The sequence below is a fragment of the Hyaena hyaena genome, unplaced genomic scaffold (genome assembly GCF_003009895.1).
Source record: "Hyaena hyaena isolate Hyena2069 unplaced genomic scaffold, ASM300989v1 scaffold_1744, whole genome shotgun sequence".
Classification (NCBI taxonomy): domain Eukaryota; kingdom Metazoa; phylum Chordata; class Mammalia; order Carnivora; family Hyaenidae; genus Hyaena; species Hyaena hyaena.
Genome location: NW_024082376.1, coordinates 27,750 through 171,928, shown reverse-complemented (window position 1 = coordinate 171,928; position 144,179 = coordinate 27,750). Strand labels below are relative to the sequence as shown.

The following is a 144,179-nucleotide window of genomic DNA, read 5'->3' as shown; positions in this document are numbered from 1 at the left end:
GGGCAAGGGCTTCCTTTCTCAAAAAGGTCACAGTTTTAGTTTTCCTTTTCCAGAGCTGTAAGACAGGGCATATAGGAGGTGACAGTACTCTATGAGGTCATAAGGAAAGAGATGTATTGAAGCAGAAAACTATGTGTGGGGCCTGGAGATTGAGACTAATTTTCTGAGATTCAGTATGTCAAAGAAAGGTTGTACACGCATGTATGTATGTGTGTATGTGGATATGCTTGTGAGTGGGAGTGTGTGTGCATACACAAGGCTTATATGCACATGTGTGCATGCATATGTGTGCATATATATGTGTGCATGTATATGTGTGCATGTGAGGGCCCTGTATATATGTGTTCTGATTGTCTGTCCCCAGTCCTCTGCCCCTTTCTTTTTGCTGGGTTATCTATCTATCTATCTATCTATCTACCTATCATAAGTTGGCTATCAATCATTTATATATTTTTATTGAATAGCAAGGCTTTATTGAAAGCACTATGGCAGGCATCCAGTTAAGTGTATCTATGTAGCAATCCTTGGGAGTTGCTTTAATAACCCTGGTTACCTTGAGGAACCAAAACTTGGAAAGTCAAGTAATTTGCCAAAGGTCAGCCCCCTTATGAGTGGCCCAGCAGGGGTTCAAGTTCAAGCTACACTGCTGTATCTATAAGGTCTACTTTGAAGATTCTGCCTTCTGACCAATGTGTCTTCTCTCAATATTCTCATGTTTTTCAAATTCCTTTTTTAAATTCATGTTTCATATCCACAACCCCAGCCATGATCCTCCTGGGGTTGTCTGTCAAATTAGTGTCCATTCCTATAGCCAAGCCACCTTTCTTCCCCTAATGTAGTGCAGGGCAGCATTTTTAGTATCTGCTTCAGGTTAGTGGGATCCTACTTCCCTGACCTTGTACAAAGGCTATTGCTTTTCAGACCTGGGCTCCAGAGTCCATGGGGATTTCCAAGATGAATTTACAAAGTATGAAGATCAGTCACAGGTCACGTAAGGTGGCCAGAGGGTAGCACTGACCAGATGTTAAAAGAAAGGAATGAAGTGAACAGGTTTATGTGACACTTGGCCTTCTGAGTACTTCAGGGTCATCTTGGAACCAACAGCAGATCCAGCAATTCTATGAGGGTCCTTTGAGAACAGAGAGCCATGCAGACCAACTACCACCAACCCATGCAAGACCACACATGGGAAGGAACCTGTTGCAAGTACTGGAGGGAATGGAAGGCTGCCAGAGTGTAATAGGAACATCATATGCAGGCTTCCACCCACTCAGTCTGGTTTGAATGCCAGACACAATTTCCCTGCCCACATGGTCTCTCTCAGTAAACTGCCCTGGAATGTGAAAATTCCCAATCTAAGATAAAATCTTATCTAGGAGGGATGATAGAGCAAACAATGGCTATATTAGTACAATCTTAGCATGAATGTATTTACTGGACTAGCCTTTGAAGAAAGCAGTGACCTGAAGACTGTCAAGTCTCTATGGCTGAGCTGTTCAATATGATAGCCATTAGCCATGTGGCGCTGTTGAGCACTTAAAATGTGGCTAATCCAAGCTGGTATGTAAGTGTAAAAGATGCACTGGATTTTGAAAACATATTATGAAAAGATGAGCACAGCATATCTCATGAATAACTGCTTTATATTGAGTGCATGTTGATATAATAATTTTTTGATACACAGGGTTAAATAAAATATATTTAAATTAATTTAACTTCTTATTGCTTTTTAAAATGTTACTACTAGAAAATTTAAAATAACATAGGTGGCTTGCATTTGTAGTTTTGTTTATATTTCCATTGGCTTGTGCTATTCTAGATGTATAGCCCAGTGAAGGTCTTTGGGAAATGTAGGATTACTGTGTATAGCATGGATGGTGGGTGCTAATAGTATACCTTACCTACATTCCAAGCTCTCTTGGGCAAAACCTGCCTATATAAGCTTATGAAAAGTGGATCTCTTCTGGTGAAGCAAATATGTGTCATACATGTGCATGACTTGGCACTTTCTTTCCCTAATAATCGAATCAGCCATTTGGCTTCTACATCTAAAAATCTTTCTAGGTGAACCATATTCTGTACCTACCACCTGTCTCTCACCCAATCTGCTTTGACAGGCTGGTCTACTCCTATGTACCCATTCCATATTCATACCAACATCTTTAAAAAAAAAAACCTCATTATCTCACTTGGTTCTAAACATTAAGTACCCTCAAGTCTCATAGAATCTTCCTTGAATACATGGATCCTCATTAAACTTCCTTTACTGACCTTCTTGGTTACTTAGTTCCCAAACTGTAGCTTTGATTGTATACTGTCTATCATTCTCACACATATAGGTCTTGCCTTCTACATCATAGTTTATCTCCCACTGGGCCAACCAGAGTAGACACATCAATAGATACTTGATTGTTGGCATCATCATTTTGCTCTGCCTTGTCATGTCCTCCCATTAAATTTGTACCCTTCATGGATAAAAGTGGTGATAGAAGCAGCTTGAGGCCAGGTCCTGTGATTTCTGCATTTAAGGGTTCACTTTAAGCTTGATATTGTTCACTCAAAATGTGTCCATTTGTTACAAGAAGAAGGACTTGATGGCTTCTGACCTACCATGACTTGTGAGCACTTGCTAGGCTAGCTGCCATAAACGTGTCCCCTGTGGGCCTGACATGATGCTTGTGATTCTTCTGGCAGAGACATGTTTCCCTTTATAACTTGGTCTTCTTTGAATATGTAAAAGCCCTTTGAGAAGGAGTACTTATTAATCCCTTCACCCAAGAAAAGAGTGAGGCTGTTGGGAGATGCTATGTGGGATTCTTATGAAAGCCCTGAGAGAGAGAAAACATTCAGGAAGTGTGGGGTGGGGGTAGCTAAAAATATAGTTGGCCTTCTTCCCAAAATTCCTGAGGGCAAGCCCTTTCATGGGTCTAGAAAGAGTTCACATCTCTGCCCTTCTTTCCTCCCCACAGAGCCAGAGCTGGAAGAATAAACCTTGCATCAGTAAATCAACAGAGCTGAGAGATCAGTCAGTCAGTCAATCTTAAGAGCATTCTTGGATTTGTGGATGCCTTGAGAAGGATGCTTAAAGAAACCGAGGATAGGGTAGTTATTAAAAGAGATTAAAGGGTATTAGCTAGTGCCTCAGCAAGTTATAATTAAAAAAAGGGAACGGAAAGGAAACAGGAGACTAATTTTTCCAGTCGCTGAAATTTCAAGGAGGAGTGAGCTGGTCTGTGAACCATTACTGCTTTATATTAATTCTCCTGTATGGTTAAATCTAACCCAAAAACACGTCTTTCTCAGTTAGAAATGTCCTAGTCAATTTCACTGTATAATACAGAGAGGGGGCAGCCTGGGAAACCAGGCAGCCATGTTAACCTCAGACTGTATTATTCTCTGAAGGATCTTAAATTCCATTCTGAAAATAAGTGAATTGTTTCTAGGTCACACCCTTGACACAAGGAGGGGGAATTATCATGATGTCCATCTGGGAAAGTTGAGTCCAGGAGAAGTAAAATAATAGATCCTTCCAGAACACCCACCAGTCATGTCTTTATCACTAAGCATTGCCATTGTGACATGGACAGCAATGATTTAGTCCCTTTGCTGGTTGTTAGGATGGCAGTAGGAAGGCAGGAGGCCACATACCAGATGAGGTGTAACAGGGCCTCTAGTTCTTCACTCTCAAAAACCTCATCTATTTCAGAAGTCTAGATATCCCATTAGAACTTTTGTTCGATAACGTTAGACATCTCCGTTAACATGCAAACTGAGTAGTGCCATATTTAATTGATGCCATTCATCTACCTTTAAGTAAGGATTCAAGGTCTGAGAACTGTTTTTGGAGAAAGGCTAGATCATTATATTAGTGGGTAACTGGTGAAATAGTAGAATAGACCCAATATTTCACCCTCTTATTTCTGCAGAAGCTTAGCTTTGATTGTTAATATGTGTAATTTTATTATTTAAAAAAGATCAGACAACAATGGATCTAAAGCTCTTGGTATTACTCAAGAGAAAACATTTTTTAAAACTAGTCACACATCAAGACTTAAATGCTTGGTTGTTTGGAGACTTCTGTATTTCTGGTGGATTTTTTTTCATTTTTAATCCCTATATTCAGGGTTACATGAATTTAGTATAGTCTCATAAAGCTTTCCTAGTCCATAGCTATTAGAAAGAACACAGGCAAAAATGACAGAATCATAAAGTGACAGCTGACAGTCTGAGAAAAGGAGAAAGAAAAGAAAATTTTTAAAAATCATAAGATTTTCAAAAAGCACAGCAGTCTGAGATCAACTGTCATAGCAACTAACATGCTTTATATGTCAAGACCCCCTCAGATATCACTTTGTGCCATTGCAGTAACCACTGATTTTCACTAAGGGTGGCCGCAAGACATAAGAAAATTGGAATTAGATTCAGTTTCTATCCAAGGTCTAACTTAAGACTCATCTCCTTGAAGAGGTCTTCTTGTCCCGCACCACATAGCTTTCAAAGACAAAGGTCTGATTTCCACAGCACTTGTGGCAACTCTGCTGACTGATCAGTGATTATTGCCTATCAATTTATGGCTTTTATTATGCCATACTCTGTACAGCTTTGTTGTAGGCTTTGCTTCCCCATCCAAGGGCTTGCTTCTTTAGGTCAGGGACCTCATCTTTTCTTTCTTCTTTCTGTTTCCTAATTCCACATGAAGCATGCATTTACTTCTGGAAAATTATTGATGTGTAGAATGTCTAAACGTGAATCTAAGTAGTCTCTTGTGTACCTGTGTGTTTTTGATTAGCTGATGTCCATTTGTCTCCTTGTCTGTAAAATACAAATCTCCAAAAGTCTGCTTCAGGAATTTCTGAGATACTTTTAAAAATTCTTTCTTTACTTCTCATTTTCTAGGCCCATGGCATGCTGGGTAACCTTGTTGCCTAACTACACCCAAGCAGAAAGACATCTATCTACAAGACTTGAAGTCCCTACAGTAAATATGTTGAGCACTGCATTGATTGTTGCAGTCCTAAAAATGAGACAGAGCTAATCCAAATTTCTCTCCTGTATTCTAGTTTCCACTGTTTCTCATCTATTCTACCATATCTTTGGCCAGAGCAATTTCTCCACAATTTCTTCTGTTCACTTGCCTCCCTCCATCACTCCCTCTTAGGCCATAGTGAGTGCTCCTGCCTGGATCTCCCTCCATTCCCCAGGAGTCACTGTCCTTTGCTAGCAGGCCCTTTACTTCCTTGCATTCTTTGCTGGTAAGGTCACTTCATCAAACTAAAGCTCATTAAAGGAAAAGGCAGAAAGGCGATTCAGCATCCTGACCCCAGATATTGTAGCTGAAAAAGCCCTTTGCCTTTTATATTTCAACCTGAATAGGTGTATGACTCAGTAGTGGAAGGATTTGTAGCTGACACTCAATAGAAGCTGCTCTCGAATTTTGACAAATCCCATCTTGAGCCAAGAAGAGAAACAGATATTGATCCTAAGTGTACCTAATTCATCTCTGCACTTGTAATCCCAAAAGAAAATGCCTTCTATGACCAGAGGGCAGTCAATATTTTTTCCATCTTGTAAAATAAATAGCAGTTATTTTGGTGTGTCTTCATGTGTCTGGGGCACCAGAAGTAAACAAAGAGTTGATTTTTTCCTCTTTCTATAGTTGAGTTATAATAACTACTGCGTCTCTTGTTTGGGTTAATTAAAACCACATCAAATAATTCGGATTGATGAGTGACTAGAGGCAATTGTACCATACTCTAGCCATATTAGCAAGGAAGCCTCATTCTCCATGCTGGGGAGTGGCATATCTGCAGAGACTTAGCTAGAGACATACAATAAATTGCAAGAGAATTCACTTCAGGGGACTGTCTTTGGCTCCAGCAGCATAACAGTTTTAGCCACACAGGGGAGGTGTTCATATCAGCCAAGAGTCTACTTACAAACATGGTTTTATTTATTGTCTTCCCTCTTCTTTACCTGTGAGAGTAGAGTTAGTTATGGGGGAACTTCCAGAAGGTCAGCATGTCAGGCCAGATACAGAGGTGTCCTGTTTCCACAATCATTCTGTATATTCCCAATCCAGATAGAGGGTCACAAGTTGTTGGAAATTTTGAACAACTGATTTGTGTCTATATTGATCGAAGCCTCACATCATTTCCCGACCACCTCAGGTCAATTCCAACCAAGAAGCAAAGAATCTCCTTCAAATGATGCATGTCAAACACTGTACCTCCATGTGAGCAAACCATCTGCTCAATTGTAGTAGTTTCTACACACTAATAATTGTTTTGATCATTACACCTTACTACTTTCACTCAGATAAACAAAACATCTAGCTTCTTGATGTTAATAATATCAGAAATCAAATTTGAGTTATTCAAGGTTTTGAAGAGATAATAGTTTCAAATTACAAATCCTTTGATTTTAGCAATCTAAGAGAACCATGTGGATTTCCCTCAAATTTTTCTCTCAGTGTTCTGTCAGAATTCCTACTCGAATGGAATATGGTCCCTATCCAGAAAAGCAATTCTGATTGTATCATAGTTTTCCAAATCTACTGGGTGCTGCACAAACAAGTCCTCATGTCACAACAGTCAGATGTTTGGGAATTGTGTGTACATGTTTCACTCTTTAGCCAAAATAGCCTACCCCTTCCTCCCATCAGGGACCACAGACTCTCCCGCGGAGGTTGCTGTTTGCTCCTGGGATGTCCTCTGCCATCAGTTCATATTAAATTAATTTCCTGGCTGGTTTGCCCAAGTATCTCGTGAATAGGCCTGCAGCTTCTATTCTATACCCCAGCTTTGAGATTTTTTTTTTTTTTTGAAGGCGCAGAAGGTTCAGGTTCCAGGCTCTTTCTGTCCCCCAGTGTAGAGATGAATAGAAAAATATGCTGAGCAAAAGTAAGCAAGATTGGTTCTGAAATTATAACAGTTCTACTTAACATGTGAATTAATAAATAAATGTCAACAAATTTAGTAGAAATATAGAAGCCATAAACTCATTAATGTGAATGGGCAAGTGACATATTTAAATGAAAGAACATAATCTGATGAAAAGTTAGACACCCTGAAAACTATATTTAGCTTTGGCCCAAAGTAACTCTGTGTTCTTAGTTAAGTTACTTAATATTTCTGAGTTTCAATGTCCTCATTGTCAAATGAAGGGGTTAGGATTAGGTGGCCTCTAAGCCCTCTGCCACTTTAATATTCTATGATTTTGTATCACAGAGGCATGTAAATAAGCCATTTGGGAAGATTTACATTGTTTTCTTTACAACCATAATGCAGAAATTGAGATATTGGGCTTAACTCAGCATGGTTAAAACTCAAGCAATATCAAGCTTAAGTTGTGAATCTCCTTAGTGGATCAAGGCATTTACCAAGGTTCTTCAACACTTTCATTTTCTCGAGTCCCGGGGATGAAAAAAAGTGGTGCACATGGGCAAAACCAATAGAATGAAATTTTCTGTGACATGTCATTTTATGACATAGCTAGTGCATTGACATATGTGTATACTATATGTACATAGTTATGAACACGGGTTCTTATGCTGAAAAACAAAAAACAAAGAACCTCAGAAATTACCTCACGTGGTCCCTCCTTTCATAGATGAGACAATAAAGCCCCAGAGAAGAAGAGTTGCCTAAAGCGACCTACATAATTGAGAATATGTTCCTACTTTAGGGTAACTATTGACAATGTCCACATAAATTTAAAAATATTACGCCTTAAGGGAAAATATTTTCTTTCATTCTGACGTTATTAATTATTATAATAAATAGGCATGCTTTACTTTAAAAAATTGAGATCTGAATGGCTTAGCTGATGTTTGTCTAATTCTTTTTTGCTTTGCTTCCTTCCACAATTGCACAGGATGTACACATTATCAGCATGTAAACATTTATATCATTAAGGCAATAAGAAAACCTGTCTTCACTATTTGTTTGTAAACCCATAATATATATACCACTACCAGTAAAAACTGCATTCTTAAACCAATACAGAATTATTTTTAAAAAATTAATGTTTATTCATTTTTGAGAGATGGAGAGAGACAGCATGAGTAGGGGAGAAGCAGAGAGAGAGAGAGGGAAACAGAGAGTATGAAGCAGGCTTCAGGCTCTGAGCTGTCAGCACAGAGCCTGATGTGGGGCTCAAACCCACAGATCACGAGATAATGTACTGAGCTGAAGTCAGATGCTGAACCAACTGAGCCATCCAGGCGTACCAACGAATGCAGAATTATTAAAGATCATCCACACACTTCAAATCTCCTCCTTGATCTCTCTAGAACTCTGCTATAGGCAATATGCTCTCTGGTTTGTAATTTATCCACAGTCACACAGTAAACCCAGGCTAAATCTAGATTTCTGTCCTGCCTGTGTACTTTCAGAGTTGAACTTGGAACATGGATCTCTTAGTTCTCAGTCTGTGTTCTCTCTCTCTCTGATATCATGTCTCTTCTCTCATATCAAGCTGGCATTCATCCAACTTTCATCACTTTTCCAACATCTGAGTCCATGTTTGCTTGAATACTTCCAATAAATAGTGTCCATTACTCTAATTTCACCATAAGAATGTTGTTCTTGATTTGGACCTTAAATTAGATTCCCTGTGACTCCCACTAATGTGTCCTAATTTGTCCTCTTCTCCCTTATGTAGCACCACCCACACCATGATGCCCCTTATATATTTGAAGGCAATCACAACGTGCCTGTCATGCCACCCTCCGGTCTCCATTACTGGGCTTAGCTTTTCTATTCTGTTCTTCCTTTCATTCTTCACACTATGTTTCCCCTCCTTTGGGAAGGGGAAAAAAAATAATCTGGAAAAGATTATGCCCCAAATAGGACACGATTCCCTAGGTGTTCTCTGATCAGCGTAGAGTGTAAGGAGCTGTTATTCACCATGAACAGGATACCACCTTTCCATCAAGTGTGGAGACTCATCAGTTTTCACTTATTGCTTTGTTAAGGAGTGATGAATTTGTTCAATCCTTTCCTTGGTTTCCTAGCAGAAGGCAGGCAGAGGAGCAATGGGCTTGATTTCAAGAATCTCTTTCCTGCTAGAACACTGAAGAGCTTGTCAATATCTTTTCTAGATGCATTTTGCCAAACCGATATTCCAATAGACAGCCATTAGCACCTCACCCTATGCTTCAGAATTACATTTGGGGGAATTTACTTTGACTGATCATAGCTTGCAGGGATCATTTGATTCTATGAATCCAATCTTATGTTTCAAAAGCCATTTCCTATCAGTGATGATGTGTGTACCCCTTGCTTACACAGATTTGCGATGAGCAGGATAGAAATGCATCTTTTAATTTTATTTGAGGCTTGTCTAAAGGAAAGAACAATCTCTCTCCCCACCTCTTCTTCACCCCAGTAAGAACCAGCCACTGAAGGTAAAAGATATCACACCTCCTAAAAAATCTGATGAAAGTAAATTGACCCTATTGACATATTGAGATGGCAAATCACACAGTGCATCTCCCAGGCCCCAGCAATATGGATGTTTTTCTTTCCAGAAATGTATCTGATTGGGGAAGTTTATTGTCCTATAGACTGTAATGTGGTGATCAGTCAGATAAAACCATCAAAAGTAAGAGTAGCTCTGATTTTTATAATAAGCTGTGGATATATTTTCATCAGGGCACCAAAGAAAGATTAAATACCTAAGCAGAGGGGATTCAAGGGTATTATTTTCTTCTACGGGAAAAGCAGAAATATAGGGGGAAATATAGTTTTGTAGGCCAAAGGAAAAAAATCCATTTGGTGACAAGAACGATAGATTTTACAGGAAAATATGTGATAAGAAAGAAACAATGCATTGTTTGGGACACCTGTAGTTAATTATTGCAGCTAAAGACATTAAAATCAGTTTCTTTCCTCATATATCTTCATAGACTGTTTGGCAATATTAAATGACAAAAGCTTAATAATCAAAAGTACTGAGTTAGCAAATGTTTTCTAATTTTAATAACTTCTTGTTGTAATTACCAAGTCTTAGAGTGAAATGATTTAATTAGAAAGTAATCAAGAAGTGTCTACTGTTAATTGAAGGAATTATAAAAGATCTACATTTTTAATATATTTCTGGGGTAATAAAATTAGAATTTACCATAATTATTTTTAAACCACCCTGATGAGGAATGTTTGACGTGGGAACGAAGTACTCATTCCTTCCAGGAGTGGTACCCATCACTAAGAACATGGTGGGGTTACAAGCTCTCATCCCTCTTGTCTTGGAAATAATAAAAAAAATAATAATTATCAGTTAATATTTATTGAGAACCTACCATCTGTCAGAAAAAAAAAGTAGCTCAGAATAGGAACCATACTGTTTCATTCACCAGTGTACCTTCTGGGCACTTAATAGGCTCCTGATAAAGAACTTGAAATCGTGTTAAATGAACACCGTTCAGAATCAGAAATAAAGAAGTGTGATGAGGTCTCCAAGCTCAGTTTTAATGGAGTTCGTTTGGCTACTTGCTCTATCATTAGAACTCTCCTGTTGGCACATGCTTTTTGGGGATAAATAGATTTCTTTATATTTACCTCTAATTCCAGGGTATAATGTACATTTCTGTACATATCTAATTCAGTTGAAGTGGTGAAGAACTTGCCACAGACCCTAGAGAACAAATTTTTGCTGTTTATTTGCTACTCATGATTTATCCTCATGATATACAAGAATTCAAGTACTGGGTGTTAATGGGTATTTATAGAATGGATGTAAATGGCAAAGAAGAGAATGAAGAAAAATAAAACAGTGTTGATTTTATGTCAGTAGGAGTGGTGATATTTAATATTATTACAAAGATACAATCATTCAGCTTCATACTGTTGATGTGAAGTCAAGAAGGTGAGATATGCTTTTAAATAGATAACTGTACAGAAATAGTCATTTTCATGTACACTGGAAAATTCACATCTTCACTAAACCCACCCTTCTCTGGCTGTCCCTCTCAGACCCATCGCTATGATATGCCTGCCTTGCCATTCAGTTTTTAGCCACAGTGAATTACCAGGGACTTAATAGTTATCTGGGGTTTAATGACTTTTCTCTGCATCCTGGACCATCAACTCCTCCTGGACTCTCATTAATCCCAGGGGCAATGGCTTAGACTGTGATCATTATTGCTTTAACAAATACTTCCAGGATATGATGAGAGTGACTTTTCCATTTATCATCCATGGAAATTCATTCTGCAGGAGTGACGCTGTCAGTTTAAGAGACACAAGCTATTGTCTCAAAGATTTTTTTAAAAATAGTATTACTGCTCTCTGTATATATTATATATTGAAATTGAAAGACAAAGGCTAATGAAATGTTTTATTTTCTGGCTCCTTGAAGACAGAGAAATTCTGGCCAACTTTCTTTAAGAAAGTTTTACTAATATCATGAAGATATTTAGCCCTTATACAGATAAAAGCTAATGAGAGGGTGAGAGAGATGTGGGAGGTGAAGTATGAAAAATCAATACCTAGAAGATTCAGTATTTCAAAGAATGTAAACTCCAAAATTTAACTGATTAAACCAGAGAACAAATGAATTAAATAACCAATGTCTATCCACTTAAAAACTTTAGTGTTTGGAGCACCTAGGTAGCTCAGTCTGTTAAGCATCTGGCTCTTGGTTTTTGGCTTAGGTCATGATCTCAGGTTTCTTGAGTTTGAGCCCCACCTTGGGATTCTCTCTTCCTCACTCTCTGCCCCTCCCCCACTTGCACTTGCTCCCACAAGTGTTCTCTCTTTTTCTCTCAAAAATAAATAAACATTTAAAAATAATTCCTGTATTTGTCATTGATTTTTAATTTTAGATTTATAGAGCCAACCTACAAAATTGTTGATTTAGCCACTAAAAAAACAAAAAGAAAATGAAAAGCTAAGCTCACAGTTCATGAGTGTCACCAGGTAGCAAAATTTGCCTCAGTCATACCTGCATGGATTGATTCATCAAAGATCCAGACCTTACAATAAGAAATGTTCTAATCTTGTGAATTATTATTAAAGAATACATTAAAACTGATTAACATAAATAACACCAAATGGAGAGTATATTAAAATATGCTCTTTGAAAGTATGATTTAAAGCAAGAATAAGTCCAAGGTATAATTACATACTTTTAGGGGCACCTGGGTGGCTTAGTCAGTTAAGCGTCCGACTTCGGTTCAGGTCATGATCTCACAGTCTGTGGGTTGGAGCCCTGCATCTGGCTCTGTGCTGACAGTTTGGAGCCTGGTGCCCACTTCACATTCTGTCTCCCTCTCTCTCTGCCCCTCCCCCACTCGCTCTCTGTCTCTGTCTCTCAAAAATAAAATAAAGACATTAAAAATAATTTAAATAAAAAATAATTACATACTTTTACCAACTCCTACTATTGACTTTTTAGAAAGAAAATTCTAGCTCCATCATCTAATTTGAAAAGTCCAAACTTTGGTCCTAGGGCACTGTTACTTTATTTAGAAGCAAAATATTTTTACTCCATCAGAGTAATTTGTTGTAAAGTTTACCTTCAATGTATATTTTCTCACTTAGCAGTAGCCCAGTCACTACGTGTAAGAGTCTTCACTGTTTCCCTGCTTGTGCTATTCCTACATACATGTTTTTCTTAATATTGTAGACACAGGAAGGAGAAAATTTTATGGAACGTCTCTGTGGCCAGTCTTCTGCTTCTCTGCCCTCACATATTCTAATGTGTAAATACAGGACAAACAATGTAACTTCTATGGTTGTCCCAGTCTTCAAGGAGAGGGCATTTAGAGGAGGCTATTGTAGAGGATTGCTGAGGTCGCTTCTTGTTTAAAAGGATATAATTCAAGAGAACAAAATATGTTTTCACTCTGCCTTATTTTTAGAAGACAACCATTTTTCCTATCCATTTCCTAATACATTAGAAGGATGCTACCGTGATTTCCTCTTGTCGTGGCATAATACTTTGAGAACACTCATCCATCCAGTTAGCCCTTGATATTAAATTCTCAGAAGCCCTTTTCAGAAATGGTTTGCACTATTAAAACTAGATTAACTGTTTCAGGAGAAGAGCATGTTTTTATAAGAAGTTCAGAGAACCTTGCAAAATCTGGAATATGAGTAGAGTTCGCTATGGTCCTCATCTCCAAGAACTTTGTCTTTGCAACTTTCCCCATGAATTACATTGTTTGGACAGTGTTAGTTAACAATAGTATTATATATATTATTTGTTTTCCCTATTACTTTGTGATAAGCCTACCTGATTGCCATGAGAACTTGGATCAGAATGAATTAATCAAATTTACACTTAGTGTTTTTATAATTTCAAACCAAAGGAAAAAAAATAGTCCAAACAATGTCATGATAAGTGTCTGTTTGTCATTCAGAATTTTAAAGTATTGAAGATAGCTTCTCAGTTTCATTTCTGCATGTCCTGAGGACTTTGTACCCAAGGAAGGCCCTATCATTTACGAGATCAGAAAAACAAGGTAGATGACTCATCCAAGGTAACAAAATAATCTGTGGTAGCATCACATCCTCCTGTGTTCCTTATCTTTTATCCTAGAAAAGTGGGGCATTACAAACTCTTTATGATCCTAACTGCTACTAAGACCAGTTTGATTTTCTCCTACGTATGTCACCTCTTCTCCAGAATCATGGCCATTGCATTAGCTCAGTCTCTTTTTTTTTTTTCCTTCACTGTTGTTTTCATTGGTTTTACTGAAAATTAATCTTCAATAATCTCCTCCAGTAACACGTCTGACCTCCCCATGAGAATTAGGCAACCCACCACTATGCTCCCACAGCGCATTCTTCCATGATAGTGATGTTTGCCTCCACATGAGTAGTTATTACCTATCTATGGGTCTGTTTTCTCTAATATACATCAAATCTCATTCAATCAGGGAATGTAGAGTTTTGTACCTAATTCGACCCCATTAGGTACTTGTAATCTGCAATCTACATACAATGAATAATTGTATGTAGGCTGTGTGTTCATAAAGAATTAAGTCAGAACACTCAAACATTGAGGAATTGGAAGAAACATGGATTTTCTCATCTTTGCCCAAATATGATAATAAGGAAGTGTTCTTTGTGTCTTGGTGGAGGTAAGATAAACAAACAAGCCCTGTGTTAAGTACTTGGATAAAAATTGATGGGAGTCACTTATCAAAGAGGAAGGTTGCCGAAATGACAGAGCCATCTTGAATTATTAAAGAAAAACTATGGATTTGTGAGGAGGAGTAAATCTTTAGCTTAAAGAAATAACCCAAGAATTGTAACTTCCATACATGTCCTGTAAGACCTACTTCGGGATGTAATTTATGATAGGATCCTGGATTAAAGAGACTGTGGAACTAATCTACACAGCAATGGAGATTTCTCCCTACATCTGTATTTAGCATATTGGTTGTGAGACAACCCAAAGGATTTCTCTTAGAAACCCTCTAGGTGCACCTTGGTTAATCCCCCTTTTTATTCCCTCTACACCAAATGTGTTTTTGACTTCTTGGCCCAAAATATAACAGCATGTGCTTTCTTGTCTCCTAGAGATTTTTCTGATCTTTCAACCCCACTGCCTGGAATAATTAGGTAAACTCTTTGTCAAACATCTTTAAGTTTACCACGGAAAGCGGTTGTGCAAAAACCATAATTTTGAAACTTTTCTCAATGAAATTGCTGAGATTATCCCCCTTTTGTGTAAGTCCAAAGTGATGTGACTGGTGTTTTAAAAGCAAAACATGTTCAGCTGTCACCAAAGTGATGCAGTGTAATCTTCCTGCTTTCAGAGAAATGTAGACTATGAGACTCATTTGAGACACACTATGGCCATAACAGAGAACATTTCTCTACGTCTGAATTTTCCAAGAAGAAAACATTTTGAACAAATTTGGAATAACCCAACAACTGTTTTTGAAGAAGGTGGGTTCAAGTACCGACATTTCAATAATCTGAATGAATCTTAAAATGACTACACGCAGGTATATTCGTTTACATATTTTAACTGAAAAAATATGAAGGAAATAGAGGATGAACATAATCATGTCTATCAAATCCTAAGCACAAAATTAGGAGTCCCTGTTGTTAAGAACTGAAAGTGGTTGCATTGAGTCAGTTGTGAAGATATTGACTCTAGCTCCCTGTCTGTCTGAAATGGATTAGTCAGCTATATGATAGCTGCTTCCCTGCCTGCTTCCTAGATAATAACAGTGACTAAACTAAGGGGATCATTTGGCATATGAATATGGTGACCAATGTCATGAGTAACAGAATGACCAGATTTACTGTGGCATAACCTAATTTACTAAATATGAGTAGATACTTAAAAGCTGCCTCAGCAATGGCTGCCCAGAGAACAAAGAGGCTGTGAGGATAAAATTAGAATTATTACATGTAGCATGTTTTTCCCATTCTCCCACCCCATTCTCATGCCCATCCTGCCCTTCACCACCAGTGCCCTCATTTAGCCCAAATCAGTGTACATGGATCATTTCTTCCTACCAAATTCACATGTCTGGTGCAACCTGAGTGGATGATTATTAAACTGAAGTTTTATACTGTTCTTTGTGGTTTCTTCACCTACCTCTCTGGCCTCTGTTACAAAGGCTTCCACCTGGTTCCTTCCGCCTTTATGTGTAAATGTGACATCCTCCGGGTTCAGTTCTCAGATATTTTTCTTTTGTCTATTCATACTTGGCACATGGCTTTAATTAATATCTAGATGCTGATGTGTATCCAGCCTTTTGCCCCAGATTCCTATATCCAGCTGCCTACCTGATATCTTCACTTTGAGTGTTTTATTTGATACCTTATGTACAAAAAGAGCCTCTTGGATTTTATCCACAAACCTGCATCTGCTGAGATTTTTCTGTCACAATAAATGACAACTTCATCTCTTCTAACCAACCACCTCAGACCTCCTTTTCCTCCTCCTCCTTCTCCTCCACTTTCACTTCCTCCTCCTCTTCTTCCTCTTCCCCTCTGCCTCCTCTTCCTCTGCCTCCTCCTCCTCTCCCCCTCCCCTCTCTTCTCTCTTCTTCCTCTCCCCCTTCTCCTCTTCCTTCTCTTCCTCCTCTTCTTCAACTTTCTCCACCTTCTCCTCCTCTGCCTCCCTTTTCTGCTTCTTCTAAGGTTACTTGAGAGTCGTCCATCTGGAATCCGTTGCTTCAGACACTTGTGTGAGTAACTTAATTCCTTTGGGAATTTGATCAAATGTCATGCCCTCAGAAGAGGCTTCCTTCGTGCCTCTTTATAAGTGACATCTTCCCCACACCATTCTGTATCCCTCATCTTGACTTTCTTTTCACAGCTGATATCACACTTCATGATGTAGTATCTATTTATTGTCTGTCTATCTGTCTGTCTGTCCTCACTAGAAAAGGGGCTAAAGTAAGAGGACTTTGTCTCTTCTGTGTCTTGCTGTATTCCAAATCCTGGAACAGGAGTTGAAATATAGTAAATACCCCAAAAAATTATTTGCTGAATGAATAAATTATGCTTTGGTTTTATAATCCTTTATAATTCTGTAGTTCTAGGCTTACAGCTATTTTCCTCAGAATCCTCTAATATATTATTCCATTATCTTCTGGCACCTACGGTTGCTAAAGGGAATTTTACTTGTTATCGTACTAATTGTCATTTCTTTTCATTAAGAGTAATCTGCCCATTTTTCAAAGCTTTTAAAATTGTCATTTAATTCTTAGTTTTCTACCATTTTACTTCTATATGACTTGGAGTGGACTTACAGAGTTTTTAAATATACATGTATACAATCCATATGCAGTATGTTCATAATCTCTAGTATATATTTTAAATAAATACATACATAAGTACTACAAAGTACTGTAGTCATGCTTCTAAAAGTTTCTTTTAAATTTGAGAATAATGGTTTTCTTAAATTTTGGATAATTCTCAGGTACTACCTTCTTAAGCATTGTTTCTTCATCCTTCCTTCCATTTTTCCACAGAACATTCTTTTTCTATTTTCCAGGCCCTTAGAGACTTTTTTTCAAATTAAAAAAATTCTTGTTTTTCTAAATTATCTTTAAATTCACTTATGTTCAGAGTAGAGTTTTTTTTAATTTCAAAAATCAAATTTTTATTTTCAAGTTTTCTGATATTTTTAAAATCTATTTTACTCTTGCTTCACTCTTGTCTAAGGTTGTTTCATAATTTCATAGTTCTCTAGGGGATATTATGCCTTTGTGTATCTTTTAGTGATCATAAACGCAGAGTTAAAAGCCTTTGTTACTTGTTCTATAAGACAGACTTCACCTGGATCACATCCATGTTGCAATTTCTTAAAATTACAAGCAACACATTTTATTAAGACTTTTGGAGGGGTCTTGCTACTGGTGAGAATCCTTAAGCAGAATTTCCAAGGTTTCTTAAAGGCTGTAGGCAACCTCACCCAAGTTAAGGGTCTACTGGTACTTTAAGTATTGGCATCTGTGTTGTTGATAAATGGGGAAGTCTTTAGGTCATAGCTGAGGTTTCAATATTTAAACTTGTTTTTGTTATCTTGTTTTGCATTTCTCTTTATCATGGTTTTCTTATTTATTTTTTATCTACTACTCTGATTTCTACTGAATTAGATATGATTTCTTTATATCCCCTTTCTTCTCAACTAAAATAAGAAGGTATACATTATGTTTCTATTCCAAATGGCTATGTCTAAAATGCACATTTACCCAAAAGTAGTTTAAAGTTAATCAAAAAGTACAAAGACCTTATGCCAAAAAGTGGAAAGACTTAGAATCTTCAAAATTCATGTCTCTTCCATTTTTCCGTTATCTAGGTTTTCTGGCTTCTTTTATAACCCTAATTTATATTTTTCATTATTTTCCATCAATACCTTTTTTTAATGCACCAACATGCTGACTATATTGTTTAATATTTTTCTTGCATGCCACTCCTTCCTTCTATCAAACTGTGGGGGGTGTATTATGTTCAAAATATTCATTGCCTCTTCTGTCATAGAATTATACTTCCCTCCCTCCTGGATGTGAGACTTGGTTTGGTCAATAAACTGTGAGCAAATGTTACCCGTGACTTCCACTGAGCAGAAGTTTTGAGAGACTTTGCTATGAGGGCAGCTGGATCCCAAAGTGAAGAAGGTGTGGGGCAGAGCTCTGACCACCTAAGCCAACATGGGAGCTGTGCACCACTGTGTGTGGGTGCAGCATGACCTAGACTCTTCCCAACCTCTTTCCCTTGATACAAAAAAAGTCTGTCTTTTTACGAACTCTCACCAGGATTTTGCTTATTAAATCTGTGTCTTTGTCAGAAAAAAACTTATTTTGCTCCCACTTTTTTTTTCTCTTTAAAAGTTTCAAGTTTGGTCTCTCCAAATACAAAAGTGGTTACGATTCAACTCAACACAGAGGCTTGTGTGCAAAGTTAAAAGGAACTGAGACGTTCTATAAAAGGTTAGTTGAAAGATGATTGTGTGGTTTGATTTTGGGTGCATTTTGTTTTGTTTCAAGAGTGTGGCTCTTCCTCAGTTACTTGAACTCAACAAAGAAGTGGTTATCTTGATGAATTATCAATAGTTGACCCATGGACAAATTCTAAAAATTAAAAAAAAAAATCTCATGCAGTGGTCGTAAATGTATCTAAGAACTGTTCTACTGTCTGCTTTTCAGGAATTAAAACAATAATAAAACTTTTTAAAAAGCCACAAGTTTAAAAATCAAACTGCAAAGGTAGGAAGCAGTGGTAGACTTCTGTTGTTATTCTTGTTTTTTGTGACCATGCTTCTTAAAATTTTTTAACATTTGGTAAATTTATTTTACAATTATTGAACACAGCATCTATACTGTTATTTTTTTCTTAAATATTTATTTATTTGTAGAGGGAGAGGGAGGCCACAGTAGGTGAGAGGGGCAGAGAGTGGGGGAAAGAGAGTATTCCAAGCAGGCTCTGTGCTGTCAGTGCAGTCATGGGGCTAATCCCATGAACCATGTGGTCATGATGTGACCCAAAATTAAGAACTGGACCCTTAACCAACTGAACCACCCAGGTGCACCACCACCCCCTGCGCCAATTCACTATTATTAACTAAAGTCCATAGTGCATTCATATTTCTGCAGTTTTACCTTATGTGTATTGTCTGTTCCAAGATTCCATGCAGGATGACACATTACATTAGTCATCATGTTTCTGTAGGTTCCTCTTGACTGTGGCTGCTTCTCAGACTTCTCTTGTTTTTAATGACCTTGACAGTTTTCAGGAGTACTGATCAAATATTTGGTAGGCTTCCCCACTACTGGAAATTTTCTGATGTTTTCTCATAATAGAACTGGGAATATGGGTTTGATGAGGAAAACCGTAGAGGTAAAGTGCCATTTTTATTACATCATATTAAAGTTATATACTATCAATATGATTCATGGCTATTGATGCTAACCTTGATTGCCTGGCTAAGGTAGTATTTGTCAAGTTTCTCCATTATAAAGTTCATATTTTTTTCCCCTTCTTTCAATACTTTGGAAGGAAGACACTATGTACAGCCTACATGTCAAGAGGCAAAAGTTATATCTCTATTCCCTTGAAGATAGGGTATCTACATAAATTACTTGAAATTCTTCTGCACGGGAAATTTGTCTCTTCTCCTCCATATGTTAATTTTTTCAATAATTTGTTTATATCTAAGTGGAACCATGAATATTCATTTTATACTTTGTATTATAGTTCAACACCCATTTATTGTGTTGTTTGCATTTTTCCAGTTTTGATAACCAAGACCTCTTTCCGTTGTCCCTTGTGCTCCTCTGACATATTTCCACAATTGTGTGGGTTTGAGAATCTTTCCCCTGACTTTCAGTACTACTAAGTGTTCAGTGGCCATCTTTATGTTTCTGGTTCCAATCCTAGAATCAGTTATTTCTCCAACAGTCTTATTCCTTTTATTAGAGAATGGCATTAAACACCAAGATTTGGATAGTAGGTTTATTTGTTGCTGTTAGAATGTTGTTTCCTATAGGCTCTGTCAGCTGACAGCAAAGGATTATATGTGTGTATACTAACCTGTGTATATAAACATAACAACAAATATTTCTATATGTAACCATCCTTATCTAAATTAGGCTAAGGGCGGCTTGGGTGGCTTAGTTGGTTAAGCTCCGACTTCAGCTCAGGTCATTATCTCATGGTTTATGAGTTCAAGCCCCACTTTGGTCTCTGTGCTGCTTGGAGCCTGCTTCGAGATCCTGTGTTTCCCTCTCTCTCTCTGCTCCTCCACCACTCACGCTCTGCCTCTCTCTCTTTCTCAAAAATAAATAAACACTTAAAAAGTTTTAAAAAATACATTAGGCTAAACATGAGTTGATATTGATATCTCCATTGCTATGTCTGTCATTCTAACCTCCCTTGCTTATGCATAAGTTCTTACATCAAAAGTGAGAATTTTAACAATTTTTAAAATTCTTTTTCTCTGATACTCTGTCTTTTTTCATATTAGAACTAGGTATGCATACAGTTTACTCTATTGAAAACTCATTGTGCTCTTTCAAATGAAAGACATCTTTTGTTAAATTATGTATGTGTTTCAGACATGACATCCTTCAGTACTACTGCTCCTCATTCTCTAATTTCTCCTCCTGAAACCCATAGTAGGTATAGATGAAACTTTTAATTTTCTTTCTCTTTTTCATCTCTCTTACCTTCTCTTTCATGATTCCCATCTCCTTATAGCTTTACACTGCATTCAGATGAATTCTATTTGCATCAAGTTTAACAATTCAACCTTGTTTCTTTCTTTCCCTTTTCTTTATATGTATATGTATGCCATATAAACACCACACAGAAAATATATAAAACATTTCCAGTATCACAGGAGGCTCCTTTATGTCAGTACTCCCCTAAAGGGTTCTCTATAGCCATAGATTATTCTTTTTTAGTTCCATATAAATTAATTCTTGAGTTTATGCCATTTGTGTTTGGCTTTCTTTTTAACAGTTAATTTTGTTTAATTTGAGATAATTTTAGACTTACAGAAATGTTGCAAAAATAGTAGAGAAAGTTCCCATAAACCTTTCACTCAGCTTCCTTTTCTGTCAACAGCTTATATAGCAATATGTTTTAGGTGAACATGAATACTCATTTAAATTAAGTATTTACCCATATGTTAAGTTGCTGGGTCATGAGGTATGCATGATTTTAACTTAATAGATTCTGTCAAACTGTTTTCCCAAACTGGGCATAGCAATCTGCAATTCAACTCATCCATATATAAAGAATTTTAGTTTCTTCACATCCTTGCCAACCCTTGCTATTGACAGCTTTTATAATTTTAAACATTCTGCTGGGTGTGCAATAGTATTGTATACTGTTTTTAATTTCATTTGGTTATAACTAATGATGTTAAGCATTTTTTTTCAATACTCTTTGGCCATTTTGATATCCTTTTTGGTATTGTACCTGTTCTAGTATTTTCCCTACTATTTTATTCAATTATCTTTCTCTCATTAATTTATAGGTAATTTTTTGTCTTTTTTATTTATTTATTTTGAGATGGGGGGCAGAGAGAATGAGCTGGGCAGGGGCAGAGAGAGGTGGGGAGAGAAAAATCTCAAGCAGACTCAACTGACATGGGACTCGAACCTATGAACTGTGAGATCATGACCTGAGACAAAATCAAGAGCTGGACACTTAGACTGAGCCAACCAGGTGCCCCTAGATCTTTTAAATATATTCTGGAAAGTAATTTTTTGTCACTATATGCATTGCAAAAATCTACTCTGTGAGTTACCTTTTGACTAATATGAAAATTAAAACAACGTTTCTAGCGTAAAACATAGGAAAATATATTCATGACTTTAAAATAGGCAAAAATTTGTCAACTATGACACAGAAAGAACTAACATTAAGGAAAATATTGATAAATTTGATTTATGAAGCCATTTTAATGTACTTTTTAAAAGTTTTTGAAAAGAATTTTAGGCAATTCCTCTTTTTTTGTTGTTGTCATTATGTGGGTTCATTATCTCTCATGAAGATTGTTTCTTCAAATGGCTTATAATTATTTCTTCTCCTCTTTCTTCTCTTTCTCCTTCTTCTCCACCTACTCCTTCTTCTCCTTCTTCCTCATGACCATCATTACCATCATCATCTATAGTCATCTACAGATTTTGTTAGTGGAGCCCAGTAGTTTCTGTGCTGGGGTAAGGAAAATATTATTTTTATTAAAGGAAATTATTTCTAATATACAGAAATTAGGAGAAATTTTAAATTATTAAAGAGAAATCCTTTAATAACAGAATGCTCTTTTGTCGTTTTGGGGACTTCACTATTAGGGGCCAATTAAATATTTATTATTAATTTTGGGGTTTCTATTCCACATGTATTCATTTTGAACTCACACCTACACTTAAAACAGGCTTAAATATCTAATAAATTTTGAGTGATCCTACCCATACCTCAGGAAAATACTAATTCCAAGCTGTTTCCCCAGGTTTATGGATAGAAATCTTCAGTCTCCATTTAATGGATAGGAAAATGCTTGACAACACCCAGATTTTATAGACAGCCTACTTCCAATTCTCACACAGCAGAACTCTGTAACTAAATTGATCCAACATGGGTAGGAGGCAAGGAATTCTGAATTAATTCAGTCTATAATTTTGACCAAAATTCCCAGCTACATGTTTAACCCTGTATTTCCAAAACACAAAAGTTTTAGAACTACATATGGTAATGTCTCTCAAAAATATATTTTAATAAATGCTGAAAAAGACTAGATTTCAGGGTCTCAGTCATCTCTGTTTCCCTAGCCCCTAGCATAGTACCATAGTTCATTGATTATGTGAATAAATTAAGATTAAATTTCAGCTCTAATGAAGACTGAAGTGTGAGAAGGATATAGTTGGAATATATTTTACTGAAGACTGCCTTTAGAATGAATCTGTTCTTATTTGTATAAGTTATGACCATTTGACAAGAGTCCATGAGAAAGAGAATATGATAACCCTCTTGTCAATACCAAGGATGTGTCGATAATAGAAAAACTCTCCATGCAGCCTGTCCTGGGAACAACAAAGCAGACAATACCCATTATCCATGTGTCATTTCCTGGTTGAGGACATAAAAACAGATCAGGGCAAAACCCAGTGCGTCTTTAAATTAGTGGCACAGATCGATGCCCATATTTCTCAGTGTCATGTTTCATTATGTTGAACTATTTATGTCATCGTAACCCAAGGCATCTTAATGCAACCTGACATCCAGGTTATGTTGCATTAAAAAAATAAGAAGCTATTGCATTTTGTTAATGGGCTGGAAAATATTCCAAGTCTCTTTTTTTTCTGCTCAGAATAGGGTTATCACATGGTATGTATGTGGGGGGTATAGTTCTGTATTGAAGGTTGAAGATCAGACACCTTCAACTTAAGTCTCTCAAAAATATGCCTTTACATTGGCCTGTCACTTCTATTTTATGCCAGCAATAGAGGTTTCAAGATTAGTTCTGGGATGGTAAAATTGTTGTTCATGATAGTATGTAGAGAGAACCACTTAAATGGGGGCAGTCCTCCTCCAACTTTTGAAATTGAAATGGCACTCAACTTTTAAGATTCTGCTTGAATGCTATGTCTTCTAATAAGCTTTCCTTCTTGCCATTTAGTTTTCTTTTTTCTTTTCTGAACTTTCGTAACAAGTCATCTCTCCTGATAGGGCATATTTTTATATCTTAATAATATTATAGATTTTTGAGTATATTTCTTAGCTCCTTCAAATATCCTACATTTCTTCATGATACGGACTAGTTTTATTATTGTAGTTTAGTGATTCTCTAATCTTCAATGTCCATAAAAATAATTTAAATGCTGTTTAGAAATTTAGAACCTTGTCACACTACCAGAGACTCTGATACAGTAGGTCTGAAGTAGGTATCAGTAGTCTGTATTTGTACTAAAAAGGTACATGAGAATAGATGTAAAGAATACCAAACATAGGCACGTCATCATCAAATTGCTGAAAAACCAAAGACAGTGATATGGAAAGAACATATTAAAAGTGCTAGGGAAAATCAACACATTACATGCAGTAGAACAATAATATGAAAGATGGTTGATTTTTAGTCAGAAACAATGAAGACCAGAAGACAATGGAATGGTCATTTTAACATGCTCTAAGAAGGAGAAAGAAAAAGGGAAAGGGAAGGGGAAGGAGAAGGAGAAGAGGAGGAGGAAGTGGAGGTGGAGGAAGTGGAGGTGGAGGTGGAGGAGGAGGAGGAGGAGGAGGAAGTGGAGGTGGAGGAGGAGGAGGAGCAAGTGGAGGTGGAGGTGGAGGAGGAGGAGGAGGAGGAAGTGGAGGTGGAGGAGGAGGANGTGGAGGTGGAGGAGGAGGAGGAGGAGGGGGAGAAGAAGGAGAAGAAGAAGAGGAAGAGGAAGAAGAAGAAGAAGAAGGAGAAGAGGAGGGGGAAGAAGAGGAGGAGAAAGGAGGAGGAGGGGAGAGAGGGAGGGTGAGAAGAAGGAAAGGAGGAAGAAGAAGAGGAAGAAGACGGGGAGGAGGAAGAAGAAAACCTACTACACCAAAATCTATATCTAGCAAAAATATCCTTCAAAAATGAGCATTAAATAGACATTTACAAATAAATGAAAGCAGAGAAAATTTGTTGCTGGAAGACCTGCACTATAAGAGTTATTTAGGAAATTCATTAAGTTAAAGGAAAATTGTATCAGATGGAAAACTAGTTCCACAAGAAGAAATGAAAAGCCCTAGCAACAGCAAGAATGCAATTAATAATAAAAAAAAAACTAACTCTCAAATTTTCTTTTCTTAATTTATTTAAAGGGTAAATAAACTCTTTAAAACAGGAATGACATCATTGTAAGGTGAAGTTAAAACATATGTAGGAACAAAACATGATATTAATATTGCATTTTACTACTAATACTACATTTTACATTAATACTATATTTTTTATTTACAAAAATATAAACTGATTTGATATTCTTACATTTGTGAAATTTAAAGTGTAAAGTGTTAACTGGTAAAATATTAATTCTACAGATGTTTTTATAAATTAAAGATACATATTGTCATTCCTAGAGTTGTATTAAATACAAATAAACTAAAACTCAAAAGGCAGAGATTGTCAGAGTGATTATAAAAAGTAGCATATAGGGGTGCCTGGGTGTCTCAGTTGGTTAAGCGTCCGACTTCGGTTCAGGTCATGATCTCAGGTTCATGGGTTCAAGCCCCACGTCAGGCTCTGTGCTGACAGCTAGCTCAGAGCCTGGAGGCTGCTTTGGATTTTGTGTCTCCCTCTCCCTCTGACCCTCCCCTGCTCACGCTGTCTCTCTCTCTCAGAAATAAATTTAAAAATAAAATAAAATAAAAAGTAGCATATATACTGTCTACAAGTCATAATTTAATTGTAAACATGCAATCATAGATGAAGTGTTAATACCTTCTCTTAGCAGTTAATGGAGTAAATAGGCAGAAATTCATTTAGGAAATACAGAATTTAAACAACATTAAAACCACCTTGATTTGATTGACATTAACAGATCACCACACCCAACAATTGCAGAATAATAGTATTTTCAAGTGCACATGGATCATTTACCAAACTAGATCATATATTTATCCATAAAATTCATCTCATAAACTTCAATAAATTGAAATCTTACAAAATATGTCTTTAGATCACAATGTAAATAAAAAATAACAATAAGATATATAGAAAAATATCCAAATGTTTGGAAATTAAAGAATACATATCCAAGTAAGGTCCCATAAGGTCAAAGAAGAAATTATAAGGAAATTAGGAACTGTTTTGAAAATCTTTGGACCTTGTAGACACCAAAAAGCACTAACCATAAAAAAATTAGGTGGACCTTGAATATGTAAGTTAAAAAGCTTGTTAATATCAAGTGAAGATATGGAAAAAATAAAACCTTCACACATTGATGATCGGAATATCAAATGGTACACCCACTTGAGAAAATGGATTATTTTTCTTTTAAAGTTAGACATACACCTAGCCCATGACTCCCATGCCTAATTATTTATCTAACTGGAATAAAAATATTTGCTTATGAATGACTTACATTAAGTATACATATGGCTTTATTCACAACAGTCAGAAACTGGATATCACTCAAACATCTATCAATAAGATAATGGATAAACAAATCATGGTATATTCATGTAATGGGATACTCCTCAGCAATAAAAGTGAACAAACTGCTGATGACCTACAGCACCAAAGATGGATCTCACAGACTTTGTATTGAGAGAAAAAGGGCAGTATAAAAAAAGTACACCCTAAATGACTTCATTTATATGAAATTCTGGAACAGACAAAATCTATCAGGATTGGAAGTCAAATCAGTGATCACCTGTAGAAGTCGGGGATTGGCTGCAAAGTCAAGTCAGTTTAATATTTTTTAAATTCTGTATATCCTAAGCACATGAAACTAGGGTACAAAAATGTTGTATATCTTGACTGGAATTAAGCCTACCTGGGTGTATATATTTGTTAAAAGTTATCAAAATAAATACCTAAAATTTATGCATTTTATCTTATGCTACACTTGATCTTAGGCAAAAAGCTGAGAAGCGATTGTGCATTTTATCTTATGAAAGTCATACTTCAATAAAGTATCTTAAGTGCTCGCTTCGGCAGCACATATACAATAAAGTATCTTAAATAATTTGAAAAGCATTTGATATACAAATTATTGGTCTCATTTTGCAGAGATTCTGATTCAGTGGGTCTGTGTGAGAACTAGCTGATCTGAATTTTTAGCAAGAGGTACTGGTTGATCCTAATGCATGTGGTCCATCAGTTACACTTTTGAAGGTACTAATCAAACATAATATTATCTCCAGAAGTGCTGATCACATTTTGCAAAAGCAAATGAATTAATCATATCTTACAATGAATTTCTTCACTCTGAATTATTTCAAAGAAAATAAATTAACCTATTTTTGTCTTTTTGTTTTCTTTCTGTCCTTCTTTCTTTCCTTCCTTCCTTCTTTCTTTCTTCTTTCTTTCTGCAAAATATCAAGCTTTATGAGTTCCTTCAAACTGATTAAACCAAACTCATCTTTCCATTATCTTCCTGCCACAATAATTCAGCATGTGTTTTTGCTAATGCACTTTTTCCCACCAGAAAAGCCTCTGTAGCCTATCTGCCTTGTATCCTCTCTTTGGAAAGCCCAATGACATGAAGCTCTTTCCAATTAGTTTTGTTGCTAGTATCTAACTAATAATGATTTCCCTTTTTTAAAAATCCAGTAGTTCTTATTCACTGATCTACTCATTCTGGCACTTACACACATACCAAACTATAGGGCTATCTCTTTCCCATGTAGGTCTTTTCTCTTCAATAATATTGTAAACACTTAGTGAAAATAGTTCTACTTCTCAGTTTCTTGTAGCTGGTCTTCCCCTCCTACCATGCTAAGTAAAATTAAAATATTCAACAATTGTTTTTATATTAAGAACATAGGATTTGAGGTTCAATGAAAGTTAGAATTCCAATCCTAGCACCCACAAACTATGTAATATTGGGAAACTTATTTGTCTTCATCTATAAAAATGAGAATAGTAACTCTTTCTTTGTAAAGTTATTGTAAGGATTAAATGGAGTAAAGTACATAAACCACTTACCACATTGTCAAGTGCTTTATGCGTGTTTGGCAAATGGTTGTAGACAAGATTGTTGTTGCTGATATGCCATTATTGTGTAGTTGTGACATTATTATTTATATTGTTAAAGATCATAAAATATTAAGACTGTAGGGGAATTTAGAATTATATAATTCAATCCATTTGTTCTTGTAATTAGAAAACTGAAGTCAGAGAGAAACAACCTATTGATTGATTCTTTTGTCTTAAAAGCACAGTATTCAAGTTTCAAAGTTTATATTCTGATTTACATTATGTTGCAACTTGAATACCTGTTTGCTACATACAGAAAATATTTTCCCATTAAAGGAGTAAAAAACTACTCTCCATTTACATAGAGGATAACGCTTAGATTTCCCCAGGTTTTTTTTGTTTTTGTTGTTGTTATTTTCTTATCTAGATATAAACTGATACAGGAGGGAAAAGCCTAAAAGATATAAGAGGGAAAGCCTCTTCCCATCATGCTCTGACTGCATGTATATCAGATGTATATTTTCACATATTCACAAATATTCAGGTCAGTCTCACTCAAAGAATAAATAATTATCTTGACTACTAACTGTTCACACTCAAAATACATCATCTGACCTATTTTGGTTCTGTGCTCTTAGGTAGTTGTTTAATTCTTAACCAAAAAGTTGAATGTCTTGCCCTGAAAATGCCCAGCCTCCTGATTCAGAAGTCGCTGTGGCTCCCTAGTTGAGCCTGTTTCCCCCGTCACTAAGTGTGCCCACATTGCCCTGCTGCGAGGAAGTCTATATGGAAATTTGCAGATGGTGAGAGAGAGATGAGGGATGTGGGATCTAGAACATGAAGAAGAGAAGTTTCAAATATTGAGGCTTTAAGAATGAATGACTTAGGGTCTGTGAAAGTGGGCCTCCCTTAAAGAAAACCCTTGAGACCAGTGCACATATGCTATGCACAGGTCAGTAGAGGTGTTGTCTTCACTACAGCACTCATTCTAGTTTCTTCCGATTTTTAAAGTCGATGAACTCTCGGATGCGGCCGCCTTCACTGCCCCGCCCTGTTTCTTTTCCCTGCCCTGGGGCTCCCTGGGTGTCTGTGTGGTTAAGTGCCCTAAGAGCTGCTGATTATTGTGATTTCCTTTAACCGGCTCAACACATTCTTTGCTTTTCAGTTGTTGATGTCAGTCCTAATGTGTTGGGCCAAATACGTTGGAACTTGTTAAGATTCTCCAAATAGCTTCTTTGTGCCGGGGAAATCACACCGTTGACAGGTCCTCCTCTCTGGCTCCCTGGAGCTTTTATGCATGTGCTATGCCCCCTACTGTCCCCATCACTCTGTCTCCCAGAGGAACTGACATTTAGAGCCAGAGCTCAGATACCAACAACACATTATTTTTTTAAAACTTCATTTCTCTCTATATTTCCCCCTTAGTCCATTCAAATGCTGAATGTAATAAAGTTGCCAAAACTCTCCCTCCATTGGACTGAAAACCATTCATTTGTCGTCTCAATTTAAGACTCCTGACTCCAAATAGAAGGATATTCTCTGTGGACGTAATGGGACATTTAGCAATTCATTCATTTTCTTCACATGCTACTTATTTAGGCGCTCAGCGGTTGGCGGCTTTGATGTGGAGTGGTGAAATTATAAAGACATTACATATCATAAAAATATAAATGAAAGAAAACACAGACCCTCTTTTATATCAGGCTAAATTGACTGCTGTCATATTAAGGGTATTTTGTTTTATAAATTATACCCGTTTCAAGGTATTCCCTTGAGTGAGTCACTACTTTGTCTTTTATTTCCTTTTTCTTTTTTTTTTTTTAAACAAAATAGACTTTCCCTTTCCAATACATTGCTGTAAAGAACTATAAAGGGCTCACATATAGAAATTAATGTATCTGATACCAGACTTCATCTGGAATTTGCAGTATTGGGCCAGTAAGGCAGTCAAATCATGGATGATTTGACAATTCTAACTTATATTGTTATGTTGGACATAACAAAAGAAGTTTAGAATAAAACCAAATTCATGAATTATATTCTTCAACATTTAGTTTCTTGAAAAAATTCCATGAGTATGACTACCTGTCTTAGTCAGTTTGGTCTACTATGACAAAATACCACAGACTTGGTGGCTTATAAACAATAGAAATTTCTTTCTCACAGTTCCAGGGGCTGAAAGTACAAGATCAAGATACAAGCATAGTTGAGTGAGGGCCCTCTTCTGCGTGGCAGACTTCTTGTATCCTCACGTGGCAGCTCTGTCAGCCCTCTTTTGTAAGGACAGGAACCCCATTCATGAGGGCTCTACTCTTACAACCTAGTTACCTCCCCAAGACCTCACCTCCTAATATCTTCACCTTGGGGGTTAGGTTTCCAGCAAAGGAATTTTGAAGGGATGCAAACATTTATATTACAGCACTACCTATTTAATATTTGCTCTATGAAGCTAAGATTGCTTACACTAATAACTCCTTCAATAATCTATTCTGTGCCTGTCCTTCATAATTGCACTTAATCCTGCTCCCAGGTTTGCTTTTTGCTGTGTGGGCATGCCCTGCAAGGAGGAGATTCCAAGTCCAAGGTGGAGGACAGAAATGTCACAGGGGCTATGTGTGGGGTTGGCCTGTACACTGGAGCAGGTGGGGGGCCTTGTTTGGTGACTGATGGAAAGACATGAGATGGAGTAAGTCAAACTGATGGAGGAGCTGGGAGATGACTGTTGGGTCACAAAAGTCAAAGTAAAGAAGAGAAGAATCAAGGTAAAAGATTCAGCTGAGAGACACCAGGTCAGAAGGAATGAGGGGAGTAAGAACAATTCTAAGACCAGCATAAGGTAAAAGCAAAGATGGGCTTTGTTATGAATGGTCTGAGATAAAACTAGGGGCAGTATCTTCCTCATTGCCAATTGTTTTTAAATGGTGGAAACTCCCCTTCCTTATTCTGACCATTTTTGTCTTGAGCTGAAGGTCTTCACTAGCCAAGAATAGATTTTTAGGAGTAAGTACACCCTGCGATTTTATGATTTGACCTAATACTATTTTGTTCACTCTTTAAGAATGGCTTATTCTTATTAATATTACAATATTCAAAAGAAATACGTGTTTCCCCTCTCCATTCTTTTCCCTCCCTTTTGAATGGATTGCTGCTTATGTTGCTTCCTCACCTGAGAGTCTACCCAACTCCTCAGTTTCTTGAGCCTAAAGGATTTTGGTTCCTTCAGTCTGTACCTTGGAGTGTAGAGGTGGATCATCACAGAGCAGTTTCTCCTGGTGACAGACTCCCGATGAACACTCTGGCTCCTGACTCCCAGCCTGAACTCTTGCTCTTGTGCCATACTGCCTTTGGCTTAGAGTGAAGGATCGTGATGGTTTAGACACACTCACCCCTCTCAAGTTGCTCCCTCCTGCCTTGTTAGAGCTTAACTGGTAACTTTGGCAATGATTTGCAAATTATAGCATAATAAGTTCTTAATCCAGTTTTATTTTAACATCTTCATTAATTATATGGAAGAAGGAGACAACCACTTGCTAATTAAATTTTCAGATGTTGCTAAGTTGGGAGGAGTTGCAAACCCAGCCGAGAGCCAAATGCAACATGAAAGAACCAGGAGACATTATGGGGAAGCGCAGGTGGAGAATCTGAATGAGGTTAAAATTAGAAACAAAAATACCGAGACTATCTAGAGAGGAGATATAGCAGCTCCATATGCAGAGGCGCCTGGAGTAGCCTGGGAAGCCAGGCAGATCATGGACTGTGCTGGAGTGAAGGCAGGGGAGTCAGGGTGCCAGGGTGACAGATTTCCATTTTCTCCTCCCAGAAAGGAGCCAGGCCTTCAGTCTGGTAGCCATATCTGATGGCTTCAGGACTGATACTTTTGGTCATAGTGGCCTGTGAAAACAATGGGAGGGAGCACATTAGCAACTCAGGGGGTGTGTAAAGCTTTGCCTCTTGCATTCTTCACAACGCCTTATACCTTGTTGGGCACACAGCAGATGATAAAGATTGAATTAATTAATGTATGTGAAAATGGTTTAGGAAAAAATGAAAACACTGTGGGGAGAGGAAAGATTATTGTTTTTCTTTACAGCAATGATAATTATTATCAATCTTTGTTAAACTGAATGTAATTGAAGTTGATTAGGGGGAAAAATGGCATATGTGGGCAAAGATAGAAGAAGAAAGGAAACAATAGCCAGAATGATTAGCCTGGGTTTCTCCTCCTAAATGCACTGGGTCCATTTCTAGGGAGGTTACTTGGGTTGCTAGTGTAAGGCCGCAAGTCTAAACGTCTAAACCAAACTGACTCCATGACAGGCTTTAAGTTTCCCCTCTGAACTAGAAGGCCTGAGTTTCAGCTTTCCCGAAACTATCAGGCAGTTACACATTGCCCAAGGCAGGAGAAACCACCCTTGCAACACCCAATCAGGAAAGTCCAGCGACCACCCTCCACATTATTAAAGGAGAGGCCTGGAGATAGAAACTATAGATAGGACCCTGTTACCTAATGTTAAAGTTAACCTCTTAGTCGCCGAACACGACCCTAGGCTCGCTCTGTGATTGGTTGAATTTAAAAGTACTCTGAATGTTGTAATTGGATCCCGCCAAAAGTAACGAATACTCTAGACAGTGTGTATGGTCAAACCCGCTGTCAATGATGTTGAATTATTATGATTGGATCACTGTTCCCATGTCACAAATTCTGTAACTCCCTAGTCTCAAACCCCATAAAAACCCTACTCTGCCCTTGTTCGAGGCTCTCAGCACGGACTCATATGCTGGTGAAGTCTGTGAGCCCGAGCTTAAGCCCGTAATAAAGCCCTTTGCCTTTGCATGCGTGACTCGGTCTCCCTGGTGGTCTCTGGTCGGTGAGGATACTGCGATCTGGGTTTAACACTAGGAGGCTGAAGACCTTTGGTGACAGTTGATGGACCTCTGTCCCAGAAATGAAACACTATTGGTGGTTTTATTAGCTCCTTCAGGACAGGTTATATGGAGAATTCAGTTAGGAAGAGTAGCTGCTAGGGCCAGAGCAGTACATTGGAGCACTGTAAAGATCATCACCTTCATGTGAAGGAAACATTTTTAACTCCCTCACCCAACTCATGAAGTCTTCCCAGCTTTAGTGACATTGACCTGTAGCCAACTCCCCATCATGGACACACAGTCTCACTGAAGCATAACAGTGTAGTTCAAGCCATGCACTTATTCATTCCTGACTTCAGCGCCTAAGTATTATCACAGATGCTACAGTGGACGCTGATTAGTATCCTTTCAACTAGATGCCATTGGTTACAAAGGATGCTAAATGAATGAGTCCATGAAATGAATTCTCAGTGCATACGCATCCCCACAGCTGGATAAAACCCCAAAATATAGTAGTTGCCCTGATAAAAAGAAAGTAGCAATTTCATCACATATGAAAAATAGCAGACTCATTAAGACTTTCTCTTCCTACAGTAGAGTTTTATTTTCTTCCCTATACTAGAGTCTGATTTCTAATAGGCCATGGAATATTGTTTCTCTTTTCCTTGTATCATCTGCAATGACTAACAAGGAGTGAACACAAAGGGGGAACTCAGTAACTGATGGATGGCAATTGAGAAAAACCCTGCTTCTCCCAAGTGCCTACTTACCTCCATTTATAAAAAAAAAAAAGACAAATGTGCTGCCTTTTACAACTCTCTAAAAGAAAAAGGCTGTGGGTAAATATGACACATGTTTTTAGTCCAGTAAAAGGCAGGTTGATCTTCCACCAAAAAATATCAGACGACTCCGCTGAGAAAGAATTGGCTTTTGTCACCTCCTGCCTCCTACTTGGTGAGTCAGGGAGTGGAAGAAATGAAAATAGCCAACCAATAAGTTTAGGATTATATGGAAAGAGGCTAATTGGTCTTTCACCTTATTTTCCCTGTCATTCCTTCAGGGATTAGGTTAAGCCTCTGTATATGTTTCATCGGGGAGTCATTGGGATTATACCTTGCCTTTCTGTCTATCATGCTGACAGCACCTGTAATGTTGACTCAATTTTGATAAGCCCTACCACCCGTCACGCAACTCCTTTTAGTCAAAACAGGTATATAATTTATGGTGTCCAAAGCCGTTGTTAGTCTAAAAGAATTAACTAGAAGGGAGGCATGTGCACTAGGACAGTCACTGAATCGTTAAGTGGCTATTCTAGCCTGCTTTATAGGGATTGGGTTTTTTCCTTTGAAGTTCCTAAGCAAGGGATAGAGACACTTGTCATTCATATATGGTGTCACTTCCCACTTTGGAAAGAACAACTTTAAAAAATGACTACTTTAAGTTAAAAAAAAATAGTGAAGAGGGCTAGGATTTGGCAGGGAGTCAGCATCCAGGAGATGCCTGTTGAGTGAGTGACAGGATGAGGATGAGTTGCAGAGGTGCTGGTAGATTTGGGACATCAGGTGAAGTGAGGCACAGCAGGAGTTTAGGCTGGCTAGGGCTGTCAAGATAACTACTACAATATTTTCTCTGGAAGTTGCAGGCTAAGATGGAATAAGGAGCCTGAGTCAATCTCTGGGAGACATCAGAACAGGCATCTATGGGTTTTGTCATTTCCAAGGATGTTCAAGCAGAGCACTGCTCAGGCTCTGAGGTTCTGCAGCATCTCCCAGGTATTTAAGCTTGAATTGTGTACCCCCAGAAAGATATGTTTAAGTCTTGACTCTAGGCATCTCAGAATGTGACCTTATTTGGAGATAAGGCCTTCATAGAAGTAGCCAAGTTAAAATGAGATTTTTAGGGTAAGCCCTAAGTCAATGTGACTGAGGTCCTTATAAAAAGGAGGAATTTAGACATAGAAACTTGTACACAGAAAGAACACCATGTAAAGATGAAGGCAGAGGTTAAAGTGATGTGAAAACAAGCCAAGGAATACCAAAGATTGCCAGAAAACCTCCAGAAGGTAGGGGAGTAGCATGAAACAGAGTCTCCCTCATAGCCCCTAGAAGGAACCAACTCTATGACATCTTAATCTCAGACTTCTGGCCCCCAGAATTGTGAGAAAACAAATTTCTATTCTTTAAAACACAAAGTGTGTGGCACTTTGTTACAGCAGGCTGGAAACTGATTTACTAGGAAAAGTCAGTCAGCCCCACATGAATGAACCCCTGGCTCTCAGAAAGTCACACTGACTCAGCCTTTCCAGTTCCATAAGGGAGATGTGATGTTCTTCACTCAGAGAGAAATCTGTAGAGTCTGTCTACAAGGAGAATCAGTGGGATTCAGACTTGTTCTTTAACTAGCGTTCAGGAGAGGTTAAATAATTCAGCCAAAGCCTACAGGAAATAAATGGTGGTGCTGTGGCTAAGATCCAAACCTCCTCTGTCAGATACACTATTCTAAAAGTACTGTTCAATGATAATGTCAGGACACACAGTAGGCTATTAGGGGAGTTTTTCAAGGGATCAACATCCCACCTTCCAGCCCTTACTCTTGAGATGTCTTTCACATCTGTCTGTATGCCCTACACTCATCTCAGTTTTTCGGGTTCTTTTGATCTCAAGGCAAGAAAATTCTTCTGTCTAACCACAAATAGTTTGTCTAACTTCCTCAAGAATGAAGCTTCTCACATAAGCAAAGGTTCTAGATTCCTGATCCTCATCCTTAAAGTTGCTGTATTAATCTTCAGAAATGTAACTAGTTTAAGTGGGATTACTTCTAAAATATATCATGCAAACTTAGAGAGATATTCTTATTTCCTTAAGCACCATTTAAGTCATCACAATGGCATAAGATCATTATTATTAGTATCAGTACACACTGCTGTAACACCAACAGGTTCTGTTTTTCCTGCCCCAAGCAATACCTAACCTGTTGTACCCTGTGAGGTTTTAGTTGGAAGAGTGGGAAAGTATTGTAGTTATCCACTGCTGCATAATGAATGACCCCAAACTTAGTAGCTTAAGACCACAGGTTATTATTTCTCTCAATTCTGTATATCAGGAATTCAGGAAGCACTCAACTGGGCAATTATTTTATGTCACGTAATGATGACTGGGATCGTTCATGCTCTTGCTTTTAGCTGAGAGCTTGGCTGTGGCTGGGACATCGAAGATGGCACATCATCCTCCAGGGCCCTCCCTCCCCCTGTCCCCGTCTCTCTGTTTTTTAAAAGAGACAGAGAGAGAGAGAGAGAGACAGAGAGAGAGAGAGAGACAGAGAGAGAGAGAGAGAGAGAGAACTAGCAGGGTAGGAGCAGACAGGGAAGGAGAGAGATAATCTTTTAAAAAATATTTTATTAATTTTTTTAACAGTTATTCATTTTTGAGACAGAGAGAGACAGAATGTGGGCAGGGGAGAGGCAGAAAGAGAGGGAGACACAGAATGTGAACTAGGCTCCAGGCTCTGAGCCGTCAGCACAGAGCTGACACAGGGCTTGAACCCACAAACCATAAGATCATGACCTGAGCTGAAGTCAGATGCTTAACTGACTAAGCCACATAGGTGCCCCAGAAAGAGAGAGTGAATCTTAAGCAGGCTCTAGCATGGAGCCTGATGTGATTATGACCTGAGCCAGAATCAAGAGTAGGATGTTTAACCAACTGAGCTGCCCAGGTACCTCTCTTTTTGTACTTCCTAATAGCATGGCGGGTGAACTCCAAAAGTGGAGAAACTAAAGCTTCCAGTCCTCTTAAGCCCCCTGAGATCAAGCATTCCAGAACACTTCTGCCGCATTCTGTTAGCTAAACCAATTCCCAATGCCATCACAAGTTAAATGATAAAGACGGTGGTCTCCACTTTTTAATGTGAGAAGTGATATGCTTTATAAATAATAGAGGATTTATGGAAGCCATATTTAGAGAATGCAACTGTAGAGATTTAAATGGCATTAGATAGTATAATACCAGAAATTTACACCAGCAAATTATCTCTAGGAACCCCTTCCTTTGCCAATGTGGAGATTAAAGTTATTAAGTGCACAGAAAAAGAATAGTGGCCATCAGAGTTCTGGGTTTTAACAGCTGTATGGCTAGGTCTGATAGAGATCTTTGGAGCAAGAAATTTAGGTTTGCGGCCTAAGTAAGATCTATCACTTTCCTTTTTCTGAATCTAAATCTTCACAGAGGAAGGAAATTGAATGAGAGAGACAAAATGCTTATTATCTATCTAGACATCTGGACTAAAAAATTGAAAAAAAAAATCCCAAACAAACCCTAAAAGTCTCCCTTGTTGGCAGGACCAGGAAAGGGATAGCAGCTATAGGGAGACAAAACGTCTCCTTTCTACTACTCTTATTTCTGCTTCACATCTCATTTGGAGGGAGTCATCAATTGTCACTTTTTTGTGCAGTGGTCATATCTGTTTTTAGTAAAATCTTACACATACTTTTCATTTATGGTTTTGAATTTGCTGTGGGAAGTTGGGAAGTAACCTTATATAATGTGCCAAATTAAAAGTGAAATAAACTCTAAATGAGAAAAGATCACCTTCCATGAGAAGGTACAGCATGACTAAACAGTTTGAAATTTATTTTTTGCTATTGGGGTTATTTTAGTTTCTTTCTAGATCCTCATATATGTTCAAGATTACTATTTCCTCACATTGCCTTCATCTTTAGGATCACTGGGAGAGCTTTTAAAAAGCACCTATTTCCAGGTGCTCATCAGTCCCTTATTAGATTTCAGGGTTTTGGGGGACTGGGCCCAGAATTGATCAAAGGGAAAAGATAGGAAGCAGAAAAAAAGAACAATTTTATTGTGAAGATATGTGAGGAGATTCATACTTTTTGCTGAATTTCATAAGTTGGAGAATAAAATACAGTAATTGGTCAAAGTTTTGGTGGAACATGTTTTTAAATTATGAAGTTGATCTGAGTCCCTTTGTATGTGTTTTCATACAAGGATGTCCCAAAGGATGTATCAGATGCAACTTCACAGAGGTGAGAAAAGTTCATGAAGAGGAAATACTGATATGGGGTAGGTCAAGTACAGGTGGAACTATGGTATGATTGGCCTGGGAGTAGCCAAGGGCATGCACCATAGAGGAAAAGAAGAAAAATATTTGGCTAAGAGAGCAGGGTAATAATAGGGGCCCATTGCATATCAAAATAAGGCATGTGAACTCTGTTAGAGAAGCAGGCAACTTCTTCTAAGGTAAGCCTTTTTGGACCACATGAAGACTGAAGTTGGCTCCAATGGCGCCAGTTCCTCGTTGGCAATATCAAAATCAGACTTACTCTCCTATTGGGCCTTACTGCTGAAGTTGTTGGCAAGGTGATACTTAGGAGCAAATTTATTCTTCCTCTTTTTAGCACTTCCTGATATATGGATTCTATATGGATGCCTATCAAGTGTCAGGAGTCATTTCCTTGATTAATAATATTTAGCACTTAGAGAGTAAAAGGCCATTTTTGGTGAGGCAGAGATTTAAAAAAGGGGGATGAGCACAGCAGTGGGAAGCTTGACATTGTTAGCTCTTGATGTTGGTAATGACACATGAATTCAGAATGGTAGAGACAAAGGCATCTCAGAAATTACAGATGAAGAAACTGAAGGCAGGAGGGTATTTATTTCTTTATTCTTCAGAGAGAATTCACAATGGAATTAGAAGACCTCAGTACTCCTAGCTATTAGCCCAAGGCTTTTTCCTCTGCAGTAGTCTCTTTTTTTATTATTTATTATTTATATTTAATTTAATTTATTTAATTTAATTAAATATAAAGTCTTCCTTCACAGAGGAAGACTCGAGAATCAAAGGTATAAAAGGAGTGAGGTATATGTACAGGGAGTTTTGAAATAGTGATAGTGTTTTGTCTTTTTTTTGCTAGATGGAGGATATATAGATGCTTGTTTTATTATTATTCCTTATAACTTATAGATACTTCATTCTTTTGTATCTACTCAATATTTTATCATCCTCCTTTCAAAACAAAACAAAACAAAACAAAAAGTAGAGAGAAAGAATTTTCAGTGGAAAGAACAGGGAAGCAGTTTATAGGGGTCTTTGAGCCACCTATTTGAATACAAGGTGAGAACCCTGAAGTGGGGAAAAATGCAGATGAAGAGGCAAGCAAGAGATAAGACAGAGCAGGAACTAACAGGTGAAGAATCATACTAGGTGTCAAGTACAAAGCATCTGAAAATGCCTAGTATATATTTGGGTCAGATTTGTCCCATGGACTACAGTTTTTCTACCTTATGTTAAGTGGCTATGATATGATAAAGTGAAATTGAGTGTACAGTTTGAAATATTAATTTTATCTACACTAACTTATTTTCTCCATTTTTTCTAATTTCTAGACTTTAGTATTCAGCTCAATTATTTTACTTAATTTTTAGAGCAATTTTAGGTTTACATCAAAATTGAGAAGGAGGTACAGAGACTTCCCATATAATCTCTGCCCCTACACATCCATTACCTATCCCCATTGATAATATCATTCACCAGAGTGGTACTTTTTTCTTTCTTTAATCAAAGATGAACCTACATTGACATATAATCAGCCAAAATCCATTCACCTTAGGACTCACTCTTGGTATACATTCTATGGATTTGCATAAATGTAAAATGACATAAATCCATCACTGTAATATCATACAGAAAGAGTATTTTTACTACCCTAAAAATCCTGTGTGCTTATTCATCTCTTTTCTTACCTTACCCTTCCACTCTTGGCAATCACTGAACTTGTTATCATTTCCATAGTTTTGCCTGTTCAAGAATGTCACAGTTGGAATCATATACTATTTAGCTTTTTTTTTTTTTGATAGGCTGATTTTACTTAATAATATGTATTTAAGGTTCCTCCATGTTTTCTCATGGCTTGATAACTCATTCATTTTTAGTGCCAAATAATATTCCATTGTCTGGATATCACACAGTTTATTTATTTTTTGACCTACAAAGGACATCTTGGTTACTTCAAAGTTTGGCAATTGTGAATACAGCTTCTACAACCATCTGTGTTCAGGTTTTTGTATGGACAATTAAGTTTTCAACTCCTTTGAGTAAATGACAAAAATCACCATTGCTGGATCATATGGTAAGAGCTTGTTTGGTTTTGAAAGAAACTACCAGTCCAAACTGTTTTCCATAATGTATGCACCATTTTGGATTCCCACCACCAATGGACAAGAGTTCCTTCCATATCCTCCCCAGAATTCAGTGCTGTCAGTATTCCAGGTTTTGGTCATTCTTATAGGTGTGTAGTTGTATCCTATTGTTGTTTTAATTTACATTTCCCTGATGGCATTGGATCTCGAGCAACTTTTCATATGTTTTTTGCCATCTATATATCTTCTTGGGTGAAGTGTCTTCTAGAGTCTTGCTCATTTTTTAACTGGGTTGTTTGTTTTCTTATTGTTGAGTTTTAAGAGTTCTTTGTGTATTTTGGATAACAGTCTCTTATCTGATGTGTCTTTGCAAATATTTTCTCCAAGTCTGTGGATTTTCTCTAATGATATTAATATTGTCTTTCACAGAGCAGAAGTTCTTAATTTTAATTAAGCCCTGCTTATCAATTATTTCTTTCATAGGTCATGTCTTTGGTGTTGTATCTAGAAAGGCATCACCCTACCCAAGGCCATCTAGGTTTTCTCTTGTGTTAACTTCTAGGAGTTTATAGTTTCGCGTTTTATATATAGGTTTATGGTCCATTTTGAGTTAATTTTTGTGAGGTGTGTAAAGTCTGTGTCTAGATTAAAAATTTTCTTTTGGCTTTTGCATATGGATATCCACTTATTCCAGAGCTACTTGTTGAAAAGACTGTCTTCACTCCATTGTACTGGCTTTGTTCCTTTGTCAAAATCAGTTGAGTGTATTTATGGGGGTCTATTTTCTGGGCTCTTCATTCTGTTCTACTGATCTATTTGTCTATTCTTTCACCAATACCATATTGTCTTGATTGCTGTAGCTTTATAGGAAGTCTTGATGTTGGGTTGAGTCATTCCTCCAACTTTGTTCTTCAAGATTGTGTTGGCTATTTGGAGTCTTTTGCCTCTTCATATAAACTTTAGAATTAATTTGTTAATATCTATAGAACAACTTACTGGGATTTTGAGATTGCATTGAATCTATGGATCAATGAATCAAGTTGGGAAGAAATGACATCTGGACAACCTTGAGGCTTCCTCTCAAAATATCTCTCAATCTCTTTAGTCCTTTGGATTTCATTCATCAGAGTTTTGTAGTTTTCCTCACATAAATTTTGCATATATTTTGTTAGATTTATGTCTAAACATTTCATTTTTGAGGGTGCTAATGTAAATGACATTGTGTTTTTAATTTCAAATTCCGCTTGTTTTTTATTGGTGTATAAGAAAGTAATTGACTTTTGTATATTAACCTTATATCTTGCAAGGATAATTGATATTTGTTATAATTGCTTATTAGTTCCAGGAAGGATTTTTTTGTTGATTCTTTCAGATTTTCTACATAGACCATCATGTCATCTGTGAACAAAGACAATTTTATATCTTCCTTCCCAATTTTTATACAATTTATTTTCTTTCCTTGACTTACCACATTAGCAATGACTTCCAGGACAATGTTGAAAAGAGTGTTGAGAGGGAACATCTTTGCCTTGTACTTGATCTTCGTTGGAAAGCTTCAAGTTTCTCATCATTAAATGTCATGTTAACTGTAGGGTTTTTGTAAATAGTCTTTATCAAGTTGAGAAAGTTCCCCTCTATTCCTAATTTGCTGAGAGTTTTTATCATGAATGAGATCTGATCAGTTCAATTTTTACTTTTCTTCAACACACTGTTATCTTTGCTAAGGAACAAATACCTCCAACGTGTGCACTAATTGTGTGTGTTTCTCTGTTTATTTCCAGTCCACTGGTTATAGCCCTGTGAGGTATCTTAGTATTGAGACCCAGACAAAGTGTTTTCCTTTCTATTTCCCTCACAGTGCCTAGCACAGTGCTGAATACATGGCATGTGGTCTATAACTATTTAACTTAATGCATGAAAGAATAAATAAAATTGGAGTTCATTCTACATTCATCAAATTAATTCTTCCTTAATGGTTGAGTATAATGTGTACCAAAATTATACTAAACTTATAAGTTAATCAATATAAATTACAGGAGTTCACACTTGATACAAATTAACAGCATTTAGCATGTAGGTGAGTTCATTTTATACTGACAGTAGCAAATAAAACAGATCTACAGTCAAATTACAGTCTAATTAATCATGTCCTATGTATCAGTCAATGTCCTGGTAGAAAAATAAAAGCCATTCTATGTATTCCAAACAGAGAAAAACAACATGAAAATGTAGTCTTGCAGACTTTCTACTATGACAGTAAGGAGGAGGGTATATGAAAACAAATGTGGAACTGGGGGACAAGAGATACTCGGTCCACAGTTCTCCCCCTGTGACTTATCAGCATCCGCATACATCCCCTTCTGCTGTAGTTACATTTTTATATAATGGTAATAACATCATCTTTCTTCCATCTAAGAGACTGCAACTAACCCTCATATTAATGAAGGTATGCTCACCCTCTCCTAAAAATGGAGACACAAAATCCTATCGATATTTATGTTTGGGTAAATTTAAACTAGCCACAGTTCCATCTGTACATTCTATAACTTGAAGACTAAATTCCCACAGTTAACCATCACCAATACTCCTTATATCAAACAGTAGAGGAAAGAGAGTATAAAACTGACATATACAAATATGTGCATTAGAAAAGGAAATAGGTATGTTGTTATCGATCTCAATTCTGAAAGTGAACGTGAGTCTGTAGTTGATATTTATAACTTCTTATCTTACTGTCCATTCATTCTATGATTCTTTGCCCTCAGCCAGCATCTCAGTTGGTTAAGTTTCTTCCTCTGGTGGCTAACTCATATTTTGTTTCCATAAGTCTTTATCTTTAGTCCTGATTTTATTGGGCTGCTGTAATTTTCATTTACTATTTAACTTAGATATAGCAAGAGATGACTAATGCCTAGGAATACAATGTTAGTACTAGAATCGCTGGAATTACAACCCCATCCTCACCCTATCTCCACTTGGCAGAGGGCAATAAATTCTCTGTTCCAGGGTCCCTCTGCCTTTGTTTTCCCCTGATATCCCAACATGTGATAGGTTACTTTTCTTCCCTAATTAAACATTTTGAGCTGCGAGTCATTTGTAATGATTTATGGCAGCTGTGCTTTTGCCAATCTTACACAGTATTTTTCTTATTACTTAATTGTTTTAGCAGTGCTTCAGCCATTAGTTTCTGAGTTCTGAAAACAGGAAACAGAAGTCTTCTATTATAGACGCCTGCCTAATTAGCTCAGAGGCTGTCTAATGGGGGCTATTAAAAATGCAAATGAAGTGTGATCAAACAGTGAAAAGTTTGGTCCTGACAGAATATACTAATGCATCCCCCCCCCCCCCTGCAAAATGTACCACAATCCTGAATGTAGATTTCTCCCTTCCTTCCTTCCTTACCATGTGAAATAGCTTTTTCTCTGTGGTGGTTCGGTTCTTCTTCCTCACCTGGACAGGGATACAGCTTAAGAAGAGTTCTTGGGGAAATAAAACATTCTTATTTCCCACCTCTGAATCTAAAGCAGTGGTTCTCAAACTTCAGCATGCATCAGAATAGCCTGGAGGGCTTGTTAGAACAGATTCCTGAGACCACTCCCAGATTTCCAATTCAATAGGCCTGGTGAGGGACCTAAGAACTTGCATTTCTAACCAGTTGCTAGGGAATGCCAGTGTAATATATTTGTCCTTTTGTGACTAGCTTATTTCACTTAGCATAATATCCACAGATTATCCACATCATCACATATTACAGGATTTCCTTCTTTTTAAAGCCTGCATCCAATCTTAATATTCCATTGTACATACATTATACACCACATTTTCTTTACTCATTCATCTGTTGATGGACATTTAAGGTTGTTTCTACATCTGGCAATTGTGAATAATGCTGCAATAAACATGTAAGTGCTAATATCTCTTCAAGATCCTGATTTCAATTATTTTGGGTACTCAGAAGCAGTATTGCTGGGTTATTGGTAGTTCTATAATTAATTTTTCAAGAAACCTCCATACTGTTTTCCATAGTGACTGTACCATTTTGCATTCCTGCCAAGAGTGTACAAGTGTTCCAATTTCTCCAATTCTTCACCGACACTTGTTGTCTTTTGTCTTTTTGATAATAGCCATTCTAATAGACGAGAGTGATATTTCATATATTAAGATGTCTGTAGTTTCCACAGTGATCTATAGATTCAATGCATTTCCTATCAAAATCCAAATAGCATTTCCTACAGCAATGGAAAAAATAATTCTATAAAGTTCACATGGAACCACAAAAGTCTGAAGAGCCAAAATAATCTTGAAAAAGAAGAATAAAGCTGGATTCATCACACTTCTTGATTTCAAAATATACTACAAAGGTATAGTAATTAAAACAGCATGGTACTGACATAAAGACAGACATATATACCAATAGAATAGAATAGACAGCCCAGAAATCCATACATATATGGTCAACTGATCTTCAATAATGATGCCACGAATACACAATAAGGGAAAGATGGTCTCTTCAACAAATAGTTTTGGGAAAATATGTTATCCACATGCAAAATAATGAGATTAGACCTGTTAATAAAATGAAAAGACAACCTGTGGAAGGGGAGAAAATATTTACAAACCATATAGCAGATAAGGGGTTAATTTACAAAATATATAAGGAACTCCAATGACTCAAAAAAACAAAAACCAAAACAAAACAAAACAACAACAACAAAAGCCTTCTAACCTGAGTTAGAAATGGGCTAAAGACTTCAGTAGCCATTTCTCAAAAGAAGACATACAAATGGCCAAAAGGAAATGAAAAATGATCAGTGTTGCTAAACATCAGGGAAATGTAACTCAAAACCTCAATGAGATATCACCTCACATCTGTTAGCATGGCTTTTTTGTAATTAGCAATCTGAGAATGCCTTAGTTAGATGAAGTGTTGACTTCTTGGAACACCTTCTCTGGCCCTCTCTCAATCCAAATCAGGGTTATGTGCACATTCTTTATGATTATATTACTATCATACTACCCAGCACATGTTGGGTGGATCTAGGTTTTGTGGAGTCTGAAGCTTACATAATTTGAGGGATCTTCTTTAAGGGAAAGAATTTTTTAAAAATTTAATGTAACATTGAATGAAGATCCCTGAAGTTTCCCAGTTAATTTGCCCTTGTACCATCTTATAAGGAACTGATTCTTTGCATATCTTTCTCACTAGATAGTGAATTCTTCATGGACTTGGACTGAATCTTCTTTGTCTCTATGGTCCCATATCCTATGGCCCCCTGTCACCATCTTGCTCTGGGCAAAGACCCAGGAGTTCCACTGTTTCTCTTTCTTCTTTCTTTTGCCTACTCATAGCTCAGGGCTGGATTGTATTTGTATTCTTTAGATGAAATGATCTGAACAGAGCACTCTGCCTTGACTCTCCTTCTACCACTTCCTATGGAAGGGGTTAGGGGTAAGAAGGGGATGGAAAGGCTATCCTGGTAGCATTCTGTGTGAACAAAGTATAGCCTGTGGGACTTAGCTCAAGACCCAAAGGAGGACATCAGCAAGTAAAGTCTTCCCCATTTTGGACCTCACAAAAGGGCATTCTCCAGATTCAGCAAGTTATAGTCAAGTGCTGTCTTTTCATCTCTTCATTGGTGCATTAATAAAAAAGAAACATCCTATTGATTATAACTCTTAATGCTGCTGTTCATGCCTCACCCAGCAGACTTGGATATTCTGAGGAGGGTTCCAGCTTGAAGGTGCCCTGGCTGCCAGCCACCACTCTCCAGGTCTCTTCACCTCTGTCTGATCCTTTGTGTCCAGAATACAAAATGAGGGAGAAGGAGGCAGGCCGGAGTCTGAAGGTAGTTAGGGCTCTCTCAGAGAAAGCCTGAAGATCTCAACCTGGCTCCCAAAAAGTAATCTACTTTCCCTACTTCTCCTCTCAGTCTCCATCTTCAGAGTCTGGGGTTCTGGACTCTGCCTTGTGCTGAGAATCCTGTTTCTCCAGGTAGCTGCCTGAATAGAGACCTCTCTTGTCTCCTTTTGGCAGTTATATCTCACAGGGGTCCCGAGTTATGTTTTTAAGCAGAGGATTCCAAATCTATGTGCTCACTGCTTCCTCACTTCTTGAAAAATGGTTCTTGGGCTGCCAACCCTGTCACAGAGGAAGCAGGAGCATCACAGATATTGAGGGCATTTCTGCCACCACTCAAACCATAGTGCTCATTCAAGAATAAAGGACCACAGGTGCCCTTGTTCCTGAATCACTTTTGTACTTGTCTGCCATGTGGCTTCTTGTCACTGCCTGCCTATCATGCCACCTCTTCAATTCAGATGACCCTGATACAACTTAATCCTTTAATTAGACAATTAGCACATCTCTACTGAACAGAATTTGTCCTTGTTGGGCTGGGGAAAGAAACTGCACATCATGGGAAAAAAATAAAACAACAATTCAGTGTGTGGGAAGTGCAAAGAGAAGTTATTTGGCTTCTGTAAAGGACAGTGGTGGCATGGTCAGAAGCTTTCAGAGTTAGTCTTCCCAGGCAGTGGCTGAGATCCAGTTCTTAACAGTTTACAAATACACACTAGTTCTTAGGTCCTTGAGGTAGAGAAAGGTTGGACTCCTTCTTGGTGAGCTGGTACTTCTGTCCTTCCTTTCCTTCACCTCTTCAGGCTTTATGGTATTAACCATCATTCATTCTAGATTTCCTCTGTACTTACCCATGCACTAAACCTATTCCCTTCCTGGATTGACCCTGCATTACTCTACTTCCCTCTCCCTTCTTCCTGGGCAAACACTGTCCTGAATTGACAGTCCCAGAGGTGTCAGAATACAACTCCAATGCAAGGCATAATCATAACATAGAGACCCCCTACCCACATGGCCCCATGGGCTCCAGGGATGCTGACAATTACAGACCCTTGAGGACTGAAGGAAAATTCTTCCCTAAATGCTTCTAGGGTGAAAAAGACTAGTTTGGCACCTCTGTCTGTGGCTTTAAGAGTTATTTTTGTCCTTGAAGCCTAATAGTGGGTTATTGGTAATTATAGGGAAAAAATGGAGTGGAAATAAGGGATTTTTTGAAGTTTTTTTTTGTTCCAGTATTATATTTTGAATTTCCTATTCAGTTATACATAACTCCTGAGATCATGACCTCTATGATTATAGCAGAAAAAGGCCCCCATCATCCATGAGCCTATGATTTCCACTTTGTTTCTATCACTCTAACTGGCATAATTTCTCTGGACACTGCAGAGAAGGGATGTTACCTAAATACTTGTTTTTCAGGGTGCCATTTCCATGTGTCAAGTTCACTTGCAGTAAGGGCACACAGGGGACCAGTAGATCTACCTTCATTGTTGTTTTATTCAGAGCACTCAGGATATTTGCTCTGTCAGATTATTTCAGTAGCTCCCTACTGCCAACAGACTGAGAGCTTCCTCCTCAGCTGGGCTTTCCATTTCTTCTGCAAGTGGCTTGCACACATTCTCTCACTCTGTCTCATTCATTCACTCATTTCTCCATTCATTCCATTAACATGGATTCACTACCTCTTCTATGCTGCAGAACCTGTCCTAGGTTCTGGGGATGTAAATAAGAATAAACAACAATGTCTTCTCTTCTCAAAGGTCTAATAATCCAGAAGAAGACAAAGATGTAAGTCAAAACCACTGGAAGCACTGTCTGTGACAGTGAGATAGATGTTTAGAGCTGAGCAGGGGCACAAAGAAGGAAGAGCCCTGTTTCACTCAGGAATGGGCCTGAAGGATAATCAGAAAGGTTTCATAGAGGAAGCAGCTCCACCATATCATGTCACATGTGTTGAGAAGCCATTTCAACAGGAAGCAATGACTTGAGGAAAGCCAGAGGAATAGTGACCAGAAGGTACTTAAGAACTATAAGCCAAAAAACAGGTGGTCAGAAAAAGTTTGGAAGGGAGGGTCAAGTCCAGAGTATATAGAGCAACATGTAGACTATAGGAGCCATTAATGGATATCGTGTTGTGTATGCAGATGTATGTATCTGGTGGTGACATGATTAGGTCATTGAAACCTCAGAGGGGAAGATGCTACATTTAATCTGCTGAGGATTCAAGTATGTGAGAGAGAGAGAGACAGACAGAGAGAGAGGGTGTGTTAAGGCCTATACTTGGATAACAAACAGTGCATTTAATGCTTAAAGAAGGAGCATAGCTATAAAGAATGTTTTGAACATGAAAAATATGAGTAAGTCTAGAAAACATATAGCTGATTAATTTAATCATGAACTGTGTAGTCCAAAACTTTCTGGCTCAATAGCCGCTTCTGTGTATAGGGTAGATCTCAGACATCCCTGCAAAGGCCACTAGTTATTTTTGTGAATCCCTGGGGAGTGACTCATGCACTAGCAGAACTGGCTTTCACCTCAGGGGCACCACATTATTACTACCACCTTCACCTGCCCTGCTCTGATGCTCTTGGATGTGTCCATGCTCACTGTCCTGCCCATTGTGGTGACACTGGCTTCAAGGGGGCAGTATCTGGGTGTTCCTGTGCTTCAGGCTTTGGTGAGGCCTATCTGAAAAGGGCCTCACTTGGAGGAAGGAAAGGTCTCCCTTGAGCTCTGGGATAAACAAATTCCAAAGTAGCTGAGCTTGAAGCAGAGACTCATAGATCTCTTCACAGATGAGAAGCTGCATCAACCTCTGCCCCTTCCCATGGCCAGGTATCCAGGATAGGTCCTGGGGTCAGATCATGTGCAGAAGCTATTTCTCTCCCCTCTCTCATCCCTGCCCCGCCCACCCCCATCCAATGCCTGTGTCTTTCATAGTTAAATACAAATGCTTCCAATTTGCTGCTTATTCTGACAGCAATAAATGCATCCTGTTATAGATATCAAAGACCTTGGCATCTACACATTAGAAGCAAAGGATTTGAGCTCAGGAGCTAACTGAAATAAGAAAATATTAGAAGAAGGTGTTTATACTTAACTTGTAAGAACCAGGATGTAATTCTTGAAAAAAGAAATGGAGATACTGTGGGAATGGTAGGAATCAACTCAAAATGTATTAGTTGATCTCAACTTTGATAATTAGAAGGAAATATAAATGTATATCTGACAAAGTATCAGAAGTAAAAACCATACTTTTTAAATTATAGATAACTACAGAACATATAAACAAATAGATTGTGTATGTGGAGTCAAAGACAGAAAACCAAGGCGGCATAGAGAATGCCCAAACAAAAGAAGGCTCATAAGAAGATGGAATGAATAGGGCAAGATGCATTTTACACTAATAATTATAAATGCCTTAACACCAATATTAAAATTGACAACTTACATGCTGGGATAATTATAAATCTAAAAGAAAGAATCACCTAAATAAGATGGCAAAGAAAGAAAAAATAGAAATAAAAGGATGGGTGAAAAGTAAACAGGGAAACACACATAAAAATTAGTCTCAGAAATATTAATATCAGTCTATGTATAATTATAGTACAAAGCATTAACTAATGGTCAAAAAAGATCTATTGGATGATGTGAAAAAATTACTTTTTAAAAGGCATTAACATAATGTGAGGAAGCAGAGACAACTGCCCTGCTAGAATCTTCTTTTGATTTCAACTTATCTATGAAAGGAAGGAAAGAAGTGGTACAGTAAATATTGGAGATACTTGTCAAAGGAAGTTTAAAAATATGTACTTTATAGGTTTTTTACCTTGAAAAACAGTTTTCATGTAGAACACTTGGAAATAAAGAAAAAGTAGTGTAGAAGAAATCAAAGTTTACCTACAATCTCAGAAGCCAAGGTCAGCTGCTCCTTTAATAGAGTTTTTCCCCCTGGGAGAGCTATGGTCTTAGGGAAGACTTGCCCCCTTTAAGGCCTGGTGGAATGGAGTCAGTGGAAGGGAGAGGGTGATTATCCGAAAGGGAGAGGAGCTGAGCGGTGAACTGGGTCACTGTTCATCTCCTTTTCCCTTACCTAGACTTTTATGTCTAGAAACACAAGAATTTTGCTGCCTACTTCTTTCTTTTCCCCAGAGTTCCTAATACAACTGAGCAGGGCACAGTGATTCCACAAGGTAAGGAGAAGGGGAGAAAGGAAACACTGCAGTGCATAGAATTCTTATGTTATGTTTTTATATAACAATTACATTTGATTTTTTAAAAATCAGAAAACATATACAACTATCTGAGAAAAGAAGCCTGAGAAAGTAGCAAAGGCAAGAGGGGAGAACAGGAAAAGGGGAAAAGCCCAAGACCTCATTTGTGATGTTCTCTCCCAGCCCTTCGAAATAAAGAAGGAAAAGAAGGAAGATGGGAAGGGAAGAAAGAATTTAGTTAAAGATGGGCTTCAGGGTGAAGAGGGTGGAACACAAATGAAGGAAAGAACTGCAGACAAGGAGCTTGGCTGTAAAAGGAGCCAAGGCCAGTTCTGGGAGGAAGAAACAATTTGCTAAGTTGTTCACTTTAGCCTGGTGTGCATGCAGACCCAAAGGTAGCTTAAAAGTAGGCCTGCTTGGGGCACCTAAGTGGCTCAGTTGGTTAAGTGTCTGACTCTTGGTTTCAGCTCAGGTCATGATCTCATGGTTTGTGAGTTTGAGCCCCTTGCCAGGCTCTGGGCTGACCGTGCAGAGACTGCTTGGGACTCTCTCTCTCTCTCTCTCTCTCTCTCTCCCCCGCCCCCTTTCTCTCTCTCTCTCTCTCTCTCTCTCTCTCTCTCTCACACACACACACACTCTGACACACTCCTCTGCTCATGCTCTCTCTCTCTAAAAATTTTTTTCCCAATAGGCTTACTTAATTTTAGTGGCTTCCACATTTGATTAGCATGGGTCAATTCCCAGACTAAGGGTGCTTTACTCAGAGGGCTGGGTGGTCACAAAGAGTCCAGAGAAAGGGAGTGTGTGGTGTGTGGAGGGAAGGCTTCTGTGTTCTTATAATGAATAAAGCAGATTTGAATTTTTATGCCAATGCAAGCTTTCTCAGGCTAGAGGTAGTTCAACAGATATGGGGAAAGGGGGGCTTTTCAACTTGTAGATTTTATGCCAGCAATTGTCTTAGAATAACAAAATAGCACTGCTCCTTTATGAATCTCGGATTAAGAACAGCAAGTACAGAAGTAGGAAATGTGGTAGGTGGGAAATATGGCTTAAATGTGCTTTCGGCTCTGTCTTCCAGATAATTATAATGGAGCCTGCTTCTCCCCCACCCATGCCTGTCATCCTCAGTATTAAATTATGATGATGATGATGATTACTGGTAATTATCCCTTTCATGTATTTGGCATTTTCTACTTTCTAAAGTACTTGCACATGGATCCCTTCACCGTGAGCCCAGGAGACAGGAAGGGCAGGCATTGCTCCACCCATCTTTGAGATGAGGAGTGAGGCTGCTGTTCCCTCACCCTGGGTCACACAGCTTGTTAGGGACCCCGGGCATCTAATGGTCTCTAGCTCTCTCTCAACTGCATATTTATTCACTAGAAGGCTAATTATTTCTTTCCACAACCAAGGACACAATGGATATGTATATGGGAACATATATTCCATACATCAAAAATTGAGTTAGTATACTTTAAGTATATAGCACTATCAAGTTTAGAGTGTATCTTTGTCTCCCTTCTTCCATCTCTCTCTGTCTCTCTCTGTCTCTCTCTCTCTCTCTGTCACACACACACACACACACACACACACACACACACACATTGAGATCTGTACTATGTTGTTCACTTATGGATTTCAAAGCATTTTCCAAATAACAAGACATTGTCTCCTTTCTCGGTTATAATGGCTGAAACTTTTGGCAGGCTTTTCTCAGATTTCTGCTTCTTCTATGTATTATGTAGAAAAATCTAGGGATAGACCTGGGTATCTGCATTACATTCAGGAAACTGGATATAGAAGTGTGTGCATGCAAGGTACCACCTGCATGACACCTTGGCTGACTGCTAATTATTCTCCATGATCTGGAGCTAATCCCAAGGATTAAATGAGCATCTGCTCCCTGGTGCTGACAGTTGGGTGGGGCTGAGCCATAAACAGAGGGGTTGGATCAGGCTAAGGCAAACCAGCCATTCTGGAGAGGGCTAGGCTTCTGGAGACCCTTGGCAACTTGACCCTGGCTACTTCTGACCCTGCTTTGTTGTACCTTTCTCCATTCTACCCTCACTACCTCTCAGCACAGACATTGTGCAGGGTGGCGGTTAAGAACCAGAGTGAAACTACCGGAGCTCGTACCTGCTCTGCTGGCTCTGTGTGTTCTATGTGACCTTGGGCAGACTGCTGTGGACAACAGCCTCAATTCTCTTATCCATAGGAGGGGACTATGGCAGTAATCCACGCCTGAGTCCCAGTGCAGATTAGGTGAGATGTTCCCCTTAGAGAGCCTTAGCTATAACCACCGCTGGGATGCACATCATCCTGCTGCCCCTCTCTCTCCCCTTTTGTTTCTTGTTCATCATTGCTGCTCAAGTGCCGCCTCTCAGTGTTTTAGTACTCACTGCTTCTCCTTATGTTCTGCCACATATTACCGGGACTAGTCCACTTGGCATTCACCTTGTTAGGGTCATGCATTTATTTTTCTCTATTTCATGGTTCTGAGTCTGTGAGTCCCTCCTGGGGAGAGTCTATTTCAGATCTTAACTTTCTGTAGAAATACACACACACACACACACACACACACACACACACACACACACACGAAGGAAGGGAGCAGAAGGGCAAAGGAGAAATGAATGAAATGTGACCTTTGTTTTAGTCATCTCCAATGTTAGTTCCCTGCCCACACTTCCTCCTCCTTAGACAAGGCAGGCTTTAGGAGCTATACCTAAAAGCATAAACTCAGCAGAAAGTCATTTGAGAGTAGAAAAAGAGCCCAATTTTGTGATGTGACTAAAGTAATGGTGGTAAAGCAAAAGCCCCTTAGTCCTTAGGAGGCAGGGAGATTCTCATCTGCTTTTCCAAGAATGGAGAATGTAAGACTGCGCCTTGACCTTGTTCCTAAGATGGAGTCTCTTTTTCCTCTTGGACACCATCTCTTCTTGAGATTTCTCCCAGAGATGGGAAACAGGCAGAGGACACACTGAAAGGCTGGGTTTGTCAAAGTGATGGGAGTGTCTGGAGTTATGGGAGGATCTGAGAAGGACCACCAACTGGGTCTCAGGCACCAGCAAGAGCACTGGCCTGGCACTCATGCACCGGTCCTTGCTTAGGAGGCCACACATCTACTTGGACTGCCCTGGGCAAGTGGCCTTGCCACCATGACTTCAATACTTCATCTGGAAAAGGTAATCACCTAGGGTCCCTTCCAGCTCTAACATTAGGTAACTTGTCACAGCCCTTATAGACATCACTGCTCCCTGCACAAAATAGCAGTTGGTATTTAAAATAATGGTGGTGACTCATCTCAAAGTGATGACAAAAGAAGGTTGTTCTGATTTATACCCCACAGTGCCTCCACATTCTGGAATCCTGAGAACTAAGAGATTCTGCAGAACTGCACCTTCCAGATACCTGAACTCTACTTTTTAAACATCTAAACTGAATTTTGTTCTCAACATAATAATGTTAAACTTTTTCACGTTTTTTCATTACATTTAATATTTTGTTCTAATTATATTTTGCCTTCAGTAAAGAGAAGGGGGGATAATCCCTTGCACTTCTCTGGGTGACTCTGGGCCATCATTCTGACCATGAATGCTGCTAGTGAAGGGATACTCTCTGGAGCTTTTGAGCTCTGCCATGGGTTTGAATTTCTCCTTACTGACCTCCTCACTCCCTTCAGTCTCTGATGTTGTCATTGGGCAGGAATGAGAAGGGACATAATTTTCATATGTCCAAGCCCCAGAGCAAGACAGGGATTTCTTCAAGGTTAAAGAGCTGGTCAAGGTTAAAGAGCTGGTCAGTGGCATTGCTGGAGGAGAACAAGCTCTCTTTTGCTCAAGAGCCACAGAGGATTCCAGATGCCAGCTTGCCTAATTTGCAATCCCTTATTTCCTTTTTGGGGGTCTTAAGCCATCCCATTCAAGTTTCAAGGCTGGATCCTCATGGAGTTGACTGATATTGTTGCTGATGAAGACTACCTGATCATAGAACCCACTGTATTTCGTATTTTCAAATTTTTCAGTCTATAGAGATTCATTGGTGAGGTCAAATAAACAACAACAACAACAACAACCACCTACTATAGCAACTGGAAGAACCTGGCCAAAATCATATATAAGCAGTTTCATCTTTCTTTTTTCTTTCCTGCTGTCTTTCCCTCCTTCTATTCCTCCCTTCCATCTCTCTCTATTTCTCTCTTTCTCCCTTTCTTCACTGCTTCTCTCCCTCCAACTCTTTCTCAACCTCCTCTTCCTTCTCTCTTCCTACCTGCTCCCCCCTTTTCCTGTCTTCCATGTTGCAGGGACTCTAATAGGATGAAACTTATACTTGGTATATATTCAACTGTGATGCTGCTGCTAAGCTATTCTCTGCAGTCCGGAACTCTGGAGACTATTTACTTCCTCATAGTCCTTTGCTGGCAGTATTAGTATACACCATCCATGATGGAGAATGGGAACTTGGTTGCCATCACATGTTCCAAGAACCAGCTCAGCTTAAAGTGCATCAGAGAAGTGGCCTCTCAAGATAGGAAAGAAGGCAAAGTTTACATCCTGAAATGATGGTGTCTTTCTTAGAAAGGATGGGCCTGCTATGTGGCATGTATCCCTTTCTGTCAAACTCATGTGCAAAGGAAGCATACAGTCAGAGTGTGTGTTATAGGCTGTGGAGGATTTATAATGTTTCAATTTAGCTAGGCTGAATTCCATTTCATGCATGTTTCTGCTTAGGGTGGGCCATTGAGGAGATTCTTGTAAGATATGTGATGGGCCACAGGGAAACAGCAGTCATTTAGTATTTCATACATATTGTCACTTTCTGCTGACCCACCTGTGGTTGTGAACAATAGCTGGGCCTGCAACTTCCTCACCTTCCCCTGAGTCCTGAGCCAGGTGTGTAAGTTCATCGCTCAGACAAAGTGTCCTGGGCCTCTGTAGGATACCCTCAAGGTCAAAGCCAATAAGAACTCACAACAAATTTCAGAACATCTTCCTAGGCTTATTCCAGCTTGTTCTTGCTCTCCATCCGTATATCATAATATAGCCTGCATATATCATAATATAGACCTTGCTTGCCTTTCCTTTCCACAAGACAGGAATGGACCCACATTGATCCATCACATGGATAGTATTATGCTGATTGGATCTAACATTCAGGATGTAGCAACTGATCTATAGAACCTTGGTAAGACACTTACATGCTAGGAGGTAGGAAATAAATAAAATAATAAATAAATCCTACAAAAATTCAAGGGACTCCTGCCATGTTAAAATTTCTATGTCCAGTGGTCTGTTAAGATATCCCTTCCACAGTGAAGGGCAAGTTGCTGCATTTGATTCCTTGTACCACTAAGAAAGGGGCACAATATCTGGGAGCCCTCTTTGGATTTTTGAGTCAATATATACCTCATTTGGGTGTGTTTCTCTAACCCATCCAGATTAGACATAAAAATCTGCTAATTTTGAGTGGGGCTTAGAATAAGAGGTGGCTCTACAACAGGTTCAGACTGTCATGCAAGCTGTTCTGATACTTGGGCCATAGGATCCAGCAGATCCCGTGGTGCTTGAAGTGTTAATGGCAAATAGAGATGCAGTCTCTGACAAGCCCCTGAAGCTGAATCACAGAATAAACTCAGATTTTGGAGTAAAACGACATTATCTCTTTATGCAGTTATTCTTCTGTTGAGATACAGCCTTGGCTGCTACTGGGCCTTAGTGGAGAATGAACACTTGACCATGGGCCACTGAGTACTGTGTGACCTGAGCTGCCCATTACAAATTGGTGTGTGATCCACCAACCCATGAAGTGGAACATGGACAGGTTCTCTTCATTATCAAATGAAGTGATATATATGAGACTGGCCTTAAGAAAGCCCTGAAGACACAAGTGTATTGGACCAGGAGGTAGCCCAGATGCCCGTGGCCCCTACTATTTCTACTCTGTCTTTCTCTCTTAATCTACGGCCTCATAAGTAGCACCCTATGATCACTTAACTGAAGAAAATATTGGACTTGTGTTTTACAGGTGGTTCTGCATGATGTGCACTCACCATTAAAAAGTACATGGCTGCTGCACTATAGCCTCATTCTCGATGGTGGTAAAGACAATAGCAAAGGGAAATCTTTCCAGTAGCAGAACATTGGGCAGTACCCTGTAAAGAAGGAAAGAATTGCATATCCATACCAGCTCATAGACTACAAATGGTTTTGGTGGATGGTCAAGGACTTGAAAAGAACAAGAGTGGAAAATTGGTGATGAGAGGGTCTAGGGAAGAAGCATATAGATAGGGGAATCAGAATGAGCATGTAGGGTAAAGATTTTTGTGTCCTGGGTGAATGTTCACCAAAGGGTGATCCCAAGAGAGTAGGATTGTAAAAATCATATAGATAGAATATAGAATAACCTATTCTGTGGAAACCAGTCAGCCCTCCTGTCATTCCCCAGGCACTCCTGTCATTTCCTAATATGTTTATCAGCAAAGTGGCCATGATGGCTGGGATGGAAGGTATATGTGGGCTCAGCAACGTGTACTACCACTCACCGAGGATGAACTGGTTACAGTCACTGCTGAGTGTCCAATCTGCCAGCAGCAAAAACCAACACTGACATGGCACCATTCTCCAGGATGACCAGCCAGCTACCTGGAGGCAGGTTGATTACATTGGCTTGCTTCCATCATGAAAGACATAGAATATTATTCTTAGTGAAAAAGACACTTGTTTTATATATGGTTTTTCTCCAAATGATGTACAGTTTAAAAAATAGGAACTCTAAATATCAATAAAACCATAAATCAGATGTATTTTGATGCATTTTTGTCTATAGATGAGAGCCCACTGAAAGGTTATTTATGTCATTTTTTATGCAATTAAAAAAAAAGTTGGTTATCTTATGTCCACGTCCAACCATTTTAGAATGTTCAAATTAGAAAGTAGGGAAGTAATTCTCCTGAGGTAGGCTAGATTATGCTGCACTAATATACAAACCCCAACTCCTTATGGCTTAATACATCATTCTTTGTTTCTGCTATCATCATAAGGTTGGCTTAGGTCTCTACTTCAGAACCCAGAGTGACAAAGAAGCCAACTTCTGGAATGCTACCAGTTATGATGGCAGAGAGAACATCTCATGGGGGTCTTATATTGGTGATGAAATTGACAGGCCCAGTCCACATGCCTCAACCCCAAAGGAGCCAGAAAGTTCAATGCCACCAGAGCCAACACTTTTTGGTGATCAGAACTAATGAGTACTCTAGAGGTGAGGGAAGACTGTAACTGGCAGGGTCCCTTACAACATGGAAGAATGACAGCTGTTTGTGAGGGAAGAGACAAAGGGAAGACTACAAGTCAAGATGCAAGACTGGGGCTATTTAGTTTAGAGGCAGATGGTCAGCTACACAGGCCTGAGTTATGCCTTGCTCTCCAGTACAGTATAACAAATAATTTTCATATCAGCTCCCAGTCATCAAGGAAAAGTAAAATTGTGTTATGTGCATTCTGCTTAAGAGGGCTTAAACATTGATATTACATTTTAGAATGATTTCTAATACATTATTTTTTATGTTTATTTATTTTTGAAAAAGAGAGACAGAGGGACAGTGAGAGGGGGAGAGACAGAGAGAGAGGGAGACAAAGAAACCAAAGCATGCTCCATGCTGACAGCAGAAAGCCCAATGATGCAGGGCCTGAACTCATAAACTGTGAAATCATGACCTGAGCCAAAGTCAGATGCCTAACCTACTGAGCCACCCAGGCATCCCTAGAATTATTTCTATGAAAAATCCCTAATATATCAATATTTTGTATGTAAAGGGACACTATGTTTATCTAATTCTGCAAAGATACCTAATAGGGGACATGGAATTGTCATTAATTTTGTTATCATTATAGTCATTATATCCATACTGGGCTTTATTTCTGAGTGAAGTAAGTCACAAGAAGCAAGAGAGAGGCCATAGCCTCATGAGAGCATGTCCACTCACTTAAGTCTGTCAGTTGACTGTTTTTTAGCTACATCATTTGAGAACGTGTTGGGACGACATGCAGCCCTGGGTAAGATTGTTTTGAACAATATGAGAAATCAGTGGCATTCAGGCCAAATTAAATCTAATTTACTCTACAAATTGCCAAACTATCAGTCCTATTAAATCTGTTTATTAAAAGGCAGGAGAGTCGGCCTGGGTCGCAAGCTGTGGCTGGGATAATAAGACAAAGATGAAGTCCACTAATGTAGATAAATCATGTTTGATTTCCAGGCCAGAGGTAGCCAATGGGAGGGCTTTCACCTCGCCTCCCCTGTCATCCTGAGGTGTCTGTTAGCCAGTCAGAATGTCCCCAGAGTCAGGCCATACTGATTGATTTTTATGGCACTGGGAGGCCCATGTCATTGCCCCCAATCTGGGGTCATTAATAAAGCCAACTCCATTTCTCTCTAGTTATCCTTTATACAAAATACAATTTAAACAGGTCTTTATAATTTAGAGGTGAATGAGATAAGGAAGGTGGAATGGCAGATAATGGTGGTGGTAGTGGAAGGGATAGGATGTTAGGATTGGTATTCTCTGAAACCCTAAAGTGTAGATAGGACAGGTAACAGTAGACCTTTATTCTCAAAGTACTTGAGGTGACCCACAAAACTTTATAAGGTTTTAGATTGGATCTTGCATCCTAATAATTGCAAGCATATACATAAAATGATGGGGAAAGGACAATGCTAATTAAGGCCTTTTTCTTTAAGAAAGATCAATCTTTGTTTATGCTTGCTTGGAATGCTCTATCCCAGGGTTTCTAGTTACTGCTCATTCTTGGAGGTCTAACTTAAGCTCTCTCTCATCTTAACAAGTCCTCTTTTAATATCCCAGCCCTTAGCTATCCTTCTTTTGAACTCTTATCCCAATGAATATTAATAGTACTTGATTTGACAATTATCATATTCTTCACCACATTGCACTTTGATCAATCTTTTTTATGAACTCTTTCCCTGAAACTACAAAAGAAATATGTAGAGAGATCCAGTAACTTGCCCAGGATCACACACTTAGTAACTTGTGTTATTTCTAGGCAGCAACCCCCCACCAATGCAATGTTTGATTGCATGGGGTAGTCTGATCTTGAGGGAGAAGAAACCTCATTAAGGACGTGAGTTGGAATGGGCTAGGGAATGGCCAAGGAATACAATCTGAACTGTATTCTTCTGGGGCTAGAAAAGCAAGGCCTCTAGTAGATGTCAAGCAATGGCCCTCCAGCCAGCGCTGGCAGACAGGCTGGGTAGAAGTTGAAATGACTGGGTTCACTAATTCAGAAGAATATTCCCTTACATTGAAATTTGACCTGAAAGCACCTTTCATAGATCCATATCTGTGAACTTCCACTTTGTTCCAGGCAGTCTTCAGCTCAGACAGCCTTCATAGTGGATACTTTCTGAAAACCAGGAGTAAGGAATATGACTAAGAATAAAGAACAAGCCTTGAGCAAACAACCTCAAACCCTAGATTTGCATTCTGTGGAATAAACTTGTGGGTTTCAGTCACCACTCATTCAGTACAATTCAATGATAGGTTCAAGAAACTTCTGGAGGAAAGTTGAGGTGGGAGAAGGGAGGGATGAAAATTGCTCACAGTAATCCAAAGGCTTTATTAGTCTGTAATTAGGAGTGATGGGAGGAAGCCAAGTGAGGGAAAATTTAAGCTGAATTGCAGGAAAAAACGAGTCTCTAACAATGAAGAGTATTCAACTGTGGAGGAGGATGACAGAGACAGAGCAGCAGCAGTCACTCATAATTTCTTTATTGGTAATTTGTTCTCTATATTTTGGATGAAATACATATCTGGGAACCATGCCAAGTCATGCAAGGGATGCCCTTTAACCGGCATTCAGGGTGATAGCATTAATGGCTCTGGGAGAGGAAAATGAGATAATCTTGAGAACCAGCTGAGAATGAGAAGTCCAAAGAACAAGGTGTTCTCTTAGATTTGGGTCCTGGCAATGCACATCGTTTGAGCTACTCAAGAGTGGGGACCCTGCACCACTAGAACAGAAACCAGTGCTCTCTCATCTTGCTTTCAATATCTCTAGAGAGCATCTCTTACTAGATCCAGTCTTAGAGAGATATGAATTATCAGAATATCATATTCTAGGAAATGACAAAATGCAACTATGTTCCATGTAATAGATTTAAGTTAGAAGGGAAAGAAGAGTGAAGATGGGGTTTTAAAAATGAATTAAAACATATATAAACAACTTTGCATCACCTCCTCCTGATAAGACTTACTTATGCAAACAAACCTTTGGTTTTGTCCTATCTAGAACACTCTACAAGCGTTTTAACCAGTAGCTCTATTGCCCTTTAGTCTCATCCAGGTGGGTTTTTATGTGCTGCTGTTTTCATGTCATACTCTGTTCATGGTCTTTCCAAGGACCTTTACAATCTGTTCTCAACTTACCCTTCTAGCCATTATCTGTATTACCCAGACCCTCTAGTTCACCAACATGTTTAACATTTGCCCAACACACACACAGACATATATGGGCACACACGTGCCCAAACATGGCAAACATGCTTACAGATATACACATGCATGTGCACACACATACAAACAATAAAAAGAACACTCTTTTCATTCAACACCTTTAGAATCTTGTGTTTCTGGGAATATAACTTGAGGAAATGCCTCTTTTGTTTTTAAACGCAATCTTCTCATTCTTCAAACCCATTTCCCACCTCTATTAGGGGCAGAGGTGAATGTAGCTACCATTCTTCTTCCACCTGGAATGCCAGCATCACTCAACTCAGTGTATAAGAAGTCTGCCTGTCCTGTAAGGCTCAAGCCTGGCACTATTGTTACAGAATATCCTTCCCAACTTCCTCAGAAGGAAGAGATCCCACTTTTCTCTGAAATTCTGCAGCATGGTCAATAACCCAAGGATGCTAACACATCTACCTTCTACCATGGGTCTTTGCCTTCATTCTTTAACTCCCTTACTAGGATGTACTTTCTCAAAATTTAGGACCATGTTTCACATAGCTTCACACTTCCCACAGAACCTAGCAAGGTCTTTTTAACCCAGCAGGTACTCAGAAAATACTCATTTTAGAGAATGAATAGATTAATAATCAGAAGATGAAGTCTTCATCATATCACTCCTCCATTTAGGACATACTCTTCTTGATCTTTCCACCAAGGCCTCATGAGGCTTGTGATTCCTCTAAAACCACATGTACGGTCAATCTATTAGATCCCTGCTGGTCATCAACATTATTTTTGGCTTCTCTTGAGTTCCTTTGCACTGCAGAACTACTGAAACTCAATTCTCCGTCTGGAATGGTGGCCTCTCTCACCTGGCACTTTGTGGCTGGCCAAGCCCTGCCTTCTCCAGGAAACTTTTTTTGGCCATTCCACTTTTGATGAAAAACGAGGTTCCTTGAATTTTTATGTAATTATAATTAAACTGCATACCATAGCACTTAACTATTTCCCGTTTTAAGAATGTTTTTGTTTCTCTAACTAGACCATAAATTAATTTAAGGACATACAGAATAGTGGTAAAAGGCTTGAACTACAGAGTCAGCAGCCTGGTTGGAATCTGACTCTGACACTTCTTAGCTGTGGGATCTTGAGCAAGTACTTAACCCCTCTATACCTTCTTTTCCATCATATCAGGAGTAGCCTTGATCTAGAAAACTGTGAACTAAATAGACTAAAATTTGCATATGCCTTCAGAATGCATGCAGTAGAGGCAGAAACACATGCATATAGAATAATGAAATGTAGATCTAGTTAAGAGTGAAGGTGAGTGAGTCATACAGTAAGCACACAAGGAAAAGAACAAATGGAGAAACTTGGATGTCTTGGTCTGTCCAAGTAGTCCTGAACTGATTCTTGAGGAATTTTGTCAAGGAATAGAGCACAGCATGGAGTGATTCTGAGCCCATGCATGATGTGTGGACAGAAGTGACAAGCAGAGGGGTCTGTTAGGACTGAAGATGCCTACGCCTAGATATGGGTTTATGTTAGTGGTAAAATGAAATTTATTTCTTTGAGCACAATGCAGGCAGTTTCCCTTAAGTGCATTGGCCATATTTTCTCAGCCTATATATGTTGTACCTGGTTTTATGATGGCATAGGTTACAGGACATAGAGACTACCTTGGACAACATAACATGCCTACAGACATGCTGGGGGCAAGAAAGAATCTGTCTAGACCATTTTTGAAGCTGAGAAGAGAGCAGGGGTGAGTTCTACATGTGCAAAAATTATGGCTTCATCACAGGGCAGAAAGAGACCTCTGAGGATGCTGTTAGCCTCCAGAGGAGGCTGCATTCCTTCAGTGAGTAATCAATGGTGCCAGAGAACCATTCAAAATGAGGAAGGTTGCATATGCATTGGGGTGGTCTGTTAACCTCATTCCTTCCAATTCCATGATGTTAAATAGCAATTAGAACATCATGCATTTATTTACTTTCTGCTCCGCCCCTTGGGCCCCTTAAAGTCACTCCATATTTCAGTCTTAATGGGACATGGTAATAAAGCCAAGAATTGCAAAAGGACCAGTTTGGGGAACTTTTGGGGGAAAGTTACACGAAGGGCACATTTTTACTGCAGCAACTGACAATTATCTTCAAAGAGGTTTCATGAACTGCCTCATAAATGTAACATGTAAACAATCACATTCTTATTGTTTAATGGGGAGATATGGGGAGATATGAAAATTCAATTGACAGAGCTGTCACTCCCATGAAGGTAGTTTCATCTGAAACAGGCACTGAAGACACCTTTAGGAGTAAAGACCCATGTGAACACATAGCACACTGGACTCATGAGTCTGATTTTGACTCTCACCAGCCTTGCACATGCCTGGATCATGCCTCAGCTGCTACTCTGCCTGCCTGTAACCTCTGTCCCTATGTTAGGAAGTCCTACTCATTCCTCAAAGTCCAGTAATTTGCTTTCCTCTAGGAAAGCATCCCTTCCTCTGCCAGCCTGTTCTCATCTCTTCTTATTCTAATTCCTATAGCATTTAGAGCTTAAGCTTCATAATTAAATGAGAAAATACAGACCATTCTATTGATATTAATAATATGATTTTAACATAACATGTTAGCACTATAACCTCAAGTACGCAAAACTCATATCACAACTAGAAGCACATAATAAAAAGGGCCTGTTAAGAATAAGAGGAGGGTGGACATTTCTAATGTTGTATTGGGTCTTTAGGGACAATATTTGGGCTAGGGTTCCCTTTGATGACATTTCTGTTTCAAAAGCAAGTCTCATCTGCCCATTGGTTTTTGTACTTGTCTGGATTTGTTTGCGTTAACTGTTTCTTACTGCAGGAAAGCACTTTGGATTACATATAATTCTGAAATATAAATAGAATGCATACTAAGGGTAAGAGCTAGTGCTAAGTTTGTGGATAGAGGAGAGGTATTCAGGGAATGGAGATAAAAACCTGAAAATATATCAGAAATCTAATTTGAGATTCTGATTTATCTGTGTATACTTATGAGTTCTTGACACATAACTAACCCCTAGTGGGCCCAGGGGCTATGCCTGTGGAGACCTGTTTTTGATGTGGGAATAATTCTTGGATCAAATAACAAACTCCTTTGCTTTTAGATGCCATACACTCAAAACAGGTACAGAACAATTATTTCCAGAGTGACATCCATAATTATAGGATGAATAAGATAATCCACTACTAAAGTGTAGGAAGAGACTATCAGAACCTATATTAGTAAAAGGATTACATTTCTAACATTTAATTTTTAGTTTGGTTTGGAAACCCTCTTTAGTATTTAAGCCAGAGACATATGACTCACAGTGGCCTTGAGGTGTCCAGAAAGGAGGGTAAGGATTCCATAGCACAGAAAGTTCGGTGTTGTGCCATCGCTGCTTTATTCTTTTAGTTTGTATATGCCCAGGTAAGGAGATTTGTGGATTATATTATCTTATTTTAACAAAACTGCCCTTCATAGTATAGAGAAGTGACTTATAATAATCCTGTGAGAAAACTGCAGACTGAAGATAATGCTAACCATACAAGCCCTCATGAATTGCTCTGTTAGGGTGTGGTGGTGCCACAGTGCTCTTCCTCACTCTTCCTTAGCCCCGTTGCCAGGTAAAAATAAGGGCGATCCAATTAGATTGAAAGAAAAGTCAGTCAATGAACAGAAAAGTAAATGCCATCTAAAAATGGGTGTTTAGAGACACTTCCATCTCTGTGTGATTATTGTTGCCCAAAAATGATGATTAAAGTTCTCATATATGAGAGTACACTGAAAATGTCAGGAAATTTTTTTCTAACCTGCTTGACTTTAGATAAGCTAGAAATTGACTAGCAAAATTCCAATAAGTAGTTTTGCTCTTTGGGGTACATAGGATTGAAAAGTGAATTCATGACTAGTCAGCAGAACCAATTGCACCTTGATCCATGGGCATTGTGTGTCTTCATGAGGTAACTTTAACAGTCAGAGCAGCCATGAAAACCAAGGATCAAAATAAACTGAAATCAGTGCTGGACCTTACAACTGTTCTATCACAATGTATTAAATCAAGACATTCTAAAATGCGAAGCATATTCGGGCTCAAGTCTTTTCTCTGAAAATATTACTATGAATAATGTTTTCCATTTCAGCAAAAGGTTAACATTAAACTGTGATTACATAAAAATCATAAAAATCAAATGTTCATTTCATTTATTTCTCATTTTTAATTTATATTTTAATGTAAGTTTTATAATGAATGCAACATATTTATAGTATATATATGTATATGTATATATGTATGTATATATATTTATGTATTTATTTATATGGGAGCAGCAAGCCCCCATTTTTTCCTGATAGGTGTATATGGCCATTAACTGATACTACTGGGTTTGAGGTATTTTGAAAGTATTCTCTATGACCATAATATTAGTGATAGAGAATGCTATTTGAGAAACAAATTATAAGACTACTGGTCCACAAGATGGATGACCAGTTAGGGCAATTAACTGTAAGCAGGTGCCAACAGTAGATTTGATTAAAATGGGGATGGTTCAATTTTTCTAAAAGAATATACTCCAGATTCTTCCCTCTGCTTATCAGGATCCTACTACACAACCCAACTAACTTCTTCTGCCTTGCTACTCAGTGTCTATTTGTATCAGCCCTCCTCTTCAACCTGACTCAATGGCTCTTTGCGTCCCAAACAGAACTGACCCTTGCTCCCCCCACAGACATTTCTTTCTTGGTCCCTGTCTGAAATGCCCTATCATGTCCTGCTCACCTTCTGGTTGTATCTGAATCTTGCTCATCCCTCCTGATCAAGGTCAGCTCTCTTCTCTCCTTCAATCTTCTCAGACCACTTTAGCCCACGATTTTTCTCTTTCTTTTCTAAACTAATAGCAGTTTCTATCTCTGCCACTCATTTGACAATCAACTATATAATGCATTGTGACAGCTCTGATATTACATTGTGCCATATCATTATTTCCCTCTTCTGTTTTTAGGTTTTGTTTTTTTTAATCTATTTCCACTCACATTTTTCTTTATATCTATAACTTCACCCAAATCTTCTTTTTGGTAGGGTGATATTTCCCCTTTCTGTTACAGTCTTTCTTAATCTGTGCTCAGTAAAGATGTTTAATAAATATTAGTTGTTAGAATAAAGGATGGGGAGTTCTATTTGATGTTGCATTTCTTCACTTGCTATTAGAAGAATAAAATATACTGAGGTAAGGTTTAAATGAACAATGTATATAAAGTGTAAGGCAGAGTGCCTGCTGCTAGGTAAATCTTGGTAAATTTTGTTTTCCCCAGAATTAACTCATTAATGAAAACTTTTATGTCACAAAACCACTTGGCCAGTCATTTGAAGCAGCAGTTGGACAGGAATGAATGATTTGAGGCCTACTTCATTTGTTTATTTAAATATCAAGCCCTAAAGAGGAGGTTTTAAATTTTATTTCAGTGTGCTTTCTCTCTTATTCTATGAATTATTATTCCCTAAAGTTTTCTGCTTATGATCAAGAGAAGGGATTATAATTTTCTTGACTCTTTGATAATTGATGCTGATAGTGTGATGATCTGTCTGACAATTCAATACACTGACAACCATGAAAAAAAAAAGGAAAGAAATACACATGCGCACACACACACACACACACACACACACACACACCTGCAGTGCCCTTAATCAGACCTGAAGCCTCCTGCTGACAGATATTTAACTCATTAATTTTGTTTGGCTGTCGGTCTGACACCATCACTATAATACAATATGAAGTGCTAATTATAACAAAATCCAATGATACAATTTACTAGGAGAGAAAAACCCTTTTTCTTTCTTTATTGGAAGCTGCCTGCTCCTTCTCTTAAATTTGATCAGCATTTACTGTGATAGAAGAGGAAACCACAGCACCGCATTTGCCTTGAGCCCTAACTAATGCAAAGGACAGTTCACTCTCAATCTATGTTATTTTTCAGATAATTCAGCACATCATTGGGTGCTTACGAGTTTCTGTTGGTAATCTAAGAAGACAAAACAAATCTGAGGTCCCGCATCCCCTCACACCGGTACAGAGGCTGACTCAGATGATGAGCAGCAGAGGCCACTACCTCCTTCCTTCCTAGGCATTGAATCCATTTGGGAGTACAGGCACTGAAGAGCTGGCCATCCATTTCATCCTATTTCCTAAATTAAATGGGCTGGTCAGTTTCAATATTCCTTTCAAGTCCAGATTTCTTAAAAATAAAGCCACCATTGCCAGACTTGCTTAGGAGAGTGTGTATGGATCCTGAAGTCTGGGACTGCCAGTTGCCACCCGGGCCAGGCTGCTGTTCCTAAGCCCTCACCTGAGGAGTAATTGAAAGAATCTACTCCCTCGCCCTGGAAGTCACCTCATGCCTAGAGTTCCACCAGTTACCAAGTCTTCCCATTGACCTAGCCAAGGTCTGCCCACCCCTGGAGGCATTTTCTTTTTCTTGTAGTCAGTTAACAATTGGGCAGCCATTTTTGTACCCAGAGGCATCATCCACCTTATTTATTCATTTGCCAGGCCAAATAAACCCTGAATTTTCTATCTCTTTCTTTCCTCACTTCACTCTAACATCAATGCAACCTAAACCTCTAAACCTGTGTGTGTTGACGGGGGAGTCCGAGTCATGGAGCTGGTGTAGAGAGGATGTTACCTGATGAAGGGGTGAGTTCCTTTACCTAATTCCTTAGTCCTGGAGCTCAAAGAATGAAGCTATGCAAGAGGAAAGACAAGGGAATTTTCCAGGGCACAAACCTCCCTACAAAGTTCACTTTAACAATGAGCACTGAATGAAATATTGAACACCTGGGAAATTATTTTAAAAAGGGATATTAAACAACAGTGCAGGACTGTCTGCTTATATTACAATGTCTATCTTCTCATGTGTCAGCAACAAGTAACGCTGAAGGAGGCCTAATTAACATATTCACAGTGGTACAGGTAGTAAAACAGTTATGCTTTGCATTGCTCAGGATGTTCAGAGCTGAAATAGATAAACTATGTGGGAGACTAGTAATAGGTAATTATTCTCTACTTACATATTCAGCCTCATAATTCTAAATTAAGGTAAGTGGAAAAAGCTTATAAAATATTCAAAGCTCCTTTATCTTTCCTCCTCCCTCTTATTAGAAACTGTGCATGAATTTGCATAGAATAAACTGAGCTCATAAATCAAAGAAGAAACTGCAAGAATGCTCTTTGTAAGTTATAATTTAAGGTTAACTGTAGCACATTTTGCTTACTGTATTATTAATGACTTTCGTTCACTCATGACAAGATTACATATTAAAAATTGTTGGTAGACAAAACTCAGTTCATAATCAATTTGCTTCTTAATGTGAGCAATCTGCGTGCATCCCTACGGCGGAGGCAGGTTTAGCGGGGATAATGGAAGGAGCGCCTTGGGAAGGACCGTTCTCCCACAGCGGGGCTTCCGCAGGGAAGTGATTGACAGGCAGCTCCAAAGGGGGATTTAGTGACTGGTGAAGGGCAAACCTGGAAGGGGCACAGTCAGTGCCTCTGTGGCTCCCAGAGGCCGCGGTTGGGCTCCACGTTGAACCAGACGCCTCTCCCCTTCTTCCTCCAATAGTGCCGGGGACTTTCCAACCCTGACCAGTATTTGAGGTCTTTCCACCTCCCATTCTCATTTACGAAACTTCGTCACATCTCTTTATTAAAGAATGTATTTCTTTTCCAGTATTAAGCAAACTAAATTTCCATTTGCTTTCTCAAACAGTTGCCCTTCTCATTTTCCCCTGCTGTCCTTCCTCCGTTTCACTGTGTGTTTATATTTTCAGCCAGGTCCTCTCCTTGCTCTTCACTTCTGGGGCTCAGCATTTCCACTCTTCTTTAGAATCGCTCCTTCTCCTTCACCTGAACAAAGAACCACAGACCCTGTCCCTGCAGTTAAGGCTTCCCACCTCCTGGGTCCACCTGAAGGTAAAGTCTTTCTTGCCTGTAGGTTGAGATACCTGCTGCCTTCTGATGCACTTGTAACGCACTTACCCTCACTCCCAGCTGGAGAAGCAGAGAGATGCACAGGCTGTTTATGGGTTATTTTGCTGGAAGACGGCATGAGCCGGTTGGATCTTTGATACTTAGATCTTGTGTTTTTGCCCTGGCTCTGTCTCAGGTAGAATTTTGGAGGAAGAATGATCTCTGAGATATGTACATGCCTGGATGCCTTCTGAATGTGTGGGAAAACATCTGGAAATCTTATATTGAAATGTTATATTACTCCATTTCATTAGTGTTTTTAATCTTAGTATTATAGATTCTGATGAATTGGCACCATTTACCTGCAGAATGTGTTCAAATTATGTCAGAAGTCGTAATCACACTGGAAACACTGGAGGCTGTGGCTCCTTGGGATGAGGACCTTGTGATGTAGGCATTCTACAATCCAGAAAGCATTGTCTATAGATTCCAAAATATCACTAGGGGGGATCCAAGGGGAGAATCATTTCTTATTTGATACCAATTTCTAAGCAATGGGACTGACTTCTTGTCTTGTCCTCTCCAGACTCACAGGCCCTCATCCCCCTGCCCTTAACATGAAAATACTCCAAGAGGCACAGGAAATATTCACAAGGGCTTCATGCAAAGCCAGAGGAGGCACAAAGAAAAAGAATGTGTGGTATTGGTGGAAATGAAAAGAATTAAGAGTGGGAAACACACTTAGGCATGAGGTCGGGGTGGGGTGGGGTGGGGCACTTGAAAGGGGAGGTGACTCGTCTTAGATATAAAGAAATCCAGGACATTAATTAAATTAAATAAGGGAGATGGAATGAAAAGTCAAAAGGGGTTACTTTTTTTCTGCTTGATTTTTAAAGTCGAGTGGTCTTAGGCATTATATAGTCAATCTTCTCTTACTCTTACTTGACTCACTTGTTAGATGACTTCATTACTGTTTGGGATTCAGCTCTAACTCTTAATCCATGACCTCACATCCCTAAGGGTCAGCACAGCCTACTCAACACAGCTCCAGGCTTATGCTTCCAATGTCTGGCTTTATGTCTCCTTATAGTTTCCACATAGCACCTCAAAATTACCATGTCTAAAACAGAATCCCCTTTTGTCCACATTCAGACAACTCCTTGGACATTTTGTCCCTGTGCATGACTATCATCCATCCAGTCCCCAAGCAGCCATCTTATGAGTCTTTCTACCTCCCCTTTAACCTCCAGGCTCCGACCCTCGTAAGTCTAGCCAACATCTATCTTCTGAATCGCCCCTCACATATAACCCCTAGGCCTTACCTTAGCATGGACTCTCATCTGGGGGGGAGGGGGGCACTGTAATTGTCTATTGGCTGGTTCTTTTGTTGACGTTATTAACCCCTCATCTAGCATCCACCTTGCTATAGAGTGGTTTTCTAAAAGAAATCTTTGATCATGTCATTTCCTTATTTTAAATCCTTCACTGGCTCTTTGAATGATAAATTCAGATAGCTCCGTGTGGATACATAACACCTTAGGATTTTCTTCAAGCCCACCTTTCTATTACTTCTACTTTTCTACTACAGACTTCTCCAATTCAAATCAAACACTTCTCTCTTCTCCTGTCTCTGTCTCTGTCTGTCTCCTCTCTCTCCTATAACACCTAAATTTTAGACATTAACTCTTTTTGTTTCACATTTAGCCAGAGGCAGAGCTTTTATTTCTGTAATGTTGCCAAAATGTTAATTCAACTCATTAAAAATGTATTGTGCATCTATTATGAAATTCTAGGAATTGGGGGAGGTTGGGAATGAAGAAAGTTAAGTAAAAGCAGAGAGAACAGGAAAACAGAGAAGACCCAGTGGACTTGGGAAATCTTTATCAGCCTCTCTTCCTTCCCAAGAGCATAACAATCAGAAGCCCCAGGGAACCATCCTGCTGACCAGGGGCCACTCTGCCCTGGGACCAGCTACAATTCTAAATGGTCTAACATTCCCCTAGGTGGAGACTGAGTAGTGGATTCAAAGTGATTGGCACACAGAAACTATTTTCCCTTTTTTTTTTTTTTTTTTTTAAACTCAGAGGCACAATACCCAAAGTTAACACTTGGAATGGGACTCTTGTTATTACAGCTTTTCTTTATCACATGGTTCCCTAACTTCCGGCTGAGCTGCTAGGCTAATTTGCTGAGTTCAGTTTGTCACAGTCCGGTATTTAGTTCCTCTTCTTTTGCAATGAGATCCATCAGAGAAGAAGGCTTTCATGTTAATTAAAGTGCTGCATTGCCTTGTGCCTTGGGGGGAAATGTGCCCCACAAGCCTGGAGAGAGGAAGATCCATGCTTCCCACCTAAATGAGTACTTTGCATTCTTATTTTGAGCAAAGCATTTCCAGAATATGGGGGAAAGGGAATTCAGAAAAAAGGGAACAAAGGTGGTGGTGGAGGAAATAGAATGAATGTCTGTATTTACACTACTTGCTACTGCTACGGACTCAGACAAAGAAACTGTAAACATTACAATAAGGAATGGCTTAGTAGCTCATTTGAAAGTTACTCCTCCAAAGTCACAAAATCATTCATAATTAATTGTCAATTGATTGATGCTGAAGTATGCCTAAGACGTTATGAGGAGGTGAGATCAGTATGGACTTCGGCTACAGTGTGAAGGACCCTGAAAGAATAAGATTGAAGTATGGAGCTGGAGGAACACTGTCTTAAGGGAGGGAATAGTGTCCCCTGGATGGTGTGAACTCACACTTCCCTGACGTGGCTTCAGCAGAAGACAAACCACATTTAGGCAAGCTGTCCTTGACATAGTGCATGTGGAGGGTTGTGCTGAAGTCCTCTGGGTTTAGTCCTCTATTTTGTATTCAACTCTTTGTTTTGTATGGAAGCGTATAGAGAACTTCTTCATTTCCCTTCTATCTAATTCCATTCCTTTGGGGAGTGCTCACTGCTATCAACACATTGTCATGTATTTTTCCAGCTCTCTTTTAATGCATGTACATATGTAGATACAGATACATATTCATGTATATACACACATCCATAGTAATTCCCAACATAAATGGGATCAGCTATATATATATACACTTCTAATGAGTTGTTTAACTTATTACTTACACACGTACCTTGATGATCCTTCCTTGTCAGTTGCCTTCATTCCTTTCAGGTGCATATGGACAACTCAGGGTTTATTTAAGCAATATGTTACTGATAGACCATTAGGGCATTTTCAATTTTTCCTTGTGGCTAAAAGCTTGTTGATACCTACAATTTTGGACTATGTATGTGTTTCTCTGTAGGGTGGATACATAAAAGTAGGATTGTCAATTTTGATAAAAAGCCATTGGATTGAGTTTCAAAAAGGTTCTGTTTACATTCCCACCAAAGTGTATAATATGTGTTAATGCCCATTTCTCTCACATTAGTGTTATTTTTTTCTGCTTATAAAATTGATGCATGAAAATGGTATTTCCTTATTGTTTCAAAATACATTTTCCTGGTAACTAGTGAGGTTTAATATCTTTTTTATGTGATTGGTCTTTCTACTTTCTCAGGTCTATTTTTATTGCTCTAAAGAAGCCATTTGTCTCATTTCTATTCCTCATTAATTAAAGTTAAATTGGTTTGACTTCCACCGAATTTTTCCTAACCATCAAATGCCTAAGCCAAGTAATGTGAAAGTGTTAAGTGAGTTAAATAATCAATTGATCAATATGTATTCACTAGGCAATTAATGCCTCTAGTCTGTGCTGGATATTCTTGGGGATATGGCTTTGGCTTTTAAGAAGCTTATATGATCTTTTAGGGTGATAAGACTCAAACTGTAATCAATGACAGTGCTGCTGTTTACTAGACCCCAAGGACTGTAGACAACCAGGGAAGAGAGGGATTCTGTAGTTTGGAGTGGCTGGGAGAGGCCTACTGAAGGAGAGGTAGTTGCACTTAACCTTGGAAGCAAGATGTTGGAGGAAGATAGTGCATTTTAGACTAGGGAGAATAGTGTGAGCCAGGCTTCTAAGTAGGTAAGTTGTGGCTTTCAGAGGATAGTAAGGAGTGCAGCCATCATAGAGCAGAGATTATGGTTATGCATAGGATTCCAGGAGTTCTTGAGCTCCTGTGAATAATCCCCCAGCCCCGTCATACACACAGACAGACTGTTTCAATCAGTCCCACTAGGGGGATTTGCCTCAGCTCATACTTGTGGCAGTTTGCCTTTGTGAGGCTATGTGTCAGGGAGTTCAGCTTTCAGCCTCCTGGTTCAGGGGGACAGATAAGGACAGGGAGAGGCTCCACCCTTTAAACTCCACTGAGTCCCCCAGGAAGCTGCTGGATCCGGGACCTGCCTGATTGCAGCCCCTAAAGCCTCATCATTTTGTCCAGAGGTGCCATTGCTGCAATTACAATCCAAACCCAGAGTCAATTACTCACTGTGTGAATCACCCCCAAAAGATTGCTTTTTCCTTTTCCATTAGTATCACACATAATTGCACTCTGTATGGTTCCTAAACTCTTATTCCTGACTTCAATGTCCATGAGGATCTAGGGTGATTATAAAGTCCCTTCATCTCCTATCACTGACCTCACTGACACTTTCCATAAAGTTCTTTTACTATTTTCTTCATTAACAATACACCCACCTCCTACCATTAATTTTTCAGCTCCTTGTGAGGAAAGAATCACTGTGTTTTCCCTGCTGTTTTTTCCATATGTTCATCTTTACTTCTTTTTCTTTGTCTCCTTATTAACAGGGAATGTTAACACTCACGTACCCTAGAGTTGTGGGGATGGTTTATTTTAATGATTCCGGCTTTCTCTTTTATAGCCAGTATCAGCTGCAGACCCCATGCTTCTCTTCCTCTTGGCCTTCAAGATCACCACAAGCTCCCCCAGCATCTGACCTGTCTCAGGCTTTCTCTCTGACTCATTCTCAAGCTGCAGCTAACCCCTGCTTTCAGTCCACTCTTACATTCAGTGTGGCTGTCCAGTGTATTACCTGTCCATAGGGTTTATGAAATGGGATCAACCAATTCATCATAAATAATTTAACAGCTGCTAACCACCACTACACAGGTTAACAAAGGCAAGTCATGCCGAGTCCTCCACAGCAAGAGAGATGGGGAATGAGAAGAAGCAAGGGAGATGGTAGGGTAGGGTGTCAAACTAGCTAGATGATGGAAGGAGATGGGCAGTCCTCCACTAACTATCCAAAGGGCTGTAGTGACTCCATTCCATATTTGGGCCAGAACTCACATACAAAAGGCCCAGTCTGGAAAAATATCACTCAGTGGTGATATTTTAAGACAATCATAATAGTAGTGGCTCTTAGAGACATTTCACATGGAACCCATCTACCAGCAGAGGAGTAGATAGTGGGATGAGGTAGTCAAAGGTCAGTCAGAGCAGGAGTATGACACAATACAGTGTGTGAATATTCCAGACAATTAGGCTAGCTTTCAGGTCAGGACCCAGGACAATGAAGTACTGGAAACCTAAGCCCAGGTACAGTCATTAAGACTGAGCAAGCAGAGCAGGGCCTATGGGGAGGCATGCAGGGAGTGTAAGGTATTCAGAGAGCACAACCAAGTCTACAGTACTGAGGAGTTTCATTATTTCCACCCTCCCCCCCCAACTGAAATCTTAGTCTAATTCAACAGGGTTTGTTCCATTTTTTTTCTTACAAATTGCCTTTGTTAAATCTTTTTACTTTCGTTTCCATGCAAGAAAGAAAGAATTATATTTCTTTTGCATTCATATTTTATCTATTTACATATTATTGCATTAAAATGTGACATTATGATAAAAAGCCTACAATGCCAAAGATATGTTGGTTATAAACACAACTTGACTCTTGAGAAGTATGGAATTCACAGGTGGGAAGAGAAGTATGCAGGCAAACCTGAGACCTCCTCCCTCTCACATGCTGTTAGTATGCTCTGGGTGGAAGAGTGAACACCAATTAATCCTAAGTGTGAGGTAAATGTCACCTACTATCTATCCCTCCCTCTGCTGATTCTCAGCCAAAATAAGGAGTTTGAAGTATGAGGGTGAGGGATTGAGAGCTCAAAGAGGGAAAGTGGATGAAAGATGGTAAGAATTGCTTATAAACTTATATATACCTACAGGTGTGTGTGTATGTGTGTGTGTGTGTGTGTGTGTGTGTTGCTAAGAAAATAACTTCTGGGGGCCCCTGGGTGGCTCAATAGGTTGAGCATCAGGCTTTGGCTCAGGTCATAATCTCTCAGTTCATGAGTGGAAGCCCTGCATGACATTGGGCTCTCTGCTATCAGTGCGGAGCTCCCTTTGGATCCCCTGTTTCACTCTCTGCCCCTCTCCCACTCGTGCACTCTCTCTTTCAAAAATAAATAAAATATTAAAAGAAAAGAAAGAAAATAAATTCTGATCTTTGTTAAATTCAATTGCAAGCAAAGTAGTGAAGTTAGAGGCCAGATTATAAAAAATAAAGGAGTATCTAAATGACATGGCAGTAGAGTTAGCAAGTGCAAATCATGCTTCTAAGGAATTAGACACCCAGGGAAAGAATGATTGGGAGTTCGGTGGAGGAGCAAGTGGAGATCAAGACAGATTTTTTTGACATAAAGAAGTCAAGATCATGTTTACAGCTGAAAGTAGCATGGTGATGGAGAGGGATATTGTAAGATGAAGAAGAAATATAATAGAGTGGAATAGTTAGAGAAAATGTGCTACAAAAACAAAGGCAGATAATTCAGATATCAGCATGCTAGAAAAGCAGGAGAAGCCCTAAGACAAAAGCAGGGATGTATAAAAACACCAAGACAAGATTCTGCAACCTTTCTAAGAAGAGAATGTAGGCAGACAGATGGTGGATGGATAGATGGGTAGATGGGTAGGTAGACGGGTAGAAACATTTCTAATACAGTAACATTAGTGGTTGTGATTGTGATATACATATGGTGATGATAAAAAGGAAGGAATAACAACTATTTCGGTGGATCAAGAAAGGTTTACTAGTTAGGGAAAATATTGGAATGTGGACTAAAATATGAAAAGGGATTTTCCAGGCAAACTAATGGGAAGGAAATTCTGGGCAGAGAAATAACAGGTTCAACTTCATGGAGGTGGGAAAATGCAGAGTTTTGACGAGGAGTTTGGTGTGGCTTCTGAGTAGAGTATGTGGGGAGGGGGATGAGGCTGAGGCTGGACAGGCTGCAGCTGGACAAGTTGGCAGCAATAGTATCTTAATTTATAATTTTTATCCTTATGATAAGGAGATTGTATTTTACCTTATAGTTTGGGGACCTCTGTCTGGCATTGATTTTGGAAACTCTGATTCATGTCTATCATGGAGTTACAGACATGATGCAATGAAGTGACACTTGGTAACCATAACATTCTTCTCATGGCATTAATTTCTGTCCCCTGTTTTGAGGAGGTCTTTCTGCAGCATCTTAAAGAGACATGCAATATTTGAAGCATAAAATGGAAAGTCCTTGTTCCATAATTCAGGCCTAATGGGAATTCTCAAAAGATGTATTTTTTTTCTTATCTAAGAAATAAGGTCAAAGTGACATACAGGGTTAAAATGTACATGCTATCTTTATGTTCAATAAAGCATTTTTAATTTTCAGAAAGAAGAAAGGGGAAAATAACAAGGAGGCTTGTGTCTGAGATCCCAAGGCAGAAGTAAAAGCTGGGAGAGAAGATAAATATGAGCTATCGGCAGAGAAGGAGAATTGCTCTCCTTAACCCAAGCGGGGGAGAATGCGTCCTAAGGAAAGAAGGGTTTAGTAAGACTTTCTGAGGCTTCTGAGGCTTCTATGAGTTTTCTTTCCTTTTTTTTTTAAACATCGACCAGAAAGCTTTGTTGTCTAGGAAAGGGTAAAAGGATGTCTGGCTGAATTGGAATTGACAAAACTAGGCAACTCAGAGAGGGCAGTCTCGGGAGCAGCCTTTAACCACAAAAGAGTTATTGAAGGCGATGCAATCGATGCAGCCGGAGTGGGCACAGGAGGAAGATGATGAAACCCATCAAATTCGATCACTGGGCAGGAGCGGTCAGCATCAGCTTCCTTGGCAAGGGTCACTCGATGTCAGCCTCCATTCAGGGGCTTTCGCCTCCCCTGCTGATTACTTTCTTAGGATCATAAAGTTTGAGTGTCGGGAGGGAATAGTGCATGATGCCTGCTCCAAACTTTTTTCTGGGACTGGAGCATCTTTCATTCACTATGGCCTATACAAGTAGGTTTGCTGGACTCGTGGGTTAGAGAGCTGCTGACTCAGCTGCCTTGAGTACTTGACTGGTATGACCTCTCTCCCCGAAGACACGTTCATTCACTCTTCATTCACTCAGTCAGTCAGTCAGTCATTCAGTCAAAAATTATTCCTATCCATGGTAGATTTCAGGAAATCTGGCTACAGATCTTTGGCAGTTTCTTCCATTGAGAGGTGGAGTCTCTTTCCCCTGACAGAACAAGGAGTGGGAGAGACATGTGGAGAGAGACCTCAACTATCCCAGTCGTCTCTACCACATCTGAGCCCAGAAGTTTGTGCAAATGCAGCTGACACTGTGTGCAGAGAAAAGGACTCAACTGAGCCCAGCCACAAGTGCTAACCCAGAGGAGGGTCTTAGCAAACAAAGGGGCTCAGAATAAACATTTAAATCGATACCTTTTGAGATAGTGTATTATGCAACACCAGCTAACTGATATGCACTATAGGATAAATTTAGGAAGACTCAAAGTGGAAGGGATACAGAAATCCCTCTTAGGGGAATCTCTTAGGGCTGTGAGAGGTTCACCAAAACAGTTTAAGGAAAAGATAACTATCTGAAAACTGTGAACTATGAACTATGAAACATCAAGAATTCAATCATAGCATTCAGGCAGAACTTCACATAAATGTTGAATGTACTTAGAAAACATATATCCAAATGATTGCATTGTACAGGGAAAATAATGATATGTATGGTATCTTTAAAGGTACCTATCAGAAGCTAAGGAAATGTAGTGTTTTCAGTCCCTGGAAGAATGAAATGGGAATGTGTTTCAACATCTCTGGAGTGATGGGTATGTGTCTGTAGCAGAGCGGGATACATGTGGCTATGAACTTGGTTGTATACCGAGGTCACCCCCTTTCTCTACTTGCTGTTTCTCTTTCATCAGACAATTCTTGGATTATGATTTGGTTTCTGGCATATATTTGTCCACGGGAGAGAACATGCTTATCCATAAACACTGACATCCCATCTACTTAATAGTTATATTTCTCATTGTAAATTAATGAATTGGGCTTCTGTGTTTATAGATTGTCTCTGTAAGCTTGATTAATGCATTTGTTGTGCTACAAGTCTGATTTCAAGCCTGTAAGCCTAGGGTGCAGAGAATGGTAAATTCATCAAACACATGCTCTTTTTTTCTTGAGTTCTAATCAAGCCCCTCTACCAGCAATACTTGACCTCATTTGCACCTTTTCTTCAATCTGCAGCAGAGCCCAGGTCTCAGACCAATGCTGTTTTCACTTCCCCATGTAGTTAGTTATAATACTAACTACTGTTTCTTGAGGGCTCATTAGGTGTGAGGCATTGCTCTTAGGGCTTTTCATGGATTACTTCATCCAAACTTCAAAATGACTGCAGGAGTAATGTATTCTAATTTTATAGATGTGGAAACTAAAAGCCAGAGAGTTTAGTAACTTTCACATTGGTGGTAGTAACAGAACTGGAATTCACACCTAGGAAGTATGGTTCACAATGCTTACCCATGACCCCCAAGCTACATTGCTTATTCAACTAGAGATGATGTTATCCTTTTTTCATACTCCTTATCTTTAAGAAGAAATTTAGAATGTCTCCATCCATCAGATTAAGTCGAAAGTCTTCTATGTGGTTTTAAAGGAACTCTCTAATATGATCTGAACCTATTGATAGAAACTTAACTCCTATGTTTCATTTAACCTTAACAATTACTTGACGTATTTTATATGCCAAACATCAAGCTCCATGCTGATAGAGAAAAAAAGATAAAGAAAAGAATTTATAACCTAAATAGGCAGATGAAGCACAAACCTGTGAAAATATAACTAACAAAACAAGGCAGAAAGTAAGTGATACTGTGAACATTTATAGCAAAAGAAACTGACTTCTGAACTGGAAATGCTGATGACTTAGAGAGGAGATGGGGTATAAGGTCACCTCAATAAAGACTGTGCTCAACGGAGAGGAAGAAGAAAACAATTCATTTCAGATAAGAAGAACAGTAAGCAAAGACAAGATCTTAAAAGAGCCATGATCATTATGGGAACAAAAATGCACAAGTGTGATAAGAGCAAGGACTATGATTGCAATTAATGTGGAATAAAAAAAAATAGATCACAGCTGGGTTGTGGACAGGTTAAAAACTTTAGACATGAGGTGAAGGTCTGATCTGAGAAGAGAAATTATATATTGAGATTTCAGTACATTCACAGTGAGCTGATGGTTGAAGCCTTGAGAATTGTAGGGATCTTCATTATAGACTTCTCAAAGGGATTGGTGGTTAAAAGGACTATTCTTCAGCTCCTTTTTCCTACCTGGTAATCTGGCAACACTGAGGGAGAATAGTGAGGTGCCTTGGGTACTAACTAACTTGGTTTTCTAAGGTACATTCTGAGTCTTAACATTCACTTGAAATGCTCCTCAGTTTCTGATTTCCAGGGTCACCTTTGTTTGTGACCATTCTAGTATATATCCCTTTTAAATGCTTGTAAAGCTTAACAAGATATTAAAGGCTTTGAAAATTTCTGCTGCATAAAAACATGTCTAGTTCTATTTAGTATAGTTTCCCAAGGTTATTGTTATGGAATTTCTCTTGATTCTTGTAACCACTATTATTATCAATGGGTTAGTGTACCCTTCTGTTGAAGCTTTGGGAATCTACCATTTAATTAATGTCCTTCATTAAATAAATGCTACAATATAAATTATCCCTTCTGGGATAGTAAACAGAGCACACAACTAGCAATGAGGAAACCGAACTCTGTCACCCATGACTGACCAATAATGTGACTTTGTATGAATAATGGAGTTAGATCAACTTTTCCTTAAAGGATGAGTGGGGCTTATGACTTCTGATTTTTCTCCTATGAGCACCACAGGATTTAACTAACATACTGATAGTTTTATATGTACAAGAATAGTTACTGGCTTCATAACTAAACTTTTAGTTTGAATACTGAACCAAGTCAAGAATGTGTTACTTTTATGAACAGATAATATATCTATACCATTTATTTTGGACTCAAGTAACCTGAATTAGCATGGCTTCTGCCTTAGCCCCTAATCTTGAGTGATATAAGAAAAGAAGAATGAACCTTAAGAATAAGAAGACATATTCCTATCACCAGCTGCCCTAAAAATAATCTATGCAAAGGTCCTGAATTGCACACCTGGGAAACACGGAGGCCTCAGGGATTAACTCTGTTTTGACTGGGGCAAGTCAGGTCTGTTTAGTTTGCTGCAGTTATATTATATTTGGAAAACAGATTTTAAACTAGACCAGGGTCAAAGTTCTCCCTAGATCTAACACTGTATGACTACAGTGCACAAAAACATTGCTCTACTCTCATGGCCATGAAGGAGGGAACTTTAGGGAGTGATGGAGAGTTTGGGATCCCACTTCATTCTGAAGAGACTTTGAGTGTTTCTGATCTTACCTCCTTCTTCACGTGTGTAAACTTTCATTATAGCAAAGAGTCCACATTTAGCTGTGAGTATAAGACCAGAAACTTGGAGGTTTTTATGATTAATATCCTAGTAAGTCTCCAAAGCCATCTCCAGTGATTGGAGTCTGCATTGGACTGCATGCCTTCTCTGGGCCATTTATCCACTCTGCTTTTGGTACCTGTGTACCACCTTTGAATTTACTTCCTAACTACAGAAGATCTGACATGTTAATTTCTGGGCTCCAGAGATCAGGGAATACTATGCCTTGGCTGCTCTAAATCCCTAAAGAGGCAACACACTCCCAGAGTTCCAAATAAAGAAAAATAAAAACTGTTTTTGGCAGCTCAAATGTAGTGACCTCAACTTATCTTTCAGTTTTTGTCTAGATGAATTACCAATAGGCTAATGGTTGGGGAGTTTGGAAGACAGAAAGGTGGGAATGTAACATGCAAAGGGAATAGCTTTATGAATAACAGTCTTTAGGGGAGAGTCTGGTTTAAAATACATGCCGAGTTTAGGAGGTATAGCAAATCCTTTACTGTTTTTAAAAGGTTATTTGTTTATTTTGAGAAAGTGGGGGAGGGGCAGAGAGAGAGAGGGAGAGATCATATCTCAAGCAGGCTCTGCACTGTTGGCACGAAGTCTCCCTCAAGGCTTGAACCCACTAACCAGGAGATCATGACCGAAGCTGAAGTCAGACGCTTAAATGACAGAGCCACCCAGGCACCCCTCCTTTATTCTTTATTATTGCTTCACTAGGACTAAGAAATCTTGTGCAGTTGGCAGTGAGATAGTCACCCAACCCCAGGAATGCCAATATGTCAAAAGGAAACCTTTTCCCTTCAGCAAATAAAATATTAAGAGGGCTCAACGAAAGCCAGTGGGAAGTGGCCTGAAGAAGGAAATGAAAAATTAATTTTAATGCATGGGAGACTAAGTAATTCACTTATTTCACAACCTCAATCAATTTTAATATTTTAGTATTTAATGTGAATGTGGTGCCTCTCCAATAATATTTTAAAAGTTGTTTCTCCATTTTTGGCTTTTGTTCTACTAGTACTTTCTATTTTCTTAGCCATTTTTCTTCATGTCTTGATAGGGAGGTTCCAGTGGGCTTCATATTACTCTAGGAAGGAATCTACCCTGTCCTCTCTTCACCAGTTTTAAAAGTTATGAAATTACTAAATAGGGAGCAAAGGCGGTGAGGAAGACCCCAAACCAGCTTTTAGGGAGGCTGATTTTTGGAGAGGCCACTGAACCCCAAGAGCCTCTCAAGTCTTCCAGGATAGGCCATTGTGTGGAGAGCAAAATGGAGTCATTTAAGTCATTAGTTGCTCAGATATCAGCCCAAGAGGGGAAGCTGTCTGCCTTTCTCCACAATTTAGACACTTATCTTACAAATTCACCAAGCTCCGTGATTTCTGAACAATGCCAGCTGTTAGGGAGCCATTTCCCTGGCATTTTCCCCATAATTTGATTTGAAAGGAAAAGATTAAACTCAGTCCGACCCAGAACTGTCAGCCCAATGCCCTCAAAGAGTTTGACAGGAAAAGAAAAAAAATACTTGCAGACTCTTAGATGAAGAAATCACCTGTAGTTGTGCATTAAAGAAGACAGTAAGGCACATTCCATAGGCCAGACAATGAATGTGGATAGGACCAACCATAGAGATTTCTCCTCCTAGACAGATGAATTAAAACAAAAGTAAACTTACTGTCCTTCTTAGTGACCAACTTTTGGGTAATGTTAATTTTAGGAAGAAAGTTTAGATTGCTTTTAAACGGCGATCAGCTGGTATGAGTATGCTAGCATTTTAAAAATAGTTATAACAGCTAAGTTTTCCCGGTTGTGGTGATACCTTTTCTAATTCAGTAATAATGATTCTATTTATCCTGCCAGATCTGAGTAAGTATGAATATCAGAATGTTTACAGTTTATTGAATGCTTATTTTACCTAACGTGCCCCTCACAAGAATGAATTAGAAGATAACCTACCTTTGGTTCTCTGTTAAGATCATTGATTCCTAGAGAGGTTAGGTTGTTCAAAGTGAAGTAGCTAATAAATGCTATAGCTGAGTTTTGGTCCGGCATCAAATCCTGGAGACTTAGTCAACATATTATGCATTGTCTCTGTAAAAGGAAGTGGAGAAATGTTACAAAAATTTAATCCAGGGGCGCCTGGGGGTCTCAGTCGGTTAAGCATCCGACTTTGGCTTAGGTCATGATCTCACAGTTTGTGGGTTCAAGCCCCGCATCAGGCTCTGTGCTGACAGCTAGCTTAGAGCCTGGAGCCTGTCTTCAGATTATGTATCTCCCTCTCTCTGACTCTCATAAATAAATAAAAAACATTAAAAAATATTTAAAAAATTTGGGGCACCTGGGTGGCTTAGTCGGTTAAGCGTCCGACTTTCGCTTAGGTCATGATCTCGCGGTTCGTGGGTTTGAGCCCCGCGTAGGGCTCTGTGCTGACTGCCAGCTCAGAGCCTGGAGCCTATTTCAGAGTCTGTATCTCCCTCTCTGTCTGACCCTCCCCTGTTCACGCTTTCTCTCTCTCTCCTAGAAATAAATAAAAATATTGAAAAGAAAATATTAAAAAAAAATTTAATCCAATAGTGTGGGTTTTCATTTATACTACTGTTCATATTTTTTTCAAAATATAAGCCCTTTGGGGGAGCCTGGGTGGCTCAGTTGGTTAAGTAGCCAACTCTTGATTTGGGCATGGGTCATGATCTCAACGTTCATGAGAATGAGTCCTGCGTCAAGCGCTATGCTGACAGAGCAGAGCCTGCTTGGGATTCTCTATCTCCCTTTCTCTCTCTGCCCCTCCCCTGCTCTTGGGCATGTGCACACACACTCTCTTTCTCTCTCAAAGTATATAAATAATCTTAACAAAGTATTAAGCACTTTAAAATATCCCTCTTGAACTTGGTTCCATTGCCCTTCTGCCCTAGGCTTTCTCTCAGTTTATTAATGGACACTTTGGAGAGACTACCTTGGCCTCTGTTAATATCACCCTCTTAATGTAGGAGCAACTCAAATATTTCTAATTTCTTTTGATAAATAAGTCAGTGTTTAACATCAAAAAATTTATATATTCCATAACACAGCACAACACATTTCTTTCAGCTTAGAAATAATTCAGATTCCCTATTTCACAGATGAAGAGCTGGACCTAGACACAAACTTCCCAACCAGAAAGCTCATCTGTGGCTGCTCCAGGGGAGGAACCTGGACTCCTGTATCCCCATCTCGTGATTGTCCCAGTGTACCATTACAAACTAATGAGTAATGAGACCCATAGATACATTAAAATTTTACTTTGTACATTAGCACTTTTACTTTTCTCCCAACCTCACCCTTTTTTATGCAGTATTTCATGTGTCTTCCATGTTTTTGACAATTAAGACTTCAACTTTCCCTGTTCCTTCATTCACATCTGTGCATAGGACAGTTCTGACAAAACATTAAGTCTTCATTAATTATTTAATGATTGAGTAATCCTTTTTGAGATGAATTTGTATGCCTTTATGATTTAAAACTCCTCAGTATGTCATTTTTATTATTTCCTATCTATTTTTTTATTGGTAGACTTCCATCAAACTCAGAGGTCATCTTGTGCTGAGACACCGAAAGCCATATTCCAAAAGCAACTAGGACACAATAGAATTTGGTTCTGTTAATAGCTCATTTGACATTGCTGAAAGTTACTCAATCTAAATTTCCATTCCCATATGCCAACATGCCTTGCAATGATCAAAAGTAATGAAAGTGCAGTAAATAACAGAAACGCTTGACTTAAAACCCAAGGGGGTGCCTCTGTATTCATTCTGAGTCCTTGAACTTGGTGTGAGGGAGTGAAGACTTGGTGGGAAAGGACAGACCCACAGGAAGTGGTCAATCAAGAAAGTATGATATGAAATGGAAGTATATTAGAAAGACTCCTGACTTTAATAGGGGTTTGCATTTACTTGGGTTCCTAAGTAATTTATTTATTAAGAAATGTATAAAGATAGAATTTTGTCTTTCAGAATTCCCAGAGATTGAAGAGCAGATGAACAAACCTTTAACTACCAAGTGCAAATCATTCCACTTAAGGGGAAGTGTGTGTGTGTGTGTGTGTGTGAGAGAGAGAGAGATAGAGAGAGAGGGAGGGAGGGAGGGAGGGAGAGGGAAAGGGAGAGAGAGAAAAGGAGAGATGGGGTGTTTCACATAAATGACATTCTTTCTTGATTCATTTAACTGCTTTGTACTTGGAAAGACAGGATGGCGTATAGAGCTTCATAGGCTATAACATAAGATATTAGGAATGGATAAGAAAGAAGGATAAACATTTTGGATACTAGCCCTTTATCTGATATGTCATTTGCAACTATATTTTCCCATTCCGTCAGTTGCCTATTAGTTTTATGGGTTGTTTCCTTTGCCATGCAGAAGCTTTTTATCCTGATGAGTTCCCAATAATTCATTTTTGCTCTCGATTCCCTTGCCTTTGGGGATGTGTCAGGTAAGAAATTGCTGCAGTTGAGGTCAAGGAGGTTGTTTCCTGCTTTCTCCTCTAGGGTTTTGATGGTTTCCTGTCTCACATTCAGGTCCTTTATCCATTTTGGATATTTTTGTGTGTGGTGTGAGAAAATGATCTAGTTTCATTCCTCTGCATGTTGCTGTCCATTTCTCCCAGCACCATCTTAGTTGCAAATGACATATCAGATAAAGGACTAGTATCCAAAATCTATAAGGAACTCACCAAACTCCACACCTGAAAAACAAATAATCCAGTGAAGAAATGGGCAGAAGACATGAACAGACATTTCTCCAAAGAGGACATCCAGATGGCCAACAGACACATGAAACGATGCTCAGCGTCCCTCCTCATCAGGGAAATACAAATCAAAACCACATTGGGATACTACTTCATGCTGGTCAGAGTGGCTAAAAGGAACAAATCAGGAGACTATAGATTCTGGCGAGGATGGGGAGAAATGGGCACCATCCTACACTGTTGGTAGGAATGTAAATCGGTGAAGCCAACTCTGGAAAACAGTGTGGAGGTTCCTCAAAAAATTGACAATAGAACTCCACTATGACCCAGCAATAGCACTGCTAGGAATTTACCCAAGGGATACAGGCGTGCTGATGGCTAGAGGCGCAAGTACCCCAATGTTCATAGCAGCACTCTCAACAATAGCCAAAACATGGAAAGAGCCTAAGTGTCCACCAACTGATGAATGGATCAAGAAGATGTGATATATTTATACCATGGAATACTACATGGCAGTGAGAAAGAATGAAATCTGGCCATGTGTAGCAACATGGATGAAACTTGAGGGTGTTATGCTGAGTGAAATAAGTCAGGCAGAGAAGGACAGATACTATATGCTTGCACATATAGGAGGATTAGGAGGAACTTAACAGAGGACCATAAGGAAGGGAAAGGGGAAAAATAGTGGGAGAGTGGGAGGGAGGAAAACCATGAGAGATTCTTGAATTCTGAGAACAAACTGAGGGCTGATGGGGGTAGAGGAGAAGGGAAGGGGGGTGATGGGCATGGAGGAGAGCACTTGTGAGGATGAGTACTGGGTGTTATATGGAAACCAACTTGACAATAAACTATTAAAAAAAGAAAGAAGAATAAACAACAGAAGAAATTTAAAATGAAGCTGAGGATGAAGTATATATAAAATGTACATCATACAAAAAAGCATACATTTAATCTAGATAGGTCAATAGAACTCTAGTGTCAAGATGTTCTGACATTTACTACCCCTGTGACTTTAGTTTGTTTCTTCTTGTTTAGACAATCTGGACAAGATTTTGTGTGTGCTGTGTTTTTAAACACTTACAAAATGTTGTCCCTGCCCTGTAGGATCTAGCAGTCTAGATGGGCAAATGAGATTTACTCAATGGGAACAATTAAAATTTACTCTTCTAAATAGATCCTCACACATGTTCCATCTCATTCAAACCTTAATCTTTTCCTCTTTGCTTCTGGTTTAGCCAACTGCTGCCTGTACTCCCTTCCACAGAGTCTTGTTGAAGATTACTGGGAATAACAAGAAAGTTCTGATTTGTCACCCCTTACTCATGGCATTCCTTCAGATGAATAAAAGGTTCTGAGTATTCCCATCATCACTGATGGGAGGGCATCTTTACCACTCTTGGTGGTAATGATCTCTTGTTGTGTTCTATTTTTTGTTATTATTTTTCTTTTGACCAAGGTCTTGTCCTTTCTCAATTTTTTTCCCTCCCAGATCCTCTTTACATCTACATTATCTAGTGCCTGCAACAGTGCATCCCTATATTATAGCCTTTGTCATTTCTATCACTCTGAGTGGCTGCATTTGCTCTCACCCGTTGGGGTTTTACTCTCATTTAACTTTGACACATATCTTCATTATCTCCCTGAGAGGAACTCCAGGGGCCTAGAATGAACTGTTGAAAGTACCTCATACAGTTTCTCAGAGGTGGTAGCAATTGGGTGATGCAAATTTTACAGAAGAGAGAATTGCTAGATCTTGAAGGAACACAGCTGTAAGTCACTCTTGATACTCTCTGTTGAGAAGGAAGCCAGTGCTGGGATGGACAGCAGATGGGAAAATTTAAGTCTACTCTAGGGTCCTAAGTGGGAACAGAATGGCATCCTCAGGCTCATTCTTCCTGACAAAATATGAAGTTTGAGTCCAGGGGTACTCTATCCAAGAAGACAAAGTTATAGAAATTTCCTGGAAGGAGTTGGATTTCAGTTATTACACAAGATATTGATGACAAAATGATGATTTTGACACAGATCAAGTCTCATGGGGCTCTCGGAGGGTCATGATCAGTCTCTACATAAATAACTATCTGCAATAATCCTGTTTTTTAAAAATCTTTTGGAAATGAATGCACATAAGTACAGCTATGTTCTATTGCCAAGAAAAGTCTTATTTAAATATTTTAGATAATAAATTTATAAACTTTTAAATGTATGTTTTACCTTTTTAAGAAAGGTTACTGAAAATAATCCAAATTTTTATTGAATTGTCAGTCATTATAAAATGTAATGTTACATTTGTAACTGTGGTATTATTGGGAATTTTTAATGTAAGTAGAGCTATCCAAATTTACTATAAATGACTCCAAATTACAGTGATTCTTGTCTTGTTATAAACTATTTTTTATTGTTTTACTGTCATGTATATCATAATAATATCACATAGTTGTTTATGTGTGTATGAGCATATATAATGTATAGTGACATATACACACTTTAAGTATTTTTTTCAGTTTGTAAAAATAGATGTGTCCCCAATTTTGAGAGTCTTTAAATCTTCAAAGTTAAATGATTTTAGCTTTATAATTTTCATAAGTTTACATAGTCAAAATAAGATATTAGAAGTTCAGGCCATTCAGTTACCTAGAGGGAGGGTAAGGTGTTCACAGAGAGGCTGTTATTACACACAATTTCACTGTCAATGTCAAGTCCAAATGCATATTCTCCTCCTAGACTTGAAAATAGATATAGCTAGGGAAGAAGTTCACTTTCCTGAACCTGAAAACGATGCTGATTATGAGTTGGACAGCATGCCAGGTAATCCCATACTATGGCTTGGCGACAGTGCTTTTCCTGAGACTATTGAATCATGTGCCCTTGGGCCATTCCACTTAACAACTCCTTGAGTACTGGCTACACTGGGGTACTATATAAAAACAGATGCCTGGGTGTCTCAATCTTATGTTTGTCTTGGGATCTAAAATTAAGAATTAGAGACCTCCTGAGAGAGAAATCACACAACGAAGAAGAATGTTTGCTATAGTTTTTTCGTTTGTACTCTGAGATGTGAATTAGAAGACCAAAACCAGAAAGATGTCTGAAGTCAGCAGTGGAGCAGGAGCAGAAACATCACACACAATAGCAGTAGCAAAAGTAGAACCAAAGAGTGATGCCAAAGATAAATACTGGCTGTCTAGAAAGGGAGTGCCACGAACTAAGTGGAAATGTACCAAAGTCAGCATTGGAAAATGGAAGGCTAAATCAGAAAGCTGGAGAGAATATGAGACTCAAGAAGTTAAGAGGAAGCTATCACGTAGGATTTCCTTAGAGCCTGACTAGTGGGCAGGTGTCTTACTTGTCTCTTGTCCATTCATGCCATAGGCCCTCATTGAGCCTGGTTCAAATAGAGTTCCACATGGAATTTTTTAAACACCAATAAATAGCAGGCTTTCCTGGAAGCCTTGTTAAACACATAAATGCCTTTGTCCAAAGCCTGATCTACTGGTTAAAGGAAAAAAAATCAACTGGTTTAGAGCCTTTTTGTATAAAGGGCCAATAGTAAATATTTTAGGCTCTGTGGGCCATATGGTCTTTGTCATAATTATTCATCTCTGCTGTTCTAGCTTGAGAAGAGCCATACACAATATGTAAATAAATGAATGTGGCTGTGTCCCAATATCTTTTTTATTATTTTTTTTTTTTACAAAACAGGTGGCGTGACAGATTTGGCTTGTGGACTCTGATTTTCCTGACCCCTTGTTTAGAGCAATGTTATTCCTTCCCCCAACATAGTGGCCTAATGCATCTTGAAAAGAAGATTAGTAAAACATAAGCCTTCAAAATCGAAAGCCAGATGTTTCTTTTAATCACCTACAGTTTTGCAGATGTTATTGTTGGTGTTCAATATCTCTGTGTATCAAGGTTGCTGAGATATGGATGTATAAAACAGTGGCAACAATTGTGGTTTCTTTTGGAAGCTATAGGAAAGGGATCTCATTTCCCCAAATAATTCATTCATTTGCCTACCCTCATGTGAGAAATTCCACTTTTAACAGATCAGTTCAATTCATAGCATTGATGTTTCCTGATGCTGTATGCAAATTAAAGAAGAGAATAATTGTTCCTACCCTCAAAGGGCAAAAAAAGCAAATTTCCTTTTGACAACATAAATACTCCTGAGAAGGTAAGCAATACTTACCTACATGAAAAATGGGTTGAAGACAGAGCTATGGAGATTATTTTAAGCTAGCATCAAACATTAACAGCTAAGTATGATTGTTTATAGAATTCCGTGTGTGTGTGTGTGTGTGTGTGTGTGTGTTTATAAGATGTAGTTGAAAAGACAGTGGTGGAATGTATTAAAGAAATGGGCAGCAGTGGAATGAGACATTTCCAAAGACATTTTAGTCAAAACCCAGCTCCTCCATTAGGGAATCAGCTCATTTTTCACCTCCCAGTGGGTGTAATCAGTTCCTTGATTAGCATTTGCAGTCACAAGCTTTGCAAGTTGCTTCCACATGATGCTCAGGGACTCACCAAGATCAAGTCAGAAAAAGCCAGCACCCCATAGCCACCTGCTGGCCTCTGTGGGCCCTGGACTCCTGTGAAAGTACCACAGTCAAATGTAGAAAAGTGAAAAAGCTGATATTTGCATTGGGGAACTCTTTCCTGTGACTTTCCTCTATGCCTCTCTTGAGCTTTCTTCATTTTGCCTCCTCTGCACAATGGCCCTAGGCCTTCCCAGAACTTCCAACCTTTTCTTGAGTCCTTTATTTGTTACCAAAATTTAAACCCAGTTTGCTTATCATAGGATATTGTATTACTAAGATGGTACTCGGCTTCTGGGAACAGTAATTTGATAACCCAATTGAAGATAATACCTTTCCAAGTTATTTGCATTTTCTTCAGTTAAGATATTTGCATTTTATTGGGGGTTTATACCCTTTCCTCATAAGGATTTACTAATTGGAAATTTCATTAGGAGATGGTCTCAAACACCTCTGCTAGAAAGGTTTTGAATCCGAATGCCATAGTTAATTGAATGCCAGGAGACCAGCATTTTTGTCATGTCTCAAATTACTAGATTAGTTATAAAACTATGTTCCCATTATGCATCTCAGTTTTCTCATTCTCTAAAATTACAGTTTGGAATTACATCATTACTGCTTAAAATGCCAGGATAAGCTAATTTACACTAAAGTATTAATGACTGACAGTAGTTTAATTAGTTAGTTATCCAGGTACAGTGGAAATTTTGAAAGCTTTTTGACTTCAAGGTTTCTGCAGTACTCTCATTTTGGACACTGTTAACACTATAGAGAGTTTTTCCAGATTCCTTCAAATTATACCAGTCGGCTACAGTTACAATTGAAACAGACAGAAAAATGGCCAGAAAGTTGTTTTTTGTTAAGGGTAGATGCTTTCTATGATTTCTGTCAAGATTTGGAGTAGGAAAGTATCTTGAACCAACATGGAATAATCAGGCATGTGTCTTTTTAAAATTTGCCTCTAGGATCAGAAGCACTGTAAATCTTCCATATTTAATAGGACTATTCACTTAAACTGTTATTTATTTCCTTTCTGATGAAAGGTGGGATTAATGTGTGATTCAGATTCATTGTAATTCTTGTTCTTGTGAAAATTAATAAAAGGAAATCTCATTTAAAAGGGAGCCAGGAGGACGGCAGGGGGAGCTCTCAAGTCCTCCACACTGTCACCTGTAGAGACAACAGGAAGAGAGGTACTTTGCACTCCCAGTAGGAAGAAATCTACTTTACTACCCTTGCAAGTAGAAGAAAAATTTTCTCTTTGCCTAGCAACAGCCCAGCCAATAGGAAACCATCTCAACTCAGCCAATGAAAAGCTACATACCAAGGGACTTTATGTTTATGACAATCAATCCCAATTTTCCCCTTTCCTCTATAAAAGATCATTCCTCTCTTTTGTTCTCCTGACTTGTCTATAGTTTTATTGTAACTTGCACATCCTGAATTGCAATCCTCTGCTTTTCCCCCAAATAAACCCATTTTGTTGGCAAACTAACGGACAGTTTTATTTTTAAAGCTAACATCTTGATCCAACAGTTATGGATGACCACATTGTTGCAGGTTCTCTCTAGGTTCCTGGGCCAGTGAACAAAGTGTATAAAGTCTCGACCTCATGGTGTCTGCATTCTGACTGGGACAGACAGACAATTTACAAATAAAAACTTGTATGTGTTACTTGTGAAAGTATGTTCTGGAGAAAAATAAAGCAGAAAAAAGGACTAAAGAGCAATGGAAGATAGGTGCTGTTCTAATAGAAGGCCAGGGAAAGGTACTCTGAGTAGGGAGCATTTGATCATGGGTGAAGGACAGATGCATCCCTTGAGATCTGGGCTAGAGGCTTCTTTGCAGATATAATCTGTTCTCGGACACTGTTCCTGTTTTCTCATGCTCTTTCCTGTGCTGATTCGGCTCTTCCTCCCTGGACTATTCCCATCACTCATTTTAAGCCATCCCCTCCTCAGTCCAAGGTTTCGTACTCGTATTTGTAGTTGGTCCTCATTATTTATAGAATCCCTCTTTCTTTTGCCTGTTCACCTATTTGATAATATTATTTATAATCTGCAAATCAATACTCTTGGCATTTTCATGCTCAATTAGTGGACACGTGCATGCACAGAGTAGCAAAAAACTTTAGTCACCCTGTGTATACATTCCCAGCTGAGGTTGAACCAGGAGATGCTCTGCTTTCTTGTTTTAGCTCACATTCTGTAAACAAGTGTCCTTGTCATGTTCTATTTAGTATGACAGTTTTAATACTTTTGTGCTTTTTGTTGTTGATTTATCTATTTACAGTGGCCCCAAGCAGAGTGCTGAGTTACTGTTTATAGTTCCCAAGCAAAAAAGCTTGGATATGCCTCATGGAGAAAATACATATGCTAGGTAAGCTTTATTCAGGCATGCATTATAGTGCTGTTAGACATGAGTTCAATGTTAATGAACTGACAGTATGTATTAAAATAAAGTGTTTTCAAATAGAAACATACATAACACAATTATTCACTGATTAGTTGATGAAAATGTTATCAGAGGCTCATAGGAACCTAACCCTGTTTTTACCCTAGGAGCCATGGGTCAGTATTTGCGAATTCAGTGTTCCTGGTGACTTTATAGAACATTCACTACCGCAAATATTAAGAATGAACTGTAACTTCTAGGTCGTGCCTCTGAAGCTATTTATTTGTGGGTACCTTGTATTTTAGTGCCCGCTTATATTCTGATTAATGCTGCACTATATTTTCTTTTAAGTTCTTCTCCAGTTGTTTCATGCATTTTTTTTTGATCTATCACTTTGACTAGCTCCCGGTTAACGAGCATCTACTATGTGATCAAAATGGGTGTGGGATTTTCATTGTAATGGCCCTGAGAAGTAAGCATTAGGAGGCTCATTTTGCAAATTAAAACTCTGAGTCCTGAGAGGTTCTGAGATTTGCCCAAAGTCATGATGCAAATAAAGCCGGGGAGTCTGGATGTATTCCAAGGTTTGCCTGGCTCCAAAATTTTTATGTCTTGCACAGTTCTGGGTCCTTGATAGAAACTCAGTGAGCTAAATAGAGTGTTACACAAAAAAGACAAAAGAGGGAGGGGAAGTCAAGGACAATTCATGCTTTGTGTTGGTTGGTAACAAAGCTATTTTTCTCTCAGGAAGAAAGAGATGAAAGTTCTGATATTCAAATGCTCACTCACCAGGCACCCTTCAGAATTCCCATCCATCAGCTGGCAAATGGACACATTTTAACAAGCACAATCGCAACCAAGCAAGTTCTGGCAACAAAATATGCCTCCACTAATGATATTCAATTGTTCTGAGAAGACAAAATGGTCTGAAGTGTAATGAGATGCCAAACACACAAACGCACAAAACAGGCTGCTCATATTTAAGTCCTTATGTTTCTTGAAGTGAAAACTCATTTTAAGAAGATTATGGTGCATATATTATAAAGTGGGATGATATTCCACATTCATGCCCCACTGGGGCCCTGACTGTATTAAAAAAAATGAAAACAGAACCAACAACAACATTTTGTTCCCACACAAGTACTTCGCTAATAGGACATGTGACGTGGTAGTCATTTGTTTGGGTTATTTTTATTGCAGGCTTTATGGATGAATTCACTCTTTTGATACACAATGCATTCAGGAAACTTTTCAGTCAGACTCCTGAGAGTGAGAATATCCTAGAAACAAGGGGTAGGGGGTCAAGGCCATTGGAATAGGATTATAGTTGATGAGACAGAGTGAGAAAGAGGGAAGGGAATAAACTTCCCAGTGATGTGTTCCCCTACCTTCTGGAAAGAACAAAGTAATGTCTACTGAGGCAACAGCCAGATTTTCATCCTTGACCAAATTCTATTCAACATGTTTATCAGTGGCAAAGATCCATGATTTCAAACATTTTATTACAAGTGAAAGCTTTTGTTGTGATGAAATTCCTCTGAGAAATGTAAATAAGTAAAACATATGAAACAGAAATAATATGTTAAAGTGAGGGGGCTGTTTTCTAAACACTTCCTGTCCCCCTGTTTTTTTAGTAGTAGCTCTGAGGGGGTTTCTGGAAATCTCTCAGACTCTAAGAAACTGTGAAAAGTACTGATTCAGATGAAGTGAGATATTTAAATGTCTAGGAGAAATGTATGGAATGGTTAAAGGAAGGCTATGCAAGGCAGGGTAAAAGAAAACACTCTATATGTTCCAAACAGAGAGTGAATGGGGGTGGTGAGCTAACCATAATTGCAGAAAGTATTAAAATTAATAACTGTAGGAAACAATCACCAATCCTAGGGCTCATGGAAGGAAAGGAAGGAAATGGGGGTATCAGAGTCTAAGAGTACTAAGCAAAGGCCACATGATCAGTACTGGAACCATGAAGAGGGCCTCATGGCTGGAACCAGAGTTGTAGCCACTTCCTGAGATGCCCCAAGAGGTACAGGGAGAGCAAGGAAGAACCACTGCTTCTTCCCTACTCCTGTGTCTGATCCCACCCATACCTCCTACTGGTTAAACATACCGGTAAGCCTGCTGGGAAAACAGACTTCCAGTCCTGGCTTTCCTAAACAGAATTGAGAACAGCAGGCATGAGACTAATAATTGGCTCTGTAACTGGCTAAGTCCATTTATTGGGATATTCAGCATCCATCCATACCCTTCTACTCATATTTACAATTCTTGTACCATAGCAAAGGTAATGTCATGCTTCTGCTTAATAAAATCTAATTCTCCTTGGGACATAGGAGGATGCACAGAGTCTCTTCCATAGGGAAGACACCAATTTCAGCAATTTCCTGCCTCTGTCCCTGAGTGATATTAGATCCTTTTCATTTCAGATGCAAAGCCCATCTGGATATTATGTTAACATTAAGCCAAAGTGTAACTACCACCCACATTCTACATAAAATAATAGGAGGAAAGAAGAGGATAAAATTCTATATGTGTATTTTAGGGTATATGGGTAAGTAACAAGTAGGGAAGAAAAAATTTCATTCCAGGCTCCCTTTGCCCCTGGTCAGTATTTGAGCTGGTTAGACTACTTCACTTTTTCAAACACTCATTCCTGCAGTAGCTCAGAAATTAGCGGTCTTACCTTTAGTAGGGTTCCTTTGGGTTACTCTAGTCTTCTATGACACTTTTTTACTTGAATTTTTAGAGGTATCCATGGAATTCCCCTGGGTCCAAAGCACAGTCTTCCCTGGCTTCACTGCATAACAATGACCCTACTTCCTTTCCATAAACATAATCACTCAGTAGGTACCTCTCAATCTAATTCCATGGGAAGCCCCAATGGCCAGGTGGCAATCTCAACTTCAAAAGGATTATTGTTACTTACGCCATTTGATGGAAGCATTACTCCTCTGAGAACTAAGAACTCTGAAACATCACAGCCTAAAGTTGCTGGGATGGGAAGCAAAATTCTTTAGGTGGTTCCTTAGATATCACAGTGAAAGGAACAGTCCCATTTCTAACTCTTCATTTCCAAACTCATGCATTTGGGCTATGGAAGAAATAGTACTATGTATTGGTCACAAGTTTAGAGTATACAAACCACATTTTGAAAGTGAGTTTGCCATTTCATCATTTTATGTTGGCTAAGTGCATCTGGGAGAAGTAATGTACGGAAAAAAAAGAAAGAAAGAAAACCACCACTGAATGTCATGGAATTAGCCCATGGCTGTACTTTTATGTTAAAATGAATTGTTTGGTTGGAACCACTTGTGTGGTATACTATAATGGTGAATACGACGTCTTGTTAATCCATGGGTGGTGGTACAGGCAGAAAGTTTTGAGAAGGAAAGAAAAATTCTTGTAAAAATAACTTTCTTTCTTTCTTTTTTTTTGAGAGCATATCATGGTTCCTAACATTATAGGAAAGAATCTAATATAATCAGACTGCCATCAGGTGGCTAAGATGATCCTCTTGAGAAATGATACCCCATTAGGGCCTGTTGGAAGGTTTGGATATTCAGCAATGATAGAAGCAGGATTTTTTTTTTAGTGAGGTGAGAGCTCATGCTGTTGACCCATATATGACTTTCTATTCCTGCTGCCATGGCTATTTGAGTGTGAGTCCTATTTGAGGCTATTTGAGTGTGAATAAGACCGAGGGTGGGTGGGCATAGGTTGGTTAACACCCACAGGAAGGGTAACTTTGTCTACATAATATTTGAGAACTTCCTCTGCTCTGGGTACCCTTTAGTAATCAATAACACAGAACAAATATATCCTCTCTTTCTGTGCCCATCCTGGGAGAGTCATTCCATGCTTCTTCCTGTGAACTCCTTAGATCTTTGAATCTTTTTTCTTTCCAGTTCTCTGGTCTTTAAGCCGAACTGTTATCTGTTGCTTGTGAATCAGTATGGATTCACAGCTCTGGCTGTATATCTATTCAGGCAAAGTAAATAACTATATATACTTTATAAAGTTAGGCCAATGAGAAGATTTCCTTCCACTGATGTCTTTCAGGGACATTTCTGATTAAGATTTAGTGCAATAGTAATCACTTAGGACTGATGACAGCATGTCACATAGAAATATCTATGGAACAAATCCTGAATTATTTCTTTCTCTTTAAACTGGCCATTGAGATTTTCCCTTAAGGTCGTAGGAATTGGTTAATGGAGTTGACAGAAGGTGGATTTTGTGAAAGTGCCAGAAGATTCTGAGCCTCCTGCTTGTGTGATTTACTTGTGCCTTTAGGTGTCTCTGAGACCTCTTTCTCTATGTAAAACCTCCACTTGATAACAGAGTACTGCTTCTCATCCCTAAATTTATGTTAATGGATGAGAAACACTCACCTCATGAAGTAACTTCCTGGGCCAGTTTCGTCCCATGATCAGATACTTAATCTCTACCAGAGCCCAATACTATTTTTTCCTGTAAAGCTAATAGTATCTTCAGAAGGGTGCATTATTTTGGTCCAAAATCCCAAAGTAACATCACTATGATTTGTCTGTTGGTGAACCCCATAGACTCCACTCAGCAGTTCTGTTTGCCACAGTTATTCTGGGTTTGATGGGAAAGGCTGGTCACCACAGCCAAAACATCAGACCAGAACCCATCACAACCTGTATCGGCTTCAGAATCCACTTGCAACTGAATCTTTTAGCTGATCAGTAAGTGGGTTGGAATGTGGTGTAGGTTGTCTCCAAAGTCCAAAGAAGCCAAACATGCATTCCTCTAATTTCTTAGTGATAGGCTATATAAGGAGAAACTCTGCTGGACTCCTAAAAATGTCATGATGGTGCCGGGTCTACATATTTTTATGGGGTTTATCTCCTAGCCTCTGACATATTTAAATGTTATCAAGGCATCTACAGTAGTTGTCTGACATATTTAAATGTTATCAAGGCATCTACAGTAGTTGCTACTAATCAAGATAGAGGATCAGAATGATGTTCTGTAGTATATACTCAAATCCCTGCAAGCCAGTTTTTGACAGAGATCAGGAAGATTCTCACAGCTTTGGAGCAAGTTAGTGGAAGAATATTGCTAACCTTCCAGGTGAAACCTTGCTGCTTTGGGTGGTGTTTAGAAGTTGGTATAGATAGGAAAACACCCCAAGACGTTTTATAAAGGGCTACATGCCCAGTTCCAGGGCATTTGGTTTTATTTAAGGAAAGATAATACATGTGGAACGTTAGTTGCAATCTAACTTACCACCTGATTTATTTTGTGTTAATCCATAGTCATTTTTCAAGATCTAGACATCTTCTGCGATGCCAAAAAATTAGTGATTAAGTGGTTAAATAGTTAAATGGGTGATATGATATGATATGATATGATATGATAGAACTCAACCACTTTTGCAAATATCAAGTCTCTTGGTACTAAATATTGTATCAATTAAAGTCCAATCAAGATCATCCAGAAGACATGTGCACTTCCAAAGATTCTGCCAGAGTAAAGAAGTAAGAATTTCTTGTCCCTTCTTTTCAACTTCTGATCTCTCACTAATGCCTCTTTTGGGGAAAACTAACAGGAGACTGGTTGGCAAAGGAAACTGGAACACTTAATTTAGAGACACACAGCTTCAGCATTATAGAGTAGAGAAGTGTCAATGTAAGGCTGTAAGATACTAGATAACTAACTGGCATAGTTACTTTTCACATAATAAATGAGTACTTGGCACAGACCTTCTGAGGTTGTTATGTAACTTACTGGCATCCTGCTTTTCCTTACAGTATACCATACAAAGAAAAAGAGGATGATAAACATAAGGAAATGTGCCTCAGAGGCTATGGTGAAGGGAAAATCTATAATGCAAGTCTGGGCAACTTTGTATTTTTCCTCAGACTCAGGAGGTTAGGACCATGGCAAGCTGAAGTATATTGGTGTTGATAACATTTAGTCACCCTGAGGTCATTAAGATGAGAAACATACCAATATAAATGTGGGGACTCATAGAGGGGTTTTTGAGAACGTGGGAGTCATGCACTGGTATCACTTCATTGAAAGATGTGGTGTTTTAGGTGATTGCCTACCCACAAGGGCCCATCAGGATGCTGTGGCTTAAAATAGACTCATTTAAACAAAAATTACATTTGTGAAGTGAAACTTGTGTATAGCGTAAGATATTTAGTTAGAGAAAGTTAGGTTCTTTTATATTTATCCACATATTTACCCCTTCTGTTGCATTTCATTCGCGCCTACTTTTTTTTGGTCCATTTTTAATAATTTTTCTTCTCCAGAACTCTTTTTAATGCTTCCTTTAGTGTGGGCATTCATTAATGAGTCTCCCAGTTTTGTTTCATTACATGTCTCATTTTTTTTGCTTTCACTTTTGGAGTAGAATTTTATGTGGTTTAGAATGTTTTTTAGTGCTTATTTATTTTTGAGAGAGAGAGTGGGGGGGGGGGTGAAGGGCAGAGAGAGAGGGAGACAGAGGATCCAAAGCAGCTCTGCACTGAGAGCAGAGAGCCCACTGTGAGGCAGGAACTCATGAACCGTGAGATTACAACCTGAGTTGAAGTTGAACGCTCAATTGAGTGAGGCACCCAGGCACCCCCATTTGGTTTAGAATTTTATGTTGACAAGTGTTTTCTCTTGGAACTCTGAGGATATTATTATCTTATTTAGCTTCTGTATCTTCTGATGAGAAGATAGGTTTGACTCACTGTTTCTCATTTGAAGGGAGTCTTTTTCTCTGGTTGCTTTTTAGGTTTTATTGTTTGGTGTTTGGTTTTCACAGACTTCACTATGACATATATAGGTGTATTTTCTTTGTAATTTTCTTGTTTAGACTTTTGTAGAGCTTTTTGAATCTCTGGCTTCAGATTTTCACAATTTTGGGGAAATTCTTGGATGTGATCTCTTTCTATTACCTTTACCTCATTATCTTTCATTTTCTCTTTAGGGATTACAGTTACACATGTTACAGCTTCTCAGTGTGACCTCTCTCTCTCTCTCTCTGTAATACTTTCCATCTTGTTAGATAGAAATAATAATAATAATAATAATAATAATAAATTAAATACCTATCTCAGAAGATTGTTGTGAAGAGTAAATGTATTAATACATGTAATTTTCTTAGGATAGTAATCCTGGGGCCTAGCAATGTCTCAATTAAATGTAGCCATTGTTACCTAGTATTATTTTCACTGTTTGGAATAGTTCAGTAAACTTATTGATTATATGTAGATAACAAAGAGCAGATAATCTGTTCAGCATCATGATATAAATCTGTGTCATTGTGGACAAAGTTTTATGTCTATAGATTATTATATAGACCAAGATGTGAATATGAGATTGAGATTGGGAAGAACCCCCTCACCCCCACCACCCATATTCTGGACTTTGAAGTACTGGGAAAGTGTCATTACTTCAAATGGGGGGAAAATGTCAGAAGCACTCCTATTAATGGGATGGCTGGCTGTATGGAAGATAATGCCTATCCAGTCTAGAAATGTTTACATTTTGTCAACATTTTCAAAGGCTTTTCTCTGTTGTAAATCTTTTCTATTGTCTTTATATAAGGTAAAAATTTTAAACTCTTATATCCTGGTCTTATCCATCTTTTAGTGTAGATAAAGACCACATCTGGTAGTGTAGACCACATCCTGGTCAAGTGATGGAGTCAAGGCACAGCAGTGGTCACATGTGAGCTTCAGTTATGGTTTGGTGAAAAGTGATGGGAGAGAGCAGTGTTGTCTTCTGTAATAGCTGGTTTCCTGAGGTGACACATGGTGGAAGAGTAGTAAGCATTCCTTGGGAATTCTCAGAATTCTTTGCGGATGAATATCCAGTGTAATATTGGACTTCATGGTGAACTCAAGTATGATGGGGACTCAAATGATCATTAAATAGGAGTTAGTAGAATTTGCAGACATGGAGGCCAGCAGAAGCTGGGGACAGGGGAAACTTTCATACTCCAAATGATTGCATTCAGGAGTAGTACTTATGCTGCCCTCACTGATTTCCTTGAACAGAACTCATACACCCCAGATACTGCTGCCTAAGGATAGAGACAGAGAAGAGGGCTGCCTGCATATCATCTAGTTGAGGATGAAACAGTATTCTTTGGCTCTGCAAAAGTCCCACTTCATAAGAAAACATGGGTGGTCACAGTGTTTATTTATTATCAGTTGATTAAAATCCATTGGTGAAATGATCTGCTGTGTCAAACATAAGACCAGTTACATTAGGTTTATGAGTGTTTTCCATAGTCCTACTAAAGGTGTTACCTCAAAAACCCAATGGATGGCAAAGTCAGTACCACCAGATTCCACCACTTTAAACAATACTTAGAATGGACTCACCCAGGGGCACCTGGGTGGCTTAGTCAGTTAAGCATTGAATTCTTGGTTTTGGTTCAGGTCATGATTTCGTGGTTCATGGATTCCTGCCCTGCATTGGGCTCTGCACTAACAATGCAGAGGGATTCTCTCTCTCCCTCTATCTCTTCCCCTCTCCTGCTCTCTCTCTCTCTGTCCCTCTCTCAAATTTATTTTGAGACCCGGTAAAAATCTTCAGGATGAACTGGCCAACATATCTAAGGGATTCAGTTCTCAGGACTTGTAGGAGGGGTATGTGTTATGGGTCTGTGTGTCTGCATTGTGTGTGGATATGGGCTTGGAGATTTAGTTGTGGATTCAATTCTTCTTCAAGCTTCCACTGAACATTTCTTTCTCTACTATCCACAACACAAATATATGGATTGAGAGTAGGCACAGGGTAGTTTATGTCTGTGCCTGCAGGCCCTTCAGTACCTGAAGTATGGTGTTGCCACCAGTCAGAATAGGCATGCTTATTTTGGCCAGGTAAGACAGATTGCATATAATTGTGATAAAAGTGCCATAGAAGAACTGGCTGTAAATTATCTAGTCACAGAAGAAAGGCACGTTCTCAGTTTCCTTACAAATTGAAGAAAACAGGTATTTGCTTCTCAAGACCCAAATGTGGTTGTTTGGGAGCAGTGGAAAGCTAAGAGACCATGTTCAAATCTAGCACACCACTTCTTTATGTCTGCTCTTATGTGATTGAGGCACATAGTGTGGGGCTGGAGATTTGTGTGACCTACACTATTATGTCAGCTGGACATAGAGATAGGAAACCATATTGAAAGCTTCCCTCCAAGTGCCTGTATTTCTTCTCACTAGTTTCCATCTATTGGCTGGAGGCCCATATCTTTCACTTACCAGGGGTTCCTACAAAGGTATTGTTTGGATCCTACCCAGGCTCCCGCTTTACTTGCCTATCTTTGTCTTAGAGCTCCAAACAAATATTTTGCTTCTTGAGAGAGGTTTTATGGACCAGAACTTCAGGAGCTTCCCCAGTACTGTGAGTGCGAGTACTCAGATGTCCTGGTGCCTAGCACCAGTGTTCTTGACTGTCAGGTAGGTAGAAAGGTTCCCTTAATCTCTGCTCCCCAGGCATTATCTTTCCTCATCCTGGATCATTCCCCATTATCCACCAGTCTTTCTTGTCTCATTCCAGGGTGCTTTGTGCCTGATCTGGCCTGAGTAATGACATTTTAGGTACTTAGAGTACTCATCCTGGCTATCCTTTGCATTCTATCTCCTTCTATATGGAGATATTTAGGAAAATTATACTCTTCAGGTGTCTGGTGCTAAGATTGTTGTGAGTTCCCACAGAGCTCTCTGAGGGGAGCCTACCCATTACCTGACAAAATAGAAAGAATGGTAACAGAGGAAGATGGGATAATGCTGCAAAGACTGAATAGAGTGCTCACGCTTGCATGAAGAAGGAAGCTACCTTATGCTTTGCCATCAGGAGTCCTGGAAATATGCCTCTAGCTAATTCCTGAGATGGTACTGTCACAGCTTCATATCATGTCCTTTGATTTCTAACCCTGCTCTTTTTCATATATACACTACTTCAATTGTCAGAGATTTAATGAAGTATTTTTAAACATAATGCTCTGTAGTAATTGCAAAAAGTATTTTTTTAAAATGATGCATATTTTGAGCTAGAGAAAATCATAGTTCAGTGAGGAATATGTATTTTTATATTTATAAGTAAGAAATTGCCATATAACATGATATAGGTTTTCTCATCAGTTGCTTAAAAAGGCAGTGGAAGAGAACATTAATTCTACTTGAGGAAAACAAGAGAAGCTTCAAAGGAATTAGCCCTTGAGTTAAAATTTAAAGAATGGGTAGGAGTTCTCTAGGTGAACACCAACAGTGGCAGGATACAGAGGGAAGCATTCAGGGCAGAAGGAACAAACAGCATGTAGCAGATTGACAGGACAAGAGACATCCTGCCGACTTAGAATGGCACATAGTCCATGGTGGTTTTGGTAACTAGTGCAATAGTTCCCAAAGAGGATTGTGATGGTTAATTGTATGTGTTCACTTGATTGAGCTGCATCGTGCCCAGATATTTTGTTGACATTATTCTGTATATTTCTGTGAGGGTGTTTCTGGATGAGATGAACATTTGAATCAGTAGACTGAATAAAGATTGCCCTCCGCAGCATGGGTGGCCTGATCCAATCCATCGAAGATCTGAATACAACCAAAAGGCTAAGTAAAGGAGATTTCTCTCTCTTTTCCTGACTGTCTTCAAGCTGGGACATCAGTCTTTTTCTGCCTTCAGACTTGGTCTTAGACTTGCACTGGAACTATATCATAAGCTCTCCTGCATTTCCACCTTTCTCACTACAGATCTTGGGACCTTTCAGTCTCTGCAACCTCAGAACTCAACCCTAAGAATGAGTTCTTTATAATATATATTTTTATACAGATCTTTTTTTCCAATTTCCAATAGGGTTATAGCCCAATAAACCCATTGTAAGTAGAAAATATCATAAGTCAAAAATGCATTTAATTCACCTAATATGTACCTAACATCATAGCTTAGCCTAGTCTACCTTAACACATACATTAGCCTACAGTTGGGCAAAATCATCTAATACAAAGCCTATTTTATAATAAAGTGTTCATTACTGAATACTGTATTGAATGTGAAAAATAGCATGGATGTATGACAGAATGTACATTGTAAGTGGTTGTATTTTGGTTGTTTACCCTTCTGATCATGTGGCAGGCTGGAAACCATGGTTTGTTGCCACTGCCCAGTATTATGAGAAAGGATCAAATCTAAATTTAAATTTAAAATTTGAAGTTTGATTTTCCACTGAAGGCATATTGATTTTGCAACATTGTAAAGTCGAAAAATTGTAAGTTGAACTACTGAACCATCATAAGTCAGGGTGTGTGTGTGTGTGTGTGTGTGTGTCTGTGTGTCTGTGTGTCTGTGTACCTCCTAATGGTTCTGTTTATCTGGAGAACCCTGAGTAATACAAGGACACTGAGTGTCATTGTCTGCTTGCACTGATATAACAAAATTTCAAAGACTAAGTGCTTTTTAAAAACAGAAATACATATTCTCACAGTTCAGGAGACTAGAAAGGCCAAGATCAAGATCCCAACAAGTTCAGTTTCTGGTGGGGATTGTCTTTGGCTTGTAGATGGCTGCCATCTCACTGTGTTCTCACACAGCCTTTCCTCATTGGGTAGACATGGAAAGAGACAGTGTGTGAGAGAGTGAGGGAGAGTAAGCTCTCTGGTGTCTCTTCTTGTAAGGATACTATTCCCATTGGAGTGAGCCTCATGCTTATGACATCATTTAGTATTGATTCCTTAGAGGTTCTATCTCCATACGCAGACATACCAGGGCTTAGGGAATCAGCATATGAAATTTCAGGGGGACACAGCTCAGTCTATAACACTGAGTGGGGGGAGTGGAAGAGGACAGGTGGGCCCAGAACAGAATGTGAAAGCTTTGAGTCCCATGCCCAGGGATTTTATTATTTATCCTGTCAGTTACTAGGAGTTATTGAAGGTTTTATACTGTGAAAAAGAAATGTTAAAATTTATATTAGAAACCCTACTCTGATTTTTGGTTACAAGAGCATTGGCTAACCATCATGGAAACCAATTTAAAGACAAAGAAATAAATACCATGCTGGATGGTGGGGATAGATACATTTGTTTATAATTTCTGAAAACAATGAACCAGTTTTCAACATCCTTGTTGTAATGGAGATCCCTTAAATTTAGGACAGTGATTCTCAAAGTGTGATCCCTGGATAAACAGTATCTGCATCACCGAAGAACTTGTTAGAGTTGTACCTTCTCAAGCCCAACCTCAACCTATTTGAGTCAGAAACTCAAGGAGTGGGGCCAAGTAGTTGGGGTTTTAACCAGCCTTACAGGTGATGCTGATGCAGGTCAAATTTGTGAATGACTAGGTCAGGAGAACACCTGTATCTTTACTGTGATGACAGTGTCCCCAGGCAGCTTTCCTGACTACCATAAGTATCCCTTATCTTATGCTGCTCCAAAAACACACAAAGTCTAGAAAAGTTTGTAGAGTGGCAGGGAATCATGTGCATCTCAAGTTCTCTACTCCCAAATGAGAGAAAGGGGCATAGATACCCGTATAACTGATTTTCCCAAAGAAAAGCATCAGAAGAATGTCAAGTGAAATATATGAATACAAATAAAACAGAAGAAAAACTTCTTTTTTTTTATTTTTTATTTTTTATTTTTATTTATTTCTAGGAGAGAGAGAGAGACAGCGCGAGCAGGGGAGGGTCAGAGAGAGAGGGAGATAGACTCTGAAACAGGCTCCAGGCTCTGAGCTGGCAGCCAGCACAGAGCCCGACGCGGGGCTCGAACCCACGAACCGCGAGATCATGACCCAAGCGAAAGTCGGACGCTTAACCGACTAAGCCACCCAGGCGCCCAAGAAAAACTTCTTAAAGTGCAGGATGGCCTGTGTGTGTAAATTGCAAGGACTTTCTGCAGTACAGACAAAGTCAACAAGAAGACTCAGCTAATTAATTCTGGGAGAAAATAAGTAACCTTATAAAGAACAAACATAAACATCAAGAAAGAAAGAAAGAGGAGAGAGACAGAGTCTCTAAGATTAGAAATACTTGCAGAAGGGTCAGATATGGAGTTGAAAAATTGGGTTTACATAGAAAGATGGACACCACCCCCCCCAAGGCTATCAGTAAGGGTTCAGCGTTACATGCAAATTTGGAAACTTAAATGAGATTAAAAATTTGTAAATCACATAATGGATTTTGTATAGTTTGTGCTCACTGAATACTAGCCTTTGTGCATTGTTATAACACCACGCACATGAGTAGTGAATACCTGACTCACACCTGGAAGGTGTCACTCTGTAGGGACCAGAGTACAGGCCATTGACAAATGTTTACCCTGGAGAAAGAAGACGTGATCTGAGAACAGATCCTAATACTAAACAAAGAGGAAGGTTAAGATCATAATGACCCTTGGGCATTTTGTATGAATGAATATGTGTTTGGGAGATGGGGGCTGTGGAATAAGAAAGAATGAAAAACAAAAGACAGAGTTACTTTAAATGTATTCTAGGTGCTTGTCCTTTGTAGAAAAAGATATAAAATATGGATATACACATTCTTCCCCTGTTTGTTTTTTGGTAAGAGGAAGGCAATGAAGCTAACCTGGATTCTCAGATCCACCCAGGCTGAGATTCAATAGATGAGAAGTCACATTGCTTCGCTAGTATCTCTGCTGTAGTCTGATGAGGACTTAACCTTTTTCCCATGATGTGGTCAGTCAATAAACAATAGAAACATTTATTAGATATGACTCACTACCCTACCCCCTTAAGGATTATGAAATTTAGGCAGGGAGACATGCACACAGAAACATGTCTGAGAGGTTAATAACATTTAAAATCTAAGAACAAAATACAGTGTCACAAGTGTGCTGCATGAAATGTGAACAGCTATGGAATGGGCTAACATTCTGAAATGAGACATCAGGAAGGCCTACCAGAACAGAGATGCAAAGTAGAATGATAGGAACCAGGTAGGTGAAGAGTAGAGAGGTACCATTGAAGGAAGACAGAATAATTTTAGGCTCAAAAACAAGGAATCACAAGATGTAATGAGTAAATACTTTTGAGAGAACAGGGACTCAGTTCAGGTTGAAGTACAAAAGTTAAATGGTAATATTTGAAATTTACCCTAAGGGCAATGTAGAGCCATAGAAATTTAAAGATGTCTTTTTCTGTATGAATTTTCAAATATGGAATAGCAATATAACTAGTTCTTTATCAAATGGTAAATTCTCTTATAGAATCCTATATTTGAATATCATACACTCAGCAAGACATGATTATATTCTTGCTGTTTCTAAAAGTTATGCAATTACCTTGATATTTTTGTAGCATTAAATGTGAAAAAATATCCTTATTTTCTCTCTTTTTTGGGCTGCTTTTAGCAGTCTGAAAATCAGCTTTCATTTTGACTGCCGCTTAACAGAATTTGATTAAAAAAAGTCAACTAATTACAACGGAAATGCAGCCCTGCGAAGCTTTAAGAAAAACACATTATTTTGTTTTAGGGTTCAGTTACTATACATTCATTTATCATCTTTATAAGCGATGTGCAGGCGATGATGAATAGGCTTTGGCTTTGAATCAGGAAATGTAAATTATCCTCTTTCTTTCTTTCTTTTTTTCTTTTTTTAAAGAAATAATGAATACTAGTAAATTTGAAGCTAACTGATGTGCCAAGAATTCAACGATGATGTAATGCCATGAAAGCAATGGAAGGGCTGCCCATCTGAGAGCCTGAAGCAAAGAGAGCACTGGTCCAGGGGATGTATACCTTGATCTGGAAAGAGTTGTGCCTTGTGTTGAACTGGCTGGCTTGGAGGACACCACTGGTAAGGTGCATGTTGCTCTGCTATTGCTTTGCATTTATGTTCCCCTCATGCCAAGTAGCCTTTGCCCTTGAAAAAATGGTACGTGTGTTCCTTAAACCTTCCAGCATTTGGACCTTATCTTTTAGCCATAGGGCTTGGCTCTCTCTTCTTCCATCTCCAAACAAGAGTTGTCTTTAAAGTGTTGCTCAGCTTTCAACTTCATTGTAAATCCTTCTCTGCTTCAAATCACAACCAAATCTATTTAGAGTATTGCTAGTTTTTAATATATTATAAGAAATGGATGCATTATAAGCAGGAAGCTTTATTTCTCAGGATGGACAAAATATGTTTTAATGTTTGGGTAGTATTTGGACTGGGGAAGAAAATGGGAAATCACATTCCCAAGAAGACAAGTGGAAAGATGCTCAACTCTAGACCATGGGTGAAGAGAGACAATTCTGACTGGAGGGCCATTATTACATATACGCAGTGGGGAGGTTTTGAAGAAAGATAAACCTCAGGATGCTCACCTCAGGATAAATCTCAAGTTTACATTACACTTACCATTTGGTATAGAAAAACCTCAGTTGAAAGAAAATAGCAATATCAATGTTGGCTTTACTGGTGCAGACAGTTATGCATACTCATTTCCGTTTTCAGGAGTTTTGCAATACTTATATCAACTTGCGTATAGAATGTTTAAGTTATTTGTATGTGTTCTGCAAATTAATTTAAAATTGGTAATTTACTTACATTTGGGTGACATTTATGGATAAAGACATTAGCCATAGACACTACTCACAGATGAAGTTGTGTGTACATCATTGATTCCCACGGTCTTTATAAATTATGCCAATCTGATTTTTATACTTCAACTTTACACATGTGCTGTTTTCCTTTTAGAAATGAAACTAAAGTATTTCTATTGACCGTAGCATACAGAGTATATTTGCATACTTTCTTTTTAATTTCATTAATTTTTATTTCTTTTCACAGTCTTTCTGTTTTTATTATATCTTCTCTCAGTTTGCTGAGGCAACGATTAGGCACATTGGCCTTGGACAAATAAATAAAGAGAAGGAAAATATGATGCTCTGTCACTTTAAAATGTAGTCCATTCCCACCAACATATTAAAAGTCTAAATATTTTATTGCCTAGGCACAATCTCATTTTTATTGCCCCAATCACAGCTCATTGGCTAGGATATGCTGGGCAGAGGAGTGAGCTGGTCAGCTAATGGCCTCCCTGCTGCTAAAATTAACTAATTGTTAAAGTAATAACCATGGACCCTCATGGCCTATTTTAATAGTTGGTGGTAATCTGGGAAATTATTTTGCTGCTTTCATTTCAGTGAGTCCTCCTGTTGGCCTTTTGCACCCCCTTTCTATCCTCTTAAATGTCCTCTTGATGAGAAATATTTCAATGAGAATCTGCAGGGAGGTTTGGCCAGTCCCTCAAACTTGGAGTTGGGGCTGGTTGTTTCTTCTGTGAATATGGAAGGAACATTCTATAGGTTTGTATTGGGATGCATGAGGGAAGCCATTTCTCTACTGCACCAAACTTCTTTTCCAACCTCATCTGCCCTTCTCTGTAATGTCACTCTCACAGCAGCTTGTTTCAGTTCTCGCTATGTGCTACCCAAAGGCTAGCCATGATCTGGCCTCTCCTTTTGGTGGAAAACTCTTCATCCATCTCTTGATAGTCACTCCTCTCCACATCAGAGGTCCAGGAGTTCAGCCACTCAGTATCTTAGGACAATACTAATTTTAATATTGATCTCTCCTCATACTCCTGTATATATTCCAGCTACAGTACATTTTATCATGTTTTTGAACTTCATATTCTCCTTTATCCATTTATTTGTTATTTCATGTGTACAAATCCTTTATTCTCAGCTAAGCTTACATTTACCCAGAGAAGATTCTGTACTTTCTCTTGTATCTCTCAGTAACCAGAACTGTGTTAAACACACTGCAGATGTTCAGTAAACACATGTTGTGTTAAATTAAATTAGATGTGGGGATTTCAAAGTTGTACCTGCTATACAAATGTCCTGTGGGGATGTTTTAAATCCCTGATACCAAAAAGGATAAGGTAAGATCAACAGATTCTTGCGCTGAGACTAAATCTTCATGAGTTTTGTCATATACATGTCATTAGTATGGACCTCGTAGAATTGAAATTCCTTTTGATATAATTTTTGAAGTCCTCAGATGAAAACACAGAAAATTTGCACTGAAATAATTAATTCTCAAAGAAGGTGGGTTTGAGGTAGAGTTATAGAGCAAACACATTTGAAAATAGAGATGGAAGGCAATTTAGTTTATTCAAGAGGCTCACCTAGAAGGCCTGCAGTAACTACATGTTTGCTACTTATTCACCAGAACAAGTATGCAGGGCCTCTGCTGGAGAGAGCTGTGAGCTTGCACCCCTGCAAAGTATTTTTTAATAAGGCTTCATGTCTGTTTAACATAGTCACTAATTTAGACTTTATAGACAAAACTTTATACTTTTCTTACCTGTATTATTGTAAGACTATTTTATTTTGTGACTGTCAAGACATGATTATTGAAATGTTTATGTGGGGCACCTAAGTGGCTCAAAAGGTTGAGCATCCAACTCTTGATTTCAGCTCTGATCATGATCTCAGGGTCATGGTATTCAACCCCGTATTGGACTTTGTGCTGAGGATGGAGCCTACTTAAGATTGTTTCTCTCTCTTCCTCTTCCCTTCTTTCCCACTCATGTGAGCTCTCTCTTTCTTGACAGACAGACAGAAAGAAAGAAAGAAAGAAAGAAAGAAAGAAAGAAAGAAAGAAAAGTTTATGAATATTTATAAGAGTACTATGTTGATATTAACCAGATAAAAAAAATTAGAGCCAGTCTCTTGATTTAAAATTTTGTGCCAGTCATGGCATGGGCTGAAAGGGCATGGAAATCTTTTGGAGAATATACATTTTTATACTGAGGGTTAGTTCTAGTTAACTCATGGGATAATCATATTCTAGATTAATGACTAACTCCAGTCTAGGTTCATAAAACTGCACTTAGAAGTCCAGGATACTTCAAGAACCATGTTGCTCACATTCAATAAAGACTTAGAGCTCAACCATGCAATAAGGGTTTGGATTAGAGGAGAATTTTTGCAGTTCTAGCAAGCCATAATTTATGATCCTTTTATACAAGGACCCCTTTACAGTGCTGAAGATTAATTGAACATTTGAATTTTATTTTAGAGATTTTTTTTTAACTCTCTTAAAAATCATGGTTAGGACTCAGACAAACAGATTGATATCCTGACCCCTCCATTTACTAGTCTTATTTCCTTGGGAATAGAACTATAATATCAACCAACTTCATTTTCCTTACAGATGAAAGCAAGGGAGTGATTGCTCTTTGCATTTTGATAAGTAATAGGAACAGAAGATGATAATTATTCACAAAAGAAGAATCACCGGTCACTGAATAGAGACTTAAATGATTCTTCTATGAATCAGACGTAAGTGCATCAGCGCATGAAATTTTTTGATATCTATTTTGGCTGTTCACATATCTTTTTTCTTAACTCCAAGCTGTCACCTGGGTTCCAAACAGTTTGATGGAAGAACAATTCTGTACACATTCCATATTATCATCTCCCTTGTGTTCATATAGTAAGGCAGACTAAGAGCAGAATGTTTTGTTTTGTTTTTTACAAATAGTTTATTGTCAAATTGGTTTCCATATAACACTCAGTGCTCATCCCCACAAGTGCCCTCCTCCATGCCCATCTCCCCTTCCCCCCACACACACCCATCAGTCCTCAGTTTGTTCTCAGCATTCAGGAGTCTCTCATGATGTGCCTCTCTCCCTCTCCCCCACTATTTCCCCCCTTCTTCTCCCCCACGGTCCTCTGTTAAGTTCCTCCTAATCCTCCTATACGTGCAAATATATGGTATTTGTCCTTCTCTGCCTGACTTATTTCAAAGAGCAGAAAGTTTTGAGTATAGCAGAATTGCTTGAAGCCTTGTCATAATCACCTACTATCTATATAATCATGAAATTCTTAGCAACCTCTCTAAGCCTGAGGCTTTTCTTATTAAACATAAGGACAATAGATATACCTACCTCATAAGGTTGTTATGGGGATTGTATGAAGTAATGCTGTGATGCATTTAGCATATTGCATCTATCATGCAAAGTAATAGGTGCTTAATTAATACTCACTATTATTCCTAAGGATTGCTCAAACAAATGACCCTTTGGCACCTATCAGGCACTCAAAAAAAATTTGCACAATGAGGCATTGCCACTTTGAAAGGACCTGCTGCCCAGGGTGTTAGAGGAAGGAGAAAAGCCACCAGGAAAGGAGGCCACCAGCTGTGACGATGCAAGCAGTCTCCAAAAGGAATGGTAAGTTCCCTTCTTTTGGGAGTGCCAAGACCATTTGAGGGTTTTATGAGGGTAGGTGAGGGAACATTGGGAAGTCAGGTCAGGAGTTTAGAACCTCACCAGAGAAAAAAGCCACACTGAAGAGAAACAAGTTCCCTGTGTCCAGGAATGAGGTCTTGTGCTGAGGAAACCACAAATATAGAGCCAGGCCTAAGGTGTCTTCAATGTGAACCAAGCAAACTCCAAATACAATTCCTCTCCACCTTCTAGAACCTTAAGGGCAGTCAAATAGAGTTCAAAGATTACAGGTCAGCAGTTCTAGGCCAAATGAAACTTTTGGATTAAAACAAAAAATCATACGTGTGTGTGGTCTGTGTGTGTAGGTAGGTATGTTTATTTCTCAAGGTTTGCAGAAGCCTTCTCTGCGAGTTCCCATTAGATATTCTTATGGTTGACCCACAATTCTCTGTACATGGACTGTCTACCAGCAATGTGACCCATCTCTACTAGAACTGAGCAGAGTTGTTATTTTAAAATCCATATTCTTAGGACGCCTGGGTGGCTCAGTTGGTTAAACCTCTGACTTTGTCTCAGGTCATTATCTTGCAGTTTGTGAGTTCGAGCCCCGTGTCGGGCCCTGTGCTGCCAGCTTGGAACCTGAAAACTGCTTCAAATTCTGTCTTCTTCTCTCTCTGTGCCCCTCCCCCATTTGCACTCTGTCTGTGTGTCTCTCTCTCTCAAAAATCAACATTAAAAAATATTTAATATCCATATTCTTCACTCACCTAAATGGTAAGTCCTCTGAGGACGTAGCCTGGTATCTTTCCTTCATGTGTCTACTCATTGTGGCTAGCCCCAAAGCATCCAACATATCCAGCAAGGCAAAAGGTCTTAGGATATGCCCACTGCAGAAAATAGAAACAGTGCTTAAAACAAGAAAACAAACCGAAAAAGGAAACCTTGCGAAATACTGTGTTAAGCCATCGATGGTGTTTTCTTCTCCTTGAAGGTAAAGCTAACTTTGGGAGTTGCGGGGGAAGGTGGCCCATCTGGTTCTATGACATTTTTCTGGAAATACCATCAAAATGAAAGTGAGAAATGTGCTACGAACTGAACAGTCATGATCCCCCCTTACATCCGAAAGGAAGATTGTGAGAGTAATGAGCATAAATCAAGGCTGGGCTTGTCCTGCCTGCACTGAGGCAAAACAGGTTTTCCTTTAAAAAACATCTGCCATAAGGAGATTTAAATCGGGTACTCCTGTTTTTAGAAGATCTCTATTTCCTTACAGGATGTCGGCTTTGATCACTAATCCCTGGAAAATGTCTTTAAGAGTTACTCCAATTGGCAGAAGTGGTACCAGAGAGTAGATGCGGGCAGGTGTGGGGAAAGAATTGGTGGGGGGGGGGGAGGGCAAAACCCTCTTTCCCACACTGATGTGTCATTTTAAAATAAAAGACCACTCCCAGAGGCTCTTGGCTCTAATGATCACCTCTGTGATTTTTCCAACAGCATGGTCTAGGGACACCTTTAGAAAATGTTCCTTTTGTAGGTCAGCACTTTCCTGTCCACCCCTCTCCCTGGCCAATGGCATTAATGTGCGTTTGTCAATACTGAATTTCATTTACCACATAGCAGCTTAGAGAGGGTAGCCATCGTGTTGCATTTTCCTTGCCTCGCAAACTGGAGTTCCCGCTTCTCCCCAGCTTTGTGTTGTCAGCAAAACGTAACGCGTTTACAATCGGTCTCTTGATCTGAGGTAATTACCTGCAGGAGAAATAGCGAGGGTAAGGACCTAACAAGAGAAGCCTTGTGTTGTTGTATGGTGGGCCGCTGTCCTGAAAGTGTATCAGACTTGTCAAATTGGTTCAAATTAAATTGACACGGTGCTCTTCCAGGCATCACCACTTATTATACATCTCAGAGCCCTTTTGGGCAATAAATGCCTTCCGAGTTAAAAAGGAATGTGCAGAGGAAACTCAAAGGAGCCAGCAACAAGGACAACGAGGATCTCCGGGAGGGCCCGTTAAAACTGGCGGTGAGAATGCGAAGGTTAGGTTATGACGGAGCTCAGTTTTGCTCTTCTCTCAGCAATTTCTAGTTCTGTGCCACTGTGACAGAGGTGTCCCCAGGCCTTAGTCATGAGGCCTTGGAAACATTTTTTCCCGCCTCTGGCTCCATTTATTTATTTATTGTAACATTTATGAGCTCTGTCCAGGGAAATGGCTGGGTCCAGCAGCATCAGCCCCAGCCTGAAGGGAGACAGGGGAATTCTAATCCTAGCCTTTCCCCGATGGGCCTGGTGACCTTGGCCAAGTCACTTAACCTCAACATGCTGGGACTGCTGTTTTTAACTGAACAGGGGAGTGAGTGAGCCTCGGATCACCTCAAAAGGGTGTCAGGAGGGATAACTAATTAATGATTGTAAAGCACTTTGCAAACAGAAAGTACTGTACAAAATACTTAATATTAATAATAAAATGCATTCACTGCAAGCCTCTAGGCGTATGCTCAGAAATAACGACAGCAATTAAAGTAACACGCTAACAAAACTCATTAACCCCCAAACCTCCTTCGCACTGCACTGCACTGTGTAGCTTCAGTGCTTTCTTAAGACTGCCAGGTGGTGCCGAGAGGAAGCTGCAGTGGGGCACAGGGCATCAGGCTCTCCCTCACTATTTTTTTAATTAAAAAAATTTTAATGTTGATTTATTTTTCAGAGAGAGAACATGAGCACGGGAGAGGCAGAGAGAGGGAGACACAGAATTTGAAACAGTCTCCAGGCTCTGAGCTGTCAGCACAGAGCCCGATGCGGGGCTCAAACTCACAGACCGAGAGATCATGACCTGAACTGAAGTCTGAGGCTTAACTGATGCTTAACTAAGCCACCCAGGTGCCCCATCTCCCTTACTTTCTAGGCGGGTTAGCCTGTCTCCTGTTAGGAGAGTCAACAGACCTGAAACCTTATCTCCATTCAGCCTTTCCTGGCATTCTTCCATGTGGATTGTTTCCTTCTTGCCATGCTCCTCTGGCACCGGCTGCCTATACCATCATGCCCCCTAGATGGCGCTTCTTCCCTTTGTATGCTTCGTTTCCTTCCATGTGTAGGTGACTTTACCTAGACTGTAAGCTGCTTGAGGGCAGGGTTTCCCTGGTATTATAGCCTCCTAATTCCTAAAATAAGACAGTGCAAAGGACATGCCTATAGGCGGCCCATGGAATAAGCAGACAATTTGTCCTCCCCAGGTGACTGACAGGGTGAAGGGACAGGGTGTTATTTGAAACAGGCTACACATACTGGCTATCTTGCCCCCAGCAAGCTGGCAACTACTGCTGAGAGGCTCCTGAGGTCTGGCAGGGATGAAGACCTTGCCAGAATGGTGGAAGAGAGAAGAAAGGGCTCTTTCTCAGTTTTTTCAGAAAACTTACAGCTTTGGACTAGGGGATAGTGAAAGCTAAGATTTACAGAATAAGTTCAGGAAAAGAGAGAAGGAATTAATATGATCTACCTTGAGTAGGCAGAAGGCAGAGCTAGGTGTGGGGTGGGTCATAGCTAATAAGGGGACAGCAGTGGGAACCACATGCATACCTGGAGACCCCAGAGTGTTGAGGGAGGTCACTGAGAACTGTGTGAAGACAGACTAGGAACCTTCTAAAAAATAATTTATGTTTCTATTTTCTCTTTGTAATAATGAATGACAAATTGGCAAAAATTGTCTCCCTCCTTACCTCCTTTCCCTTCCTCTTTAATAAGCTCCCATTTTGTTTCTTCTTATTATTTTTTTTAGCTTTTAAATTTCTTACCTAACTGTGTCAGGAGTGCTAGCTTATGTCAGAATTTTTGTGTTGTATTAGCATCTTTTCCAGAATATAAGAGTGGTATGTAAACCATATTCCTGAGGCTCTGTGAGTCAAAATTTCATCTGATTCCACCTTGTAATACAGGATTGTGATATGTACCACTAGATCGATAGTCCAAATGTTTTTTTTAATAAGAATTTACCACATATACTCTAAGAAATGTCTTTAAGTTATAAATAAAAATAGTATAGTATTTGCCAATGTTATGTAAAGCAACAAGCAAAAAAACCCAAAAAGGTCAAACACTATTTTTAATCTGATTGTTAAACAAGATTTTCTAGAGAGGAGCTTCCTAGTCAAGAATGAAGGATCTTGTATCTTCCAAGAAATAGCCAAGGGACTCTTGGGCAGGGAGACAGGTGGGTGCTGAAAACGGAGGGCTGGGTAGGAAGAATTTTCTGTGAAAAGCCTGGAGACAGAAAGGGTGTGATGCCGCCCAACACAAATGTCTACTTACAGAGGAGAGGGAGGAAGGGAGGGATATGGAAGCAGAAGCAGGGAGGGAGAAGCTAACCTCACACAAATATCCTGCTACACAACACTAGGGAGTGGAGAGAAAAATGCAACAGGAATCCAAAGGAAACAGTAAAGCAGGGAGAGTGGAGTCTGGAGATCTATCCTGGCAGAGGCATGTTGTGAAGAATATTCTCGATTTTTGGCAGCCACTCCACAGCTGATTCCCTCCTGTGGAGAGCTAGAGTGATTGTGGACAAGCAGTTTGGGAGATTACAGGTCTAGAGATGACTTCGGGAAAAAAAAATCCTAAAATTACAAGAAAAAAAGCCAAGAAATGATATTGAGGGAGCACAAGCCTCTATTTCACGGCCAAATCAAAAACCCCTGACTAGGAAATTGATATTCTGCCTCAAAGTCTCTTTGATGAAGGTTGGGCATGGCTTACAGGGGAGGTGGCAGAAGAGGAGAGGTAGCATCATGTGCATTTTAGGATCCAGTTGTGCCACCCACTTGTGGTGTGTCCTTGAACAAGCTGTCAGCCTGGTTCACCAGTTAAAAAAAAAAAAAGCATTTGAGTTAATCTGTAAAGCTTTTTCCACATTTGATAGCCAGTGATCTACATGCTGTAGAGTGGCTAGAGAGTACCTTACATACTTATGCAGTGGGTAAGAAGCAGACTTAGGTGTCATTTTCATTTCCTTGAAGCTACTATGAGTTTACTAAATTATGCAGCTTTAGGGTTGCATTCCTCTGGTGTACAGTGGTCATCAGTCAAAACCCATTCAACACTTTTGTGTGTCCAGCCCTTTGCTGAAGATGACATTGTCTTTGCTCTTGAGGTGTTTACAGTTAGTCTGGGAGTCACATAGACACAAGAAAAATGACAAAAGATAAGAGATGTCACAAGATTCTTATGTTTCATTGACAAATTAGGGCTATAGAGTGAGGGTGCTTTGAGTAGAGTAGAGCATTAGCTTTCTGTTGGGCTGAATGGCGAGGAAGAGGTGTGAGCTGGGTCTTGGAGAGAAAATTCAAACTGTCTCCTGATTCCTGCTGGGTGATAGGTAAACAACTGCACACACACACTGAGGAAATCCAAAGCTGTGACAAACCAGAGGACTTAATGAACCTATGTTGATTAGTTTAAGACAGTGGAGATGAGAGATGTGAGGGTTTCAAATCCAGAAGCTAGCATTTTAGTGGGTTTCAGCCTAGAAAACTCATCTGAGACTAATCACTTATTAGGTAGTAGATCAGCCATTAAACATGTGGTCAAGTTTTGGATCCAAATCCTTTTTCTGTCATTTATTAGAACGTTGAATTTGCAAAGGTCTCTTATGCTATTTGAGTTTGGTGTTAGAACTGAGCATTTTTTACTATATTCTAGTACGTTGTGGTGACAAATAGCAAAGTTAGAGAGGGAGAAAACAAGTCAGGGACTAGCATGGAGATCCTAGGTGCACAGGGAATATTTGGCACAGGCCAAGGATAGTTTTTGAGTGTTAAGCATAGACATTATTGGTTTATTCCACAGTATGTATGAAAGTTGGTTTTTCTGAAATGTTCTTTCACTCTTAATACAGGGGTTCTTCACCTTGTGCACTTCATTTTTTTAGCAAACATATTTCATCATCAAATGTAGTTACACTGAACATAAGTTAGACATAACAATGACCATATAATTTATGACCCAAACCAGGATACTATTGAAAGTAAAAGTGGTGCTACTCATAGTTATATTGGTTAGCAGGTGAAAATCAAGCTTGTTTGGGGGAACCTTATCCCTAAGAAACCACTGTTTCTCCCCAACAAAACAAAGAGCTTCCTCTTTCCAAATTAGAAAGCATCATCCAGGGACCCTCAGTAGACACTGAGGACTTTCTTTAAACAAACAACGAAGCCAACAAAAACAAAGCTACCTTTTTAGGGAAAAGAAGTCCCTAGGAAACAAAAAATGCTGAAGAAGCTCAAAAAGTTATTTTGAAGAAAGATGGTACAGAATGACTGTGTGTATACATATACAAGAAGGAGAGTTTGTGCACGCAAGTATTCTTTTTCAATCTCATGGACTTAAATTATGGTGTACCTGTGTGTATGTGTGTGTGTGTGTGTGTGTGTACATGCATGTGAAAGTGTGATCCCTATCAATCCCCAAAGAAATGATTCTTGGATGACACAGAGAAAGGGAGAGAAGAAAGCTCTAGAGAGGCAGGGTGAGGAGGAGAGTTTGGGATGAACGTGTAATTTAAAATTATAACCCAACAAATGCAAAACAGGAAGGGAACAGCATTTTAAAGAGACAGGCAGATAACATCAGCTCATTAGTGGTTCCATTACAGTGTACATTGGTTTTCTTTCTTTTTTACACCAAAAAAAAATTAAAAAATTAAAAAGTGATATATGTGCATGTGGGTATGGAGGAAGTAAATTAAATAAACATCACTCAAGTTATTTTAGGGTACTCTGAGCATTAACTCTCATCCTTGAAGGTAGTGGCAAGAATTACAAAATGTTTTAGTCTTTGAAATTACCCACTGCACTCGGAATGTAATTGGATTCCCAAGGTATCCCTTCAGTAGGTGAGGGGTAGGGAAGGCTCAGAAGAAAGGTAGTGGAGTTCTTTTCACCATTTGGATGGGATGACAGAAGAATCAATGATGATGGCACAGTACGGCTGTCAAAGCTTGGAGAACTTTGTTTCCATTTGGAAATGATTAGGGTCTTATTGCTCCTGTCTTGGATATGAAAGACTAGAAATGCATCAGTTCGATGTAACTAACATTGAATGACAACTCTATGCATGTAGTTAGCAAAGTTCATTGAGAAGGAGAGAAGAACACTGAATTTCAGAAAAGTTGAACCATAAGAATTGAGTACCTTGATTGAATTTGATAGCTCTTAATGGGAAACTGTACTGAACTGGCAAAAAAAAAAAAAATGCAATGAGATTTGGTGAGAAGGATCAAACTCAAATTTAGTTTTTAAAGAACCTCAGAATTAATCATGCCCATTTTATTCAGTTAATAGTAGAAATTATTTTACATGAGGACAGATGATGTCAGAAGTAGCTGAGTGGAATTTTAGAAGTGGAATTAGAAGAGGGCAAAGGGGGAGTTAACTTGCTTTTCTGCTCCAAAATATTCCCCGCAATTATGTCTTGAAGTCTATTTCATTCTTTTTTATTAAAGGTGGAATAGGATTCCTTAGGGAGGATATTGGGATGGAGCTTGGCTTGTAACCACTGAATTATTGAGTAATCAGAAGGCCAAATGAGTCATGCTATCTGAAATTCAATGTGGATAGTTTGGAAGATAGAAGGAAGGGCCCTGGATCCTGCTCGGAGAGACCAGCTGGGGTCATGGACATTCGTAAGACCGGTAAGTCAGCCAAGAAGAAGTGAGTCACTGTATAAGGAGACTAGGGCCACAGATGAATGTTGGTGACCTCCCAGGGATGGGAGGGTTTATCCTTGACACCACTGGGCACAGGGAACAGATTCCTTTTAGTGATTATAGCCCGAGTCCTATATCTCTACTTTGGGCATATATGTATGGTGTAGAATGATGGCAGCCAAGACATAGTTCTTGGGTCCTTTGACCTATTTCTGTTTCCCACCTTCCAGCAGATTTAATTTTCTCTTTACACTTAATATATTTAAGTGAGACTTCCATTCCTCAGTCTGTAGCAGCTACCATCACCCTGTATTGTCTGATGTTGGACACACTTCCCTGATTTACATAAACCATCTGATTCTTGATTTCTATTTGGCCATGTGCAATGGTTTGGCTCTTTGGAATGCTCTGGAGAACTCTTCCCCCTACTTCATCCATAATGATTTTCTGAGAAGCAAGAAGGGCAAAGGCCCAGAGTGATTCATTGAAGGTGCATATGGTATTCATTCTGCAGAGAACAAATATGGAACAAGAGAAAAAGTGACAGTCGCACCATTTGCATTTGATATGTAAATTCAAGATACATATTGATTTACATGTATAATTTAGTAACCAGGAAAAAAAGAGAAAAAAAAAAGAAAAGAAAAAAAAAACTGGATAGCTAAGTAAACATGAATACCCACCCTAAGCTAAAGGCTGGGCTCATGGCAGTGTTTGTAAATGGCGCTGGGCGGTAGCACATCTCGGCATGCAAATGTATACAAACTTCAAACTGTTGCTAGGTTAAACAACACCTTTCCCAGGAGGCACACGGATGTAGCAGCTTGTGCTTTATGCATTGGTCTCCAGAGCAGAAGGCCCTTCTCCTCACCTCACAGTAAGGGCAGGACACATGATCCATCCCTGTGTTTTCATTGCTGAAGTCTGCCTTCTAGCAATATAGCCCAGTGTTTTTAAACACTTTTTTTTTCTTTTTGTTGTTTAATGCGTGAAGCATTTAGACACACATTTTCCTATAACCTTCGAGGACAGATCTCACTGCCTTAACGGGCTCCATCTTTATCCAAACTTATTTTCTATTCTCACCATGTTTCTCCTTATCCTCAGCTCCTGAAATAACCCTCCAGAGACAATTCTCTACCGTCCCCTGGACACACAAATATTCTCACCACCATGTTTTTGCTAATCCAGTACCATCCAAGAGAATGCCCCTTCCCACAGCCACTAAAACCCCATTAATGTCCTAAGCTCAACTTGGACTGCATGGAGCCATCACGAAATCTGAAATCAACTAATTTCTCCTTTTCAGGACTAGTTGCAGCACTTGTGGTGTCCAGTGTTAAGCTGTCTCCTCAAGCTCAGTCATAGACGGTTGGATGAGGCACTCTAGTAATTTTCTAAGTGTTGCTTTTGGTTTCTCAGCCAAGGACAATGTTTCTGAGAAAAGGGATTTCATCCTCTTTGATACAACACATTCTATTTGGTGCAAAGATGGACATATTGACAATGTTAACACACAGTGATGGGCTAAATTGAGGAAAAAAAGCGTCCCCAATTTTCACTCCTTGTTTATCATTATTTACAGCCTATAATAGGAAGCCATCATCAGTGACCATAATTTTAAAATGGGTTAGCTGAGGAATGTAAAGAGTAAAAGAAGTGCATTAGGGGACGCATTCAGGACTTTCCTTTTGCTCCCACTCTGCTATGGATTTTGTCATGGTTTCTTGTTTATAGTGAACAGTAACATGTGCATGTTAGAATCCAGGCCCCTGAACCTCAATACTATTTAGATTTTGGGCAGGATAATTCTTTGTTATGTGGGAGTCTTTCCTATGTATACAGAATGTTTAGAAGCATCCCTGGTCTCTGCCCACTAGATGACAGTAGCTCCCTCAGACCCCATGCCTTTGTACCACAATTGTGACAGCCAAGTGTCTCCAGACATTGCCTATGTCCCTGATGGACAAAATATGAATCATTTTCCTCTATCTACCCATATTAAGATACACTGGTCTAATCAGGGATCTAAAATTCTTAAGACATTTGTCTCTCTTCAGTGGGTTAAATAAACCCCTATGTTGCCTTAATACTTTACTTTTTTTAAGGAAGAGTCTGCTTTTTCCATGTTATTTGTTTATTATTAATTATTAACAAATATTTATATAGCACTTTTTCCTTAGCTCTATGTTTTAAGTACTTTACAAAAATTAACTAATTCAGTCCTTAAACATACCCATTAGATAGGTACTATAACTATTCCTGTTTTACAAAGGAGGGAACTGAGAGGCACAGAGAGGTTAAGAAATTTATCCAAGGCCACACAGCTAATAAGTAGCAGAGCTGGGATAGATGCTCTGGTTCTGGTCTGTGCTTTGAATCAAGGTGCCATTCACAAAGGAAAACATTACTTTCCTCTGGAGTGATTATCATAAATTCCGAACAGGGGTATTTTAATAAATTTTCACCAGTTCAGGTGATGCCTAATTTGGGGGTTAAGCATAAACCTCATTAATTGTTTTAGAAACCCAGAACTTTCTTTCTCCTTAACCGCTTGCTCTTGAGTGAGCTCTTGCTGTCATTGGGACCTAGACATATATACCTGTACTGGACACAGGTTTGTGGAGGAGTGTGCATCCGAGATCTCGGGTATACTTCAGAGACTGTGGGAAATATTCAGTCTGTCATATCTGAATTAATCCCTCAGTTCTCTGTACCCATGAGAAAAGTCCCACACTGATCGCTGTTTTGTATTTTCAGCTGTTTTATATAGTCAGACTATTCTCCAGCTCAAAATCTCTAGTGAGTCTTTACTTCCAGCTGCACTGAGTCTAAACTCCTTTGACAAGATGTCAAGACCTTTCATTATCTCACTATTCCCCACACAGTCCATCTGCTTGGTGTGGGTCGGCATCCTTACTTCCCTTCTAACTTCCACCTGTCCTCTTAAGGCAGAGCGCAAGTTCAACCCTCAACCTACTTTTCCTGAACTCCTTCAACATTTGTTTTCTGCATCATCCAAATCCTGATGAAGATAAAAACCTGCATTCTGTGCTGATTTTCATGTTTACATTTATCTTCTCAACTAGACTGTATAGATCTTGAAGGAAGGACTGTGTCTTTTTCCATAAACCTGGCCTCCACATTAGGCATGGGACAGGTACTCAGCCAAAATGTTAATCAGCTGCTCATTCATCATCAACCTTCATGTTCCTTTTGCCATGAAGGCGACCATGCGCTTTTGCCCTCCCTATCAGTGAATGCTAAACTGCAGCAAAGTTCTCCAGTCCCTGACTTATACCTCTATTGATGGTCAGCTACAAGATACCAATTGATAGTCTTCCAAGAAAATATAGTTTCTGTAAGAAGGTGAAGTAAGATGTCATATCCAGTCAGTGTGATGCAATTGCTTAATGTCAGAGGACAAGAGCTGCAAATATCCATGCTGCTCTAGAGGAAAACACCATCAGTGAGAACTAACAAATGGCATGGCCTCGTTGTGTGCTGTGTTGGGTGACTATATTAGAGACAAGGAGGCACACGTTCTTGGGGAGAGGCAGACTTAGGGACCTGCTTTCTACCACCAGAAATAACAAGTGTGAGAAGTGATAGGTCTCTTTCAAAAAGTAGTTTTTTCATTAGGGTGTTTATTTCCTATGGTGATGATCATGGGACTATTGTCAGAGTTCATAGTATTTTGACAGAGTTCAGTTCAGTGTCTCTGTACACATAAGATATGCATCAGAAGAAGAAATACTACTCCAGATCATTAAAAACTATTGGAGTCCCAAGATGTTAAAGATATTATTTAAGTGAATGTAAAGGCCTTCTTAAATTATTTTAAGATTTTTTAGTGCCCTTTAAGTCATTTTGGTTTTAAAATTTGCATGAAAGACAAAATCCTGAATGCCACAATTTACTCAGGTTTATAACATAGTAATGAGTTATATGTGGAAAATTTTAATATGAAACTGGACTTTCCTTCAACCTAATATCAATTAATTAAAAAATAATAAAAATTATTTAATGTCTTATGTGTTAGGCATGGTGAGAGACATAGTTTCTTACAAGGATTTTAGTAATATCAATTTTATTTAAAAATCAACAAATGAAAATTTTTGTTTGAGGGATAATTATAAAGAAAAATAGTACAAAGCCAAGTGAATGTTGTTTTTGCACTCTTGTTTTTATGTCTTTCTTATGCATTATGAGTGGACAGCCACATACTGCTTTCTTATTTTGCATTTCTCTCATGTGTGGTGGAGACCATGTATCTTTTGAATAACCTGGGCTATTGGATGTTCGAACTCCGTACTGTCATCTTTCTGGAAAATTCCAGCTTTCATATCCTGGGCAGAAATTTCTGGGTGGCTCAGTCAGTTAAGCATCTGATTTTGGCTCAGGTTATGATCTCATGGCTGGTGAGTTTGAGCCCCAAGTCAGGCTCTATGGTGACAGCTCAGAGCCTAGAGCCTGCTTCAGATTTTGTCTCCCTCTCTCTCTGCTCTTCCCCCACTGATACTCTGTCTCTGTGATTCTAAAAAGTAAATAAACAACAACAGAAAAGAAATTTCTGACCCTATTTGCTTACAACTGACCTGTTACTCCTCATATTCCACAATGACATTTTTATTAATACATAGTCCTTGTTAAAAGGATTTGACCTGTTTAATATCAAGGGATGCACCATGCACTAGTTATTTATGTTATTTTTTGTTAATCCCAACTTCCTGGGATTTCCTGAATTCCAAATACTTTGCTTTTGAATAAATCCAGAGAGGTGAGTTGGGCCTGCTTTTCTTTCCCTAAGGGACCATCATTTGGTCCCAGCTATCTTCCTCAGAAGCTGATTTGCTTATAAGTCTATGGGAAAATGTTTGTGCTAACACTAGCAGGTGGGAAGATATCACTTACTTTTCTTCCCAAAAGAAGTTCATGTTACCTCAAGAGCTGAGGTCTATAATCGTCAGGGTAATCTGCCATCCTTTGTTAGGGGCACTTGGACAATTTTCTCTATGAAAAGATTCTATGTAGAAAAAATAATTTAAAACATGAAGTAAAGAAGCATGCTTTGTGTATTTTTTCTGCTAGGAAGACATTTCCTCATAAAAGACTCAGCATCCATGTGGCCATTACCATGAATCTGGCATGATAGCTCTGGAGCAGTGAGCATAATATGGTGGCTCATGTGAGGAGACACTTCTGCCTGACTCCAGGTTGCCTATCCTATCACCAAGATCCCAGTTCTTGAACTGGAGAGAAGAAGCACATCAAAATATTAATTCATTAATCCAGAAACTCATCAGAACTAAAGTGAAAACATGATCTATGGGAAATAGAGTGTTTCCTAAAACTAAGTCCAACCTCCCAAGGAATTTTCAAACTAATAGACCAAGTCAAATACTAGGAATTATGGGGGCACCTGGGCGGCTCAGCTGAAGCATCCAACTTCAGCTCAGGTTATGATCTCTCGGTTCATGGGTTTGAGCCCTGCATCAGGCTCTGTGCTGACAGCTAGCTCAGAGCCTGGAGCCCACTTCAGATTCTGTATCTCCCTCTCTCTCTGACCCTCCCCTGCTCATAATGTCTCTCTTTCTCTCTCAGAAGTAAATAAAAAAAAACATTTAAAAATACTAGGAATTATGATTTTCTACAAAGTAAATTCTAAAGATTTAAATTCAGGATTCTGGGGACAGGTGTGAATCAAGATTCATTGTTAAGCTAGAATATCTTAGAGTTTGAAGACCACCAACAAAGGACTCCACTAATTACCCCATGATAATTAATGGCACTTATATTTAGAACATGGAAGGAAGATGCCATCAACTGTTACCGTGGGACCATGGCACACAATGGTTTTTATTTTATTTTTTTGGTGTGTGCACTCTGTCTTTTCTGAGTTCTTTTTTGAATATTGTTTTTCAAATCTGGATGAAAATATGATTAAAAAAGTCTTCCTTGAGAAATGGCAATTTATGCCTGGGGCTACATGCTATGAGAAAGACACAGCTGATGCACTTCAGAATATTGAAGGTCTGAGGGACTTTGTAGAGTAACTGGACCACATACATTCTTACAAGAAGAGTTTTCTCTTGTTCATTTCAGCCTATCTTGATGTGTCTAGGTCTACACCAAGAGCCATGGGTCTCCTCATTCATGGCAAACCCTTAAAGAGGAGATAGACACATGGTGAAGATGGTGCTCCATTGTGTGGTATAAGCAAATATCAATATTTGTGATGACAATTGTATGGTCTACTGAGGTGCAGAGAAGCCAGAGCCAAGGTTGCTGAGCTCTGGTTGATAATCTTGTTCCAGGATATTACCACTGTTTACCAAATTTGGACTCCATTCTCTTTTTATTTATTTATTTTTATTAAATAAATTATGCATTGAGAGTCTACCAGGCACAATACCCAAAAACAAACACAGTTCACTCAAAAAAGACTAAACACAATGGAAATGCTATCTATCCTTCCAGAGATCATAGTCAACTCATGGCTCCCTCTGGCGAATACCACCACTGCATTTTAATTGGTCCAGGGAAGACCAGAATCCCGTGCTCTGAAAGATAATGCCCCAGAGAAGCTCTTGAAAGTGGTCAAATGACAATACTGTGACCCAGTAGTCTTTTCCCTCAAAATTAAGAACAATTTCCCTTTGCTATATTCTTCAATGTTAGGGGGTTGTAAATGCCTAGAAAATCTACAGAAAACAAAACAAGGAAAGACACTATGTTAAGAGGTTCACAAAGTCTTGGAAACCAATCCATGGATCTTTACGGCAATAGTCCATCTTGAGGTGGGGGGGGCTTCTTAACATCCTCAGCATATATTATACCTATTTGTTCTCTCAAGAGAGAAAGAGGCTCTCCATGTTAGAGGAAGGGAACCAATCATACTAACAGAACTGAGGATTGGTTTTATGGGACAGAATCCTCCAAGAGAAGAAGAAATATTTGCTGCTTGAATTATATTCCATTTGATTTAGTAGAGCTTACTAAGTCCCTTCAAGGTGCAGTAGATGTGCAGAAGAATAAAAGATGAATGAAATAGTTCCTCCTTTAAGGGAATTTAGGAACAGAGGATACAAATAACTTTAAACTCCATGAATGTAGTGAAAAGCATCTAAAATAATGTGTGTAGAACCTAGTCTGTGTTCAGTAAACATATTTGGAACAAATAAGATATAAAATGCCAAGTGTTGAAAGCATGGTATGAACAAAATTTAGTGATTATTCAGAGAACAAAGACATCACACTTGACTGGAAGAGGCAATGGGAGTTTCACCAAGGGAGAACCTTGCATGGGGAAGTGTTGATGGAATTTAGGAAAGTGGAACAGAGATGAAGGATGTTTCAGAAGAAGGGATAGTATGGGCAATGTAGCGGAGCTTGGGACTGAGTCGAAGGAAGAGGAGGTGCAGACTAAAGAATAGACTGGACCATGCTGTGGAGGGTCTCCAGTGGCAGATGAGAAAGCCATCCAGATTGAGGTGAAGATGACAGGTGATGGCTTGCCTTTCCTCCGGCCTTCCTTCATTGTACTTTAACATTGACAATGCTGGAGAAAATCATAAAAGTCATGATTCTTAGTGAATCATGTGGTGTTAGTACCAGGATTTTTCTTCTTGACTTCTAGATCAAACTTCTTATTTTTTTTCAGTCTCTCTCTCACATCCCTTTTTCTATTCTTTACATCATTTGACACCCTTCTGTGTTTCTCTCTCCAGCCCTCCAGCTCTTCCCGAATTACAGCTTGGTGGAGTATAAAATAGTAAGGTGACATGGTCTGGGAAGGAGGGTGTGCGTCTCTGTTGCATAATACTCCAGTGGAAAGAAATGTTAAAAGATTTTGGCCCATTTATAGTCAGATTTTTCTTATATGCTTTGGAGGAAGAATAGAGAATGTCATGCAAATGCCACCTCAGTAAAAAATCAGTACAAAGCCCCGTTGTGTGTTTCCTAGGAGCCTAGCTTCTCATTTTTATACCGCAGGAGAAATCTCAGTGTCTTGAATCTTTAGAATGATTTTTTTTTTTTTAACCAAATCTCAAGGGAAGAAGGAAAACAAATGCAAATTTAAAAAAATGATTTGTAAGATGTGGTAGCCACATCTGGCATAAACTGGGCCACTACAGCCCAGCTATACGTGCAGTGCCAGGAGTTTCTCTTAATAACCTTCCAGGCATTCTGCTATCCCTGAGCCTTCCCATACCACTTACTGAAATGCGGAAAGGCACAAGCCATTCTCTGGTCCTCATTGTTGGTAAAGTCCTAGCTTTCTACATCTGCATTCGTTTCACTCTGGTTCTTTCTCTGTTTCAGGTTTCTAGAACCAAGACTCTGACCTCTGGTTCTGTTTCTCCTTAATAAAATGTACTCGTGTGTTCTTTGGCACTGTAAAGTGAATGTGATCTGTGTCAATTTTGAGTAATACATCCTAGGGAAACATGGATTTTAACCTAAACTAAACCCTTAAATTAAAGAAAATCTCCCTGAATTATTTAAGGCCATGCATTCTAGGTCCCTGCTAATGCCCAGAAGGTTGAGAAGAATTATCTCTGAATTTGTTTTGACAAAGTTATTTGTTTTTATTCCTTTGTTCTTTCTTTTGAATTGCTAACAGCACATGAAGAAAGAATACAGAAGCTAAAATTGTAACTTTGGAATATCTAAAGCAGAATAAGAAAGGCCAGTTGTTGATTATCACATCTGACAAATGACCGAAACTTTGATTTTTGCTTTTTCCTAAAAGCTATTCTTCTTGGATCTACAGATCCAGCAATGAATTGGTATCCAGATGGGCTCTAATTCAAGAGATAACAAGGGGGACCCCAAAACAATGGAATTACACCTTGTCTTGAACAGATGGCAGAGCCAGAGACCTGGGATTTCTTAAAATGTAACCAAAAGGAACATTTTGTCTTAGTGCAAATGTTAAATGTCAACATTATTATAGAGAATACTCTTCAAAAGCTAGCTTAACATTGACATGGTGTGGGAACTATTAGAACTCTTTGTATTGCCTGATGCTCAGGTGAAAATGTGTGCAAAGTGGTCCTTTGAGGGGGTGGTACTGAGCCTAGGACAGGTAAAAGAAATATGAATAAACCATCATAATCACACCCTGGCCACTCCAGGATCATTGGTCACAGCCAAATGCAAGCATATGCCCTGAGCAAAATGTTGTGCTTATGTGGCCCCTAACTCCCTATCTCACTTCCCTCTGATGTTCAGGTGAGCTACTGAGAGTTGAGAGCAGTAGAAGGTCAGAAAAGGTAAGGTCCAGGTTAGGTCAGGGCGGCCCTCTCATTGGTCTGTTGAAGGTGTAATTTAGGTCTCCCTCTTAGGCAACCACTGATACATGATCTAGTAACCTACAAAGAAGTGTTCACACACTCACCTCTACACCTTTTCTCATGCTGATCCTCACCCTCCCACAGGGTTCCCATCTACTCCATTGAATCAAATTCTCACCATCTTTAACATCTCCTCCTAAAGAACTTTAGAAAACACGTAAAACTATCATGCTCTACTATGAACTCTTGTTCCATTTACTATCCATCCCACTGACAAGGAACTTTTCTTTGGGCTTTGTTATTAGATGCACTTTGTATGTATATCTCATCTGCACAAATCAATTTCTCGGTTCATGAGGTCAGGTAAACATATTCTTTGTTTTGGATCCTTCCTTTAGTTACTTAGCATATAGATTATTAGCATGTGTGTATATATAACATCATATAGAGAGATAGATGATTAGATAGATAGATAGATAGAAAGACATAACATATTTTAAATAACCAATATATGTGCATTACAGGGAAGTCAATTATGACTCAGTATGAAGTATAAGTATGAAACTTTAGCAACTATAAAGTTTAATAATGAAATATGATTCTCCTTTCCAGGTTTTGGTGCTCCATTCATCCATCCATCATTAGACTGTGTTTCTCCAGAGATGACAAGATGTGACTGCCTGAAGCAAATGTATATTATCTCTTCCTGGGTATACCTTTCCCTCTCTCCAAGGTGAGTTGTCGGGTACTAGGAAAAGAAACTTCAAAATTCCCTTTCACTGCTGTATAAAGTCTAGAGCCTAGAACAAGTGGTAAGTAGTCTGTTCCTTGTTCCATTTTCTCTGTTTTTTCCCACAGCCCTTTGACTCCTCTAAATCCTCTAGATCCCAAGCGAAAAGTGCACATAGACATGTATGAGGGCCTCCAAGCCTTGTCATATCTAGTGCCATTCTATGTGGGAAACAAAAAGTTAATAAAATGCCCTCCAAAGAGGCACCATTAGCTCTTATAAATAGCTTATATCTCTCAGGAAATTTCCCTTCCTCCTCAGTTCTTGTATGTCCACACACAGAGAAGAAAGGGAGAAGTCTGCATGTGCCGATCTTGCTAGGTTCTCCAAGATTTTAGTAGCTATAAAGTCTGTTATTATTCTCTTCATTGACTACCTGTTAAGGTTCTAGGGAATCAGTAAGCTGAAGATTCTGAAGAGGACTAGAACTTATTTGGAATAAGGGAATTAATGCGTTTATGATATATAGCTATACCTTTCACTAGAAGTGTTCAAGTACAGGCCTATATATTTTGTGTGTGTATAGGAGGGCAATTGATATATTGGTGAGAAAGTTGGAAAGAATGCATATTTCCAGTCCAGGGGAAATTGTGTGTGTGTGTGTGTGTGTGTGTGTGTGTGTGTGTGTGGTGTCACTCTATTGCTTCTGATTCATATTTATATGAAATTTACATCACTATTTCCTATTGCATAGACATATATATCTCATTTGACTGTGAGTATAACTTAAATTTATGCTTCATGAGTCACCCATACTCATAGGTTTTGGCATAATCATAGAAAAACTTTCGAGTGGACACGATTGCATTCATTTAGTTGGACATTTGGATATTTCAATCGATTCAGCCGTTCAGTGAAAAGGTCCAGCAAATGCCCCTAATTTGACATTGTTAGTTGTGGGCTATTTTTTCTCCTGTATCAACCACTGTGGTTAATTAGGCAGCAGATTCGAATCTTCATGAATTTTTCAGGTTGATACGTGTTCCTTCCCAGGGCTAATTTGCTATTATCAGAGGGATGACTCTGGTATACATTGTTGGTGGTGTCTGACCTTCTTCCCCTATTCAGATTGAAATTAGTTGAGGGATTGTGGCCAAGGAGGTCATCTGGTAAAATCATCTCTCAGAAAACAGGTCTGCTTTAGAGAAGGTCCTTTTCTTGCTCCCCTTCATAGCCCATCCTAGCTTCTGCTGCTGCAGGGCTCTATCAAGAAGAAATAAGATTCAATAAAACTTTTACCCAGGATTTCAGAAACTTAAAAAATTCAGTGGAGAACCTAGTTATAAAACTTGTGTAGAGGACTAGAATAATTCCATTCTATGAGCTTCCTGTGTTAACAATGAGGAGGATTTGGCATACAACAGTCAGGGGCAGAATTTTGTATAACTGAATGAGAATAAGGAAAACTGCTTTATTATGTGGTTTGCCTTATTAGGGATGTTGGAGAGTCCAGGTTTCCTGGGATGGCAAAGTAAGGTCATCCCATTTAATCTTCTCCTCTGGACACAGAGGGGAAGAGCAGAGTACTAACATACCCCCCACCCCTGTAAGTAGTTGTTTTCCAATTACAACTTATTAGTGGTTGAGATTATTAATAAGAATCACACAACCATTTATGTCTTTTGAAAAATTCATCACTACTAATTTTCACAAATTGGTTGCAATTTCCAATAAGAAAATACCAATTAATTCATTCACTAAGAATTGTAATGAGTTAGCCCAAAGGAGACGGACATAGTGGTAAGAGCTGATAAGTAGTATTCAGGACTTCAAGGTTATAGAGTACTTTTGGCAGTCCTCAGTACTTTGGATTTTCACCTTACCACCTTTTTTTTTTTTTTTTTTAAAGACAATGCTCCATACAAGACATGAAGAGCATATCTCAGATATGACTATTTCAATCCCCGCTTTTTTTCCCCTTTAGCAATTTTCTTTCCTACTTTTTCACTGGGAAGAAACAATATGGTATTTAGCTCCTTTTCTCCTTCATGATTTATATATAATTAGGGACTCAGAAATGTTATCCTTCAGTCCTGAAAGAAGCTGCTCTATTGGAATACAAAGGGTCATTTTAGTTATGGGTATACATACTGTTTAATTAAAAATTATTTTACTGCTTTTGTTAAGTAATTAAAATTTACAAAGTGATTTCTCACAAATATTTATTAATATTAAGTTGTTTTTGGCACACACCAGTAAATTGCAAGCAATTGCTTTACTCTGCATGTGTAATTAAAATGACTAAGTAATTATATTTTTTCCTTGAGTATAGATGACACTATCACATTTTTCTAAGTTTTGGTTCATTTTTATTTCCATTAGTGAATGCTTCATAGAAGCCAAGATAAGGAGTGCCAGTTAGCTAGGAGGAAAGCTGCTTCTCTCACTGAGCTTTTGAGAAATACAAGCAGATATTGTGTGCCATGTTTATATTTTCATATGCTTTGTTTTCCTAGATGTCTTTCTTTTTCCTTTATCTACCTGCCTTGCATGTTGCCTTTATTATCTGGATGTTTTTTTAAACATTTCTAGAATGCATATCTTAACTTAAAAATTCTCAATTTTATATATTTAGACTTTTATTCAGAAATAGATTGTATGTCCATTCAACTATATCTTTTGCTATCCTGAATCCTTATCATTTCCCTCTCTCTTATTCTTCCTCAGATATTATCAACTTCCTTGCATTCCTCTTTATCGTCAGCAAATGACCCTTAAATGTCCCCAGTGTGCCGGTTCCATGTCATGTGCAGGGACTTCTATGTATATCGACATATAGTCCTTACCTCCTGAAGAGCTCAGCATCAGATGGAGGGAAGGCTGAATCCACATGATGGTTTCTTCCCCAAAATAAAGGAGAATGAAAAACAAATGTAAAACAGTACACCTAGAAACATCATTATTCTTAACCACAATATAGGGCTAAGGGCTGCCAATGCAGTGAAAGTTAGATAGTGGTACAGGATCATGCTGAGAGAGGATCCATTGGTGAATATCGCAGACAATGAAGGCAGAGCCCAAGACTCTATCCTAAATGGTGCATTCAGATAAAGGAACAAAATGAGCAGTTGTCCTGGAACAACAGAAATGGGGGAAGCTCTCCTTGACGCTGTTGAAAGAAGGCTCTCATAGCAAGAAAGTAAGGGCTAAATGAGGAATTACTATCGCCCAGACTTCTCCCTATGGCCAGATAGAATAACAGGGACATGATGTACCCTTTCACCTGAAACAACACACTGAAAAAAGGACAAAAATTAGGTTTCCAAGAACCTAGACCTCACACAGCAGACAGTGATCCATGAAAGATAGGAAACAAATGAAATAAGTCCTGTAGCTTCCCAAATGTACTGCCCTGAGAGAGTTTCAAGCTCTGGAGTAGGAATGGGTAACTCAGAGCCCCATGGACACCCTGGAATGAGGAAATGGAGTTGGGAATCTCAGGAAGTCTAGGTGGCTAGAGTTTGTGAAGAAGATTGACAGAGAGGAGAGAGTTGCCCAGAAAGAAGCCTGGACATCTGCAGACGCTGACTGTGAGGATTCAGCAGAACACTGATCATCAGCAAGTGACATGAGGAAACTGCTCCTGACTGGGGAAAGAACCACCCAAAAGGACTATAGGAGAGAGCACCTTGTGCTCATACCAGGTCAGAATAGCTCCTGTTCCCACTAACCCCTCAACATGTATGATGCATTGGTGAAGCACTCGGAGGAGTCTTGCCCTGGGACTGAGAGAGAAGCAGCAGTGGGGTAAATGCTGCTGTGCTCTTGCCTAAAGATTCTTTAAAGTTAGTCTCAAAAGAAGCAAGCTGTTTCAGGGAACATCAGATTTGCAGGAAACTGGTTTTTGGTGAGGCAAGTAGAAGAGAAGTCTGCATTATGGAAGACCCTGCAGGGCTTGCCTTATTGCTGGTGAGAAATTTGCTACAAATGGCAGTAAGAACTCACATACCTTACTAGCCAGATGAGAATCCCTGCAAATTCCAGCCTGCCACCCGTAGCTGATCTGGAGAATGTCCACATTCAGAGCTGAGTAATAAACAGAAAAACACAGAGACTCTATCTTGAAAAGTGATCAAAGGAATAGGTAAACCAAAAATGAGATACTACTAGAGAAAGATACCTTAACAAGAGCACATGTTCCAGAAGTTACTATAGATCAGCTGGAAAATATTACTGAAGAGATCACCAAGGTTTTTTGGGGGGTAGAAAACAAATGCTTTTATGAAACAAAAATACAAGGTTCAACAATGTAGAGGTGCAAGAGGTCCCAAAAGATAAAGCATGAATGAGCACAGAGAAATGGAATTAACAAAAAACAATGGAAATGCTGGATATGAAAGACAAACAAGGGGGTTTGAGCATAAGCATGAATAGTATCCATAAAAGATAGAAATAAAATAATAGATTAGAAAACTATAACTTAAAACTTAAGAAAACTTTTCACAAGGGGCACCTGGGTAGCTCAATTGGTTGAGTGTCTGATTCTTGATTTCAGTTCAGGTCATGATCCTAGAGTCGTGGGATCAAGCCCAATGTCAGGCTCCGTGCTGAGTGTGGACCCTGCTTGGAATTTTCTCTTTCCTTCTGCTCTTCTCCCCCACTCATGTGCTCTCTCTCTCTCTCTTTCTTTCTCTCTCTTTCTCTCTCACACACACACACATACTCCCTCTCTCTCTCTCTCTCTCTCACACACACACACACACACACACATACACACACACACTCTCTCTCTCTCTCTCTCAAATTAAAAAAGAGAAGAAGACTTTTCATAAATCAAGGAAGATTTTAATCTTTTTGAGTAGTTCTTTTACTTGTTTCAACACCCAACCCAAGATTGGTCTTCTCCAGAAAGCCTTTTAAACCAACTGCACACACTGACCTTACTCTATTCTGGCAGCACAAATCAGTAGATGTTTTAATGTTTCTTTCCTCCAGTTATTACACTGGCTTTTGCTGCTGTTTTTAGTTTGGAGAATTAGGCACTTTTTTTGAGGATTGGGGCTGCGTCTTTCTCCTTTTATGACCTCCTCTGTATTTGGTACAGAATATATACAGAGTCAATACTGTGTAAATAAATAGAGCAAATACATAAAGCATAAATTTTCTTCATGCCTTAATGCAAAGGTCTTTGGCTACTGATCTGGTGGTTCAGTTCTATAACTGAGGTTGCTAGTTAGCCCTCTGTTACTGAATTTCTGTTGCTCTCTTAGAGGTAAGTGAATAACTGGAGAAGGGCAAATATTTGATCAGGACATTGAAAGTCAAAATGAACATTTTTTTCTCTTTCTCTTTATTGCCAAATATTCTGATTTGGTTAAAGGTGCAGGTACAGTCAAGAATGCTGGGCAACGAGTGAGGGTACTGGAGTTCTTGTGCAGGGCTTATCACTGACTAGCCTAGTGCCCTCAGATTAGTCATTTGATCTTCATTATGTTGTGTCTTGGGGCTAGAACAGTTCCTGCCTCACTGTAGACACTTAATAATTATGTTTTGAATGAAAGAATAATTAGTCTTAGTTTCCTCCTATGTAAGATGAGAAATGTGTACTAACATGGTCTCTAAACACTGTTTTCAGCATAAAAATCTAAAAACTACCTGCTTTCCTCTGACTAATATGCATTTATGCCATGTATTTCAATTGCGATAACTCAGCAGATGCCTGTTGTTTTTATGGGAGATGTGTTTGTCCCTATATGTGCTGTTTACATGTTTCATGTAGATTCCATGTCCATCCTAACTTGCACAACTTTTGAGAACAGCCAGACAAAAAGTCCAGAGGGCACACTGAAGGATTCTTACAGGAAGCTTATAGCCTGTCTCCTTTGGCTAATTTGCAAAAGCATTTTTTGATTTAAAACAGAAGGAGGGCGAATTCCTGGGAGAAAACTCACATCCACTAATGTTCCTTCTGGAGTGAGTTATGAAAGAAAGCCCCAGATGGATTATAGACGAAGGTTAAACTTTGAGACACTAATTTATTGAAAAGGTAAAGATCATAAAAGAACAAAAGTGCCCTGAATGCTATGTCCATGTGTCCTTTTTGCCCCATGTGCCATGTATTTCAGTAATTTAAGGATCTCTAAAAGGAATATGTGTTTCCATAGAGGTGATTTCACCCAGATTCCTAAAGAAAATCTCCTTTGGAAACAATTGAAATGATCATTCTATTTAGTTAGATTCTCCAATTAGACAAAAATGGGCAAACTTTAAAGAAGATATTTCATTTTACAAACAGCAAGACTAGTGGAGCTGTTTGGAGGAAATGGTATCAAAGCCTAGGGTGGTATTCTGGGAAAATATTTTTGTGTACAGTGAATTCAGTGATATTTAATACCATATTTCATCAATTTGAAGGTACCCATTATTTTCACATTTATGAAATAATTTTATGACCAACAAAGTGTTACAATTACTATGGGTCAGGTGAGAATTGGGTCCAGTTGTCACTGAATACACATGTGTGGACCTGATTATTAATCCTGGTGGTGCATCCTGGCAGCCATAATTTCTCGATATTTCAGTCAATACACCTCGTAAGGCCCATGTGAGAAAAGGGTAGGCATGCTGATTTTTTTCTGAAAAATTTCTGTTGACACCATCTGGTAAGATTTAAAACAACGCCTTCATCTAAACTTGCTGAACAGGGTGCAGTGGGTTGGAAGAAAGTTCTGGACACAGTGATGGCACACTTTTAAGAAATGCTGCATCACCAACATGCCTGAGGAAGAGAACGTAGAGGATAATAAATATAAATCTTTATGTATTTTCTAAATACCAGTATTTTAATATCTATCTTTGTTTTTCATTGTTTCTCCCCAAATTCCAGGTAATGATCATGCATTCACACAGCTTTCATTTGTCCAAGTGGCTGAGGAAGAGGTGGTGATCAAGTGAACTTTGGAGACCAAAAAAAAAAAAAAAAAATCTTTCTGGGAATCTTCAAAAAGTATTTCTTTAAAAATGAGGTACAGTAGATGAATACATTAATATTCATTAATAGCTCCACTTAGTGGCTTCTGTATCTATACCCTTTGCAATGTGAGTGCATCAAGAATTGGGAATCTATGTCTCCATCCCTTGAAACTGGGCTGGCCTTGTGATTGACTTTGACCAAAGAAATAAGGTAGCATGTGGTGGTGTGCCACTTGTGAGACTAGACTTGCAGAGGCATTGAACATTTATGCCCTCTCTCAGAATGTTGCCATCACCATGGAGACAAGCCTGGGATAGCCTGATGGAGGATGACAGACCATATGGAGAAGAGGCCAGTTGTCCTATCAGAGGCATCCTAGACTGCCCTATAGTAAGCCAACCTTCAAGCATGTGAGACAACTTAGGCAAGAGCAGCATAGTTAGCTTACTTTACATATAGCTAACTGGAGACTTATAATTGAGCCCAGCCGAGAATAGAATTGCCCAACTGACCTACAGACTCATAAGCCATTAAAAATGCATATAGTTTTAAGCCACTGAGATATGGGGTGATTTGTTACACAGCAATAGCTCACTGATACATAAGGGGCAGCATATGTTTCTCACATAAAATCAGGTCACTGTGAAGTTCACATCAAGATGCTTTTTCTGAAGGTGTTTTGAAGCTTTTGAATCCCACATATCCATCTATTTCTGCATTTCCCAGGAGTAGAAACACTGAAATTCTGTAAGACAGGCTGCTCTTGAGATATTTTCAACTTAGCTGGAATCAGGATTTGCCAGAAATGTCGTGAGACAGCTTGTTTAAGTGAGATTTCCTGCTCAGTTTCTTTTTTTAAAAGAGAGAGAAAAGGAAAGAAAAAAATAATGATTTTTGGATGGAGTTCATCTGTTCTGGACATATTTGGACATGTAGTGAAGGGGAACCGATATATAAGGATCTCCGAGTTCTTTAGAAACTTTGGCAAAATCCTAAACCACCTGGGAATTCATAAGATTAAATGTTTGAAGTGTGATTTTAAATTAATAACACTGACATCACAAATTGTTTGCACAAATCAGTCCCTCACTACTCAAAAATGTTCTGTTTACAGATTGCTCTGTCTTTCTATGGCTGTTTTTTATTTAGGCTGGATATGTTCTTTTACTATCTTGCTTGTAAATTACCGGAAGATTGTCTTCATTTCTTTTTAGGCTTCACACTGAACGGTGAGTTTTTAGATACCTTACTGTTCGGTTAATATTTTACGTTTCAATTTTTCAGTTCAAACCAGGGAACCTGAGAAGGGTATGAATAAAACTTAAGCTATAGGTGAACATTTAGAAAAAAGAAAGAGCAAAGGATGAATATGTATGAAACTTATTTAAAATGCCATATTTATGAGGAGAGGAAAAATATTGGAGGCTCACTTTCCCTTTACATATTTTCAAAACACCACATGGGATTGAGTGGGACCAAGTGAAAAGTATAAAATTTGTTGAGTGTGGCGGGTGTTCTAGTGTGGAAGTGCAGTAAAAAGTTGGCAGTGTGAATCATATGGGGCTCTGGATAGGAAGATACACTGAGGCCTTGGGATTAAGGAAAGACATGGTTCTTTGGTGCTTTATTTTCAGCGGGACACTCAGCAGGATGCTTGCCCTCTTTCGATGTCAGTTTGTTTGACGCTAGAGGCCCAGAGCACAGAGGCCACCAGTTGCTTCTCCGTGGATGGGCCAGGACATGGGCTTGTAGCATCCATATTCCCTTTGTGCCTGTTCTGTACTTGTACCAAATCCACATGGTGGTGACAACAATGCCACCTTGTAGTAGATCATGAAAGGAAAGAAGAGGCCAAAGGAAAGAGTTAACTCTTGGGATTTTAATTCAGCTGGCAATCATTTCACCCATTCTTTGATCAGGCCTGTATTAGGCCTTGAGTGGTTGAAACAAGAAATTAAAGGGCCACAAGCTGCTCTCTCCTACCCAGTGATTCCACATATTGGTGTCCAAACAAAGAAAAATCACCCAGGCACAGGGAACATAGACAGAGTTGTTAGTTTTCACAAAGAAGCTTCTGGTTAAATAAGGTATGGATAACTGTTCTTTGAGAGTCCACGCAGCAGTAAATATGAATAGTGCAGATACATGTACTAACTTAGAAAAGTCTCTAATATATATAGTTGAGTTAAAAAGCTTCAAGTTATGATCTACAATGTAATACCACATGGTATTATTATAAACCAACTAAACAAAACTACATATGTCTACGTTATAAGTATAAAAATTCATAGAAAAGGATTGGAGTGGCATGTAGAAAATAGTCACCTCTGTGAAGGCACTGGTATGGTCAAGAAGTATTTTCATATCTCATTACTATAACACATGTATGCATTAACTGAATTAAAAATAATTCTAATAAGTAACTTATGGGCATAAATAAACATTCCCCTGTCCTCACCATATACATAAAAATAAAAACAGTCACCTTCAGGTTCTTTATATTCTGTTTGTAAAAATAAGACTCACAGAAGTACTTCATATTTTAACAAAACAAAATAAGCTCTTTTCTTGATTTCCATAATATTTTTCTTTTGAGGTGCCCTGACTCTCCTTGTCTTTCATGATCGCTCTTCTTCCTTTTCATTTTGTTATTATGCATGTTTTCTAAGGTCTTTCCTTAGCCTCCTCTCCCTTTTCCTGGGAACTTTTACCCACTTTCACAGTATCAAAGATAACCTCTAACAGCATGACTTTCTTAATCTTTGTTTCCAACTTTGCATTTCCTACTCCGTTAAGCATCCCCCCACCCTTGCACTTTCTACCACCAAATTTTTTATTTTCACTTTTGACATTTTAAACATATATTATATGACAAAATGATAAAATTGTATATGTATTTGGCTGAATGCATTTTTAAAGGTTTTTATATTAATTTCAATTAGTTAACATACAGTGTTACATTAGTTTCAGGTGTATGTTATAGTAAATTAATACTTCTATACATCGCCCTGTGCCAAAGTTCACATTTAATATCATCCTCGGTGGGGAAAATTGAGGGCTCATCCTGTTGCAGATGAAATGACACAAAGACAAGACACACACAAAAGACAGACACAGACACAACTCTGGCCAGAGGAACAATTCTACGCAAGCCCCTCTTGCGGTTTATTTTATACCCCGGTAACTGGAAACAAACTGAAATTTACAAGATGCATTCCTTTACCAAATAAGGGCAAGTAGCCAAACACATTTCAAGGACAGGGGGGATCAAAGGGAGGAAGCGACCACAATATGTTTACTAAGAGGCCTGCCCACAACTCCAGCCTCTTCCTTATTTCTAAGGAGGGCATGTTCCCTTGTGTGTGAGCGGATCATTAACCTTAGGTATTGTGTGCAGGCCCCTTGGCAGAACATCCTGTTTGCAGGCATGATCTGCCCAGGCAGAGAGTCCTGTGTGCAGGCACATCTCCGCGTCCCTAACCACGCTTTCTTGTGGTCACTGTCGGGCTCCCACACTTTCCCTCTACAGTCAGGAACAAAATGAGAGGGATGTCCACTCTCAAAACTGTTACTGAACACAGTACTGGAAGTCCTAGGCTCAGCAGTCAGATAACAAAAGGAAATGAAAGACATCCACATCAGCAAGGAAGAAGTCAAACTTTCACTATTTGCAATTGACATGATACTCTATATAAAAAACCCATAAGACTCCACCAAAAAAACTGTTAGAACTAAAACACAGATTCATTAAAGTTGTAGGATACAAAATCAAAGTATAGAAATCTACCACTATTTTTAGCTTAGTTTTTTTCTAAACATAATTCATCTCTCTTTATATCCCCAGTGGGTTGTTTATCCCACCATCCTAATTTCAACTGAAGACTTTACCATTGTCCAATCTCTCAGATTCAGGAGCCTAGCTTACCCTAATTCTCCCTTTTCTGTCTTCCTTACCATTCACAGTGTCCCATCCAGTCTTCCTTTCCTATGTCCTTTGCATCTATGGTTTCATCTCCCTCCATACATTTCCTGATTGGGCTCTCAACCAAAAGCACAATCAAAAGCTAAGTGGAAACTTAAGCCACTTCTTTCAGCAACTGATGGGCTCCAAATATTTATATGGATAAATAATTTATGTAGATAAATGAAGTCTGATCTATAGTGGTTACTTTGGTTTTAATTACATGGCTACCAGTTTTTCACTTTCAGTTATTAATCAACCACTAGGAATTTACCAAAAACCAGTTTCACAGCCAGACATGGGAAATATAAACATAGAAGACAAGAGCTCTTCTTTTGAGGAACTAATAGATGAAAGAAATCACCAATACATAAAAGAAGTGGCTTGAAACAAATTCCACAGTAGCATAGAATATGTACAAAACACAGTGGAAATGAAATCCATGAAGCTTCCTTCCTCTTTTCTTTATTTCCACAAACATTAAATAAGTACCTACTATGTGCCAGACACCAACTTGGGAGCTAAGGATATGGCATAAGATAATTTCTTGCCCTTGTGGGACTTTTATTCAAGAGCAGGTACACAGGTAAGCAGATAATTAAGGTAGTTTCCAAGAGTGATAAGTGCTATTAAAAAAAAAAACAAAAAACAATAGTACAAGGTGATATGACAAAAAGGACCTGGGATGAAATTTAACTAGAAAGATCAGGGAAGCCCTTGAAGAGCTCACATTTAAATTGAGATCTGAATGTCAAAAGGAGCCAGTTATGCACAAATCTAGATATAGAAAGTCAAGGCTGGACTTACTCTATGAGCAAAAGTATAAGATTAACATGAGACCGGTGTGCTTGAGAACTGCCAGAAAAAGATGTGCTCAAAAATGATGAGAAATAAACTGGGTTGTTTTGAGTACCATAGACCACAAATCAGTTGGCATTTGGGGATTTAGTGCAGAGCCTGTTTGGAAGAAGTAAAGCATTCTTAGAGGGAAATTTCATAAATGCTGTGTCTGTGACCCTACCTTGAAGAGGACCCTACCTTTCTGACCACACAGACTATAAAAAGCCCCATCCAGCAACCTTCATCTGTCCTTAGCACTCACATTTCTATGGAGTAGCATTTAAGTCAGATGGATAAACAGGGAAAAGAAGAAGGAATTTTCCAGGGAAGGGAAAAGCTAAGTGAATCAACATTTTCCTAATCGGTTTCTAGAGGCATTTGTCTATGCGAGAATGAGATGTTTGATATTCTGGTTGAGTAAGTTCTTGATTCCAGGTCATCAATTATGATAATAGAACAAATCAAAAAGTTTCCAGCAAACAGAAATTCTTCATTTCCTGGCTCCTACTCAAGTTTATTGATTGGACTATTGGGTAAGACAATAAATTTCACATAGAAATGTTAGAAAAGCTTTTGGCTGGGCCCTTTGCTCTTTGCAATCCCAAAAATGATTTGAGGTACCTGTAATAATTTGGAATATTCATCCCCCTCTCCTCTGCCCATAGACACAGGCAGGTGTTTTATGGATAAAATTGTCTCCACTCTTGTCATAGGAGGAATGGCTGGCCATATAAATTAGATAGTGAGTTAAAGATATCTATAACTTTCATTTTCTTCCAAAATATTCTCTCCACCTGTCTTCTAAAAATGCTAACATTGATAATCATTAGAATTACAAAATATGATTTCTTTCTTAAATTAATATATGCTCCCAGAGAAGAAGGAGAGCCCTGGTTGTGGGATTTATCCTTCTAAATAGGTTCATGTTAATAGTCATGTTTATACACATAGGGAGTTGGTACTAAGTGGTGAAAATTACATAACATTTGGAGTCCAAAGACTTAAGTTCAAGGTCCACCTCCTTCTCTCAATAGCTTTGTGTCTTGGCAAATCACTTAATTTCTATAAAGCCAGTTTCTTCCTCTCCTAAATTTAAACTTCATCTGAGGTTTAAATGAATTTGTGTTATAGTCTTGCTAGTGTTAAAGCACCAAATAAATGTAAATGATTCCATATGATATTTATAGATTAGTAGAGATATATTTTTAAGATTACTTTATCATCGGGGGCTTCCTGGGTGGCTCAGTTGGTTAAGTATCTGACTCTTGATTTTGGCTCAGGTCATGATCTCATGGTCATGCGATTGAGCCCCAAGTGGGCAGTCTCAGTGCAGAGGTTGGAGCCTGCTTGGAATTCTCTCTCTGCCCCTCCCCAGCTTGTATGTTGTTGTTGTTTCTCTGTCTCTCTCTCTGTCTCTTTCAAAATAAATAAACTTAAAAAAAAAAGACTGATCTTATCATCATTTGGAAAGGTACTAGAATCCTGAGAGGATTTTAAAGATAAATCCTGTGGACTTCGGGTAAATTTGAAACATAATGAAAAGAATAATGTTTAGTGCTTATGAACCATGCATTGGAAAAGATGCTAAGTACCTTATAGATATTCTCATTTCATCCCCATCACAACTGAATGAGGTAGTTACACCCAATATACAATGAGAAATCAGAATTATATAAGCTAATATACATCCTTAAGGTCTCATATTCGTAACTAGTAGAGTTCTTCAGAACTAAGGTGCTTAGGAATCCAGTAGCCCTGACTTACCCTCACCACAGTGCACCAGTGCTGGGTTTTAGAAAGAAGCCAGGGTTGCGAAATTTGAGCAAATACAACTCAAGACAAGTATTGAAGGTGATGAGAGGTAGAAAAGGGGTGCTGAGTTGGAGAGATAATTGGAAAATATGCTCATATTCTTCCCAAATTTGCTTGCAGGTATCACTTTGTAAATAAACACATTTTTCCCAGTTATAGGATCCTTCTTATATTGTGCATTTGGTTGCGAGATAAAATGATACCTCCAAATCTCCATTCTTTCCAACATAATTCCCTTTTAGACTCTATTTTGTGGCCTGTACCAAAAGGAATAACATTGTGACCTTTGTCACCTTTCCTATCCCTGATTTCTCACACAATTACATGGTTTTATCTTTGAGCCATTTGCATTACTCTTAACACTTTACCTTCTACTCACAAGACTGTAACTTCTTTAAGAGCCAGAAATGGTATTTTCTCTTTTTTAAAAAAAAATTATTTATTTCTGAGAGAGAGAGATAGCATAAAGAGGGAAGGGTCAGAGAGAGAGGGAAACACAGAATCTGAAACAAGCTCCAGACTCTGAGCTACCTGTCAGCACAGAGCCCGATAAGGGGCTTGAACCCAGGAACCATGAGATCATGACCTGAGCCGAAGTCGGACACTTAACCGACTGAGCCACCCAGGTGCTCCGAAACAGTATTTTTTCTAAAATTTCATTGTAGGTATTAGCTCAAGACTTGGGATATAGTAACTAATAGATAAATACCTACAGATAGATTCTATTAAAGAGATTGGGACTGAGACTAGGCATAAATTACACTCTTCTTATAGCAAATATTTAATTTGGTGCATTGGCTGAATTCTTTTCAACCATTCAGTCTGAGGATTTTATACATTGTTGAGTAGCATGGGCAGACAACGGAAAAAGAATAGAGGGTTTTTCTGACACCCGAGATCTAGTATTCAGACATATTGAGTGTTCTATTCATACTTGGATGATTGAGTGGAGGCCACCTTCAATAAAAGGTTCTTGAACAGATGCCCTCTTAAAAGTGCCTCCTTGAACTCTAAGTGTTGATTTCTTTCCTAGAAATCCTTCTTTGATACCTTAACTGACACAAGTTCTCATTAAATGAAATTCACCCCAGTATGGGCTGTATTTCTACTCTCTGAAATCTGAAAGAAAGTCACAACCTTCCCACTAATTAGAATACCTTCTTTAAATATGAGAATCCTATTACCTCAACTGTTTGGACCGTAAATTCTTGGAGAGCAGAGATCATGCCTTCTTTAGGTCACCTCTCCAAAAAGATCTCCAAGTCTTGCATAATGTGGCTGAAGTCCAAGTTCCTTTAGGAAGGAAACTTGTTCTGCCCAAACATTAACACCTTCCATATTTAAATCCCTCTCATTTTTTAACTAGTACTATTTGCTTCATGGTCTTAATTATTTGATGTAACTGTGTTTTATATTCCAAATAATAATTTCAAATTCTTTAAGATAAAGGTGATAAATTAACTTTCTAAGCATTTATTGCAAGGCCTGGCCATGGTTTGGAAGAAAAGTGTTCATTTCTCAGTATGTTGCATGCATACATTCATGAATGAATGAGTTTCTCTTATTGTGACTGAATAGTAACATGGCATTTTAGTTGGCCTAGTGGCTGTTTATTGGATAATTACTGTACAAATGATTTCTACATCTCTCAGCCACCACTTAAAAATTTTAGAGAGCAGAATGACTGTCTGTTTGCAAAAACATCTTTCCTTTTCTCAAGAAAACCCAGCCTCTTACCTTCTTCCACCTGTGCTTGAGAATCTGCCCTCTCTCACTAGTAAAAATGATTGAAAAGCACCTTGAAAATACAAAGTGCCATATAAATGCTAACTGAGGCAATAATAAAACAGTAATAATAACTGTTTGCTGATAAACATCACTTTCAAACCCAGGGGAGACATTTCGCTGGGGGAAAGCAGAATGGGTCCTGTGCTTGTCTCTGGGCTATGCCTTGCTCTGAATCACACTGTTCTCCCTCCATTTGGACACCATCATTTGCAATGGTCATGAAATAGTACTGGTATGTAAAACTATTGTCATCACCCACATTGTAGAAAGCAATGTGTAGCCAAGTAATCCATTCCCTGACAATTGCCAGGGTTACCTCACTCAAGTAGATCATTTAGAAAATAAATGGACATAGGAGGGAGTGCACAAGGACTGCTCAGCTCTTGTTGGCCACAGCTCAGCCCCTGATGTAGCTGCAGC

At 38.9% G+C, this 144,179-nt stretch overlaps 1 long non-coding RNA gene across 2 annotated transcripts; it reads right to left on the bottom strand.

The window, feature by feature from the left end:
• Positions 1-31,054: 31,054 nt before the first annotated feature.
• LOC120226549 lies at positions 31,055-94,438 on the bottom strand. Of its 2 annotated transcripts, XR_005527045.1 has the most exons (4): positions 94,194-94,438; positions 71,268-71,435; positions 55,729-55,830; positions 31,055-31,482 (listed from the first exon to the last, which is right to left on the bottom strand). It is a non-coding gene; the product is annotated as an uncharacterized LOC120226549 (long non-coding RNA). The 2 variants fall into 2 exon arrangements; XR_005527046.1 differs by lacking the exon at positions 71,268-71,435.
• Between the last annotated feature and the right edge of the window lie 49,741 nt (positions 94,439-144,179).